Genomic DNA, 112,219 nt, shown 5'->3' on the forward strand with positions numbered 1-112,219 from the left:
CGATGCTCGCGGCGAGACGGTTGCTCAGCAGGCGGCGATGCTCTTTAATGAAGGTAAGGGAGTCCCTTTTATAGAATAAGGGCTTGCTCCTCAATACATAAGTGATGGGTTAGGAGTGATGCTCGCGGCGAGACGGTTGCTCAGCTGGTGGCGATGCTCTCTAATGAAGGTGAGGGAGTCCCTTTTATAGAATAAGGGCTCGCTCCTTAGTACATGAATAATGGGTGCTCTCTAATGAAAGTAAGGGAGTCCCTTTTATAGAATAAGAGCTTGCTCATCAATACATAAATAATGGGCTAAGTCCCCCAAGTATTTTCATGAGGCCCAGTTGAGGCCCAATATATGGTACATAATGTAGTCCCCTAAGTCTTCGGTCAATAGAGTCTGTTGGCTGGAGACTTCAAATTGAATCCATGTATGGGCTGAAGTGGCGATTGTTCGGAGGCGGTATTTGTATACCCTGCACTGAAGCTTTGCAGGTGAAGCCTTGCAAGTGAAGTTTTACAAGTGAAGCTTTGAAGTTAGCGCTCTGTAAATGAAGCTTTCGAAGCTGGAGATTTTGTAAATGAAGCTTTTGAAGTTAGAGCTTTGTAAATGAAGCTTTTGAAGCTAGAGCTCTGTAAATGAAGCTTTCGAAGCTGGAGCCTTTGTAAATGAAGCTTTTGAAGCTGATTGACATGAGTGATGTTTATGAATGTTTATGTTGATTGACATGAGTGATGCTCATGGATGTTGACATGAGGGATGCTCATGAATGTTGACATGAATGATGGTCATGAATGTTTATGTATAATTGTCATAAGTGATGCTCATGAATGTTTATGTATGAATGACATGAGTGATGCTCATGTATAATTTTGGAGTACTAGACGTACTTTTGATCACCTGGTTGGTGATAATGGCGGCAGGCTGCCGAATAATTTTGGAGTACTGGGCGTACTTTTGATCACTTGGTTGGTGATAATAGCGGCAAGCTGCCAAATAATTTTTGGAGTACTGGACGTACTTTTGATCACTTGGTTAGTGATAATAGCAGTAGGGTGCTGAATAAATTTGGAGTACTGGACATACTTTTGATCACCTAGTTGGTGATAATAGAGGGCCTGACTCTTTTGGGCATATGGGCCTTTGCCCTCCACATAACATTCCAGCCCATTATTTTGGGTTTGTCGTTTTTTTATTACCCTCTGATAGGGTTATACAGATATCTCCGAAAGATATGAAAAATATACATCATTAAAAAATAAATAAAGTAAATCACATCATTCTGGTGGGGTGTTTATTCCTTGCTTTTGTTTTTCTGCTTTGCTTTTGCTTTTCCCACTCCATTTCTTTCTCTTTCCTCGTTTGGCAGATGGCAGACAACGCCAAAGTGGAATAATAATGGAATTGTTGTAAGACAACTTATCTTCTGCCTGGTTTTCCATTGTGCCTCTCTCTTTTGCTTTTGTGCCGCAGCTCACTTGATTGCTTTTGTTTTCTGCTTTCTGCTTTTGATCATTCCAGATTTGCGAAAGCGCAACCAACTGCAGAATCCCTCATTCCCTCACAAGCAATCCTCTGTTCCTCACATTCTCAATGCACAGCTGCAACAGTGTGAACACCGCAAACTCCTTTCCCTTCACGCAAGTAATGGGCGTCTATCTCTTTGCCAGCCCTTTGTTGTATTGAGGATCTCTCAGCAATGAATACCCATTGGCAACGGAGTAAGTCCAGGGGGTGACAAGTTGGTCCTCGGTGGCAGTGTCTTCAACGTATACATTCTCAACGTCGTCGCCGACGGTGGATTTCCGGTCGATCTTTACTGTAGGATCCGTGAGCTTGCTTGCCATCTTTAACGACCCAAGTAATACCCTGGGAAGATGCAGATTATTTTTCGAAACCCAGAATGCAAAAGCCCAGTTTTGATTTGAATAACTAAAAGCTCATAGAAAGTATTAAGACAATAATATGAGGGTCATGTTACTGCGCTGAAGACCCCGTCGGTGCAGACCCAGATCCAGATGGAGTAGATTCCGAAGGTCCATAACTTGAAGGTGTAGACCCTGAGGACGTAGAATCTGAGGGTGCTGGCCCTGGTGTTGCAGAATTCTGATACTGTTGGTTTATTGGCAAGGATGGTGGCAGCGGCACTGACCCGCTTCGAGTTTGCCTCCACCTCCCCATTAATGGCTTCAATCTCATCAGAATTTTGAGCAGCAGTAGGCTCTGAAGCTTCTAGGTCCATGTGTTTAGCGCCTTCAGCGATAGCAGCGGCAGTGGCCTCCGAGGTTTCGGCGAGTTTCTCTACCTTCTCAGAATTATTTCCCTTCGACCAATTGGGTCGGTGGGTTTATGGTTGTTTTGCTGCTACTGCTGCTCATGAGAAACTATGCTACGATGGGGAATGGAGAAACTGGTACGCTGTTTCAGTGTGCTGTAATTCTTGTAGTGGTTGTAGGAGGAGGAAGAGGAGCTTGCTAGGCACGCCATGGAAGCCATCTTTTTACTTTCTGTTTCTTTCTTCTATTTTTCTTTGAAGGGGAGAGGTGGCTGGATCCGTTTCTGAAATGGGTTGGTTGAATTGGGTTCTAGGTCTTCTCCATTTCATGTGCTCTGCTCCTGCAGTTGAGCTCTCTGTGAGAGGCATGGTTGCCTAGAGAGAGAAGGAGTCAGAGACATGAAAAGACGTGGTGGTAGCTCTGTTGTTAAGAGAGATGGAAAATGGGTTTTTTTTTGCAGATTTTGCAGGTTCACGGCGGAGGTGAAAAAAATGAAAGAGAAATGACACAACTTTTTGTATCGTTTCCCATAGACGGCGCCAAATGTTGATGCACAAAACCGGAGGGGTCTTGGAACAACGTAAATCCGATCGTGAATTTGCAAGAAAGTAAATAACACAAGATGAATCGTGGTTCACCCCAATGTTTAGGCTACGTTCACACTGATATTTGTATTTCTCTGTTTGTGAGAGGATTGAGAGGGAAAGAGAGCTTCCTTATGTGAGGATGAGCATATGAGAGGGGATGTGAGGCTCTTGAGGGTGGGAGTCATGCCTAAGAATTGACCTCTCCTTAATGAGGAGAGTGAGGAGTCCTTTTATAGAATAAGGGTTCCTCACTTATTACATATTTGCCCATTCCTTTATTACATAACTACATTTAAGTCCCCCGAGTATTTATACGAGATCTAAATACGGAGGCCCTAAGTATGGTACAAACAGTTGGTTTTATCTCCATTCTTTGTCGGGGATGATCTTAAGACTGAGAGTAATAAAAAATAGAAAAGAAAATAAATAAATAAATAATTAATCAAATAGCACCATCCTTGTGATAGGTGAATGCCTCTTTTTCTCTCGAAGTTGTCGGAATTATTCGTAATAAGATATTGGCTACAATCGAAAGGGTTTTATCAATAAAATTTCCATTTATCCCAGATCTAAACATAGGTGTATTAATCCATTTTATAATTTATTTTAATTTCATTTTGTGAAAAAATGATCCACAAACAAAGGAATTGTACAGTACGAAATAACATAAAAACAGATTCATTAAAATAAAAAGGAAGACCTTTTACTCATACTCAAATTGTTTCGTTTTGACAGGAATCAATAATTAAAAAAAAAAAATCCGGGGGACGGTTCATGAATTTGAAATCAATCTATGAGTTAAGAAGTTGAAGTAAGGAGTTGTTGTTGAAAAATCTACAACTGGAAAGGTATTTTAGAATTTTTATGAAAATTGAATAATGATCTAAAGATATCCATTAAACACAGTCTAAAAAAAATGGATCAATCGTTGAATTCGTTTCAATTAAGAAATTAAATCCGGTATAAATATTAGAAAGGGCGGAAACCCCATCTTCGCAAACATGAATAGATATATCTTTATTTTATAATTTTTCACAAAAAAGATTTATACGGAAGGATTTGTCTTTGATGAAAAGTTTTCTATTCTTAAGTTCAATTTTTTAATAATACCTATCCAAAATAATATGAATGACTCACTTCGAATGGGAAATATTGAAACTGTCCTTTCCAGTAGTATTACTGCTGTCTTTTTTGCCCTTTTTGTAGTTGCTGGAACTATGTGGTATGGCTCAGCAACTACCTCGATTGAATTATTTGGTCCCACTTGTTATCAATGGGATCAATGATACTTCCAACAAGAAATATATCGAAGAATTGGTGTTGGGTTGGCTGTAAATCAGATGCGCGTGCGTGCAAAATGTTGATTATATATATGTTGTTCAAGTTTAATAGGGCTCGATCCCAATAACGGGCGAGGCACTGCTTTGTTCATCTTCCAAACTTGCTTCTGCCTTGCAGATGTGAAATTTTTCTTACAAATGTATACTTAGCATCTACTGATTATTTCTTTATATTCTATTTTTTTTATTTGTTGGAGAATTCTTTGCGACTGGTTCAATGAAAATACACTTGGTATATTCATACGATCATGGTTCAAAATTGACTAATGTGGTGCTAAATAAAAGTGAGTGATTTTCTTACCTTATATTTCACCTGCGTGTTTATTTTAATATTTAGATTATAAATTAAAGGAGATATCAGGAACAAAAATAAACAAGAGAAAAGATGAACAATGGTCTCTTAACTTTAACTCAATTAGAATAATAGTCTCTCAATTAAAAATTTGTGACCAATGGTCCCTTAACTCATCAAAATGTGCAGTTACGGTTGTTTGGTCAACTTCGTCAGAAATTCTGTCAAAACAAGTCATGGTGGAAAGACCATTGTTACAATGGGTTTAAAATTGAGGGATCAGTGCTCCAATTTGATTAAAGTTGAAAACTTTTTCCTTAGGTGGGTTAAAGTTGAGAAACCATTACTACAATTTTCTCATTTGGTTTTCCATATGTGCCACTTTGATTCAGCCTCACTTGTGATGACCCGTCCCTAATTTTCTATGTAATTTCTCCCCGAGTGTGTAAATTGATATTTCTGCCCTTGTCGGCAAAGTGACGTGGATTTAGTATCCAACGTTTATTTTATGTTTTCCTAGTAGCGCAATTAAATAGTACTCATCGTTAAGATCGCATGAGCGCGAATCAGACCCGAATCGGACTTGTAACGAAAAAGTTACGCACATTTAAGTACATTAACAACGGGTAGAATTGTACACAAGTGTGCAAATTATTTTAGTGTAGGGAACTACTATTTTTGATAGGGTACATTAGATTTCGTCGGATTTCACTTGTGCAAACCCTATCTTTTATCCCCTTTTTAAATGGGATATATGTCTTCCTTTCACCTCACCGATCAAATTATTTCCCTTAAATCCCTCACATTCACTTATTTTCCCCTAAAAGCCTTCACCCAATCAGAACCACTCCTCACACCTCTCCCCCAATTAGAAACTGCTATCTCACTCTCTCTATTCTCATTCTCTCTCATCGAAACTCTACCTTTCCCTACAACCTTCTAGAATGATGTCAAAACTTCACAGATCGAACTCAAAAACACTACCATTGTACTCCTCTCGAACCCACAAACCCAACTGTACCAGCCGATGGTGAAATTATCGAGTTTTGACTCGCCAACTCGAAAGCTCCGACTCGGTGAGTTTTCCTCTGACGAGTTTTAGGCTGAGTTACAAGGTTTTAGGATGTAGGGAAGCTTCTACACAACTCCCTAGGGTCCCTAGACTAAGTTTGGAGTCGAGTTGACATTGAAACAAGTGAGTTCGGGGAGTCAAAGTTTAGGCCGAACCTTTCAAGGCTTTTTCAAGCCATTTCCCATCCATTTTTGGACTTTTGAAAGGTACAATCTTGTTGTACTCTTCATTAGCTTCATTTCCATATAAAGTGTATAAAAAAAGGTTGAGAAATGAAGAAAATATGCGATTTTGAAAAATTTCCCAGTTTTCGGCGAACCCGACGGCGACGGACAACGAAGCTCACTGGAGAAGACGAAGAATATTCTGTCAAAGTTGATGGAATATTCTAACAGCGTCAGGTAACTCCATTACTATTTAATGGAATATTCCTAACGTCTGACAGTTTCTGTCAGTCACTGGCCTGCGCGTGGGGGCGCGTGTGGCCATGGGCTAGCCGGCGCGTAAGGGCGCGTCCGGCCTCCGGCCAGCAAGTGCTAGACATGTATGGGTCCGTGACTTCGTGTAAATCATTTTCGTATATTCAAACCTTCCGTTTGAGCAAAGTATGGGAGATTTACCTAGCCTTTTTGAATATGTCCTATTTAATTTATTAGTTTAGTTATTTCACATATAGGTGAAAATGATCTCGAGGACGTACGAGGTCAAGTGAGTCTAGGAGGCTATGATCCGACCACGTATTAGTGAGTGGGCATTTTGTTTTCATATATATATATATATATATATATATATATAAACTTTATAGTTCCCACAAATGTTTTTGAATTGATTTATGCATATTATGCCACTGTTCTTTTTAGATTGATATTACACCTACTATGCCATGATTAAATATGTTACAAGAAATGTTATATTGCTGTGAAATGCCAAAATAATCCTACGGAATGCACATGTATGTTTATTATGTTGGCTAGAATTATGGAATGTTTATGGCATGTTTATATTTATTTATGTAGTCTACTTAACATTGTTGCACCCCGGTGTTAGTGCTCGTCCGGGGCCAGGGCTAGTCTTTCACGTGTATGTTCACCTCTACATTGCACGCTCACCTTGGATCCAAGTAGATGCCAGTCCTGTCGTACAGGTTGCATTAGGCAACTCCGACTTGTAGGTGACCAGGATTATCGCTAGTCTTCACGTGATTGTAGTACTAGAGCGTACTTATATTACACCACAGTCCTGTTCATGTTAGAAACTATTTGCATGAACTCATGTGCTAGCGTATATTGATGAGCAACCTTGTTTTCATTATGCTATTGTTAAGATATTGTAGTTTGGCGTATTTCTGGCATCATTGTTATTTGCAGTTGTTTTCATACTTATACGTAGTATAATTTTATGGAAACTATACATGTTTTACAGCGAGGTGTTAGTATGTTCTGAAAAATAAATGTTTTTTATAAACCTTTGTTTTTGTGCCTACTCACCCTTCTGTTTTTCGCCTCTTCAGGTTTTAGATAGCTGAATTCTTTATGGCATACGAAGAAACTCCGGCGGATTCTGACATATCTAAATAAATGTAGGGTCTTTTCCCGGTTGTGTATTAAGCACCTTAATTAGTTTAGACGGCTCACTCTTTTGTCATCTATGCTCTGAATATTTGTACTCTATGAGTTCTACCCACTACTGCGCACTCACTTTATTAGTTAAATAAGTTCTAGTTTCGGTTCTAAATTATTCACATTCTTTCATCACTTATAGTTTTGGTTACGTCACCTTCGGGTAATGGCCAGCATGCCTCGACTTCGGTCGGGGTGTGTCATCACGTGCGTGGCATATGACTCATTTTAACCAAGGGTCTGGCAGAGTTGATGAAAGGGATTATGATTGCACTTTTTATGAGTTAACGAACCAATAGTTTGAATTTTTAATTAAGTGACCATTACTCTAATTAGATTAAAATCGAGAGACCATTGTTATAATTTTCTCAATAAACAAAGATATACAAATACTGCGGATATGATTTTTGGTAATAAAATATGTTTTAATAGAACAACCATTACATTAAATAATCTTCGTTAAAAGGCAAAGGTAAATTGTAATTTCGCACTTGGTAGAAAGGACCAACGATGCAACACATGATTCAGTTGAAAAACCAAATCAACTAATAAGTCCAATAGACTCTTCTGCAACTTCTCTACAAGAAAAATTTACTGAAAATAAACTTAAATTCTTTCCTTTTTTTTGTCAAACAAATTTTTTCGTAGTTGAATCTACGATGGCTCACTTTTATTAGGCTTTTTATATTTAGCTTTGCTTTTCCTTCATCATTTTTCTTATGGGTTCTAAATTTTAAACTGTCAATTTTTATATTATACATGGGAGCAATGTGATGGGCTTTTCTAGGCTCCATACGTGTGCCACATCAAGCCACTAACTGAACTTTTAACAGAATCAAGCTATGAGGACGGAATTGATGACTCACCCAATAAATAAAAAACTGAAATTTATGAGTTTGAAACATAAAAAACTAAACTGGCATCCCGTTAAAGGCTTAAAAGCATAAAGATCACTAGTGATAAAATCTTTATATGTTGTTGGTGCTTGGACAGTCTTTCCTAGTCAAAATCCTATCGCAGAATCTTAAAAGGAATTTGGAAAGTATCTCCTAGTGTGTGATTAGCAAAAGCTAGAAGAGAAAAGAGAAATATGAGCAGTCTAATACAAGAACAACTTATATAAAACTGGTTTTTCACTATATGGTATCTTAATTTACTAAAATTATAATAGTTTTAAAAAACTATACATATGATTGTTTTATTGAAACGTAACTCTGTAGTAACGGTGAAATTGGATTTATTGAATGAGTGATTTAGACTTTTGAACATCAAAGCTAAAAAAGCTGACATGAAAAGAAAGAGTTGAAAATAGAAAAAAAACTTGGTGACGAAGGTATTGTAAACAGTAAAGCTACAATCTTGTCAAGGAAGCCATCAGTGCTGATTGGCTTTTCGTGAAAAGCATTTTCTTACTCAGCAACAATATTTTCTTATTAAATTCTTGCCAAGGGGTGTTCTTGATTGTTATAAGTTATAACACATTTAACTGTTCTACAAACATTTGGGCTTTATTTGAAATAGCTTTTTCATAAATACTTATTTAGCTATTTTAGAAACACTTGAGCTTTCTTTGAAAGTGCTTTTTCATAATTAAAATCGAGAGACCATTGCTACAATTTTCTCAATAAATAAAGATATACAAATACTGCAGATATGATTTTTGGTAAGAAAATATGTTTTAATTGAACAACCATTACATTAAATAATCTTCGTTAAAAGGCAAATTGTAGTTTCACCCTTGGTGGAAAGGACCAACGATGCAACACATGATTAAGTTGAAAAACCAAATCAACTAATAAGTCCAATAGACTCTTCTGCAACTTCTCTACAAGAAACATTTATTGAAAACAAACTCAAATTCTTTTGTTTTTGTTTTTTTTTTGTCAAACAAATTTTTTATCCATGATGGCTCACTTTTCTTAGGCTTTTATATTTAGCTTTGCTTTTCCTTTATCATTTTGATTACGGGTTCTAAATTTTAAACTGTTAATTTTTATATTATACATGGGTGCAATGTGATGGGCTTTTCTGGGCTCCATACATGTGATACATCAAGCAACTAACAAAACTTTTAACAGAATCAAACTGTGAGGACGGAATTGATGACTCACTCAATAAATAAAAGATGAAATTGATGAGTTTGAAATATAAAAAACTAAACTGGCATCCTGTTAAAGGCTTAAAAGCATAAATATCATTAGTTTTAAAAAAGTTATATATATGATTGTTTTATTGAAACGTAACTTTGTAGTGGTGGTGAACTTGCATTTATTGAACATGTGATTTAGGCTTTTGAACATCAAAGCTAAAAAAGCCAACATGAAAATAAAGAGTTGAAAATGAAAGATAAACTTGGTGACGAAGGTATTGTAAACAGTAACGCTACAATCTTGTCAAGGAAGCCATCAATGCTAATTGGCTTTTCGTTCTTGATTGTTATAACACATTTAGCTATTCTACAAACACATGGGCTTTATTTATAAATACTAGCCTTCATGCATGCGCTCACGCATGTGCAGAATGCCTTTTTTGAATCACGACGTACTATGCGCGACTAACACGTTTTAAATGTGTTGATGCACAAAACCAATGAGGACTTTGGTACAACAGAAAGTGTCAAGTTTGTGACCTTCGCTAGATTTCTTCGGTCCTTAGTGTGGATAAGTATGTAAATGGATAAAGACAAGGAAGCAAACACAAGATGTACGTGGTTCACCTAGATTGGCTACGTCCACGGAGTAGAGGAGTTCTCATTAATTGTGAAGGGTTTACACAAGTACATAGTTCAAGCTCTCCTTTAGTGAGTACTAGTGAATGATTTAGTACAAATGATATTAGGAAATATTGTGGGAGAATAATCTCCTTTTATAGAAGAAAGTTTCTAGCTTTGTTCTGACATTGACACGTGTCGTGTTGTGATTGACTTCCGATATTGACATGTGTCGCGCTATGATTGGCTTCTGATGTCGACACGTGTCGCGCTGTGATTGGCCTCCTGGTTGGAGGGAAACTCTTTTGGGTCCTTGACGGTATAACGTTGACCAGTGCTCGGTAGTTTCAGGATTGGTCAAGCATGGTACAAATAGTGCTCCCCTAAGTTCCCGAGTGAGAGAAATTGCTAGGTCAGGGACTTGCAAGATCCAAGCCGCTGAGTAATCACGAAACTTCTAAGTACCGAAGTGTGGTATCGTCTTCACTTGACTTATTTGTCTCATAGGTAGATGTGACATCTTCTCTGGAAGTACTTTTCCTCCATTCATGAGTGGTATCTTTAACCGGTAGAGATGCACAAGGTAATGTATCAATTTGACTTGAAGCTTACTTGTAGTTTTAGGATTGGTCAAGCGGGATACAAACCATGTAGTAGGAGTCCCCCAAGTCACCGAGCTAAGAGATTTGCCGAAAGAGGTGACAGACAAGGTAAGCAATCAGAGTTCCAAGCAATCAGTCCCAGATCAAAAGTTTGATTTCGAGTTTCGGCTGATTGTTCTCATTCTCTCTATCTTGCAGGTAACAAGAAGGATAAATAGAAGAAAAAGGAGAATAGATGATATAAGATACTTTTTCTTTTGAAGAAGTAACTTTCCACGTGCTTATTCTTGAACTAGGCTGGAGGGTTTTCTGGTTTCTTCTAGAGTATAAGGCCGACTCAAGAATTTGAGGGTCAAAACAAGTCAATCAAATCTAGAGTATGTTCGACCCTGATGATATGAGATACTTTTGTTGTTGACAAAATAGTGGATGTATCGGCACGTGTTCTGTTATGCTTGTCTCCAGATGCTTCCATTTATCCTTCTCACTTGCCCTATCTGTTCCTCAGGCAGATGTGGTATCTTTTCTGGAAGCATAAGATGTTGAAGATGAGTACTCAAGAGCAATGACAGGTAAGTAATCAGGCAATGGGTTCCAGGCAGTCAGTTCTTGACTGGAAGCTTGATTCCAAGTGCTGACTGATTGCTCTCTTTCTCCTTGTCTTGTAGGTAAGAACAAGGCCAAAGGAAAAGACAGGGAAAAAGCATGATATGGGATACTCTTGCTTTTAACCCTGATGATATGAGATACTCTTGCTCTAGTGTGGCTTGTTTACAGATATATTATCGGGGGGGGGGGAATGAAGTTGAGTATTTCGAGAGACTCTGCTGAGAGTGCTTTCTCAGATGTGAAGAAAAGTTGAGCATTTTTTTTTATTTTCAAGTCTGCTTGGCTATGAAGGATGAAGGTCGACATATATAGGAATTGTCCTAACAGCGAATGGTAACGCTGTTCATTTACCCTTCTCGGTCATAGCAATGTAGTGGGAGCTGCAAGATTCACGTGTTTTAACTTTGTCAGAGCACTTTAAAAAAATGGTATGTGGTATCTGGAAAGCTAATGTTGCGTGTGAAGATTGCAGACAAGCTTTATCCAAGGAAATTTGGCTCTCGAAGTTCGGAGAGCGGTGCCTCTTCGGTTTTCGAACAAGTAATCCTGTCGAGGATCTGGCTCTCGAGATTCGGAGAACGATGCCTCTTCGATTTTTGAGAAAGCAATCATGTTGGGAGTCTGGCTCTTGAGATTCGGAGAGTGGTGCCTCTTCGATTTTTGAGAAAGTAATCCTGTTGGGAGTTTGGCTCTTAAGATTCGGAGAGCGGTGCCTCTTTGATTTTTGAGAAAGTAATCCTGTTGGGAGTCTGGCTCTCGAGATTCGGAGGATGGTGCCTCTTTGATTTTTGAGCAAGTAATCCTATTGGGAGTCTAGCTCTAGAGATTCGGAGAGCAGTGCCTTTTCGATTTTTGAGCAAGCAATCTTGTTGGGAATGTTTTCTCGAATGTAAGTAAAGGTTGGACATTTTTGCCAATCTACCTTGCCACAGAGCATGGAGTTTGACACACATATGGGCTTTCCAGTTATCAAGCAGTGGTGATGTTCCTTTACCCTTGTGGGTAATAGTAGGGTAGCTGGACTTTTAAAATTTATATGTCTAAACTTTGTTAGAGATCTTTGGCAAAGTTATATGTGGTACCTGAGGAGGTGATGTTGTGTGTGGGGATTGTCGACATATTTTACTCAGGAAAATCTGATTCTTGAAATTTGGATAGTGGTGCATCTTCGATTTTTGAACAAACGACGTTGTTGCTTTCTTTTATAGGGGCACCAATTGTGTGCGAGAAGTACGTGTAGAGAGTTATTGCTTGTAGGAGTTTTCCTCTTATTTTCGTACTTCAGAGATTTATTGGACCTCATTTCTCCTTCATCATTTTTGAAAATGTCTGGCCCATCCGACCATCGTTTTGACTTGAACTTTGGTGAAGAGGCAGACATGCCTCATCAAGACAATATATGGGGCTCATCCTTCTTATCCCATATTGGTCCTCTTACCGTTAGGGACTCTGTGATGAAGAATGATATGACCATTGCGGTGGTAGCCAGGAACATTCTTACTCCCAAAGATAACAGACTACTTTCCAAACGGTTTGATGAGTTGGCTGTTAAAGATTCTCTGGTTCTCAGTGTTCAGTGTGCAGGTTCTGTGTCTAATATGGCCTAATGCCTATTTGCTCGAACCCGCCAAGTTGAATCATTGGCGGCTGAAGTGATAAGTCTCAAACAGGATATCAGAGGGCTCAAGCATGAGAATAAACAGTTGCACAGGCTTGCACATGACTATGCTACAAACATGAAGAGGAAACTTGACCAGATGCAGGAATCTGATGGTCAGATTTTACTTGATCATCAGAGGTTTGTGGGTTTGTTCCAAAAGCATTTATTGCCTTCGTCTTCTGGGGCTGTACCATGTAATGAAACTCCAAATGATTAACTTCCGATGCCTTCTTCTTCTGGGGTTCTGTCCAGTACTGAGGCTCCGAATGATCACCCTCCGGTGCCTTCTCTTCCTTGGACTCTGCCGACTGTTGAGACTTCTCTTGAGCAACCTTTATGAAGGCTCATTCTTGTTTGTTTATTTTGACTCATGTATATGTACATATTGGTAACTTATCGGAGATATTAATAAATAAGTTTTGCTTCATTTCAACGTATTGTGTTAAATATACCAAAACCTTCTTCACTAAGTTCTTTGAATTTTTTTTCTTTTGTTGAAACTTGTATGTTGAAGCTTTGTGAGCAAAGCATGTATGTTGAGGTAGTGCTCCCTTAATTTCCCGAGTGAGGAAAACTTCTCGGTTGGAGACTTGAAAGATCCAAGTCACTGAGTGGTCGTGAGACTTCCGAGTATCAAGGTGCAGTAGCATATGGTAGGAGTCCCCTAAGTCTCCGGTCGAGGGAGTTGACGAATGAGGCATTTCCTTTCTAAGTGGTAGCCCAAAACTCCTCATTCATATATATTTGTTATGAAAGTTGTTAGGCCCAAAGAAGAGGAGGCCTACGCAAAATTTTTTTTTCTTCTAATTTTCGAATTTTCGAATATATATAAATATATTAAAGCTTTGTAGGTGAATCTTTGATGTTGAAGATTTGTAGGTGAAGCTTTGAGGTTGAAGCTTTGTTGGGTACCATAAATTGATTTTGTTTCACACTATCTTGATCAAGAGTGTGTGAAGTTTTTGTGGGTGAAGCTTTTGTGGGTGAAATTTTGTAGGTGAAGCTTTGTAGTTGAAGCTTTGTAGGTGAAGTTTTTGTGTTGAAGCTTTGTAGGTGAAGCTTTGGAGTTGAAGCTTTGTAGGGTACCATGAATTGATTTTGCTTCACATTATCTTGATCAAGATAGTGTGAAGTTTTTTAGAATTTGTAGTTGCCCTCCATTTGTTGAAGCGTTTGTTGGTGAAGCTTTTGTGGTGAAGCTTTGTTGGATACCATGAATTGATTTTGCTTCACACTATCTTGATCAAGATAGTGTGAAGCTTTTGAGAATTTGTAGTTGTCCTCAATTGATAAAGCTTTGTTGAATTTCCTAATTTCTTTTTTTTCTTTTTTGGGAAACTAGAAATTTGAAAATGTGGGAGAGACAGCATATACAAATTTTGCTTCCACACTATTGAGCAAGAGATTGTGATGCAAGCCACACCTTGTGGTAGTCGAAGGTTTGGATGAACCATATAAATTGAATTTTGCTTCGAACAGTCTTGATCAAGAGTGTGTGAAGCTTTCTACGAGTTGTAGTTGCCCTTCATTGATGAACCTTTTGTTGGCACCATAAATTGGTTTTGCTTCATACTGTCTTGATCAAGAGTGTGTGAAGCTTTTGAGAATTGTGGTTGCCCTCCATTGATGAAACTCTTGTTGACACCATAAATTGGTTTTGCTTCACATTGTCTTGATTAAGAGTATGTGAAGGTTTTGAGAATTGTGGTTGAACTTATTTGATGAAGTTTTTGTTAGCACCATAAATTGGTTTTACTTCACACTGTCTTGATCAAGAATGTGTGAAGCTTTTGAGAATTGTGGTTGCCCTCATTTGATGAAGTTCTTGTTGACACCATAAATTGGTTTTGCTTCACATTGTCTTGATCAAGAGTGTGTGAAACTTTTGAGAATTGTGGTTGCCCTCCATTGATGAAACTCTTGTTGACACCATAAATTGTTTTTGCTTCAAACTGTCTTGATCAAGAATGTGTGAAGCTTTTGAGAATTGTGGTTGAACTCCTTTGATGAAGCTCTTATTGGCACCATAAATTGGTTTTGCTTCACACTGTCTTGATCAAGAGTGTGTAAAGCTTTTGAGAATTGTGGTTGAACTCCTTTGATGAAGCTCTTGTTGGCACCATAAATTGGTTTTGCTTCACACTGTCTTGATTAAGAGTGTGTGAAGCTTTTAACAATTGTGGTTGCCCTCCATTGATGAAACTCTTGTTGGCACTATAAATTGGCTTTGCTTCACACTGTCTTGATCAAGAGTGTGTGAAGCTTTTGAGAATTATGGTTGAACTCCTTTGATGAAGCTCTTGTTGGCACCATAAATTGGTTTTACTTCACACTGTCTTGATCAAGAGTGTGTGAAGCTTTCTACGAGTTGTAATGTTTGCATTGTTACAGAGGAGAAATGGCTGAATAGCTTGATCTTCATATGCCAAGCACTGAAGTTGTTGTTGGCTTGTAATAAGACTTTGTTGGTGACTATAACTCTTGTTTGGCATAAGTGCTCCCTTAGTTGAGTTGTCAAGCTTAAGGGTTTTTGATTATTTGTGAATGCTAGAAGTTCACATGTATAAGTTGTACCACTTGTCTTCTGGTAGGTGGAATGAATGATGAGTTGCTTTCATCACTTGGTTGGTGGTACGAAGGTGAGTTCCTTCATCACCTTTCATCACATTTCATCACCTGGTTGGTGGCATGAAAGAGAGTACGGGTTGTACATTTCATCACTTGGCTGGTGGCATGAAGATGAGTTCCTTCTTCACCTGGTTGATGGCATGAGTGGCAAGTTGCCAAATGATATTAGAGTACGGGTTGTACATTTCATCACCTAGTTGGTGGCATGAAGGAGAGTACGGGTTGTACATATCATCACCTAGTTGGTGGCATGAAGGAGAGTACGGGTTGTACATTTCATCACCTGGTTGGTGAGAATAAGGGCAAAGTGTTGAGGCACATTGTAGCAAGTGTCGAATGACACAAACTATGTTGAACCCTTTCGAAACACAGTTGGCTTATGTATGAATGTGTTGGAATGTATGATTGAACGAATATACTGTGAAACTGTTCGTTTATTTGTATAGTCTTGTTGACATATACTTAGACTTTGTTTCATGTTGGAAACATTCTTGTTGAAGCTTTGAACCCGAGTGTTTTATTATTAGGAATTTAAGAGGATTAAGACTGAGTTGTCTAAATCACTTCTTTATTGAATTCTTGCCAAATAGTCTTCGTTACATAGGATGCCAAACGGCTGAAGCTTAACACTTGTACAATGTGAGTTTACTTATAATAGTACTTCAAGTGATCAGCGTTCCATGAATAGCCAAAGGTCTTGCCATCGGAGTTTCTAAGCTTGTAGGAGCCAGGGCGACTGATGCCAACAACTTCAAACGGTCCATCCCAGTTTAGACTAAGTGTTCATTCACTCAGGAACTCTGTCGCAGAGTAATCTTTTCTTCAATACCTAGTACCCCATTTTGAAAGAACGAGGTTTGACCATTGAGTCATAGTAGTTAGAGATGCGCTGCTTGTAGGCGACATTCCTCAAGTGAGCTTGGCTTCTGTGTTCATTGACTAGATCTAAGTTGTTGGTAAGTTGTTTGTCATTTTCACTTTGCACGTAGTTCTGGACTCGGAACGTTGATTGCTCAAGCTCAATTGGGACAACTGCCTCTGTACCAAAGGCAAGTGAGAATGGGGTTTCTCCTGTTGATGTCCGATACGAAGTGCGGTATGACCAAAGAACTTGGGGTATAAATTCTGGCCAACAACCTTTAGCCTTGTCCAAGCTGGTTTTCAAAGTTCGCTTGATTATTTTGTTGATGGCTCCGACTTGTCCATTAGACTGGGGATGAGCTGGGGAGGCAAAACATAAGTTGATGTTGAACTTAGAGCAGAACATCCTGAACTTATTGTTGTCGAACCGTTGCCTGTTGTCAGTGACTATCGCATTGGGAATGCCGAATCTACAAAGGATGTTCTTCTATACGAAGTCTTCTATTTTTGCCTCAGTAATGGTTGCCAAGGGTTCTACTTCAGCCCACTTTGTGAAGTAGTCAACTGTAACGATTGCATAGCGGACCTTGCCCTTCCTTGCAGGTATTGGGCTGATCAAATCAAGTCCCTATTGGGCCAATGGCCAAGGGCTGATCATATGAGTGAGCTGCTCGGAAAGTGAGTGAGGAATAGTTACGTAGCGTTGACACTTATCACATGAGCGGGATATTCTGATGGCATCTTGGTGGAGTGTTGGCCAGTAATATCCTTGGCGAAAAACCTTGTGTGCTAGGGATCGAGATCCAGCATGATCTCTGCAGACTTCTTCATGTATTTCCCAAATGATAGTTTCCGCCTCTGCGAGCGTAAGGCATTTTAGGTATGGTAGGTTAAAACCCCGGTTGTAGAGTTGGTCATTAATGATCAAGTAACGTGTAGCCTTGTATCGAATCTGCTTAGCTTGGACTTTGTCATTTGGAAGGGTGACATGAGCAAGGAATCTATAAATCGGGGTAATCCAACTATTCCCCTATTGTAAGTTGCATACTTCCACGACCATGATGCTTAGTGTTGCCAACAATTCGACCTGAATTTTTCTCCCAATCTTGTCTTCCATCGTTGAGGTGAGGCGAGCCAAATTATCTGCATGACTGTTTGCCGCTTGAGGAATTTGGGTGATCTGGTAGTGGAAGTGCTCGAGCAACAATTGTGTTTGTGCCAGATATGCTGCCATGAAGCTATCCTTGGCGTCAAAGTTGTTGGTGACCTGGTTAACCACCAATTGGGAGTCACTAAAGATATCAATTCGTTTAACCCCAATGTGTTTGGTCAAACGTAAGCCTGCTAGGAGGGCTTCACATTCGACCTCATTGTTCAACGCCTTGAATTTGTAACAAAGAACATACTCCATCGCCACTTTGTCAGTGGTTGTAAGGACTAGTTCTGCTCCACAACCTTGTTGGTTAGATGAGCCATCAACATATAGACTCCATGCTGGGGTTGTTGGTTTTATTTTCTAAGTTTCCGAGGGTAACAAAACCACTTCTTTAGGTGTAGAAACAATGTCAACATGATATGTGAAGTCGGCGATGAAGTCTGCCACTGTTTGGCCCTTCTTAGCTGGCTTTGGTTGGTAGGAGATGTCAAACTCACCTAATGTTATCGCCAATTTGATCATTCGCCCGGAAGTGTCAGGACTTTGGAGTATCTGTCAAAAATGATGATTGGTAAGCATGATGATGGAGTGTGCTTGGAAGTAAAGGCAAAGTTTTCGAGTAGACATGACCAATGCTAGAGCCAATTTCTCAATGTTGGAGTATCGTGTCTCCACATCTTGTAAGGCCTTGCTAGCGTAGTAGACATGACGTTCGACATTACCATCATTTCGAATGAGAACAGAACTTACTACTGAAGCCGATACCGACAGATAGATAATGAGAGTGTCACCAACCTTAGGTTTGGAGAATAGAGGGGCTGTACTCATGTAGTCTTTGAGGTTCTTGAATGCCTCGGCACATTCGTTAGTCTATGTAATGTACTTCTTACTTCCCTTAAGTGCTTTGAAGAAATGAGCATATCTGTCTGTGGCCTTAGAGATGAACCTAGTTTAGGCTGCCACCTTGCCAATAAGGCTTTAGATGTCTTTTGAAGTTACAGGTTCCTTTATGTTGAAGATTGCTTTGATCTTCTCGAGATTAGCCTCAATGCCTCGTTGGCTTATCATAAAGCCTAAGAATTTGCCAGTAGGCACATTTGTTGGGGTTTAACCTCATTCGATACCTCTTCAGAATGGTGAAAGTTTCAGATAGGTTGGTGATGTGTTGGTCAGCATGTTTGCTCTTGACTAACATATCATCAACGTAAACTTCCATGCTCTTTCAAATCTGTTCAGCAAATATTAAATTGACTAGTTTCTGATAAGTCGCTCCTGCATTCTTTAGGCCGAAGGGCATGTCTTTATAGCAATATAGTCCCCTGTCAGTAGTGAAGGCTATGTGTTCTTGGTCCGGAGGGTTCATGAGGATTTGGTTATATCCTGAGTAAGCATCCATAAAGCTTAAGAGTTCACACTCTGCCGTAGAGTCTATAAGTCTGTCTATGAGAGGAAGAGGAAATGTATCATTTGGGCATCATTTGTTTAGGTAGGTGTAATCAACACATATTCTCCACAAGACCTTTTGGAGCATGAGACTTTTTTTGGTCAGATTCTTCTTAACAAGGACAACATTTACTACCCACGTTGGATAATTGACTTCATAGATGAAGCCTATGCCTTTGAGTTTTTCAACTTCTGTCTTCATTGCCTCGTACCGTTCAGCGTAATAAGATTTTCGCTTCTGTCTCACTGGCTTGGTCTTAGGGTCAATACTTAAGCGATGACAGATGATATCAGGATAGATGCCTGACATGTCATCGTATGACTAAGCAAAGATCTCCGTGTTCTCTTGCAAAAAAGAGACTAATGCCAACTGAATGGGTGGTGACAAGGTGGTGTCAATCTTCACCATGCGATCCAGATAATCTTTTGAGATAGAGACATTCTCCAACTCTTCAGCGAGTTGTGCTTGCTGGGTGAAAGAGTCATCTCGAGGATTATTGGGTTGACTGTTGCCACCGTGAAGATCCAAATTGGCTTCGTCTGGGCTGGTCTTTATGACTTGGTCATGTATAGAAAGGGTTTCCTTGGGCACATGCATGTGTTTTTGCTTGACCGAAGTGTTGTAACATGATCGTGCACTAAGTTGATCTCCTCTGATGTAACCATTGCCATAAGGGGTTGGAAATTTCATCAACAACATATGTGTGGATACCATGGCCTTGAGATCATTGATGCCTGTGCGTCCGAATATGACATTGTATGCTGTTGGGCAATCAACCATCAGGAAGTTAGTGGTAATGGTAGCTGTGTAAGGGCATGTACCAATGGTAAAAGGTAAGTGTATGCTCCCCAAAGGTTGCACGATATCACCGGAGAAGCTTATCAGATGAGAAATCGAGCGATCGAGCAAGTGTTCAGCTACATTAAGTACCCTGAAAGCTTCAACAAACATGATATTGACCGAAGCCCCTTGTCTACCAGGATTCGTTGTACTTCAAAATTGGCTATGTGAGCTTCCACGATCAGTGGGTCGTTATGAGGGTAGATGATACCTCTTTCTTTCTCAGGGTAAAAACATATTGGATCCTAGTTAGGATTTTGATACTTGCCTCCCCTAATGTCTTCCACGTGAAACACTTGATGGCCAGACCTTAAAGCTCGTTCACTATTTTTCATGGCCCTATTGGAAGATTTAGATATAGGTGTGCCACCACTTATGGAATTTATCACGTTCACTTGGCGTTGGTTACGGTTAACCCTTGGAGGGTGAAAGAGGAATTGATCAATTTCCCTTCCTGTGCCAAAGCTTCAATATGATCACGAAGGGTGATACACTTCTCACCGTCATGGCCGTTATACTCGTGGTAGCAGCAAAATGTGCCCCTGTTTTTCGTGGGCTTGTAATCTGGGTGCCTTGGCTTTGGCTTCGGTAACAGATGTGCTATGTTGGGGTAAATGGCCACGTATATGGCATTCAAAGGTGTGTATGCATCATACCTCGGGGTAGGGCCTATCTTGACATGTGCTTGACCCACTGTGTTGACTGCCTGGGGTCAAGGATTATCGTGGCAATACCCTTGGTTATAGTGGTAATGTCCCTTACTCATTTTACTAAAATGAGACTGATAAGGATGAAAATCTTTCCTTTTACCTTGAGATTGATATGTCTGTTGACTTGGCAAAGTATTAAGTAAGGCAGGGGGAGGCACCGCTACCGTGTTTGGAAGGTTGAGGTCTTCTCATTTGGGTGAGTCTGGCTTCCACTCCCCACTTGCTGATAGGGGATGGTTGTTAGGGGTTTCTCTTGGTATGTCCTTGCCTCGGCGGAGGCATGATTATAAGCCTACGCCATCATCTCAGAGTAAGTCTTCCAAGTGTTGGCATTGATCATGTACTTAAAGAAACAGTCACGTAGGCCTGCCATGAAAGCTTTGAGGGTAGTCTTGTCGTCTGCCTCGGCACAACGGGAATATTCATAGCTGAAGCGGCTAGCATACATACGTAATGACTCGTCTGACTTCTGGCGAATAGTGTACAAGTCATCCGTAGAGTGCAAGCGATCGGTCTGGAAAATGTGTTGAGAAACAAACAGTTTCCTCAATTCCTCAAATGAGTCTACCGTCTCAGGTGGAAGATGGAAATACCAGTTTAAAGCTTCACCAGAAAGGGTGGAGGGGAAGAGAATACATCGTTTTTCGTCGGTGTGCATCCGGTATGCCATGGTGAACTCAAAAAGGTTAAGATGTTCAATCAGGTCCTCATTTACAGTATAGAATTGTAAGCCAAGCTTCTGTTTTGTCTTTGCTTGGAAGGGGTGTCGAGGATCCTCCTTGTAAGAGGGTCAGGCCTAGGTTGGTTCCAATCAGGTATCTCAACTTGTCGTTCGGCCTTCAACTTGTTCACTTCCTTAAGGAGCTATAGGACAAGAGGGTCCTGAATGGAGTCATGTACCACTGGAGCTTTCTTTCGTAAATCTCCATCTCTTCTTGGAAGTATGAAGGTTTGATCAAGAGCATGTGATTTTTCCCTGGACTTGCCGTACTGACTTCTAAGGTATGTTGGTCAGAACATCTCTGAGTCCCTTATACCTTCGTGTTTCTTTAGGACTTTTTGCCCCTTCCCCAAATTGGTAGCCGGCCTGGGACATAGGAGGGGATCGAGTCTTTCAGAGACCCTTGGGTCATTGATCTTTGAGCTTACATGGATGAGATTATTTCGACGTTGCTTTAGGAAGTCTTGACAGTTGCGAAAAACGGTTTTTGATCCTTTCACTCCTTCTGTAAGGAGGTGTTTTCCTCCACTCCTCCTGCTTCGGGTCGAAGCAGCTGGGTTGAGAGAAGTCTTATGTTGGTCGCCATTTCAATGAGTAGCTCACTCCTCAACAGGAATACCCATGTCGATGGCAAATGACCCTCCGTGTTGGGGGCACCCAATTGATGGTTGACTTACACAAGGGTGATGAGCTCGTGTGTTTTAGTATATCTAGCATCGTGGAACATCTTAAAGACCTTCTCATACTGCTTTTGGAATATCTTATTCTTTATCGCTATTTTGTTGTTCTGAGTCTCCAGCTCATCGACTTTAGCTTGAAGAGCAAACTTCTTTTGTTCCTTCTTTCGTTGCTTCGCACCAGGTGCAAGAGGGGTGTTATTCTGTGTGTTATGGCTTCTTTTGCTCCTCATGTTGGAAAGGGATGCCTGATCAAAAGAAAGTGTACATATGGTGGAAACCAGCTTAACAAAGCTGAAAAGAGTGGGAATAAGTTTCGTTCCCACAAACGGCGCCAAATGTTGATGTACAAAATCAGTGAGGACTTTGGTACAACAGAAAGTGTCAAGTTTGTGACCTTCGCTAGATTGCTTCGGTCACTAGTCTGCATAAGTATGTAAATGGATAGAGATATCGAAGCAAACACAAGATGTACGTGGTTCACCCAGATTGGCTACGTCCACGGAGTAGATGAGCTCTCATTAATTGTGAAGGGTTTACACAAGTACATAGTTCAAGCTCTCCTTTAATGAGTACTAGTGAATGATTTAGTACAAATGACATTAGGAAATATTGTGGGAGAATGATCTCCTTTTATAGAAGAGAGTTTCTAGCTTTGTTCTGACATTGACACGTGTCGTGTTGTGATTGGCTTCCGATGTTGACATGTGTCGCACTATGATTGGCTTTCGATGTTGACATGTGTCGCGCTGTGATTGGCCTCCTGGTTGGAGGGAAACTCTTCTAGGTCCTTGACGGTATAATGTTGACCGGTGCTCGGTAGTTTCGAGATTGGTCAAATATGGTACAAACAAAATGTAATATGCGTGAATTGAAAAAATGAAAGTCAAATATTTGAAGTAAATGAATAATCTTAGATCATGCTAGAAAAAACTCATAATCATGATGGAATGACCATTGCTACAATTGGGCTAAAATTGAGGGACCAGTGCTCAAATTGGGTTAAAGTTGAAAACCATTTCTTTAGGTGGGTTAAAGTTGAGAAACCATTACTACAATTTTTTCATTTGGTTTTCCATATGTGCCACTTTGATTCAGCGTCGCGTGCGTGGTAAATGACTTATTTTGATGAAGGTTCTAGCGGAGTTGACGAAAAGGGTTATGATTGCACTTTTTATGAGTTAAGGGACCAATAGTCAAGATTTTTAGTTGAGTAGCCATTACTATAATTAGATTAAAATCGATGGACCATTGCTACAATTTTCTCAACACACAAAGATATATAAATACTACGGATATGATTTTTGGTAATAAAATATGTTTTAATAGAACAACCATCACATTAAATAATATTCGTTAAAAGGCAGATGTAAATTGTAATTTCGCCTTTGATAGAAATGACCAACGATGTAGCACATGATTGAGTTGAAAAACTGAATCAACTAATAAGTCCAATAGACTCTTCTGCAACTTCTCTAGAACAAAAATTCACGGAAAACAAACTCAAATTCTTTTGTTTTTTTTTGTCAAACAATTTTTTTCGTTTTTTTTTTGTCAAACAAATTTTTTTCTTAGTCCATGATGGCTCACTTTTATTAGGCTTTTAAATTTAGCTTTGCTTTTCCTTTTTCAATACGGGTTCTAAATTTTAAATACTAATTTTTATATTATACATGGGTGCAATGTGATAGGTTTTTATAGGCATCATAGGTGTGCTATACATCAAGCCACAAAGGAACTTTTAATAGAACAAACTGTGAGGACGAAATTGATGACTCACCCAATAAACCAGAGATGAAATTGATGTGTTTGAAACATAGAAAGCTAAACTGGCATCTCGTTAAAGGCTTAAAAGCATAAATATTATTAGTGATAAAATCTTTATATGTCATTACCGCTTGGAAAGTCTTTCCTAGTCAAAATTCTATCAAAGAATCTTAAGAGGTACTTGGAAAGTATCTCCTTGTGTGTGATTAGCAAAAGCTAGAAGAAAAAAGAGAAACATGAGCGGTCTAATATAAAAAAATCTTAAATGAAACGAGTTGTTTACTATATAGTATCTTAATTTATCATAATAATAATAATTTAAAAAAACTGATATGTATGATTGTTTTATTGAAACATAACTCTGTAATGATGGTGAACTCACATTTATTGAACGGGTGATTAGGCTTTTGAACATCAAAGCTAAAAAGGCCGACATGAAATGAAAGAGTTGAAAATGAAAGATAAATTTGGTGAGGAATGTATTGTAAACAATAAAGCTACCATCTTGTCAAGAAAGCCATCAGTGCTGATTGGCTTTTCGTGAAAAGCATTTTCTTACTCAGCAACAACATTAGTTTCTTATTAAATTCTTGTCAAGGGGCGTTCTTGATTGTTATAACACATTTAGCTATTCTACAAACAATTGGGCTTTATTTGAAACTGCTTTTTTATATATAAAGATTGTTGTTTTCTTGGGCTGCTGCAACTTAACGGTGTATTCAACCATGGATTCTGCTTCAGTGAAAACGTTCCTGCTCGATGTTAGAGCTTCTGCGAATTCGTTGTTGTCGCAGTACGAGCCTCTGGTTCTGGTTTTTGCTGCTCTCTTTGCTCTCCTTGTCTCTTCCGCGCTTCAATGGACTATCCATGGCCTGCAGGAGAAGGGACTCAAAGCCACACTCCTAGGGTTATTCATGAGCTCCATCAAGTGAGTGACCCTTCTGCACAATAACACTCAGTTCCGCTATTATTTGTTAAATTTGGATATAATCTATAATTGTATTTGTTGGGTTTTGTTTATTTTTGTAAACTGCAGGTTGGTTCCTGGCGTCAAGAGTTACATCGAAGCTGAGAAGCAAAAGGTCTGTTTTTTATATATAAACATTTCACCTTTATTTCAATTTCAATTTTTTTGTTTTAAACTTTGATTTCTGGCACCTGTTGACTGGTTTCTGCTGCCAATTTATTCATTTTCTTGGGAGAAAGAATATTAGTGCCACACAGAACTTTGCATTTTGTTGTCCCTTGGAAGATGAACATGCAATGCAGTTCGTTCGGAGGCTGTCGATGTGCAATCAATAGTTCAGTTGTGATTTATTTTTAAGGAACTTTAATGAAAAGATTTCGTTACTTTAATGAAAAATTATATTTTTACATTAAAAAGTCAATCATAGTATTATTCATTTTACCTTTTATTTTATTTTGTCTTTATTTTTAAAACTTAAAATTTTTAAGCGTTTTTTGTTAGTTTTCCTTTACTTTTATCTCAAGGGTTTTATTGCCGGTCCCAAGCCCGGATAAAGGAGGAGGGGGAGGGCGTCAGGTAGTCGACAGCCGGCACTCCATGATCACGTCGAATCCTTATGAAAATGAATCCAGACCGAAATCGCGCTAAAGCTAGGGCGTCACCCGTAAGTGGCGCGCTGTGTGGCCCGAGCACAGTGATAAGTGAGCAAGGGTCGCTGTATCTCCATCGGCACCCGGATGCAGTGTTAAATGAGCAAGGGGGCTATATAAACTTCTTTTCGAACGACTCCACTCAAAGTTGTTTGGGAGCATATGCTCCTATCAACTTTACACGGGACACACAAAAGAAGTACTTTGATCCTATTAGACGGAGAAGGGTAAAGAAGTTAGGACAGAAGGGTAGAGTTCAAGAGAGCAAAATGCGTTTAGGAATGTGGAATATAGGAACCTTGACGGGAAAATTTATGGAAGTAGTAGAAGTTATGGTGAGGAGAAGGATAAATATTATGTGCCTACAAGAAACTAAGTGGGTTGGTCGTAAGGCAAAGGATCTAGAAAACTCAGGGTTTAAACTATGATATTCGGGCACAAATAGAACGAGAAACGGTGTTGACATCATCGTGGACAAGACCTTGACACAAGATGTTGTAGATGTCAAGATGGTAGGAGATAGAATCATGGCAATCAAGATTGTAATAGGACAAGAACTTATCAATGTGATTAGTGCGTACGCACCTCAAGTAGGGTTGGATACGAGTTCGAAGGAGAAATTTTGGGAAGACCTTGGAGACTTGGTGCAAGGAATTGCTCAGACGGAGAAGTTATTTATAGGAGGAGATTTAAATGGACACGTGGGCAGGGAGACAGGCAACTATGGAGGTTTTCATGGTGGCCATGGTTTTGGGGAGAGAAACGAGGATGGGGAAGCTATCTTGGATTTTGCAATGGCATATGATCTCTTCTTAGCCAACACCTTCTTTAAGAAGAGAGAAGAACATGTGATCACCTACAAGAGTGGGTCATCAAAAACACAAATAGATTTTCTTCTAATGAGGAAAGGGGATCGTATAACTTGTAAGGATTGCAAAGTTATACCAGGAGAGAGCGTGGCTAATCAACATCGCTTGTTGGTGATGGATGTACATATCAAAAGAGTGAGAAAAAAGAACAAGACTTGGAAGTGCCCAAGGACTAGATGGTGGAATCTAAAAGAAGAAAAACAAGTCATTTTCAAAGAGAAAGTAATCACCCAGTGTGTGTGGGATAGAGAGGGGGAAGCTAACCAAATGTGGGATTCCATGGCTAGTTGTATCCGAAAAGTAGCAAAAGAGGTATTAGGAGAGTCCAAGGGCTTTGCCCCACACCAAAAGGAATCTTGGTGGTGGAATGAGGAGGTACAAACAAAGGTGAAGGCTAAGAAGGAATATTGTAAAGCCTTATACAAGGATAGGATCGATGAAAATGGTGAAAGGTATAGAAAAGCGAAGCAAGAGGCGAAGAAAGCTGTGAGAGAAGCTAAGTTAGCGGCTTATGACGATATGTATAAGCGACTAGATACCAAAGAAGGAGAGTTGGATATCTATAAACTAGCTAGAGCAAGGGAAAAGAAGACAAGGGACCTAAACCAAGTGAGGTGCATCAAGGATGAGGATGGAAAGGTTCTTGCTACAGAGAACGCGGTTAAAGACAGATGGAACGGTTATTTTCATAATCTTTTCAATGAAGGACATGAAATGAGTGCTTCTTTAGGGGAGTTGAGTAACTCAGAAGAGTGTAGAAATTACTCTTTTTATCGTAGAATCCGGAAAGAAGAAGTGGTTGTAGCTTTGAAGAAGATGAAGCATAGAAAAGCAGTAGGCCCAGACGATATACCAATCGAAGTGTGGAAAGTTTTGGGAGAAACAGGTATAACATGGCTCACTGACCTTTTCAATAGGATTTTGAAAACGAAGAAGATGCCAAATGAGTGGCGAATGAGCACTTTGGTGCCTATCTACAAGAATAAGGGCGATGTACAAAATTGCATGAACTATAGGGGTATTAAGCTAATGAGTCATACAATGAAGCTCTGGGAGAGAGTCATTGAGCATAGATTGAGGCAAGAGACACGGGTTTTGGACAACCAATTCGGGTTCATGCCAGGGCGCTCAACCATGGAGGCAATCTATCTCTTACGAAGATTGATGGAAAGATATAGAGATGGGAAAAAGGATTTACACATGGTCTTTATAGATTTGGAAAAAGAGTATGATAGGGTCCCAAGAGACATTCTTTGGAGGATTTTAGAGAAGAAAGGAGTACGAGTAGCATATATCCAAGCTATACAGGATATGTATGAAGGAGCAAAGACTGCCGTAAGAACTCATGAAGGACAAACCGAAAGCTTTCCCATAACTGTAGGATTACATCAAGGCTCATCCTTAAGTCCTTACCTTTTTGCGTTGGTAATGGATGAGTTAACAGGACATATTCAAGATGATATTCCTTGGTGTATGCTTTTCGCAGACGATATAGTGTTGATAGATGAAACTCAGGAAGAGGTAAATGCAAAGCTTAACCTTTGGAGAGAAGTGTTGGAATCTAAAGGTCTTCGCCTAAGCCGATCAAAGACAGAATATATGGAGTGCAAGTTCAGTGCAAATGGAGGCCAAAACGAGTTAGGGGTGAGGATCGGAGATCAAGAAATACCAAAGAGCGACCGTTTTCGTTACCTAGGATCTATCCTGCAAAAGAACGGAGAATTAGATGGAGATCTCAACCATAGAATACAAGCTGGATGGATGAAGTGGAAGAGTGCATCCGGCGTGTTGTGTGACCGCCGTATGCCACTGAAGCTCAAGGAAAAATTTTATAGGACGGCAATAAGGCCGGCGATGCTGTATGGCACAAAATGTTGGGCGGTGAAGTATCAACACGTACACAAAATGGGTGTAGCGGAGATGAGGATGCTTCGTTGGATGTGTGGGCACACGAGAAAGGATAAGATTAGGAATGAGGATATTCGGGGTAAAGTAGGAGTAGCCGAAATTGAAGGAAAGATGAGAGAAAATCGGTTACGGTGGTTTGGACATGTGCAAAGAAGGCCTACTGACGCTCCGATTAGAAGATGCGACTATGGGACAGAGGTTCAGGGCCGAAGGGGTAGAGGAAGACCTAGGAAAACTTTGGAAGAGACCCTAAGAAAAGACTTAGAGTACTTGGATCTAACGGAGGACATGACACAGGACAGAACACAATGGCGTTCTAAGATTCATATAGTCGATCCCACTCAGTGACTTGGATTTTCCAAGTCTCCAACCGAGAAGTTTTCCTCACTCGGGAAATTAAGAGAACACTACCTCAACCTACATGCTCCACTCATAAAGCTTCAACATACAAGCTTCAACAAAAGAAAATTCAAAGAACTTAGCGAAGAAGGCTTTGGTGTATTTAACACAATACGTTGAAATGAAGGAAAACTTATTTATTGATATCCCCGATAAGTTACAAATATGTACATATACTTGAGTCAAAATAAACAAACAAGAGGGAGCCTTCACAAAGGTTGCTTAGGAGAAGTCTCAGCAGTCGGTAGAGCCCCAGAAAGAGAAGGCACCGGAGGGGGATCATTCGGAGCCTCAGTACTGGACAAAACCCTAGAAGGAGGAGGCATCAGAGGTTGATCATTTGGAGCTTCATTACGCGGTACAACCTCAGAAGACGAAGGCAATAAATGCCTTTGGAACAAACCCACAAATCTCTGATGATCAATTAAAACCTAACCATCAGATTCCTTCATCTGGTCAAGCTTCCTCTTCATGTTTGTAGCATAGTCATGCGCGAGCCGGTGCAACTGTTTATTCTCATGCTTGAGCCCTCTAATCTCCTGTTTGAGACTCATCACTTCAGCCGCCAATGATTCAACTTGGCGGGTTCGAGCAAATAGGCGTTGGGCCATATTAGACACAGAACCTGCACACTGAACACTGAGAGCCAGAGAATCCTTAACAGCCAACTCATCAGACCGTTTGGAAAGTAGTCTGTTATCTTTGGGAGTGAGAAGGTTCCTGGCCACTACCGCAGCGGTCATATCATTCTTCATCACGGAATCCCCAACGGTAAGAGGACCAGTAGGGGAGACGAAGGATGGGCGCCATATGTTGTCTGGAGAAGGCGGGGCTGCCTCTTCAATAAAGTTTAAGTTAAAACGACGGTCGGAGGGGCCAGACATTTTCAAAGGTGTTGAAGAGAGAAAAGGTCGGACAAATCAAGATCTTAGAAGTGCAAGAATGGAGCTTCTACTGGTGGATATTCAAGTGTGATTTGGAACTTAATGTCAGCCCCTATAAAAATCTGCACTCGACGAAGCTTCAGAAATCGAAGAGGCGCCTGCTCAGAAATCGAAGAGGCGTTTGCTTTCTCAAAAGTTGGGCTGCTTAGAGACCACGATGGTCGATCTTAGAAATCGAAGAGGCGTTTGCTTTCTCAAAAGCTAGGCTGCTCAAAGACCACGAAGGCCGATCTCAGAAATCGAAGAGGCTTGCTTTCTCAAAAGCTGGGCTGCTTAGAGACCACGAGGGCCGATCTCAGAAATCGAAGAGGCACCTACTTTTCCAGCCTTGTCAGCACCTGTCACACACACACTCAGCTTTGCGGAAATTATGGGCATTCTGTCGAAGATTTCTGGCGAAGTAGAAAGCACATGAATCGTACTGTTCAATCACCCACTTCCCACACGCAATAGTAACTCATGGGTACCACAGATAACTTTGCCAAAGTTCTCTGACAAAGTTGAGACACGTGAAGCTTGTAGCTCCCGCTACATCGCTCTGACCAAGAAGGGTAAAAGAATTGCAAAGAAACAACACTAACAAAGTTTAGACACATAAATTTTGAAGGTCTAGCTACCATATTATTACCCACAAGGGTAAAGGAACAGTACCACTGTTGGATAATTGGAAAGTCCCGGTGTGTCAACCTCTGTGCTTCGTGGCAAGGTAGACTAGCAAACATGCCCAACCTTTACTCACATTCGAGAAAACACTCCCAACAGGATTGCTTGCTCCAAAATCGAAGAGGCATCGCCCTCCGAATCTCGAGAGCCAGACTCCCAACATGATTACTTTCTCAAAAATCGAAGAGAGGGTAAAGGAACAGTACCACTGCTGGATAATTGGAAAGTCCCTGTGTGTCAACCTTTGTGCTTCGTGGCAAGGTAGACTAGCAAACATGCCCAACCTTTACTCACATTCGAGAAAACACTCCCAACAAGATTGCTTGCTCCAAAATCGAAGAGGTACCGCCCTCCGAATCTCGAGAGCCAGACTCCTAACATGATTACTTTATCAAAAATCGAAGAGATGGTAAAGGAACAGTACCACTGCTGGATAATTGGAAAGTCCCTGTGTGTCAACCTCTGTGCTTCGTGGCAAGATAGACTAGCAAACATGCCCAACCTTTACTCACATTCGAGAAAACACTCTCAACAAGATTGCTTGCTCCAAAATCGAAGAGGCATCGCCCTCCGAATCTCGAGAGCCAGACTCCCAACATGATTACTTTCTCAAAAATCGAAGAGACACCGCTATCCGAATCTCGAGAGCCAGACCCCCAGCAGGATTGCTTTCTCAAAAATCGAAGAGGCATCGTTCTCCGAATCTCGAGAGCCAGATCCCCGACAGGAGTGCTTGTTCGAAAACCGAAGAGGCACCACTTTCCCAACTTCAAGAGCTGGATCCCCTTGGATAAAGCTTGTCTGTAATCTTCACACGCAACAACAGCTTTCCAGATACCACAGACCACTTTTTCAAAGTGCTCTGACAGAGTTAAAACATGTGAAGCTGGCAGCTCTTACTACCGTGTTATGACCAAGCAGGGTAAAGGAATAGCATTATTACTTGATGTTAGGGAGACTCCTATATATGTCGACCTCCATCCCTAACGGACAGGCAGACCTGCAAAAATGCTCAACCCTTTCTCTTATCTGAGAGGGCACTCCCAACGAAGCTTTTCGAAATATTCAGCTTTCTTTCCCCCCGATAATACCTCTGTAAACAAGCTATACTAGAGCAAGAATATCTCATATCATCAGGGTTAAAAGCAAGAGTATCCCATATCATGCTTTTTCCCTGTCTTTTCATTTGGCCTTGTTCTTACCTGCAAGAGAAGGAGAAAGAGAGCAATCAGTCAGCACTTGGAATCAAGCTTCCAGCCAGGAACTGACTGCCTGGAACCCCTTACCTGATTACTTACCTGGCATTGCTCTCGAGTACTCATCTTCAACATCTTATGCTTCCAGGGAAGATACCGTATCTGCCTGAGGAACAAATAGGGCAAGTGAGAAGGATACAAGGAAGCATGTGGAGACAAGCGTAACAGCACACGTGCCGATACATCCACTACTCTGTCAAAAGCAAAAGTATCCCATATCAGCAGGGTAGAACGTACTCTAGATTTGATGGACTTGTTTTGACCCTCAAATTCTTCAGTCGGCCGTATACTCTGGAGGAAACCAGAAAACCCTCCAGCCCGGTTCAAGAATAAGCCTGTGGAAAGTTACTTCTTCAAAAGCAAAAGTATCCCATATCATATATTCTCATTTTTCTTCTCTTTATCCTTCATGCTGCCTGCAAGATAGGGAGAATGTGAACAATCAGCCGGAGCTCTGATTGCTTACCTTGTCTGTCACATCTTTCAGCAGATCCCCTAGCCCGGCGACTTGGGGGACTCCTACTACATGGTTTGTATCGCGCTTGACCAAGCCTGAAACTACAAGTAAGCTTCAAGTGAAATTGATACATTACCTTGTGCATCTCCACCAGTTACAGATACCACCCCTGGATGGAGGAAGAGTACTTCCAGAGAAGATGCCACATATACCTATGAGACAGATAAGGCAAGTCAAGACGATACCACACTCCGGTACTTAGAAGTTTCGTGGTTACAAGATCATTCTCCCACAATATTTCCTAATGTCATTTGTACTAAATCATTCACTTGTACCCACTAAAGGAGAGCTCACTAAAGGAGAGCTTGAACCTATGTACTTGTGTAAACCCTTCACAATTAATGAGAACTCCTCTATTCCGTGGACGTAGCCAATCTGGGTGAACCACGTACATCTTGTGTTTGCTTTCCTATCTCTATCCTTTTATATACTTATCCACACTAATGACTGGAGCAATCTAGCGAAGATCACAAAAAGTGACCGTTTTCGCTACCTATGATCTATCTTGCAAGAGAACGGAGAATTAGATGGAGATCTCAACCATAGAATACAAGCTGGATGGATGAGGTGTAAGAGTGCATCCGGCGTGTTGTGTGACCGTCGTAGGTCACTGAAGCTTGAGGGAAAATTTTATAGGACGGCAATAAGGCCAGCGATGTTGTATGGCACAAAATGTTGGGCGGTGAAACATCAACACGTACACAAAATGGGTGTAGCGGAGATGAGGATGCTCCGTGGGATGTATGGGCACACGAGAAATGATAAGATTGGGAATGAGGATATCCGAGGTAAAGTAGGAGTAGCCAAAATTGAAGGAAATATGAGAGAAAATCGGTTCCGGTGGTTCGGACATGTGCAAAGAAGGCCTACTGACGCACCGGTTCGAAAATGTGACTACGGGACAGAGGTTCAGGGCCGAAGGGGTAGAGGAAGACCTAGGAAAACTTTGGAAGAGACCCTAAGAAAAGACTTGAGTACTTGGATCTAACGGAGGACATGACACAAAACCGAGCGCAATGGCGTTCTAGGATTCATATAGCCGACCCCACTTAGTGGGAAAAGGCTTTGTTGTTGTTGTTGTTGTATTATCTTTAGTAAGGTCATCTCCAACCAAAGGAGGATCATATGACTCGTTTTAGTCCTATAGTCATTCAAAAAATTAATATTTTAATGATCAGTGTCATATCATATTTCTTACCATCTCAATCGAAGGGTCATAGGCCAAACATAGCCCTGTGACAAAAAATATCTCCAACTGAACAGACCAAAGGATCATAGGGTCAAACATAATTAATTATTTTAATTGAATTAATATAGTTACTTAAATTAAACTACCTCAATCATTTTTCGAGATTGAATGTCAATAATTTCTTGTCGATAAGGAATCTCAATAATGTTACGTTTCGAAGATCGAGTGCCACGTGTCGATCTGTGAGTAACTTTGCAGATTTCTTGTCGATAAGGAATCTCAATAATTTTACGTTTTGGATTTCGATTTGTTTTTTTATATTGTTTAATATTACTTAATGTTATTTAATGTTGTTTAATGGCTTAAGTAGTTATAGGAAGAAAAAAAATAGAATTTTTAAATTTAAATATAACGGCTAACTAGCGTCAACAACTAGCCTTTGGGATTCAAACTTTTGGACCGGCCGGGGCTGGCTGGTTTGGGCCAGCCCGCCCGATTCTCCTTTTGTGGTCCGGTGGGGCCCACGAATTCTTTGACCTAACCTTCGGTTGAAGACGATGTGCCATTTAGGACTATTTTCAACCTTATGGTCATCTTGTCTTGGAGATTTTCAAATTTCGTCCCTGCCGTCAACAAGTGACAAAATCTTTGGTTCCCAATAAAAAAACGCTGCACCCTTTCAGTCAGAAACTCGACGACTGATTGAACGATCACCCTATGTATATTGATACAGATGGCCATGGCGGATTCCACCGTCTCAATAAAAAACCCATCTTTCTCTCCTCCTCCGTCATATATGGCCGCCGCCGGCGGTCTAAATTTGCAACCGCAACCATACATTTTCCTGCCGCAGTCGGTGGAGCAGCTGCTGCGTCGAATTTGCGAAGAAAAAAAGCATCCCTGGCCAGAAGACGACGTTTTGCGGAGGCTGAGTTTTCTGACGGAGAAGCAGGCGCTCGAGCTTCTCCGTCAGATCGCCCGCGCCAAAGAAGTTAAGACTCTCAACGGCTACATCATCTGGCTCTGTCAGACCCAGTATTCCTCCTCCTCTCCTTCGCAATCTTCCCTTGCTTCTCAATTCCAAGGTTTCAGACTGATTGATGCAGTTGATTGTGACCATTGGTTTGGCTGACTGAATGTCTGAGAGTGTGTTGACTTGGGGGTGCAGGTGTGACTCTCAATCATCGCTGCTCCTCAGCTGTTGAGCAACCTGTGGCTATAGGCAATGCAGAAGCAGAGCTGGAAGCTTTGGGAGAACTTGAATTCAGAAAACAGTTTCTGATTCTAAATTACTCTGGAGGGTATGTCAAAGTTTGTTCTCTCTCTTTCTCTCTCTCTCTCTCTCTCTCTCTCTCTCTATCTGTTTGCTTATTAGGGTTTATCTCTCTGTTTGTTTACCGGGTCTCTCTGTCTGGTTGCATATTAGGGTTTCTCTCTCTCTCTCTCTCTCTCTCTCTCTCTCTCTCTGTGTTTGCTTATTGGGTTTTGTAGCTTACCTGCTTTTGGGTGTCTTCATGTTTGTTTGGTTCCTTTAGAAAGCAGTTGGGAAGTGTTATAGCGGCGGAGACTATTAGGAGTTGGAAAGATCTGCCAATGCATATATTTGAGACCAGAGTTTGGGAAGCTTTGGGTCGCAATCATATTGGCAAGGAAGACCGGCGTTTGGTGATTATGATCATTCTCTCTCTCTTCTGTGATTCTTGGTCTTGTGTGAATTAATGTTTTACCATAATCTTCGCTTAACTCTTGTCCTTTTTCGCTTTTTTCGGTGTATTGCAGACTTTTGAATGGGATTCTGGAAAAACACACCTCTATCATTGTTATGTTTCTTTGGATGGGAGTTGCAAATTCAAGGTTCTGTACATTCAACACCCACCCCTTCCCCCGCAGAAGTATATTTATAATCAGAAACATGAGTTTGCACACACACACAAAGGCAAAAGTTTAACAATGTGGTATATATCAGTAATTACTATGGGTGTTTCAAGTACTACTGATTAGTTTTCAAATTTCTAGATCATTGGTTAGGTGATTGGGTGGATTTTAGTTGAAAACTTAAAATGTAGCGTTTGATATATCTTCATGCTCTGAAAATGGACATCCTTTTTACTTGTGTTGATCTTAATAGCTCAGCAATGGGCACTAAATGTTATCCTATCACGTACCAATATATGCATTCAAATTTTTTAATGGTATTCATGTTGCCATTGCCAATGTTGTCATTTGGCAGACGTTGCATTTGTGATATGTTGTCATTTCCCTTGACTTTTTGTTCCAGGGTCCATTTCTAAACAAAGAAAGAACTCTCCTACAGAAAGTTTTAGGAGACGACAATGTTCTAATGATGAAATTTGCCGATGAGGGGAATGGGACAGGTCCCTCAAATTCTTACAATAATAAGTATGTTACATATCGCAAGGTTGCAAGAGAAGGGATTCTTGTAGGGTTGCGACGATTTCGTTTCTTTGGTACGCCTCTAATGCCTTCATATAAGGGATTTTTGAGATATTTCTCTTGGGTAGTTTTCTTGATTGAGTTCACAAGTCTAAGTACTTAATATGAATTATATGCTTAATATAACGCATGTTAACAATCTTAAGATGTATTGATGATCCTTTTCTCTATATTCTCCTTCTGTAAACACAAACATAGGATGATATGCATCTCCATGCTTTTTTACTGATTGTGTATGAGGAACCCTTGTTCTTGAATTCTTTTTCATTCTTCTCATGGTTTAGTTTTTGGGTACTATCGGTAAATCAACAAATTTTATCATAGACCATTTTTTCCTGGTGAATCTAAACCTGTATTTTCATACTTCAATATATTGAGGAACCTAACAGCATTGGTTTTTTCTTTGTCTATCTGCATACGGTTATGACTCAGTGTTCAAAGACGGTGGTAAAGAGGAAAAGAAAAAAAACCCAACTTCATCACCCGTGAAGTGTTATTTTGTCCGTATGGACTCTGATGCTTCAATTGACAGGGATGTATGGTATATGTTAACTAACAGAACAATTTATGAAGCAAGATCTCTTTTCATGCATGCGCATACTGTGTCTAGTGTGCCCACCTACATGGCTAGGTATGCAAATTTTTTTAGCACAAACAAATTCAATTCTTCTTTTCTTCTTTTCTTCTTTTTGTTTGGTCAGACAAACAATTTCTATTCAATTAGTATGTAGTGACAAGAATTATGCAGACATTATTCTTGTCATATTGAAGCATTGTTTACTTTATGAATTTTAAATTGCATCCTTGTTTCAAGTGCAGGTTTTCGCTTATTCTGTCAAAGACAATCAGATTTCCAGTAGATCTGTCAGTTGTGAATGTTGAGTTTGTTGATGAGGAATATTGTAGGGTATGATTCTTAAACTATTTTTCCAATGAATTATATTGATGAGGAATATTGTTGGTTCATTTTTCAATTTAAAAACCCAGTTTTTCGTTTCTTCTTTTTTTCTGTGAACTGCAGGATGAATCTGGTAACCTTATTTACAGAGATGACAAACCCCTTATACATACAGATGGCACTGGATTTATATCTGAGGATTTGGCTTTACTTTGTCCGAAGAACATATCCAATGGAAAGCGGATCAGTAATCAAAAAATCGAGGTTTGTCATTTTATATTTCAAAGTTAGAAATAGAAGTCAAGTAGAAATGCAGCCTTCTCGTCCATCCATATATCGCCCTATGCAAGAAGAGTTTGTTACACAGCTTAGAACTTCGTATGTTAAGCTAATATGTAGAATTGAGTAATCTTATTCCCCATAAGTATTTTCTAGTCTGAAAGTGCAAAAGTCTTCTACTCTTTTCATGGCTTATCCTTTGACTTGTGATGTCAGAGACTTCCGAATCATAATGAACCTGATGGCAACGGTCTGGAAAAGAAACAGCCAGGTTCTAGAATTGGGGAACTGGTATGTAGATGTAGAGTATTGCAATATCTTTTCTCTTTTCAAGATTCTGATAAGCTTACATATTTGGTCGGCAATGTATTTTCATTTCCTTTTGCTCTTATCTTCCCTCCTTGCAGCCTTTGCTCATACAGTTCCGACTGTTTTACAAAGGCTGTGCTGTCAAGGGAACGTTTCTTGTCAACAAAATGGTATGGTTTCTATCATTTTCTTATAGAATAGAAAACATGATGCTGTTAGCTTTATGAAAAAACACCTCACTGTTAATTGAATTATCTCAATTGGGACATTTTGTTGTATTGTTCAAGTCGAGGTCACACACCAGTCTAACGTCTTTGATTAAATTATTTGTTTCATTTTCGAAGTAAATTGATGTAAAACAATATAATAAGAAGTTTATGCCTAGTAGTTATGCAAATTTTTGGGAATAGTTATATGTGCTAATTTGGTTGTTTTCTCTTCATTCTCTTAGTTTTACCATATTGTACGCCATTTTCAATTTTCTATATTAAACCTTGTAGCTGCCACCGAAAACAGTCCAGATTCGACCTTCAATGGTTAAAGTTCAGATAGATCCAGAACTTTCAGATAATGAAACAGTGAATGCATTAGAGATAGTTGGAACAAGGTAAATCCTTCAACTAACACTAATATTTGCATAATTTGTGTTCCTGTTGCTTAGCAACTGGGGTGAACACACATTAAAATTTAAGGGCTCCTGTTTTAATGTTCAAGCAGTCAAAGTTCACAGAAAAAGGAAAATGGGGGGGGGGGGGGGGGTGCATTTATGTGTCTAACACTACTATTGGTTAATTAACATCTTAACTTCAGTTTTTATCTTCCAGTATTCCACCTGGGAAGTCATATTTATCGAGGAATTTAATTGCGCTTCTATTCCATGGAGGGGTGCCAAAAGAATATTTCTTGGAAATACTTGAGAGAGCTTTGGAAGATGCTCATAGTGTTTTCTGCAATGCGCGTACCGCACTCAAAGGTGTTAAGTTTTACCATGACCTTGTTATCTGCCTTTGGGATAAATAACAAACTAGAATCCTATTTCTTTTGTGGATCAAATAGCATTCTAGTTCCTTGATTCCCCCATTCATTTTTTTATTTGCAGTTGCCGTTAACAATGGTGAGATTGATGACAATTCCAATACGGCAAGAATGATCCTATGCGGTATTCCCTTAGACGAATCATATTTGCAATATCGTCTATCGATATTAATAAAAGAGGAAATGAAAGGTCTTAGAAGAGGGAAACTGTATGTTCCCGATTGCTATTACTTGATGGGGACAGCTGATCCAACCGGGATTCTAGAGAAAGACGAAGTTTGCATTATCCTGTATGTATTATTTCTGGCCCATTTTCCTCCCCGGTTATGTCAAATCATGCAAGAATTTGATAGCATATTTGAAATCGATATCTCTAGCAATGGTGTAACATTGAAATGTATTGTCTATGATTTCCGTAACTGTATTATTTCTGTAAATTTGTTACTTATACATGTTTTCTTTCTTGATTATCTATCCTATCCTATGTTAGTTTTGTTCATCTATGTAGAGTTTTGAGTCGCTGAATATAGTTCACTTATACTTTTGATGGAATTTTTTCGGCCTAATGAAACGATATATGCAGTGACAGCGGACAAATTTCGGGCAAGGTATTAGTGTATCGGAATCCTGGTTTGCACTTCGGGGATATTCATGTTTTGAAGGCCACTTATTTGAAGGAGTTAGAATATGTTGTTGGAAATGCCAAGTATGCTATATTTTTCTCTCGCAAAGGTCCGCGTTCTGTAGCTGATGAAATAAGTGGTGGAGATTTTGACGGTGATCTCTACTGGGTTTCAAGAAACCCTCAGGTTGGTTGTTGCATAAAGTTCTGTTTCTACTTTCTACCCAGTTGTGTTTTTGTTTGTAACACTTTGTGACCGGAAATTCGGAATTACTTCCAGCTACTGGAGTATTTCAAACCCAGTGAACCTTGGGTTCCGGCTTCTTCAGCTCCTAAAGCTGCCAGTGTCAAACCAGCTAAGCTTTCGAAAGAAGACCTAGAAGAGCAGCTTATAAATCTGTTTTTGACAACTAGATTTAAACCAAGGTATGCATTTGACTTTGTTTTGTAGCAATTTGAATTGTATTACATTTAGTCCTGGTTGATTTTATGGACGGTGAATCTCACCTTGTTGTCGGAGTAATTAAGCAAGCATTTCTTCTGTCTCAGTTATGCAATGAGTGAGGCAGCTGATAGCTGGCTGGCTATGATGGATCGCTACTTGACCCGAGGAGATAGTAGCATTGATGAGAACTTGGTGAAGAACATACTGCGTTTGGTTGATATATACTATGATGCGCTAGATGCGCCAAAGAAGGGTGGAAAGGTTAGTTTTATTTTTTGTTGCTTCACTTGTGTCTCCAGTGCTTTGCCTTGAAATTGGGTTTTTTACTTGTTGAGTGACAGGTCGAAGTTCCCAAAGACTTGAAAGTGTCCAAGTTTCCTCATTACATGGAAAAGAAAAATTCTTACCGTTCAACTTCGATTTTAGGATCGATTTATGACACGGTGAACGAGTACCAACCAGACGACCCCTCAACCAAAGGTGATAAAAGTATTCTAATATTTGCGACCCGTGAGAAAATAATAGTTTTAACTTGCTCTACCTCTTTACCTCTCTTCAGAAGTTAAAAAACTTCCCATTTTCGACGTTGACGTCCCTGAGGAGTGCTTGATCAAATGGAGGGAACAATACAAACAGTACAGGCGTGACATGACCTCCGCATTGCGAGATGATGATCGAGAGGGGAAGAATCAGGCTGCCGGGGAGGTCATAACAAAGTATAGAGAGGTGAGATTGTAGATACATGTTCGTAATTGAATATGAACAAACAATTTGGGACAACTAGTAACATATTCGGATTTCTGGCTGTAGATTCTGTACGGTGGTGATGATTTCGACAAGAGCACAAGGCCGATGGGTGAAATATTTGACGAGGCGATCGCGATATATAATATCTGTTACGACTATGCCAGGAGTGCAGGTGTAAGTAAATGCGTGTTTGCATGGAAAGTTGCAGGGTCAGCTCTCATCAAACTTCACTTGATCAAACAAGGTGATGCATGCCCTTTTCTGGTGTCACCCGCTGTCTTGAAGGATATTCTGTAACTAAGAAATGGATCTTGTAATCTAGCTAGCCTTTAATGACTGTTTATGGTCAAGAAATGTTGTATATATAAATCCATGGTTCCTAACTAGTTTGGAATCACAAGCTCAAATGTTGAGAATAAAATCTACCGTAAATTGAAGATACTAGCAACTTGAAGATACTAGCAACTTTCTCACTTGTTTATTTTTTATTTACTTTTTGAATCATTTGTTTTATCTTATAATTTGCATGATAATCGGAATCATCTATTTCTAGATCACTTTTTAAAATCAACTAAATTTGAAATCGTTTAATCAATAAACTTGGATGCAATCATGCAAGGGAGTCAACTCCACAATCCTAAATAACTTGCTTAAAAACCATCTGCATTCTGCACTCTATTAAACATTAAACACTCGCGTTTGAACCCTAATTGGAATATGATAGATAAGGACCTTGGGAAGTGTATGTCCAGAGGACGTCTGTGCAAGAACGTGATCGGGACTATCTCCACCAGATGTCATGCTTCAATCCAAACGTGCCCTAATCTGGAAAACCCACCTCAGTTTCCTGCGAACCACGTGGAAAAGAAAACTCACTGGACAAACACTGCATCTGTCATGGCCGGCCCTATCTTAAACAAACCGATAATGTTAGGAAGATTAAAATTTTAAATTAAATGATGTGTTACTGATAAGAAATAAGTATGTTAATCAACATTTAAATAATAATTTAATGATCAATCACCATCTTATTTGGTTTACAAATTTGATAAATTTTTTTAATCTCCTTAACATTACCTAAACAAACACGCAACTCAAAATTCAAATGATGAAATTAAATAGTTCAATATAAAAAAAAATCTTATCAAATGATATGAAAGTTTGACTCGTTATCCAGTTAGTTAGAGTTTATAAAAAGTAATACTTCTATTGATTACTGAAATTTTAATCCCGACAACTTGAAAACGTGATATGTTAATAATTGTGTTGGTTGGTGGTAGTGAGTGGTGTCTCAAGATACGTGGTTGTGTGATGGAATCACAATGCAAGAAAGTAAATTAAGTAGAAGAATACAAAGGAAGAAGCAGAAACTAGAATAATGTGTAATGATGTATTATTCTTTTAAGTTTTAAATGGTTAAGCAAAGGGTGGTTTATGAGAATGCCAACTACTACATGTAAGAATTAAGTTGCCTGAATTTAAATCCATTTTAATTGGTGAAATTAAAATTTTCGACAAACTGTTGAAGACCTTAATCATAATGTACTTGTATGTATAATAAAAAAATGATGAAAGTTACAAAAAGAAATGGTATCCGAGTACTTATCCTCATCTTGCTATTTTGCATGATATCCGAGTTGCTTAATTTTTAGATTACTCTTTAATGATCAATTTTTCAAAAGACACGTTTTGATATAGACGTCTCGTTTTTAAATGTCATTAACTAAACACTTATTTCTTTTGCAAATTTGATTAAACAGTTTCCTTACAATTTTGGTGTTTAATTTTGTTTCACTAGAAGTCTATTCACGTTAATTAGCATTCCCTTTTTTTCTCCTACTTTTATGCATCTCTTATTATGATGATTTAAGATTGTTTTATTTTTTTTAAATGTTTATTTTAGTAAATTAAATAGAATGTAACAAAACTCGTTGTCAGGTACGTTTGGTTATAGTAGTACATTTGATTATAATGATACATTTGGTTACTTGGTACATTTGAATTTTTGGTCCATTTGGCTTCTTGGTACATTTGAATTTTTGGTACATTTGGTTTCTTGGTACATTTCAATTTGTGGTACATGTGTGTACCATACTTGACTAATCCCGAAACTACCAAGCACCGGTCAACATCATACCTTCAAGGACCCACTGAGGGGTTCATGCTGAGGCACCCCTGCTGAAGCACAAGAGTTTCTCTCCAACTAGGAGGCCAATCACATCACGACACATGTCAACGTCAGAATAAAGCTCATAGAGTCCCACATCGACCGCGAACGAAAATTGGAAACTCTTCTCAACTATAAAAGAAGATCATTCTCCTACAGTTAATTCCTAATGTCATTATTGTACTTAAACTAGTCATTAGAACTCACTAATGATGATTATGTTTGAACCTATGTATTTGTGTAAACCCTTCACTATTAATGAGAACTCCTCTACTTCGTGGATGTAGCCAAACTTAGGGTGAACCACATACATCTTGTGTTTGCTTCCCTATATCTATTTCTTTACATACTTATCCTCACTAGTGACTGGAGCAACCGAGCGAAGGTCACAAACTTGACACTTTACGTTGTTCCAAAGTCTTCACCGATTTTATGCATCAACAGTGCATTTAATTTTTGGTACATTTGAATTTTTGATAAGTTTGTTTTCAAAACATAAGTTTTACTATTTTTTTCCTAATAATGAGGAATCACTTTAATTAATTATTTTTTTATACAAAAAGTCGTTAACAATGTAAAAGTTTAAATTACTTTAATTAATTATTTTTTTTATAGAAAGGATCATTAAAACGTAGGAGTTTAAAGGACCAGAAAAATAAAATTTCCTATATTGTAGGCAATTAGTTACAAGGTGAAGTGAAGATGCCTGTAAACAAATTATATGTAATTTAAAAAAATAGAAAAATGTTGATGTGGCAATTGGTCAAAGCCTCTTAATCAAATTTTAGAAAGGAACCAATGTTTGATCTAAAATGTATTGAAAAAACTGTAAGGGGTTCTAATTTCTCCTTTTCAAAAGGAACCAGATTCGAAATCATTTCGGCATCTAACTATTATACAATAATCATGCCATATTATTCAGTTAAAAACTGAAATATTAAGAGTGTTAATCGAGCTGTTAAATACATTTTATTTGTAGAATTAGTCTCTAACAATTAATTAGAAATAATAGTACGATAATATAATTTAAAAGGAGAACCGAAAATAGATAAACGAAGATAAAATAGTAAGGAAAATTTTATTTGTACTCGTATAACTTCTTTCTACACCTGACTTACTCTTTGCATCCATTTGATTTTTAACTAAAATATAAATATTTCTTTAACCCCAAATTTATTGCTTAAAATACCCTCACAAATCCAATTCAATATGAAAATTTATCTTTACTACCATATGATTTTTAGCACTATTATTATAGAAATTATGGCTTTAATTTGTAATGTATTTCATAAGTTTAATGTACAATGGTTCAAGTATATATAAGGAAGGAGGAAGAAAGAAAGAAAGAAGATAGAAAGGTGAAATGGCTACTGCAAGCAGCCGACAAAGACAGAGAAAAAAGCAAAGCTAACTAGCCTAGTCTAAAGCCTTACAACAACAACTTTCATCAATCAATCATCTCCCTTAAATCAAGGAAAAGAGAAGTAGCCTAGTCTAAGCCTTACAACAAAGTAGCCTAGTCTAAGCCTTACAATAACAATTTTAAGCAATCAATCATCTCCCTTAAATCAAGGAAAAGACTAACCCTAGAGAACATGGTAGCTGACTCTAGAGGCCAAAATATACTCAACACTTTCAACAATTATAATGACATTAAATTGCATTGGAGCGTTCATCCTCAAGTCCCAAAGCTTAATTTTCTTCTCTTTCCCAGATTTCACCATGAGATGCTATTATGGCGGAATGCGATTGCAGAGACGAGCTCCCTGTGACACAGAAGTCTAAGTAGAGGACCAGAGCTTGTAGGCTTCCACATGAAAACTATACCAAGTGATTGACCCAAAGCAACAACCCCATTTTAGGGGTTCACATGTTAGCGATTAAGAAGGAAAAATGCATATTTCTCAGACAAGAAGAAGAACTGAAACAAGGAATTTCGAGCAAGAAAATTTAGAGAGAGTTACTCTGCAACTTCTTCATCTATTTCTAAGAGTGAGCTTACAAAACATGAGAGCACGCATACCAACAAAATAACTGTTGGTAAAGAGAAAGAGAGAGAGACAGATCCTCAATTCAATCTCAACCATCCATTTACATTGCTTAGATTACAACACTTGTCCACTATCAAGTCCTATGAGACTTAACTAGCACATTAACACTCCTCATAAATTGTGAACAGATCTTACTCCCAATTGCTCTTTGAGATGATAAAACTGTTCCTTGGCCAGTGCCTTTGTGAATATATCTGTTACTTGATATTTGGTTGGACAATACACTAAGTTGATGATTCCATTTTGCAAAGCTTCCTTGATAAATTGATACCTTCGGTTGATGTGCTTAGTTTTCTGGTGAAAGACGGGATTCTTGGTGATTGCAATAGCATAGATGCTATCACTATTCAAAGGTGTTGCCACAGTCTGTGTTTCACCAAAATCTTCCAACACAAACCTTAGCCAAGTTGCTTGTGCAGTAGCTTCCACTGCACTGATGTACTCTGCTTCAGCTGTGGATTATGCAACACAATGTTGCTTAATTGAGGACCAAGAAAATACCCCACTTCTGAAAGTGAATGCATATCCTGAAGTGTTTCTCATATCATCTTCGGATCCACTCCAGTCACTGTCACAGAATCCAAATAGCATTGTACCTTGACTTTTCTTGTACTCTAAACCATAGTCTAAGGTTCTTTGTATGTACCTCAGCACCCTTTTAGCAGTTCCATAGTGCTTATTAGTTGAGCAGTGCATAAACCTTGCTAATAAGCAAGAAGCATACATGATATCTGGCCTAGTTGCAGTAAGATACAACAAACTACCAACAATTTTCCTGAACTGAGCTGCATCAACAGCTCCACTATCATCATCATCATCATTTCTCAGTTTATCTCTTGGAACAAGTGGAGTACTAACAGGTTTACAATCCTGTAATCCAAAATTTTTAAGTAAAGAAGTAGCATACTTCTTTTGATGAATGAAAATGCTGTGTTCAGTTTGCATAACCCCCATTCCAAGGAAGTGGTGCAACAAACCCAAATCTGTCATTTCAAACTTATGCATCATATCAACCTTGAATTTTTCTATCCTTTCAATGTTACTACCAGTATAAATGATATCATCAACATAAACTGACACAATAAATATTCCTTTACCCTTCTCCCCTTTTGTATACAAAGTTGCTTCACTATCATTCTTCTTGAAACCACACTCTTCAAAATAAGCATCAATTTCACTGTACCAAGCCCTTGGTGCTTGTTTCAGTCTATACAAAGCTTTGTGCAACTTGTACACCTTGTCTTCTTCTCCTTTTACAATAAACCCATCTGGTTGATCCACATACACCTCTTCTTGGAGTACACCATTCAAGAAAGCAGACTTAACATCTAGTTGAAATAGCTGCCAATTGTTCTTTGCAGCTAGAGCAATTAATGTTCTTATTGTGTCCAACCTTGCAACAAGAGCAAATGTCCCGTTGTAATCCACACCAGGCTTTTGTGCATATCCCTTGGCTATCAACCTTGCTTTGTGTTTCTGCACAGATCCATCCAAGTTCAGCTTTGTCTTGTATATCCATTTTACTCCAATCACTGGCTTGTCAAATGGTTTATCCACCAAGTTCCAGGTCTGATTTTTCTCTATTCTATTAATTTCATCTTGTATTGTAGCCTTCCATGCTTCATCTTGTGCAGCCTCATCAAAGCTTTCAGGTTCAACAATGCACAGATTGCAATGTTCATATACCTCACTCAGATTTCTCCATTTCAAAGGTGTTGAATCAAATGCTTCAGTATCCACCGGATGTATTTGTACACTTGCACCCTGAGCTCTTGATCTTTCACAAGAAATATGAGATGATATCTTGGTAGACTCTTCAACTTCACTAACATTTGTTTCTTTAAACTCAGATGGAATTAGAGGAACACAGATTTCCTTCACTTTGTTTTCTTCCCAATCCCATTTCCCATTCTCATCAAACACTACATCTCTAGACACAATCACCTTCATTGTGGTTAGATTTAGAATTCTATATCCCTTCTCACAAGCTCCATATCCAATAAAAACTCCTTTTACACTTGATGCTTCCAGTTTATGTCTCAAATCTCCAGGTATTAGAGAATAACATACAGCTCCAAATACCTTGAGATGTTTAATCCCTGGTCTTCTTCCACTATAGGCTTCAAATGGTGTGACACAGTTTAATGCACTTGTAGGACACCTGTTTAATAAGTAGACTGCAGTGTTAACTGCCTTTCCCCATAATTTGTAGGGTTTCTCATGCAGCATGCTTTTGGCCATTTCCACTATTATCATGTTCTTCCTTTTTGCCACTCCATTTTGCTGTGGAGTATAGGACACATTGAGTTGTCTTTCCATCCCAATTGATTCACAAAATGCATTAAATTCAATGAAGGTGAATTCTCCACCTCTATCACTTCTCAATTTCTTCAAAGAGTAACCACATTGCAGTTCAACCATTGCTCTAAACTTCTTGAATATCCCAAATACTTCTGATTTATTCCTCATAAAATAGACCCAACACATTCGTGAATAATCATCAATGAACATGGTGGTTGGAACCTTCATAAGTCCACATACATCCGAATGTATCAGTTCCAATGGTTCCTGTGCTCTCCATGTGATCTCCTTTGAAAATGGCTCCTTATGATGTTTCCCAAGTACACAACCTTGACACACATCATTACTATCTTGGATTTCAGGCAGCCCCAATACCATTCCTTGACTTTGTAATAGCTTGAGGCTCCTGAAATTTAGATGTCCATATCTTTGGTGCCACATCTTTGCATTTCCATGCACATTTGTTCTCAATGCTAGTTCTTTGTTGATGCTAAAAATCAAAGGAAAACATCTATTTCCTTTTTGTTTCACACTAACCACCAGATTTCTGAGAGACCTGTCATCAAACACATCCACTTTATAATCTCCAAACAAAAGAAAATAACCATGCTTTGTCATCTGTCTTACACTGAGCAAGTTCTCTGTAATACCAGGTACAAGCATTACTTCTCTTATGTATCTTCTGCCCTTCATTGTTTCAATGATCAGTGTCCCCTTTCCAGCCACTTCAACCAAGTTTCCAGTGCCTACTTGAACTTTGGCTTTCACATTTCTGTCAAAGTCAACAAGCAAATCTTCCCTAGATGTCATATGATTACTACATCATCTATCTATGTACCATTCATCACTTATCTTCTTCATTTCCCCTGAATGATTACATAAAATAGATTTCCAGTTTCCTCTACCTGATTAGCAAAATTCACTTGTTGCACAACCTTGTTTGTATTGCAGTATCTTGCAATATGACCAATTTTGTTACACTTGTGACACTTGACTTTGTTCTTAACCCAACATTCTCCATAGTGTAATCTATCACAAAATTTACAGTTATCTCCAGTGTTATTAGCATCATTCTTCATAGGAAAACTAGCCTTATTTCCCCATTCAACCTTGTTTCCCCATTGTTTCCCTTTAGGCTTAAAATTCTTCTGGTGTTTGCTACTGTTTGGCTGACCATTAAACCTATTTGATTTCGGTGCAATATTCAAACTAGCAAATGCTTTCTCCATACTACTTTCCCCATGTCTGTCAAGCCGTTGTTCATAACCCTTTAGGATAGCAACAACATCTTGTGCATCTATGGTGTCTAAGTCCTTAGTATTCTCTATCACAACTGCAATACTACCATAAGACTTAGGTAGACTGATTAACAACTTCTGAACAATTCTTTGATTACTTAAATCTTCACCATAGCTTTTCATTTGATTAATCAGATCAAACAGTTTAGCAATATACAGAGAGAGAAAATCATTATCATTCATGTGAGTATATTCAAAATCTCGCCTAAGACCTTGAAGTTTCACAGATCTTACTTGCTTATCACCAACAAATTCTTGTTTCAGAATGTCCCACGTAGCCTTTGCACTTTCCTAGGTTGCGATCCTCGGGAAAATTTGATCTGAAATGGCACCTTGGATGATTCCGAGTGCTCTAGCATCCTTGACCACATTCTCACGCATCAGCTTCTTCTCCGTCTCCGTGAGCTCCTCATTCTTCTTCACCAGAGTTTCGTACCCATTTTCAACCAGATCCCATAATTCGTGTGAACGGAAAATGGTCTTCATTTTGATTAACCAGAAATCAAAATTCTTGCCATTGAAGACTGGCGCTCTGAGTTCTCCTCCTCCAGATCCAGCCATGTTAAACTCGATCACAGATATGAGCTCGAATCACTGCAGTGAGCTTGTTGCTGTGAATCCGAGCTTAACCTTAACAAACACGATGCCCAGAAATTTAGACCAAACATGGCTCTAAGGCCATGTTAGCGATTAAGAAGGAAAAATGCATATTTCTTAGACAAGAAGAAGAACCGAAACAAGGAATTTCGAGCAAGAAAATTTAGAGAGAGTTACTCTGCAACTTCTTCATCTATTTCTAAGAGTGAGCTTACAAAACATGAGAGCACGCATACCAACAAAATAACCGTTGGTAAAGAGAGAGAGAGAGAGAGAGAGAGAGAGAGAGAGAGAGAGATCCTCAATTCAATCGCAACCATCCATTTACATTGCTTAGATTACGACACTTGTCCACTATCAAGTCCTATGAGACTTGACTAGCACATTACAATTTGATTACTCAATCTCAACCTATGAGCTAAGACACAACACTAATCAAACTTGTAAACCTCTTTGATCAATACATCAATTTACACATTAACATCACCAGCACTGCATCGCATCAGTCCATTAGACATACACGTATTCATCACCTCGAATCGCATCCGCAGCTCCTTTTCTGTCTTCTTCAGCCTCATTTTCCCTCTCCTTCCAACTCTCGTACGACTTTGGTGCCAATTGATGTAAATAGAAATTACTAAACCCCCTTTATATGTTGGATGAATACGAGTTCAAACAACGCCGGAGCCTTGAGAAAATTCTGGAAAAAAAAAAGCCTAAATATTAAGAATCATAGCCACTAACTTTAACATAGATATTTTGTGTATATACCAGAAATTTAGGAAGAGGGAGGAAGGAAAAGATGGGGAGGGAAGAGATGGCGGCAGCAAAGAAAAAGAATAAAAATATAATATAAAAAGTTTGAAATTTGACCCAAAGAAGAGCAAATGGAATCGAAAAGTCCTTGCAATGTTTGTAAGTCCTTTTGGTGTTTTGGGTTGCAGAGAATACCGGGAGAATGTCTGCAACAACTTGCTGTTGAAATGGTTGCAGAAAGTTTAACAAACTATGGAAGATTGATGAAAAAAACCTGAAACCCAAATACTCATCTTTTAAATTTTAAAAAGATTAGAAATCAAACAAATCAAAAATTTATAAATCGAGTCATATCTTAATTAGAGGATTCAAAACTTTAAAATTACCATCTATCAATAAAAAGACTTGCCTTTCGCTATAAGAGCTATTCGAGTTTTAGGCAGAATGAGCTTATGGATAAATAAAGAGAGATGGTAGGGTTTAATCATAGTGGATGGATTTATTAAGAAATTTGAGTTTTATTATTAATTTTATTTTATGCTTAATAATAATTATACAATCATGTAAAAATAACAATTAATATTTAAAATTTAAGTAGGTGTAAAAAGAAGTTACATGAATTTAAATAAAATTTTTCAAATAGTAATTTAGAGTACTTGCGTGATTGACAGACAGCAATGGACAGGTGTATTAAAATCTCATTATCCAAGTGATTCACTCCATATAAAACTCTATATCCTCCCGTCTACACAGACAAAATCTCATGTCTCTGTCTCCCTCTCACTCCCACCATCTCTCTCTCTCCTCCTATCCTATCCATTCCCTCGATAATTTTTCTCAGTGATGCATTGCCTCAGAAAAAACCCACTCATCCAAATCAATCATATCATTCATCTACTCCACCACCTCCACTAATATATTAAAGAAAGTAGTTTCACACTTTAAACCCCTTCCCCCGTTACTTTTTCCGTTCTTTTCTGCCAATAATTCAGGAAAGAGAAAATGATTGATTAGTTAAATCGAAAACGACCCCTACCCTTTTAATTTTCTTTTTACCATTTGACTTTCCATGTAAAAACAAGCCAAAGTCTTCGATTTGTATACGTGGGAATGTTACAGCGCTCGTTGTTTCTTTTAGTATTAAAACAGAGCACTCCATCTGCCTCTGCTTCTTGTGCTCCTACTTCTGCTTCTCTGATAAGCGCTTTTGAGCTCAAAGGGTCACTGAGAAAGGTTGGTGCTGAATCTGATCTTAAGTTATTACTTGGGCCGTTGAGAATGGCGAGCAAGGTCACGGATTCTACGGTTGAGATCGACCCCAAGTCCACCGTCGGCGGCGGCGTTGAGGATGTCTATGGTGAGGACACTGCCACCGAAGACCAACTTGTCACCCCCTGGACTTACTCCGTTGCCAGGTCATCCTCTTTCATCAATTTACCTTTTTACCGTCTTGGTTTCGTACTTTCATTTTCTTCTTGATGCTGTTTGTTTATTTTCTTCTTGATTTTCGGGAAATAACCGAGTTACAAATCTCAACGGCGGAAATGATCGCTTTTTAGTATTTGTGAGTTAATGTTTGATCAATATATCATCACGATCACTTTTCATTATTTGATCAGTCTATCGTCAATATTTGATTTTGATCAGTTTAGCAATTGAGATTTGTAAATTAATCATTTTGGCCAACTTCCAAAAATTTTATAGTATTAACCTTAGGAATTCTCAATCGGATCAAGCATCACATTTTGGTTTAAATTAAGAATTTGACTGCAATACTTACATTTTTTTTTTTTAATTTTTTTTTTTTTTTTTTGTCGAGGCTGCAGTACTTACATTTATTTTATTAAATTTTTGGTGGGTTTTTGACACAGTGGATATTCTTTGCTGAGAGATCCTCAATACAATAAAGGGCTTGCATTTACAGAGAAAGAGAGGGACGCTCATTACTTGCGTGGCCTTCTGCCTCCGGCAACTGCTTCTCAACAACTCCAGGTTTCAATTTTTTTCTCAACAGCATTGTTGTTCATTTTTTAACGGCTTAAACTTTTCGAGTATTTTAACATGGTATGGGAGTTTTGGTTTCACGAGGTCCATAACTTTAGTGCATTTCGTAACTAATTTATGCATGGTATAGCAATGCTGAATTTTGATCTAACCGTTGGTTTTTCTTGTTTTACTGCAAATTTGCTAACCAGGAGAGGAAGTTGATGAACACTATCCGACAATATCAAGTCCCGCTGCAAAAGTACATGGCGTTAACGGAGCTCCAGGTAGTTTTTCTTTTACCAGTATTGGTTTTGTTTAAGGTTGAATTCGGGTTTACTTGTGCAGTTGGACTTGTACTCTGTGACTGATCGGTGTTTCAAACTTTCAAATGTGTTAAATGACAATAGGGGTTTACTGCTTACATTTTGCCTAATCACTTTTTGCTGAAACAAAGATGTAGAGGACCATTCAAGTTTTCTTTGATTAACAGGAGAGGAATGAGAGGCTGTTCTACAAACTGCTCATTGATAATGTCGAGGAATTACTTCCGATTGTCTACACTCCGACTGTTGGTGAGGCTTGCCAGAAATTCGGAAGCATCTTCAGGCGCCCTCAGGGTCTATACATTAGTCTGAAAGAGAAGTATGAACATCTATTTGCACAGTGATTTTTCATTTCTCTCAACATAAACTTAACGTGAAAATCCCTTGAACATTACAGGGGTAAAGTTCTAGAGGTATTGAAGAACTGGCCTGAAAGGACTGTTCAGGTTATTGTCGTGACTGATGGTGAACGTATATTGGGACTTGGTGACCTCGGTTGTCAGGTAAGGTGTTGGAAGCATCTTCCCTTTGATTTAAGAACTTTTTTTTTTTTTTTAAATAACAATGAAAATGGAAAGTTACCTGCCCTCACATGACGCTGTTGAACTTGTTTTAGGGGATGGGAATTCCCGTAGGGAAGTTGGCTTTGTACACGGCACTTGGAGGAGTTCGCCCCTCAGCAGTAAGCGTTTTCCTATTTACTAATTACCAATCATTGTTTACACTTGAAGTGGTTGCATTGCAAATCATTGATGTCATAGCGTTTTTATTCATTTTAACCAAGAATTACATGGACTTTCTCTGCAGTGTTTGCCTGTGACGATTGATGTTGGGACAAACAATGAGCAGTTGCTGGAGGATGAGTTTTACATCGGACTCAGACAAAAGAGGACAAGGGGAAAGGTTTCCCTTACTCTAGTCTCTTGTTAATTTACGTGCATGATCTAGAATTATACAGCTTAACTTAATGTGAGAGATTTTGATCGTACTTGCAGGAGTATGAGGATCTTTTACAAGAGTTCATGAGTGCCGTCAAGCAGAACTATGGCGAAAAAGTTATTGTACAGGTTACCTCTTATGTTACATCATCTACTCATCAGATTTTTGGGGTATAAATTTTCACGTAGTTCTGAGGTTGTCTAGTCCCTTTATATTGAAATGTGCAGTTTGAAGATTTTGCAAACCACAATGCTTTCGAGCTGCTGTCCAGATATAGAACATCTCATCTCGTCTTCAATGATGACATACAGGTACAAATTAAGTAACTGACGGAGCTTGCACGATAGCCTTTAGGTTAGGTACACCTTGTTTCTTTGCCCTTTGAATCATTGTTTCCTTGTATCAGGGGACGGCATCTGTAGTTCTTGCAGGAGTTGTGGCAGCACTTAAATTGATAGGTGGTTCCATGTCTGAGCACAGGTTTTTGTTCCTTGGTGCCGGCGAAGTAAGACACTGTTAATATATTTGTCAATTTGTATCTTTACTACATCAGATTGGTGGAGAATTAAGAGTAGTCTAGCTCTAAATTATAATTCTCATCCTACTGTTACTTCGTGGTCGTAGGCTGGTACCGGTATAGCAGAGCTAATAGCTCTTGAGATCTCAAAAAAGGTATTTACTTTTTAAAATCATATACATGCGGCATGCCAATTCGGGAGATGGAAAGAACTTCTAGACATGATTGATCAATGGCCTTCTGTTTATCTTTTGTAGACAAAAGTTCCTGTGGAAGAGACCCGTAAGAAGATCTGGCTTGTTGATTCGAAGGTGGGTAGCATGCTCGATCAAGATTCTGACTGTCCGTTATCAAATTTTCTTACTGCCTCTCACATACTTAATGCAGCACACGAATTGTCTTGCAGGGATTGATTGTTAGCTCTCGTAAAGATTCTCTTCAACATTTTAAGCAGCCTTGGGCTCATGAACATGAGCCTGTTAAGGATCTTCTGGATGCTGTCAAGGTTTGAATCAGTCAATCATCTGATATATTTATAGATACATAAATTTGTATAAGTCTCGGTTTTTATCGCACATTCATACTTCATCAGGCAATTAAACCAACTGTTCTTATCGGATCATCTGGTGTTGGAAGAACATTTACAAAGGAAGTGATCGAAGCAGTATCGTCCTTCAATGAGGTAATCGTCTCCTTTCTCTTACCCCCTTTCCGTGTATATCTTCTTGTATATGGGCGTAACAATTTCAGCACCGGTTTTATTGATATCAAGACATGAATGCTGCAGAAACCTCTTATTTTGGCTCTTTCCAACCCAACATCACAATCTGAATGTACCGCTGAAGAAGCTTATACTTACAGTGAGGTATAACAGTTACGTTCACATCTAATCTGTTGTTACTTGATTGAGGATAAATGAAGTAATTTCTCTTTCGTGATTCTTGTCTGGCTTCCATTTCCCAGGGTCGCGCAATTTTTGCCAGCGGAAGTCCATTTGATCCTGTTGAGTACAATGGCAAAGTTTTCATTCCTGGCCAGGTAATGCAAATGTAGCTTGTAGTTTGAAGACCAACTTTAAAAACATTGGTTTGAGTATCAATAACTGAGATTTTTTTGTCGTCCTTCTTAATTCAGTCCAACAATGCATACATTTTTCCTGGATTCGGTCTGGGTTTGGTTATCTCTGGAGCAATCCGTGTTCACGATGACATGCTTCTGGCAGCCTGTAAGTAGATGGCAGATTTTGAACAACTTAATTTTGAGAAAGCATGGAAAGTAGAACTTGTATCGCATATTCCAACTTTGCGTTTACCATTTGTTCAAATTTTTGGTTCTTCTCCTAAAAACAGCGGAAGCTTTGGCGGGGCTAGTTTCTGAGGAGAATTTTGCACAGGGGCTGATTTATCCACCATTGTCAAACATCAGAAAGATTTCTGCCCAAATAGCTGCTAATGTAGCTGCAAAAGCATATGACCTTGGTAAGTATTCTTCTTCTTCTTTTTTTTACTTTGGTGTGATCGGAGTTCAAACTGAAAAAACTGTCATTTCTTCCATGCATCATGCAACTCTTTTTCATCTTATGCTTTTGCAGGGGTGGCTACGCGTCTCCCTCGTCCTGAGAATCTTCTGAAGTATGCCGAGAGTTGCATGTACAGTCCCATCTACCGAAACTACCGCTGAGCAATCCGCGGCCCCATCTTTTGTTGTGTGTATGCTTCGCTTCGATGCTAATTATCAAGAATTTGTTTTCTTAAAATGTTGTATGAGTGCTTGTGAAATTAGTGAGAGATGATGCTTGTATATCATCTGTTTCCAAATTCGAATAAATATGCTAATTGTACTTGTTCCTCCATATCAATTGCATTAGCTTCCGTTCACATTTTGCTCTTTGATGTCGGTGACGACAGTCACCCGGGCTACAATTCATACGTTAGTTCCGATAGTTATTCAAATGTGTTTCTTCAAAGAGTGCACTTATGTTGTTAAAACGAGCGATAAAGCAAAAAATCAACATAGGATCTCGATTGCAGGGGCAAATACTCTTGAGCCACTTGAACTATAAGCTGCCCTTTGCAAGTGTCAACTGCGCACTCAACGCCACTTTCTAAAAGCAAATGGAATAATATATGTGGCACCAAAGACACAAAGAAGATGGTGGTTTCCTTTTCATTCATTGGAAAATTAGGGTTCTTACCCCACCATTGTGGGCACTAACATGGCTAGAAGCCAAGTAACGACTATAGTGTTGATATTAATCATATGAGGAAGTGCATTCTTCAATTACGACTATAATGTTACCGCACTCGGTTTTACCGTGAACCCCAGATATGCAGCCGTACGACACACATTGTACCGTACGTTTAATTTACAACGAATTATATGTTTTGTACCAGGTCAGTACGGTACAGAATCTGCAACAAAATTGGTTGAAATTGCATTGTGGTAGGGTACCAGATTACAGGGTTATATGAATTTATAAAGTGGTACAGTTGGAATACTAATGTAGCACATTATCAAGTGCAACAATGGTTGAACTATATGGAAACTTATGTTTGCTATCTGAGAGGACGGTGATTCATCTTCATTTGCAGGAGAACAACAAACTTAATTGTTATGTTCCGTGTAGACATTCAGATCAGCGTAAGTATCGTAATAGCTCTGCCTCAGGTAAGTTTGGCACAAGATCGGAGGAAACCTGGAAAAGTAGACAGATACAGGAATGCAGCGAACAGTAAGAATATCATTCTAAATGCTTTATGATTCGAATTTCAAAACCGCCATGCTTTGGCTACATAAATTTTTTCAGTAGCTAAAATACCTATACAATAGTTCCAGCATAATATTTATGTCAGAACTTACTTGGGAGGGTACTTTTCAGATTTGCAGGTAGGCAAGCACTCAACAAGACAATCATGACTTGGTTCTATAAAGTATGCGATCTGCCAAGGAAGAGAAGCAACTGAGATGTATCGTCCAAAATGCGAAAGTATGTGCTGTAAAGAAAGAAAAATAAAATTGGTATATCGTATATGTGAAAGTTAACAGAACGAATGCCATGTAAAACCCGAGAAAAGAAAACAAAAATCAAGTAATTGAGCCCATGTACAATTCCGGCACAGATAAAATAAGCGAAATTGATGGTTTACATTTGAATCAGATGACTGGACATAATCAACAAGAGAATCTTACACAGCATAAAAACACTGAAAACTGATATAGTCTAGTATGCCATGAAATAGAAAAAGTAAAGAAGAAAAGGAGTCATACAGAGTATCTGTCTTGACCGTTCCCTGCAACTCTATGCAATGTGGACCTGAGCACAAAATCAAAGCAGGAGCATGCGTCACAATAGTTGAATACGAAAATTCTAAAAGGAGAATGCACATATATAAAGATCAAAAAGAATTGCACAGCTCCGAACTGCCAGCATTCATATTCTATGATCATATAATGAAGACAGAACTAAGGGAGAGGAGCACTACTTGAAAACACCGTTGCTCCAGCGTTCCAGCATATCACTAAGATTCACCTTAAATGATCTGAAATAATAGACAGAATTACCGCTCAATCAAAAAGGTGTCGTCGCATTATATTTGCTACTATGGACCTGGCATCTACAATTTTTAACCCTTCTAAATCGTGAAATCTTCAAAATATGTTACTAGCAATGAAGCTAACTTGTGCTGGTGTTATAAACAGTATTCAACGGACCATATATCCGCAAGCAAGGATATAACTATGGCATATATGAGTCATCCCAACTTAAGCCACGTTAATGGTATCGATCTCCCTCGGAGAGTACAATGACTAACCCTTTTATTGGTGGTACATATTCCCATATTTGAGGTTTCGCATCCTTATCCTTGCGTATCTGCGAAGAGATATAGGTGGAATAACAGATTAATAATGCAATAGTTATAACTGCCTTCTTAATAATGGTAATATAGCTGAAGTTCATATCATCCTTCTTACTTGGAGACCTACAACTTCATCCGTTGCCAATAGGGTTATAAAACCAAAGTCCGAATGAGCTCCAGCTCCAAAAATTCCATTCGCTGGATCAGAAACTTGACCTATATAACAAACGAACACCATCTTATGAGTTAAAATAGTTGTAGGATTAAATTACAAAACTTTTGATTGAAAATTTACCATCGTAGTGTAGTAACCCTAGTGTTTGTATGGCCTCGCCAGGCATTTCTGGCTTGTCGAAGAAATGGATGTCGAGATCAAGAGCAAGGGCCACAAGCCTACCAACTGATTTAGCCACTTCCCTAAAATGATTTACATGAAAACAGTTCAACTCAGCGTATATCATCCACTCTAGAAAAGACTAATCTAGAAGAAATGTGGAAAAGGAGTATTGAAAGTTAAGATGCTAATCAATCATTCATCCTAAAACCTTGTCACTAGAATTCGGACCCTACGATATTCTGCCCAACAGAGTTGCAAACTTGGCAGCAGATATGAGTAAAGAGCGCTATTTAAAATGCCGAGAGGGAAACCAGCGATTTCTGACATGGAACGAACATTGATCACATGCTTATCGACACACATGCACAAGCACTCTGATCCTATAAAACATATGTAGTTCCAAGTACAAGCGCATAACTTACAAGCATTGTCTATGATATTCCTCCATGATCTCCGTCCAACCCGGCAACACATCTGCAACGACAACAAAAAGTACAAAATGATCAATAAGAGCACTTCCACTGTGGGCAATAGCCCTATGGATTGGCTCCAAATTAATTCCAAATTAATTCCAACCCCACCCCCACACCCCCCCCCACTCCCCCAAAAACCCCTCCAGCCCACCTCGGGAGCCCGACCAAAAGGTCAGGCGTAAATCCAAGGCCCGAGTGCGTGATGTGTGATGCAAGGCTAACGCCAATAACGTTATTAAAAAAATTTGCGCTAGCCACGTGGGCAGCGTCACTGACATATTTTTTCAGACAGTGGGGCCCATGTGTCACCCCACTCAGTTACTGTAGCTTGAGTAACGTGGCTGCTTCCAGGCCGTTGGATTTCCAACATCTATTTTTTCTGGGCCGTTGGATTTCTAATTTTTTTTAATCTAACGGTCCGGATTAATTAAGTTAATAAAAAATTTAAAAAAAATCAAAAATCGGAAAAAAATTTCAAAAAATTCATTTTTTTTCTTTTTCTATAAATACCTTACCATTTTCTCCCACCTTACACCACATTTCAATATTTTCAACGATTCTAAACAGGTAAGGTCACGTGGTGCAGTAGAATTGGTTAAAAATCTTATCAAAATCTATCCACAAAAATTGTACTTTCGGATAATGACACATAGCGTGACGAGATCGGTTAAAAATTCTATCCAAAATTAAAAATAATCTAGTTCTACTATAAAAGTACAAAAAGGAACTATAAAACCAAAAACCAGCATTAAATTCTACATCTTGCAGTTATTTACCTGGAGGGCCATAAAACGGCTTTTTAGCTTCTGGGTCATCTTCTTGTAGCTCAACTCCTATGTAATACCCCCTCCTTGTAATCTCCTACTCATCGAAACCCCGAAATTTACAAAACAAGAACAAAAACCCAGAATTTTAATCCACAAAAAAAATAAAATATAAAAAAACCAGAAATTGTACTGTCCGAATGATTTAATACAAACCGTGAACTTGGTTTTCATGATCGAGATGCTGGTCGAGATAAGGGGTATATCCCCTGTAGTTCTTATTCCTCAAAAGCTCCATTTTTGCACTCAATGGCAACTCGAAAAGCCTCCTACTCTGATCAAACACCTCCGCCATGAACTCCTCGCTTATTCCATGATTCAGCAAGTAGAAAAACCCGCAATCCAAACACGCCTAAAACAACCGAGAATTCAGTTTCCTTCACTACCTAGATTAGAAAACCAGAAACAATTCAAAACCAAGAAAAACGTTGAAGAATTTATGTGGGAGTCGTAACCTGTTTGAGCAAAGAGACGGATCGGTGGGTGTCAGAGCTTGAGAGATCGATGCAGTTGAGGGCGGAGACACTGGTGGCTCCGTCGCCGTTAGTGATTTGGGTTGCCATTTTCCGGGGGAAGTGAAGTGGCAGGAATTGAGAATCGAGTGTATGAAATGGATTGTGGAGGAAAAGCTTTTGAATTTCTGACTCCTCTGTTTTCTTGCAGGTCTCAAACAATGCGTATGTGGGAGTTCGAACTGGGGTTAAAAGTTGCAACTTTTTGCTCGTCAACGCCAAAGCATGAATCGTTTCGTGTTATACTTCGAGAGTGGTGGGGGTACAAACATAATCTTAAAATCTTAAAAAACAGTTCTGATGATGTTTTTGTTCGGATTTTCTTCCCTAAAAACAAAAAGATAAATCTTAAAATTTACGCCAACCCGCGTAAATATATCCAGGTTTTCAACACACGCTAACCAATTAACCAGTCCTGGCTGCTGCCACCCCTGTGTATCTAGTGGAATAACAGATTAATAGTGCAATAGTTATAACCGCCTTCTTAATAATGGTAATATAGCTGAAGTTCACGGCAGCCTTCTTACTAGGAGACCTACAACGTCATCTGTTGCCAATAGGGTTATAAAACCAAAGTCCGAATGAGCTCCAGCTCCAAAAATTCCATTCGCTGGATCAGAAACTTGACCTATATTACAAATGAACACCGTCTTATGAGCTAAAATAGTTGTAGGATTAAATTAAAGTTACAAAACTTTTGATTGACAATTTACCATCGTAGTGTAGTAACCCTAGTGTTCCTATAGCCTCGCCAAGCATTTCTGGTTTGTCGAAGAAATGGATGTCCAACGATATTCTGCTGAACAGAGTTGCATGGTTGACAGCAGGTATGAGTGAAGAGCGGTATTTAAAATGCCAACAGGGAAAACAAATATTTCTAACATGGAACGAACATTGATCACATGCTTGTCGTCACACTTGCACAAGCACTCTGGTCCTATAAAACATATGTAGTTCCAAGTACAAGCGCACAACTTACAAGCATTGTCTATATATTCTAGAGGAAATATGTTGAATACTTCGTTATATTATTCATTCTTTAGGGTTTACAATCATATAGGTACATATACCTTATCCTACAAGGAAAGTAATTACAAAAGATAAAGAAACTAAATCCTAAAGATTACGTATCCTAATCCTACCTAAAATAGGACTCCAATAACATTTACAATTTAGACTCAAATTAACACTCCCCCTCAAGTTGGTGCATAGATATCATACGTGCCCCAGTTGATAATTGAGTCTTGGAAAACCTTACTAGACACTGCATGAGTAAGAATATCAGCCAACTGCTCTCCTAAACTCACAAACGGTATAGACATAATCTTCCTTTCAAGATTTTCCTTGACAAAGTGTCGATCAACCTCTACATGCTTTCTTCGATCATCTTCTACTGGATTATCAGATATCTCCCTTACAAATTTATTGTCACAACATAGCCTCATTTGGTTCAAAACCAAGGTATCTCAAAAGTTTACATAACCAAAGAAGTTCACTTATTTCGTGCGCCGTACCTCTATACTCAGCTTCCGCAGAAGACCTTGACACCACTTTTTCCTTCTTATTACGCCACGTAACCAAATTATCTCCAACAAACGTAAAATACCCAGATATAGATTGTCTGTCAGTAACATTGCCAGCCCAATTTGCATATGACCCCTCAACCTTTAGATGTCCATGTTTTCCATAAAGTATTCTTTTACCGGGTGTAGACTTCAGATATGCCAAAATTTGCATTACCGCAACCATGTGATCTTCATTGGGTGAGTGCATAAACTGACTTACAACACTCACAACATATGCAATATCAGGACAAGTATGAAATAAATAAAGGGAACTTTAACGAAAAGCTCCTGGTACTGTTCACTTTAACGAAAAACCACATTTTTACACTAAAAAGTCAATCCTGGTACTATTCACTTTACCCTTTATTTTGTCCTTATCATTAAAACTCAAAGTTTTCAAGCCATTTTCATTAGTTTTCCTATAAATAAATTAACCTCCCCACAAGTCTTTGATATCTACCTCTATCAACACGAACCTGATCTGGGTAAATACCCAAGTAATGCTTTTCTACCATAGGAGTATCCACATGTTTACACCCTAACATACTAGTCTTTTTCAACAAATCTAACACATATTTTCGTTGCGATAAGAAAATACCTTTAGCTGAACGAGCAACCTCAACTCCAAGGAAGTACTTCAATTCTCCCGAATCTTTCATCTCAAATTCAAATGCAAGATTTACCTATAACTTCTGAATTTCTTCGAAATCATGCCCTGTAATAATCATATCATCCACATAAATGATTAAAGCAGTCAATTTGCCAAGCCTACCCTTCAGAAATAGAGTGTAATCTGAATGACTCTAGCAATACCCATATTTCTTCATTACTTGAGTAAACCTATCAAACCAAGCACGGGGCAATTGTTTGAGCCCATAAATAAATTTACGCAATCTATACACTCTTGTATTACCACTTGCACCATATCTTGGTGGAAAGACCATATACACTTCCTCTTCTAAGTTCCCATGAAAGAACGCATTCTTCACATCAAACTGTTTAAGAGGCCAACCATATTTACAGCTAAGGAAATCAAAACACGCATTGCATTCATCTTTGCTACTGGAGAAAAGGTTTCTTGGTAATCTACACCAAACGTTATCCCTTTAACCACTAACCTTGCTTTGTACCTATCCACTGATCCATCAATCTTGTACTTGATCGTAAACACCCAACGATAGCCAACATGTTTCTTCCATTTTGGTAACTGCACTACCTCCCAAGTTTTATTCTTTTGCAAAGCTGATATCTCTTCATTCATCGCTTGTGTCCACTTAGAGTCTCGGAAGGCTTCTTCTACCTGAGTTGGAATTTTGATTGATTCCATATGATTTACCAACGCACTACATTCTGGTGAACAACGCTCACATGATACATACTTAGCAATCAGATACTTAACTTTTCCTTCCGGAGAGAACCTATCAAGTGGCATACCACGATTCTGTCTTGCTGGCAATTTATAAGTATTCACACCAATATCAGGATTAGTTGTATTATCATTTAAAATACTTACCTCTTAGATATTCAAGGGAGTTGGAATGGGCACTAAAGGATCAGAAAGATGGGGTACTACAGACATACTGGGCACTTCAGCAGATTCCTGCTAAATTAGGTTGTACTGTTTGGTAAAACTCTGCTGAACATCTCTGATTTCTTTGGTTGGGTTGTTGGTTCGATTGGAGCCTGTTGAACTGAGTTACATGGTTCGGTATGCTCCGGTTGAACAACTGGGCATATTTCCACAACTTCGGTTTCTCCCACTGAAGTATATTCTAGCCAACTTAAATAACCAATATCACTAATCTCCCCATGGTGATCTAAATTGGATACAGAAGAAGAATAAAAATATTCAAACTTCGAGAAGGTCACATCCATGGTTACAAACATACGTTGACTTGCAGGATGATAACACTTGAATCCCTTCTGATATAGGGCAAATCCAAGGAACACACAACGGAAAGCACATGGATCAAGCTTACTACGATAAGTTTTCTAAATGTGAACATAAACCACACAACCAAAGATCCGAGGTGACAAAGTATTTGTATAAACCACTGGAACATGCTAAGTAAGATCTTGAATTGGTGTTCGATAATTCAAGACCCGAGAAGGCATACGTTCATAACATAAACTGCATGTATAACTACTTCATGCTAGAAACGTTTAGGAGCAAATGCACCAATAAGCAAAGCATAAGCTATCTCCAGAATATGACGATTCTTCCTTTCCGCTACCCTATTTTGTTAGGGGGTATGTAGACCGGTAGTTTCATGAACAATCTCACAATCTTGTAGAAACCGGGATAACTTAAAATTTATGGACTATCTACTATTGTCAGAACTCAAAACTTTAATATCAGAGGAATACTGAGTTTTAACCATTTGATGAAATAGATGAAACACATCACAAACCTCACTTTTATTTTTCAACACGTACAACAACGTCATATGGGTGCAATTTTCCACGAAAATAACAAACCACTTAGTTCCCGAAGTAGTATTAACAGGGGAATGCCTCCACACATCAGAGTGTACTAGCGCAAAAGAAGAAGACCTTCTATTCATACTTGGAGGGAATGAAGCACGATGACTTTTGGCTAAAATACATGCTTCGCATTTCAATTTTGAGTCTTCAATACCACTGAACAAATCAGGTAACACATGTTTCAAATAATCAAACGATGCATGCTCCAAACGACGATATAATAACAAAACCTTCTGTAGATTACTATTATGCGACGCAAGAACCAAATTAGCTCTTCTAGGAATCACGTCATCCACATAATATAGGCCATCTCTCTTAGTGCCACGCCCAATAATCTCCTTTGTTTGAATATCCTCAAGCAAGCAAAATGAAGGATACATTAATACAATACAATCCAATTGTTCAATTACTTGTGGTACAGACAATAAGTGATGGGACAATGACGTAACCAATAAACAATTATGTAAGGGAAGAGAGGGTGTAAGACACATTGTTCCCGCTCCAACAACAGGAACAATAGTACCATTGGCAGTTGCCACACACTTTATATGAAGATATGTCATAGATTGAAACAAGATTTTATCATATGTCATAAGATCTGTTGCACCAGAATCTATTAAACTTAATAGATTGGAAAAAAAAAGATATTAGACTTAATAACATTATTAAATTTCTTCTATTAAACTTGACATCGATATATATAAGTTTAAAAAATGGATTAGACATAGGATTTGAATGAATTTTATATAAAAAATGGGTACATTTTATATTAAAAAAGGGTACATTTTTCATATAACAAATTGGTATATTTAAGAATGGGTACATATAAGATTAAAGAATTGATACAAACTTAGTCTAATTTTATTTTTTATATTTTGGAAATGTTTGAATTGAAAATTAATTAGGAGTTTAATAAGGGTGTGAGTATTAAACTCTAAATCAATTACTAATTTTTATTATAAAAATTATGTAACTTCTGTGTAATTCATTAATATATTAATGCTAGGGGCTTTGATCAAAATCTAAAATTTGATAAGATCTTAGTCAATGAACATCAGAAATTAGGACCAGATACTAATTTTTCCTAAAAATATTATATAAGGAATTTTTTTTTTCTTCATATGGCAATGTTTGTTTTTGGGCAATTAGCAGGAATGATTAATGTTTACTATGTTATGATTAAACATGTGGCATAGTTTTACTAGGTGTTGGGTCCTACATTTGTTTTAGAAAGCAACCTATAAGTTTAAGGGAGAAGAAAGAGTCTACAAATCAAAGTGGAACGAATTTTGAGTTTCAGAGAGTAAAGTGGTGACTTTTAAGTTATAAATGGCAAAATGAGATCAAAAGTTTCAGGAGACGTAGCTAAAAATAAGCCTTTTTATTTTAATCTTGTTCTTTGAGATAAGAATGGATGAATAAGGGTGATGCAAGAAAGGTGACGAAGTAGGAGTGGAAACAAAAATTTTGCGTTGTTGTTATATCGTTGTGTAACTATTATATTATCGTTGAGTCATCAATATGTTGTCATTATTAAAAACTAATCATTTCTGCAACCAAATCAGAAAGACTAATCATTCATGCTAATTGCTTTTGTTTCTTTGATATAGGAGTTATCATAAGACCCATTTACAACGGATAAGCGCGTACTCATTGTACCCAAATCAATTGGTGCACCAAAGCACAACCAATGGCCTCAAGAAATGCGTATGTAGGAGTTTGAGCACGGGCTAAAAGTTCCAAATCTTTGCTCGCCAAAGCATGAATCAGTCGTGTTATGCTTCGAAAGTAAGTTGCCTTTATTCTCCAATGGTCTCATTCCTTCTCCATTTATGAATCAACCTGAGCTTATATCCTACAATATGATATTAGTATTTGCACAGGTTATAATAATGATGAATTACATAGACCACACGATTGTATTTGGAGTCTCACCAATATATAACTCGAGAAAGTAAATATTCTTAATCAACTAAGCTATAATAGAACGACAACAAAATAAACATTTAACTGTTAAGACTAAACAATTTTAGTTTTCTTTTCGGGTCACTTTTTCTTCTTCTTGGTAGATTTTTCACATGAGTGATCCAGCAATCGCTGTATTTTACTCGGTCCATCTTCCGTTTCTATGAGGTAGTCGTGAACCAGTGGTATTGATTTTGTGCCAAAATGGTTGTCAAATTATATTTCTATATTTTTTGGTCATATAATATTTTTCGGGTAATGTTAAGGAGATTAAATTTATAAACAAAATTTGCAAATTAAATGATGTGTCACCAATAGGAATGAACACGTTTATCAAACGCTTAAGTAATAATTCAATCATCAATTTCTATATCATTTAGTTTATAAAATTTTGTTTACAAATTTAATCCTCCTACCACTATCCATATTTTTACAAATGGCTCTTTACCACAATGGTGGAAGGAGTTGAGTCTTTGTATAATGGCGTGGACTTGAACTTAGATGATGATTAATCTAACATCTAATCTAATAAAATTTATCGTTTGATAAAAAAAAAACACTACCCATATTTTTCTTGTTGTGGAACAAAATATGAAAGTCGTTATACATTGTATGGTAGTAAACCCCTAGACTTACTATGTTGCCAGGTCATCATCTCTTTCATTAATTTACCTTTTTGCCGTCTTGGTCTCGTACTTTCACATATGGGTCAATAGTTACCTAATCGATGAAGGATTGATGTTCACAAAGTAGCATTTTTACTCATCATCATTTGGTGTGGTGTATACTTATCATTCTATTAATTATTGTTAGATGAGTTTGAATTTTGAAATTTGTGTAGTGGATAAGCACAAATCTCAAAATTTAAACTCATCTAACGATGATAAATAGGATAGTGAACATACACCACTCTAAATGGTGGTGAGTAAAAATTCGCTTTAAAAAATATCTGTTGTGGGCCCCTAGTTAATTATGATCCCTTGTGAAGTATTTTTGAAATTTGAACCTTCCATTTTTTGTTTCTGAAAAGTGAAAACTAAAAAGGTTTTTTTTTTTTGTTTTGTTTTTTTTTTTTTTTTCGTCAAAGCTCCAAAGAGCGACATTTATTACAAACTAACAAAACAAACTTTACAAACCAACAAAACAACACAAACCAGGCCCAAAGCTAGCATATGAACAAGCACAAAAATGGGCCGAAGAAAAACAAACAAATAAATAAATAAGTTCAAGAAATCGATTGCAGCCACCACTGCAACATTCCAGCACGATCCGTCCAATTCCACTCCTTCAACCTCACGTCAGCTCGTCGATCGTAACATCCAACTCCAAGCACCACCAAGTACGCAACCTCAATTGAAGAAATCCAACAACCAGATGAAGAAATCCAGCTAGCAGAAGAAAGAAACCCGTGAGAACCCACAGACAACACTGCCGGTGAAGGCAGACAGAGATGAGAAGGTGGTGGTGTTAGGAACACTCGAGCCTGTGCAAGCACCGAAGCTCTACACACCGTCTCAGTAAAGCAAAACTGCAGATAGGAGTAAGGATGAACGAGAAAAAAGGACGCAGGTGGGATGAGAAGAAAATGGCAAATCGAAATAGAGAGCAGGGAAAACGCAGTCGAAGGGTGGAAAAGGAGACAACGAGAGGAAGGGGAGAACGGCTAACCAACCCCAACCGAAGCTAGGGTCGGCACCACCAGATCTAAGCAAATATGAAGTTCTCACACAGACAGTAAAAACTAAAAAGTTTGAAGAATAATCTTCATAAAAAAAATTAAAAAAAAAGTTTGAGGAATAAAAAATTTATTTGTTGGAAATAGAATATAGAGAAAAGAGAATAGGAGAGACGAGAGAGATTGGGACGAGAAAATTAGTGTGTCTTCTATTATCATTAGCCATATACATATAGGGTAACTAATACATGAGTCATCATCCAAAAGGTACCTAAGAGCCCTCTTTACATAGTGTTTATGATGGTTTACTACCATACAATGTATAAGGGCATTCACATTTTGTTCCACAACACTCCCCATTGGATGTCCGTGTATCAATCATAAGTTATGTCCACTGTTAATGATAATTGCTTCAATAAAACTTTGTTTGGAAAACTCAATGGGACAAAACCAAAGTGAAAGAGAAAAACCGAGCACAATTCGGAAAACATTGATAGGGTGTTGGATGCGCATAATGTTGCCTTACTAAAACCTTGATCGAAAAAAAAGCCCAATGGGATAAAAACTAATTGAGGGGGAAAGAGCGCAACGCGCTTATATGTCCATTATAGCATATTGTCGAAGACTTCCCTTGATGAATATCTCCGATAAATAAGTGACTCCCCCTTATGATAGTAAATTTTGATTCGACTGATAACCATTGTCAAGTTTGAAGTAATGTGACTTCAGTCTCCAAAAAATTAAACTTGAATAGAACTTGACCTGGAGAAGTGCGGAAGTTTATCAGGAGTTGACAGAAGCCATTTGTGTTCTTGCAAAAAACAAATAAATATAAAACCTATGATATAAAATAAATTAGGTGTAGCATAAAACTTAATAGTAAATATGAGAGTCATACAAAAACTCCTTAACTCTTTTAAGTATGTTGCAACAATATAATTCAGTTTGAACTAATAAAAGTACTCGTTGAGAAAATTTATACCAACTTATCTAGAAGAGGTATTGAGTACATATTTTGAGCTTTATGCTCTCATATTTAAATCTTTGAATAAGAATTTCATGACATTTTTATGCATTAAGAAATTATTCAAGAGATATGCTAAAACTTCAAAAATCTCAAGTAGTATGCACCCTCCACATGCCATGAGTCTCACGTTCAAGATAACATTGTACTTATAGAAATGTGGTTGCACTTACAATAGTAGATTATGTCTGTAGTGATTTTATTCACTTCATCACATACACCCAAGAATAACTTTTGGGGTAAAATATACAAAGGGGAACAATTGGAACACTGATATAGCACATTATCAAGTAAAACAGTGGTTGAACTATATGGAAACTTATGCTTGCTATCTGAGAATGCGGTGATTCACCTTCTATTGCAGGAGAACCGACGAACTTAACCGTTGTGTTCGGTGTAGACAATCTTATCAGTGTGAGTATCGTGATAGCGCTGGTTCAGGTAAGTGCGGCACAAGATCGGAGGAAACCTGGAAAGTAGACAAATACAGGAATGCAATGAACAGCAAGAATATCATTCTAAATGTTTTATGGTTCGAATTTCAAAACTGCCATCCTTTGGCCACATAAAATCTTTCAGTTGCTAAAATACCTATACAAAATTTCCAGCATAATATTTGTGTCAGGACTTACTTGGGAGGGTTCTTTTCGGATTTGCAGGTAGGCAGGCACTCAACAAGACAATCGTGACTTGGTTCTATAAAGAATGCGATCTGCCAAAGAAAAGAAGCAAATGAGATATATCAAGTCCAAAATGCGAAAGCATGTGCTGTAAAGAAAGAAAAATAAAATAAAATTGGTATTATTATCACATATGTGAAAGCTAACATAACGAAGGCCATGTAAATCCCGAGAAAACAAAAAACAAAAATCAAATATTGAGCCTACGTACAATTCAGGCACAGATTAATGATACATATAACCAACAAGAGAATCTTACACAACATATAAACACTGAAAACTGATATAGTCTAGTACGCCATGAAATAGAAAAAGCATAGAAGAAAAGTAGTCATACAGAATATCTGTCTTGACCGTTCCCTACAACTCTATGCAATGTGGACCTGAGCACAAAAACAAAGCAGGAGCATGCGTCACAATCGTTCATATGAAAATTCTAAAAGGAGAATGCACATATATAAAGATCCAAATGAATTGCACAGCTCCAAACTGCCAGCATTCATCTTTTATGATCATATAATGGAGATAGAACTAGGAGAGATGTGCAGCACTTGAACACGCCGTTGCTCCAGCGTTCCAGCATGTCACCAATATTCACTATAAATGCTCTGAAATAATAAACACAACAAGAATGTTACCACTCTGAATCAAAAAGGTGTCTTCGCATTACATTTGCTACTATGGTGGCACCTATAATTCACACCTCTAAATCGTGAAATCTTCAAAACATGTTACAAGTTTGAAGCTAACTTGTGCTAGTGTTAAAAACACTACTTAATGGACCATATGTCCGCAAGGAAGGAAGGATATAATTATAGCACATATGAGTCAGCCAGACTTAAGCCACTTTAATGGTATCGACCTCCCTCGGGGGGTACAATGACTAAACCTTTTATTGGTGATACATATTCCCATATTTGAGGTTTCACATCCTTATCCTTGCATATCTGCAAAGAGATATACTGGAATTAGGTCGAATAACAGATTAATAATGCAATAGTTATACCTGCCTTCTTAATAATGGTAATATAGCTGAAGTTCACAGCAGTCTTCTTACTTGGAGACCTAAAACATCATCTGTTGCCAATAGGGTTACAAAACCAAAGTCCGAATGAGCTCCAGCTCCAAAAATTCCATTCGCTGGATCAGAAACCTGACCTATATAACAAATGAACACCGTCTTATGAGTTAAAATAGTTGTAGGATTAAATTAAAGTAACAAAACTTTTGATTGAAAATTTACCATCGTAGTGTAGTAACCTCACTGTTGCTATAGCCTCATCTAGCATTTCTGGTTTGTCGAAGAAATGGATGTCAAGATCAAGAGCAAGGGCCACAAGCCTAGCAACTGACTTAGCCACCTCCCTGAAATGATTTACATGAAAACAGTTCGACTCAGCGTATATCATCCACTCTAGAAAGAACTAGTCTAGAAGAAGAAATAGGGAAAAGGATTATTGAAACCTTGTCACTAATCAATCATTCATCCTAAAACCTTGTCACTAACAAAAATGATATTCTCAAAGCACTCGGACAGTACGATATTCTGCTAAAAAAAAGTTGCCAACTTAACAGAAGATAGGAGTAAAGAGCGCTATTTAAAATGCTAAGAGGGAAAACAGAGATTTCTAAGGCTATCTCCAACCGAATGGGCTATGATGCCCGGCTATATTTATATACCATCTTCAACCGAATTTTTAAGTTTGTTCTTTAACTTTATTGGCTAATTGAATTAAACTACCATATTAAAATAAAGTTATCCAGACATATTTTGAGTGTCACTTGTCGCAAAATGAATACAATAAGGTTATTTGTTAAATGTTGTAACCAACTTCCAAGTATACGTGCACAACTTACAAGCATTGTCTATGATATTCCTCCATAGTCTCCCTCCACCCCGGCAACACATCTACAACCACAACAAAAAAGTACAAAAAGATCAATAACACCCTTCTAGTTCCAGATAATAAAAGTACAAAAGGGCACACTATAAAACCAAATTTTGCTAAAAAGCCAGCATTAAATTCTACATCTTGCAGATATTCACCTGGAGCAGGCCAAACATTAGGGCCATAAAACGGCTTTTTAGCTTCTGCGTCATCTTCTTGTAGCTCAACTCCTATGTAATACCCCTCCTTGTAATCTCCTACTCATCGAAAACCCGAAATTTACGAAACAAGAACAAAAACCCAGAATTTTAATCCACAAAAAACAACCAGAAATTGTACTTTCCGAATGATACAATACAAACCGTGAACTTGGTTTTCAGGATCGAGATGCTGGTCGAGATAAGGGGTATATCCCCTGTAGCTCTTGTTCCTCAAAAGCTCCATTTTTGCACTCAATGGCAACGCGAAAAGCCTCCTACTCTGACCAAACACCTCCGCCATGAACTCCTCGCTTATTCCATGATTCAGCAAGTAGAAAAACCCGCAATCCAAACACGCCTAAAACAACCGAGGGTTCAGTTTCCTTCACTACACAGATTAGAAAACCAGAAAAGATTCAAAACCCAGAAAAACGTTGAAGAATTTATGTGGGAGTCGTAACCTGTTTGAGCAAAGACATGGATCGGTGGGTGTCAGAGCTTGAGAGATCGATGCAGTTGAGGGCGGAGACACTGGCGTCTCCGTCGCCGTTAGTGATTTGGGTTGCCATTTTCGGGGGAAGTGAAGTGGCAAGAGTTGAGAATCGAGTGTACGAAATGGATTGTGGAGGAAAAGCTTTTGGATTTCTGACGACTCTGTTTTCTTGCCGGTCAAATGATGCGCCAAAGCATATGTGAAACCCCGTCCTTAATTTACGTATTTCGTATTACTATCGAACGTGTGAATTACCAAATTGCCCTTAAGGCTTGAACATTGACTTTTGTTGACCGTGTCGTCGAAACGCGTATTACTAATCTTCTTATTTTATTCTTATTGTACTCATCGACACGAACGTGTGGGCGCGAACGGGTTCAAGTTTGGTTTTATAACGAACGTCGAACATTTTTTGGATATTTCAAGTTTCATCTCTTGTGACATTAATTTGTGAACCACTGGGGCCCACAATGAATTTTTGTCCTCCAATCCTTTCCCTTTACCTTGTGACCCCCTCTCATTTTTCCCCATTTCTGAAATATCTCTCCCTCTCTTTACAAACTCTCCCTCACCTTTCGGCCCTCCTTTTTCTCTCTAAAAAACCAACCCTCCCCGAGGGTACTACAAGCAACAACAACACACAACAACAATCTTGACTACACAATAACCTCCCCTTGTAGTCCTTACGAGTTCTTGAACCATAAAATAGGAAAAAAACTTTTCGAAAACTCATTCCCGAGCTGCACTGTTCAAGGAACTTCTTTGGCGATTTCTCGCCATTTTCGACGAAGGTAAGCGTCGAAATTGGTCCCAATCATTGTAGATCGTGTCTAGGTTCACAATTAGTAAGTTTTTGGGTGGTCTTGGTGGTGTAGGAACACGGAAAAGCTCAAAGAAAGTCACTGTGCAAATTTAGAAATTTCCAGGCCGTGGTCGCTTAGCCATCTTACAGGTCATTTTTTGGCCAACTCCAGCCACCACTCCATCCCTACTTGGTATGAATCTATTCTCCATATTCCTAACTACATTTTGGCTTTTGAATCACTCGATTTGGACTTATATCGAGCTCGAAATGGGCTCTTAAAGTTGGGAGAAAAATCTGGGATTTTTCTAGTTTCAAAGATCAGTGCGTGGGCTACGCATAGGTTGCGCGTGGGCACTTTCTATGGCCGGCGCGTGGAGCACACGCATCTCCGTTAGAGGTGTTGTGCTTCACCGCTGTCCAATGAGGCATCGGTGACTTTATCGGCGACTAATCTCTGCGCGTGTCCTTCGGGCCGCCGCCCCATGGCGGCGCGTGGGGGAACCCGAGGTCCCCCCTTAGGTTTTTCGACGTCCTGAGTCCGTTTACAATTCCCCAAATTCAATTGTTTTAGTAGAGTTTTATTATTTGGTCCCTTTATGTGCTTAGGTGCGTTTGTTAGTGGCATTTCTGTCCCACCTAGTTCAAACGGCTCTTCGACGACAGAGTATATGTGAGTGGACCCCTTCCAAAATGCATGATTTAATTACTAGAAATGCATCATGAAAAGCATGTTTTTATGACTACGTTTTATGAAACGTTTATGGGTAAATTGGATTTACGCTTTATGAAATATCATGCTTTATTGAATTTATGTTTACTAAGATATTTATGAACATGGATTATGTTATGATGTTTGAGCTATTAAGCTCCGATAAGATATACTTTGGAAATATTATGTTCATGATTTTATATGCTTACTTAGTGGATATTCATTTATATATGCCTTCGGGTCGGTGATGAAGGGCCTTCGGGTGAATGATATTTATATATGCTTTCGAGCGGGTGATGAAGGATCTTTGGGCGAATGATACTTATATATGCCTTCAGGCAGGTGATGAAGGGCCTTCGGGCGAATGAAAAATTTTATATGCCTTCGGGCAAATGATGAAGGGCCTTTGGGCGATTGTGATACCACTACTAAGCACATTACTATGATATATGTTTTATGAAGTTTTATGGCACACTAGGGTTTTCGAAAAACCTATTACTACTTATGCTATATGAGGTTTCTAAACTGGGGGTTAGTACGTTGAAAAATAACTGTTTTAGTATTACTTATATATAAACTAGGTCTACTCATGTTTTGTTTTGCACCCCCTCAGGACCTAGGAACGATGCATACAACCCAAGTTACAAGGCATTCCCATAGCAGTGAAATTTGTGCCCTCCTCTCTGCGTAGAACATCTCTTGTAATAGCACTTTCCAATATTCATTCCGCTTGTACTTCGAATTAGTAGTATGCTCTAAACATGTCATGCATTATCATTTTTAAATTGTTGACAGTTGAATAGTATATTTTTATTAAAGTTTGTACTTGATTACTATATTACATTGTTATGCATGAAAATTTTATGCATCTTTTACATGTTCTCAACATTTACATTCATGAAATGGCTTGCGTCACCCTCGGGTGTCGGTCAGCACGTGACCATCCCGTTGTTCTTTGCACAATCGGGACGTGTCAGATTGGTATCATAGCATACTTAGGACTTTATTCTTTCCACTTGGTAGTCATAATCTTTCATGCAGCCACAATCTTTCGTCTTTCTAAATCTTGTTTGCCTCTTATCAGAATCATGGATACTAGTGGTAGGAATGTGCCTCGTCGGCCTCGTTCTGGTTTGATGGGTGGAATTCAGTATAGCCGTACTTACATGGAAATTGCTTAGAGTCACAGTGTTACTGAGTTGAATGTAGTTGGAGTTTGTGAGGAGGCCGAAGATTGGCTCAAGAAAATGGATGACACTTTTGAGGGTAAGTCCTGCCCAACGGCTGAGTGGGCGAAGACCGCATGCTACTTCCTATAGGGTAATGTGAGATTTTGGTGGAAATCAGTGAAGAACTCTCGCCCATGTAACTCGATGATGACTTTCGCTATTTTCAAGAAATTTTTTAGTAAATACTTCTTAAGTTTATGCCAGGGCAACTTAACGATTACGGAACTGGATAGTACTTTTTGGTGATTGGCGATACACCACCTCCCGGTCTATGGGAACACTCAGGCGATGATGGTGCAACTTGAAATTGTTCTAAATGATGACATATGCGAACTTTTGGCACCACAAACTTATACATCCTATGAAGAGATGATTCAGGCAGCTTTGAGGGTTGAACAGTCGTATTGGAATAAAGTTAGCCAGGATTAGCATCAAAATCAGAACCAGCCTCGAAATCAAAATCAGCGGGGTTAAGGTTTCAAATCTCGAAGCATGAGGGAGCCTTCCACTCCTTCATCTTCTTTTGGCTCTAAACACTCATTTTCTTTCAAATGTCATGGCCAGGGTTGAGGATCATCCAGTAAAGGATCTGGCAATGAGATGGTGAGACAGTCATTCATCCATTTCAATATAGCGATCACAATTTGTGCGTGTTGTGGTAGGCATCATAGATGAGAATGTATTGCAGATACAGATATGTGTTTCAGGTGTGGTGGCACTGGATACATTGCCCGTAATTATGCTACTGCGTGTCCATTTGAGAATTATACTTCTGGTTCGGGTTATGGTGGGAGTAATAATTCGAGTACTTAAATTTATGGTGGAGGTAGTAGTTCGGGTACTCAGAGTTCTGTTCAGAGACAACCACAATATTTTAGTGCAGCTTCTGACAGTTGTGTTCAAAGTAACCGAGCAGGCTGCAATAATATGGGTACTAGGACTTGTAGAGCTCGTAACGGTGGTTCAGGACGACAAGCCTACAAACGTATTAATGCCATAACTCAGCATGAGGCAAAACAAGATCCTAGAGTTATCACAGGTACGTTACTGGTTTTTGGCCATTGGGGTCATGTTCTTATTGATCCGGGTGCTAAATATTCATTCATGTCTCCACAATTTGCTCAAGTTGTGAACCCACAACCTACATCGTTTGGGTTTGATATGTTTATACAATTGCCTCATGGAGATTTATTTTGTGCACAATGGGAATTTAGGGATTGCCCAGTTATAGTTGAAAGGGAACTTATGGAGGCCAATTTGATTCCTTTTAAACTAGTGGAGTTCGATATCATTCTGGGAATGGATTAGTTATCCAAGCACAATGTGTATGTCGGCTGTATAGATAAATTAGTGACATTTGATAGGCCTAGACGACCATCAATCAGGTTTTAGGGTGAGCGAAAGATTCTTCAAAATAGTATTATTTCCGCCATCAGGATGACAAAGTTATTAAAAATGAGTTGTGTTGGATTTTTAACTCACGTGGTCACGCAGGGCGAACCTTCTTTGTGTGCTGGGGATGTGCCAGTGGTTAATGAATTCATCAATGTTTTTCTTAAAGATTTTCCAGGGTTACCACCTGCAATGGAAGTTGAATTCACCATCGACTTATTTTCAGGTACTAATCCTATTTCTTTGGCACCATATCGAATGACACCAGCTGAATTAAGTTGAAGATTCAACTTCAAGAGCTTGTGGATAAAGGGTATACCAACCCAGCATGTCTCCCTAGGGTGCTCATGTACTATTTGTGAGGAAGAATGAAGGGTTAATAAGACTCTGCATCGACTATAGACAACTTAATCGAGTAACAGTGAAGAACCATTATCCTCTACCTCGTATTGAGGACTTGTTTGATCAATTGTGGGGTGCTCCAGTATTCTCTAAGATCGATCTTCGTTCGGGTTACCATCAGCTGCTGATCCGGAATGAAGATGTACCAAATACTACATTTCACACTCAGTATGAACACTATGAATTTTGTGTCATGCCTTTTGGATTAAGAAATGCACCTGCATCTTTCATTGATTTGATTAATAGAGTTTTCAGACCGTATCTTGATCAGTTTGTGATTGTATTTATCGATGACATCTTAATTTACTCCAAAGGTAATGCCGAGCATACTTAAAACATTTGAAATTGGTGTTGGAGAAACTGAGGAAGCATCAGCTGTATGCGAAGTTTGGTAAATGTCACTTTTGGCTGGACTAGATCTGATTTTTGCATTGTCTATGTGGGAACAACCGAGGAATGTCACTGAAGTGAGAAGTTTTCTTAGGCTAGCTGGTTATTACCAATGCTTTGTGTAGGATTTCTCAGCGATTGCCTTACTTCTTATTAGATGGACCCGAAAATGAGTTAAATTCGACTGGCATGAAAATTACGAACTGAGTTTCTAGAAGCTTAAAGATCGCTATACTCATGCCCCCATCCTTACTTTTCTGGACGATGGCGGTGAGTTTGAAATCTATAGTGATGCATCCTTGTCAGGCTTTGGTTATGTTCTAATACAGCATGGGAAACTCATCGCCTATACTTCCAGACAACTCAAAACTCACGAGAAAAATTACCCCACTCATGATCTGGAACTTGGAGCAGTAGTTTTTGCTTTGAAAATCTGGCGACATTACTTGTACGGTAAAAAGTGCCACATCTTTACAGATCATAAGAGCTTAAAGTATGTCTTCACCCAGAAGGAGTTGATGGAACTTATTAGTGACTACGATTGCACTATTGAGTATTGTGGATGCAAATTTCTTCCTCCTCGATCTTGGACGATTTTGCACCTACAAAACAATTAACACCTTAGGTTAAGGCCAAGAGCCTCACGCGCCCACAATGAATGGGGGGGGCTTTGGCCGAAGAACCTCCGATGCCAAAGTTAGAATTTAGAGAGAAAAAGTGTTTAGAGAATTTTGGGATTTTTGCCAAAGTGTTGGAATTAGCTTTTTGGTGAGAATGGGAGTATATTTATAGGGATAGAAGGTGGCTAGGGTTTTTAGGTTTAATTTAGGTTTAATTAGCCAATTTATTATGATAAATTTGCTAATTAAACATAAAGGGAATAAATGGATGGTTATAGAATCAATTAGCTAGCTTAATTGGGGTAGTAAAGTGGGAAAAGATAGGGAAGGTAGAAAGCTTAAGGGGATGGCCGGCCATGTGATGTTTTAGGGTTGAATTGTTGTATTTTGTGGTTATTTGGATATAATGGATGGTTTAATTGAGAATTAATGGGTTAATTAGGCAATAAACCCATTAATTAGCCAATTAACATAATTTAAAAGGAATGTGTTTGGGAATTACCTTGTAGAAAGGATTTGATGAGATGGACTTTGAATTGTTACCTATTTTGGGCACTTCTGTCTTGGTTGAAAGAGGGTTGCCCGCTGCTTGTGCGTAGGAACCTCGTTGTACTGCAAGGGTATTTTTTTCCTTTTTGTCCAAAAAAACCACGTGTCGCCTTGTGAATATTTTTGGCTCCACAAATTCCCCCACACCTGTTGGGCTGCTCGCAGAAAATGGCGGCAGGTGTAGAGATTTTCTTGCTTTAGGAAACTTAGGACTGCTTCCTATTTTGATGTAGATTCTCTCTTTAATAGGAAATTAGATCCTTCTAGGAAAGAGAAATAAATTTCTCTCAAAGCCTATTTAAGTCCACATTAAGTGGGTTATTAAATCAACTTTGCAGAGCGATTTATTCTACCCTACAAGAGAGAGATAGCTTAGAGGATATTTGTTCCCCCTCCTCTAGCAATCTTCTACATCTTGCCCGTGCAAAGGACCGTCTTTCGTTGCTTTCTTCGTCTTCTTCATGCCGCACCAATGTAAGAAAAATTTAATTTTTCTTGCCTTATTCTTGGATAGTGCTATTGCGAGGTAGCCGTCGGGGTGGTGCGGCACGTCGGCTGGCAGGGGCCAGGAGCTGGCTCGGCATGAGCTGAGGAGATGTCGTGGCAAGGACCACTGCTTGGGCAGCTTGGCTTGGCTTGAGCCAAGGGCAGCTTGTGTAGCTGGGGTCGAGGATTGTGGCGCTAGGGCACAGTGTTAGGCGAGCCGCATGGCTCATGTCCTTTGGGCTCTTGGACCTGACTCGGGCCATGCTGGCGATTGAGAGAAATAAGGAGATTGCGGGTCTCATGGGCTGCTGGAATGTTGGGCATGCAGGCCTTCTGCCTGCTGGAATGCTGGGTTGAGCTCCCATGCTGAGTACCATGAATGTCGTTGGCTGCTTAGTCTTCTTTGCTGAAAGAAAGATGGGCTGCTCCAGAAAGATGAGGTAAAGAGGATCAAGGCGGATGCATTGGCTCGTCTGATCGCTGTCGTGGAGCTTACTATGAATGAAGATGGAAAGAATAGATCTTCCCCGCCTGCTCATGAGATGCCTAGTTAAGAAAAAACTGAAGACTTCTTCTGCTGCTCATGAGGGTCCGCTTGCTACCGAGAGGTATGTGATTGACATGACTTCTTCTAATGGGAAGAAAAATAAGGCTGCTAGATCTGAGCATGTGGCGTCTTCCATGTTGAGAATGGCTAGTACAATTGTGGATAAGATTGCTCAGCGTAAAGGTTTTATCATGCCCCTAGTGCCGAAGTCTGTACCAGGACGTTCTTTGGGAGCCAAGTCCGGTTCACCTTTGTAGAGACTTGCTATTATGAAGAGTGGTAAGGTGGACTCTGCTGCTAAAGTGGCGCCAAAGCCTGCTCCCTTTGCTGCTGAGATTGATTCGCCTCAGATTCAAGATCTTAAGCTTGCAATTTCTGAGCTTCGTTTCGCTGCTTATGCTAAGAAGGGAGTGGATGAGCTGCAGCGCGTCTGTGTTAGTCTGCTTAAGAAGAATGAGCAGCTGAAGGGTGAGAATGATGGGCTTGAGGTTTTAAGACCTTCTCTATTTCTCCGAAAGACTTGCTTGCTTTTACTTTTAAGGCTTCCATTGGTGAAGTAGTTGGAGAAGTTAGTGCCCAGACTGGGGCAGCCGGGGGTGAAGCGCCGGATGATGTCGTTGCTAAGAGTGTTACGGCTGTTGAAGGTGTGGCGACCGAGTAGTCGTGGGATGTCCAAGCTGCTGTAGTGTAGTATTTTAGGTAGCCTTTAGGATTTTCTTTGTTTTTCCTTGTAGCTCTTGTTTTGCTTGAACTCCTTCGGCCTTTGCTAGTTGTTTATAAACATGTTTTCCTTCGTTTTTCTTCATCTTCACTTCTTTTGTTCATGCCCTAACCTTTAGACTTGATAGACCAGTGGCAGGCATGCTACTTTTTTATAAGAAGACAAGCTCGCGTAGCCTATGCAGTCGTAGGTGTTGGTGTAGAACTTTGCAAAGTTGTTAGCCATAGGGTTGGCAGCCGGATGCCTTACTTACAGAAGAAGACAAGTCCGCGTAACCATTAGGCTGTTAACCTTGACTTTCTTCAATTCCGTAGGTTGCGTAGCAAGTATCACAACACTTTAGGACTTGGTGTAGGTTGTTCCGCGTTTGGCAGAGGTGAAGCTTATCGACTACGTAGCATGTCGGCAGTGGATAAAACTTCGTATATGCGCGCTAGCTTGTTTAACCTTTCACAAGAATGTGCGGTTGTATAAGTCTAGCGCGGCTTTACTGCTTGAAGGGCAAGCCATAGGCAGTCTTCCGGAATCCGTAGGCTACCTTAGTGCACTCAGTAGCAGCTTTAGGATTCCAGGGCAGCCGTCCATCGGATGTACTGCGTAATGTGCCCTCTCCGTCTCTAGGGCCCGGTTCCCCACGGATTAGGCCAAGAGACCCAAAATCCTTCAGTTAGCTAAGCCTTGAAAAAGACCATTGCGGCTACTTCTAGGAATCCCGGCGCAAGCCATCGTGCATCTAGTTATACTAGGGCAGCCAGGCTCATCCACGTCTGGATATTCAGAGTGTAAAGTTTATCCTCCCGTCTTGGAGAGATGACCCATATGGGTATCGGGGAATTGGTTTACCCTCTCGCACTGAAGAGCAATTAGTTTACCCTCTCGCACTGGAGAGCATGGTTGGTCCCTCGGGGGGCGCAATTCCTGCGATGGGTCCCTAAGAAGGGCACAATCTTCTTTTGAAGTGCTGGAATGATCACTTGTTGTAAGCATGCAGCCGAGCCAAGTTGTGATTACTTCTGAATTCCTCATTGAAAAACGAGTGAAACGAACGAGAACTTAGCTGTAAGGTAGGAACTGCATAACAACTGGATAGTCATCGACTTGTGAGGTGGTGCCCGTCGAGCTTCTTAAGTCTTCGGGCTTTGATGTAGTCGGAGGTCACACATGGTACTTCTTCAGATTGTAAGCGCTCCACTACTTTTCGATCTTTTTATCGTTTCATGGTAGCGGGGGTATAATTACTCTTACCGCCTATTCTGCTGAGCTTGTACGGACCTTCCCAGATGAGATCCATCTTTTTGGATGTTTCGGCCTGCCTATTGCCTTGAGGATATCTCGGCATGGACATATGCTGCTTGATGCCATATTTTTTGAAGAACTTCGCCAAATCTTTGCCCATGAATTGCAGGCCGTTATTGGTGACGATGGATTAAGGGATGCCAAATCGGTAAATGATGTTCCTCCATATGAAGCGCTCTATGTCCGTCTGAATCGTGGTCGTCATGGGCTCTGCTTCCACCTATTTGGTGAAGTAGTCGGTTGCCACGAACCACAGCTGCTCGCAAGCCTTTGTAGTTGGATGCGTCGTTGACATGCGAATGCCAGAAATCTCCATTAAGGGAATATGTGCAGCTAAAGTGTGCTCGACTGCCTTCGGGGCATCGTTGAGCCGAGTTGTTGCGTTCGTCAGAAAACTTTGCATCTGCCAGGGTCTACGCCTTTATCGTCGCCGGTTTGGATTCGACGGAATAGTGCGTCATGATGATGACTACAGGTAACTGTAGAATACAGGTAGTCGGGCCCCCAGCTCTTCTCGCATGATGGTAGAGCTTATTGCTACTTTAGATACCGTCAAACATACGAATAAGTCCTCCGCTGCTTCTAGGGAGGTGATGTCGGGTACTTCTTCAAGTCCTTGAATGTGCATTGGCGAGCCTCATCCCAAAGTGCATGCTTCTCTGCTAAAGCAAAAGAGTCTGCCAGAGTTAGATCTTCTTTCATGATCAATTTTCCGAATAGCGGGTGGTCTGCTGGAAGTCCTTTTTGGAAGGCTGCTCTAACTATCGGGTCGTTGCATCCGACTATTTTTGCCTTCTCTACTTTGAACCTCCTCACATAGTCACGAAGCGACTCCTTTGGGTTCTTCTTGACGTCGAACAAATGGTCAGACTTCTTTTTTATTTAGCGATAGGATGAATATTCTTTGGTGAAAACCAAAGAAAGTTCGTAGAAATTTCGGATGGATTGTGGCGGCAGGGTGTAGAACCAATCTTGCACCTCGCCTTGTAGAGTGGTGGCGAATATCTTGCACATGAGATCATCATTGTTTCGATAAAGGATCATTGCACTTTGGTAACGTTTTAAGTGTCTCTCTGGGTCTTCATCCCCTTTGAAAGATGTGAAATGTGGCATGCTGAACTCGCGTGGAGGCTCTGCCTGCTCAATCTCCTCCGTGAAGGGTGACCTGCTTATGTTGGTTATGTTCCGTCGTAGTGCCTCGTCGGTGACCTCGTTGCGTTGGAAATCATGTAATCGCTTAGTCAAGAGTCTCTCTACTTCTTCCTGAATTTGCCTTTGTTGGGGTAGCGGAGCTCTCGGCTGCCCCCAGTCATGACTTGCTGGTCTAGGCTGCTCTTCTATGTGTTTGGCTCGTCTATGCCACGGATGCAGTGCATGTGATGTGTTCCTAGTAGGCGAGCGAATTCTTCGCATGCTGCTGGTTGAACTTGAGCTGGATTGAGTGACCGCTTCTATCCGTCCGTCGTGCTGCCTACTCTGATGTGAGGTGGATGACGCTCTTTGTGGGCTTAGCTACGAATAGACACTTTGCCCGGAATGTTGTTCATGTTGACTATCGGAGTATAACCCCAACCGTGAATGTATGCTCCTCCGTGGGCCTAGTCGAGAGTGCATGCTCCTTCGCGCTCTAAGACGGGAATATACACTGCCCAAACGTTCGGCTCGTGGCTGCTTGCCGGGACGCTGCTGGAAATGTCCGTATGCCCTTGTCCTACTTCGGGATACCTCGTCCGGGGCACGTTGGATCCCAATGTGTTGCAAAAGTTGATTCACCAAGGTTGTCTGTTGTGCAAGGGTGCTCGTCAACTCTATGACTTGTCGAGACAAGTGTTGTTCGCCATTTGGATTGGAAGAGCTTGGAAGGAATGCGCCTCCTTGGGCAGTGAAAGGGTGGTAGACTTCGGGCGCGAGATTTGAGTTGGGAAATGTCAAACCCGTGAAAAAATGTGGTGAGAATGCCCCCGGTTCGATGGTAGGTCCGGATGGTTGAGATAGTCTTGGGCCGACTTGGGCTGCTTGGAAAGCCACTAGAGCAGGATAGGCAGTGAGAGTGGGCTGCTCGTCGGGAGCAGGCTAGGTCATGAAAGCAGGCTGCTTGGCAGGAGCAGGCTGGGCCACGGGAATGGGCTGCTCGACGGAAGCAGGTTGGGCCACAGGAGTCAACTGCTTGACGGAAGCAGGCTGGACCACGAGAGTGGGCTGCTCGTCAGGAGCAGGTTGGGTCACGAGAACAGGCTGCTTGGCGGGAGCATGCTGGGCCACGGGAATGGGCTGCTCGACGGAAGCAGGTTGGGCCACGGGAGTCGACTGCTTGACGGAAGCAGGCTGGACCACGAGAGTGGGCTGCTCGTCGGGAGCAGGTTGGGTCACGAGAACATGCTGCTTGGCAGGAGCAGGCTGGGCCACGGGAGTGGGCTGCTTGATGGAAGCAGGCTGGACCACGGGAGTGGGCCGCTCGTCGGGAGCAGGCTGGGTCACGAGAGCAAGCTGCTTGGCAGGAGCAGGTTGGGCCGCGAGAGCAAGTTGCTTGGCGGGAGCAGGCTGGGCCACAGGATTGGGCTGCTCGACGGAAGCAGGCTGGACCACGAGAGTGGGCTGCTCGTCGGGAGCAGGCTTGACCACGGGAGTGGGCTGCTCGTCGGGAGCAGGCTGGGTCATGAGAGCAGGCTGGGCCACGGGAATGGGCTGCTCAACGAAAGCAAGCTGCTCAATGCGCGGTGCATGTGAATGCGAGGCTTGGGCTTGGGTCCACGTAAACTTAGATGGCACGGCTTGGGTCGTGGTCTTGGTACCGTGAGCCTTGGATGGCACGACTCGGGCCGTGGTGAAAGCTTCATGGACCTCGCCACGAATGGCTACCGAAGTAGCCACCGCGGTGGTTCCCATGGTAGCCGTGGTGAAGGCACCATGGACCTCGTCATGGGTGGCTACCGAGGTAGCCACCGCGGTGGTTCCCATGGTGGAAACTCGTGGTGGTGATGCCGCTCCCCTTATTGTCACATTTTGCCTCATGGATCTCCGCAATCCCATTTCTTGTATATTAGAATTTTCATTTGTGGAATTTTCTAAATTTCTAGCCATTATATTTTGCTTATACGTTTTATTAAAGAACCTTTGCAAGTAAAAAATTCTAATAATAAGAACGTATGAAAAATATTCAAATGGACTAAAAATAAAGAAAAAACCTTTTTGTGCGAGAGTCTTCTACGAGTATGGATTTCAACTCTCAATGAAAGCACCAATTTGTGGATGCAAATTTCTTCCTCCTCGATCTTGGACGATTTTGCACCTACAAAACAATTAACACCTTAGGTTAAGGCCAAGAGCCTCACGCGCCCACGATGAATGGGGGGGCTTTGGCCGAAGAACCTCCGATGCCAAAGTTAGAATTTAGAGAGAAAAAGTGTTTAGAGAATTTTGGGATTTTTGCCAAAGTGTTGGAATTAGCTTTTTGGTGAGAATGGGAGTATATTTATAGGGATAGGAGGTGGCTAGGGTTTTTAGGTTTAATTTAGGTTTAATTAGCCAATTTATTATGATAAATTTGCTAATTAAACATAAAGGGAATAAATGGATGGTTATAGAATCAATTAGCTAGCTTAATTGGGGTAGTAAAGTGGGAAAAGATAGGGAAGGTAGAAAGCTTAAGGGGATGGCCGGCCATGTGATGTTTTAGGGTTGAATTGGTTGTATTTTGTGGTTATTTGGATATAATGGATGGTTTAATTGAGAATTAATGGGTTAATTAGGCAATAAACCCATTAATTAGCCAATTAACATAATTTAAAAGGAATGTGTTTGGGAATTACCTTGTAGAAAGGATTTGATGAGATGGACTTTGAATTGTTACCTATTTTGGGCACTTCTGTCTTGGTTGAAAGAGGGTTGCCCGCTGCTTGCGCGTAGGAACCTCGTTGTACTGCAAGGGTATTTTTTTCCTTTTTGTCCAAAAAAAACCACGAGTCGCCTTGTGAATATTTTTGGCTCCACAAGTATCATCCTGGACACATAAATATCATAATGGATGCTCTTAGCCGAAAATCCTATAGACAGCTTGCCTCTTTACGAGCTATCCATGTCTCGCTATTATTTTCGCTTAGAGAAACCAGCATTGCGGTGACGCCATATTCCCAGGGAGCATTGTTGGCGCACTTCTAAGTTATGCCAGTTTTGATGGATCTGGTTCGGGAAGTTCAAGAACACGATTAGCAGTGTACAAACCTAAAAAAATAGGTGCATAATGGTCTGAGACGAGATTTGAGAATCCGGAGAGATGGAGCCTTGATGATGGGAAATAGATTATTCGTGCCTAAAAATAATGATGTCATATCCCAGTCCGTATAACAAGATATTGTCTACTTTGGGCCACGCCCTTACGAATTTGTTTTTGGGTGTCCACCCAAAACGCGTCTTACTATAGGGAGGTGGGATTGTACATATAAGGCACATCACCTCCCTTCCCCCGGGCGATATGGGATCTTACAAATGAAGTTGTGAAAAAGGAAATTATTGATGAAGCTCACATTTCGGCGTATGCCATGCACCTGGGAAGTACTAAGTTGTATCACATTATCCGTCCGTTCTACTATTGGTATAGGATGAAACGGGATGTTGCGGAGTATGTGAAGAGATGTATAATTTGCTAGCAGGTGAAAGCAGATAGACAGCGACTAGAAGGGTTAATGCAGAATATCCCTATACTAACCTGAAAGTGGGAAGATATCACCATGGATTTGGTGTATGGATTACCGAGCACATGGTCAAGGTTTGATGGCATTTGGGTGATTGTGGGTAGGCTTACTAAGACTACTCATTTCCTACCAGTTCGACATAATTACACATTGCAGAAGCTAGCACATTTGTTCATTGATAACATTGTTAAAGTTCACAGTGTACCCGTCACCATTGTTTCAAATAGAGATCTAAGATTCAACTCCAGATTTTGGAGAGCTTTCTATGACGCCATGAATACTCAGTTTTTGTATAGCACTGCCTATCACCTTCAGACTAATGATCAATCTGAGAAGACAATCCAAAGACATGCTAAGGGTGTGTGTTCTCCAATGGAAGGGTAATTGGGATAATTATTTGTCATTGGTCGAGTTTGCCTACAATAACAGTTACTGCTTCAGCATCGGCATGGCACATTTTGAAGCATTGTATGGAATGACGTGTCGGACACCTTTGTGCTAGACTGAGGTCGGTGAACGGGTGTTAATAGGGCAAGAAATTGTCAACACCACTAATGCTAACATCCGATTGATAAAGATGAATTTGAAGATTGTGCAAGATTGACAGAAAAGCATCGCTAACCAACATTCTAGGGATCGTGAGTATGTGATTGGTGATTTTGTCTTTCTGAAGTTGTCGCCCTGGAAGAGTGTGGTTCGTTTTGGTAAGCGAGGGAAGTTGAGTCATCATTATGTCGGCCTTTATAGAATCAAAGAGAGAATTGGCGTGGTTGCTTATAGATTGGAGTTCCCACCTGAGTTGTCGCAGATACATGATGTATTTCATGTTTACATGCTTCGGAAGTACGTACCGGATCCATCTTATGTTTTACAACCACAACCGTTAGAAGTGAGTAGGACATGAGTTATGTTGAGGAGCCAGTGGCGATTATCAATCGACAGGAGAAAACATTAAGAAACAAGGTCATTCCGTTGGTAAAGGTGATGTTGAGGAACCATGCAGTTGAGGAAGTGATGTGGGAAACGAAGGAATTGATGAGGAGTCAGTATCCGTACCTATTTACTTGAGGTAGTAAATTTTGGGGACCAAATTCTCTTTAGGAGGGTAGATTGTGCAACCCCGTCCTTATTTTACATATTTTGTAATATTATCGAACGTATGAAATTACCAAATTGCCTTTGAGGTTTGAACGTTGACTTTTGTTGATCGTCTCGTCGAAACATGTATTACTAATCTTCTTAGTTTATTCTTATTGTACTCATTGCCATGAATGCGTGGGCGTGAACGGGTTCAAATTTAGTTTTATAACGAATATTTTACGTTACAAAATGTCGAACATTTTTTGAATATTTCGAGTTTCGTCTCTTATGACCTTAATTTGTTAGCCACTGGGGCCCATAATGGATTTTTGTCCCCCAATCCTTTCCCTTTACCCCATGACCCACTCTCATTTTTCCCCATTTCTGAAATATCTCTCCCTCTCTCTACAAACTCTTCTTACCTCTCGGCCCTCCCATTTTTCTCTAAAAAACCAGCCCTCCCCGAGGGTACCACAAGCAACAACAACACACAACAACAAGCTTGACTACACCACAACCTCCCCTTGTAGTTCTTATGAGTTCTTGAACTAGAAAATAGAAGAAAAACCTTTTGAAAACTCATTCTCGAGCTGCACTATTCAAGGAACTTTTCCGACGATATCTCACCATTTTCGACAAAGGTAAGCCTAGAAATTGGTCCCTATCATTGTAGATCGTGTTTAGGTTCACGATTAGTAAGTTTTTGGGTGGTCTTGGTGGTGTAGGAACATGAAAAAGCTCAAAGAAAGTCACTGTCAATCTGGAAATTTCCAGGCTGTGGTTATTTAGCCATTTTTCAGGCCATTTTTTGGCCAACTCCGGCCACTATTCGGTCCTCACTTGGTATGAATCTCTTCTCCACATTCCTATCTACATTTGACTTTTGAAGTTGGGGGGAAAATCTAGGATTTTTCCAATTTCGAAGGTCGGCGCGTGAGCGTACGTGGGCTGCGCGTGGGTGCCTGCCATGACCGACACATGGAGCACATGCGCCTCTGCTGGAGGTACTGTGCTTCACCGCCGTTAACGGCAGCGTTAACGACTTTTCCGATGACCAATCTTGGCGCGTGGCCTTCCAGGCCTCCGCCCCGTGATGGTGCGTACGGCAGCGCGTGAGGGAACCCGAGGTCCCCCTTTAGGTTTTTTGACGTCCTGAATCCATTTACGATGTTCGTTTTCCCAAATTCAATCATTTTAATAGAGTTTTATTAATTGGTTCCTTTATGTGCTTAGGTGTGTTTGTTAATGGCATTTCTGTCCTACCTAGTTCAAACGGCTCTTCGACGACAGAGTATCTATGAGTGGACCCCTTCCAAAATGCATGATTTAATTACTAGAAATGCATACATGAAAAACATATTTTTATGAATACGTTTTATGAAACGTTTATGAGTAAATTGGATTGACGCTTTATGAAATATCATGCTTTATTAAATTTATGTTTACTGAGATATTTATGAAATGTTATGATGTTTGAGCTATTAAGCTCCGATAAGATATATACTTTGGAAATATTATGTTCATGATTTATGTTCTTACTTAGTGGATATTCATTTATATATGCCTTCGGGTGGGTGCTGAAGGGCCTTCGGGTGAATGATATTTATATATGCCATCGAGCGGGTGATGAAGGGCCTTCGGGCGAATGAAAATTTTTATATGCCTTCGGGCGAACGATGAAGGGCCTTTGGGTGATTGTGATACCACTACTAAGCACATTACTATGATATATGTTTTATGAAGTTTTATGGCACGTTAGGATTTTCGGAAAACCTATTACTACTTATGCTATATGAGTTTTCTAAATTAGGGATTAGTATGTTGAAGAATAACTGTTTTAGTATTACATATATATAAACTTGGTCCACTCATGTTTTGTTTTGCGCCCCCTCAAGACCTAGGAATGAGGCATACGACCCGAGCTACGAGACATTCCCATATTAGTGAAATTTATGTTCTCCTCTCTGCGCAGGACATCTCTTGTAATAGCACTTTCCAATATTCCATCCGCTTGTACTTCGAATTAGTAGTATGCTCTGAATATGTCATGCATTATCACTTTTAAATTATTGACAATTGAATGGTATATTTTATTAAAGTTTGTACTTGATTGCTATATTACGTTGTTACGCGCGAAATTTTTATACATCTTTTACATGTTCTCAGCATTTGTATTTATGAAATAGTTTGCGTCACCCTCGGATGTCGGTTAGCACGTAATCATTCTATTGTCATTCGGACATCGAAATCAAAGCGTGTCAGCACAGCTAATGCCTAATAGCATCAAAGAATGCGTACGTGGGAGGTCGAACTGGGGTTAAAAGTTGCAAACTTTCGCTCGCCAACGCCAAAGCATGAATCGTTTTGTGTATAACACTTCGATAGTGGTGGGCTACAAACGTAGTCTTAAAATCTATAAAAAAAACAATTCCGGTGATGTTTTTGTTCCGATTTTCCTCCCCAAAAACAAAAAGATAATCTTAAAATCTACGCCAAACCCGCGTTTACTACTTTTCATCAACAAATTATTTTGAGTTTATCACAAAATGTTAAAAGTGATGGGGGTACAAATTAATTAAATTTGACCATCCAAATATACCTATGTGGTTTTTAACACACGGCTAACCAATTAACCACCCCTGGCTGCTGCCTCCCGTGTATCTAGTTGAACTTTATCAAGATTATTGTTGTATTCTCATATGATGTTATTATTTAGAAAAAAATTATTTAAATCCATATATTTTTTTTATATTTATATTATTTTTAATTAAAGAATTAATATCTCTTTAAACTCGAATTTATTACCTAAACTATCCTCACAACTAAACTATCCTCACAAACCCAATTTAAAATGTAAAATTATCTTTACACCCATTTAGAAAATAAAATCTCAAATTAAATGGTTTGTTAAAGTTTCTACTTGTTTATGGTAATGAAAGCTTTTTGGAGTTTGCTTTCTGTGGACAAGTTGAATAATTTGGTGAGATTTCTACTTGTGTATTAATCTTCCATATACGAATAATAATTTTTCTTTGTTTCCCCTTCAAATTGTATGGTATGAACTTGACGAACTGTTGTGTTTGATGAGAAGACAAGATGTGCATCACTGGCAAAAAAAGTCAAAACAAACTTCAAATTATTTAAAAATATATCCAAAAAAAATATTAGAGGTGTTTTTTTTGTCAAAATTGAAAGAATATTAGGTTTAAAAGGTGAAAATCCTTCAGCCTGCATCCTTATCTACTCAATATCATTGCTACTCCTTTGTATACTTCTCCATATTTAGTAAAATAAACGAGAAAACAGGAAGAAGAAAATAATAATATTCCCTTTATAATATTTGTCAAAACTGCATGAAAGAGATGAGGCAAGTAGTATGTGCCTAAAACTTCGAGGAAACCAAATTGGCAGGGGACCAAATTGCATGAGAGGATGAGAGAAACGTGAAATTATAAAATTTGCCTAAACCTTTGAGGAAACCAATTTGGCAAGGGAGGCTTCACCACCATATACAGTGCGAAACCCAAAAACGTATCTTGTCAACTTCTAGCACTGACGGCCGTGAATTGAACACCAAAACTCATATTTTCAACTCTAACTCTAAAAAAATTGAAATCAAACTAAAAGTTATTTGCATAAATCGATTCACGTCTTAGTTAGAGGATTCAAAACTTTCATTTTGGTCTTCTGTTAATAATTCCATGATGTTCAAAGCATATAAAAAAAATTAAATATCTAAAAAGAGCTACATGACATACAAAGCGTATGACCAACTTTTAGAGTAATATATGAACTCGTTTGGAAATGTTTTTAAATGATTGAAAGCGGTTTTAATAAAAATGTTTTTTGAATCAATCCTTAATAAAAATATAAGTGAATTCTATAAAAACATTTGAAGTGTTTCCTGTAAAACGCATATAACCGGTGCTTCTTACAGAAAGTACTTCAAGTCAAGTGCTTTTGGAACCCAAAATCATTTTCTCTAAAAGTGTTTTCGGTCTTTTTAAAAGTAATTCCAAACGAGTTCTATATCAACAAAGAGCTACATTCACACTAAAATATGTAAATAATTGGAACTTTGTTAATTGAGTTATGAGACAAAACTAAAGAGGAATTGAGGCTTAACACATTTTTAGCAAATTCAAAGGTTTATACTGATGGATTGCTTTGGTAGTTAAGATCTTCTTCTTTAATCAACTGCATCTCGAGTTCAAACTCCTCCTCCAACACAATGTGACAATTTGCAGAATGATCATATGCGACTGTCACACTAGCTGAATGACTTGCTAAGTTAATTATGAAAATGCCACCACTTGATTATACAAATTGTCAACTTTCTGTTTAATCAGCAAGAAAAAAATTGTTTTCTTCATAAAAGAAAAATAAATTCCGGGCCATACATGCTTGTTTGTAATAGGAAGAAGTCGAAACATCATACATATACATGAAAATATCGAGATTATTTTACATTAATTAATATCTTGTAAATACCACTACAACAACAACAATTAAACCTTACCTATTAATTGGGATCAGCCGTATGAATCATAAAACGCGACTGCGCTCGATTATGCGCCATGTCTTCTGTTAGATTCAAGTACTAATCCATATCTTTTATTAAAATCTATTTTTAAGTCTTCCTAGATCTTCCTCAACTTATTTTACCATAAGCCTCCGTCGTATCTTCTAAACAAAGTATCTGTAGGTCTTTAATTCATGTGTTCAAACCACTTTAATCAATTTTCTCTCATCTAGTAAAGGCTACTACAAATTAATTTTATTGCTCCAAACCGAACCTACAAATTACATAAACAAACAGCAGAAATTAAACTAATTAATTATACTTAATATTGTGGGATGGCGCAAACTACAAAGTCACTTTTCGACGGCGGGGGTCATGGTGGAGCGGCAGAGAGGGCAAGAGTTGCAGACGATGAGCCAGGAGGAGATACACGTGGCATGATATACATGGCCACATGGGACCTGTTTACCAATAATACTGTGATCCTGCTGATCACCACCTGATTGCATCCCTTCCATGCAAACGGCACAAACATCGTCGACTGCAGTAACAGGACTCGGCATGCAATCAACTATCAACGAGCTGCAGCTTGAATTTGATGTTGCAATGATACTGTTGTTATCGCAGTGGACAGAATTCGAATTCTCTTCAAAAGACAAAGTTAAAGCTTCATCTAGATCAAATTCATCGAGGTCGATATGGTAATTTGATATGGTGTTGAGCAGTTGACCTGAAAATACAGTTGCCATGGCAAGTTTTAGGGTTTGGTTTTTTTGGCCTTGGACTCGGATGAAAAAAGATATCTAAATTTAAAGAGGAGCAGGAGGAAGAAGATGTTATATCTATATATAATATATAGAAAGATCAGGAAGGCTTAATTTTTCAACGAGTGCAAGTTGTTACAAACTTGATTGCTTGATTCAAGAAGTAATCTATTATTTGGAGGAAAGTGTATGAACTATGCCTGTCTAGCTAACAAATTCCCAATTGGGCTGCTTGTAAAATCATAGTTCAATTGTTTAATAGATGATCAAATTGGACTTGTGATAATCTATATTAATTATGCTGTTGTTGTCACGCCCAATTGGATTGAGCTGGTCAAATACATATTATATATACATAGATGTAGTACTGTCCGTGCTTTAATTTGAAGACAATTTTGAATTGCCAAGTATTGTATTGGATATTACCTACAATATCCGAAAGTTACTAGGTGATAATGATACAAAATACTGTCATGTGTGTTGGAAATTTGAGTAGTTTGAGTAGAAATTTCTTTGTCCCACATTGGTCATTCTCAAAAGATTTTATCACTTTATAAAGCTTTGTCCTTTATAGAAAGTGATTGGAGTAATAGGCTTGGAGACTAAAATTAGGCTCACCCTTGGGATTGGGCTTTGGGGTGTACTAATTAATTGGTAATTAATATATATAATTTGAGTAGAAATTTCTTTGTCCCACATTGGCCATTCTCAAAAGATTTTATCACTTTATAAGAATCCTTTATAGAAAGTGATTGGAGTAATAGGCCTGGAGACTAAAATTGGGCTCATCCTTGGGGTTGGGTTTTGGGGTGTACTAATTAATCGGTAATTAATATATATAATTAATATATATTTAATATATATTTAATTGTCAAAAGATGGGCCTTGGGAATTAATTAATTATTTTCTGAATTAATTAATTATTTTTATTTTCGAATTTAAATTAATTAATTAATTATTTTTTCCAACAGACTCATCTTTTCAGATGAAGTCTGAAGTGTGAAAACGCAGAAACAAAAACACCCTTTTCAGCAGATGTCTCCCAACAGATGCATCCCTTCCTCATACCTGTTGCGAACAGGTATAATCACATTATATATACATCCATCTACATGGCATTTAGGACACAGAAAAATCATAAATCTTCTCTTGCAATCATAAACATCCTTTCTGAGAGAACCACATTAATATTCGCCAGAAGTCAATTTTCCGGTGCTGGAATTTCTGATTTAGATCGTTGAATCCTGGTGAAGCAGACGTCTGTAGAACTACAAGCACTGAGTAGGGACGAAATTTCTGTTTCAAGGACATTGCGGTACGCAAGCCTCGATCATCAAGTTATTTGTTTTATATTTTTGTTTCTTGATACTCTGTTAATTTTTATATTTGCATTTATTGTTTATTAGCATATCTATATTTAAATCACAGATTGTTGACTTATATCCAACAATGTGGATATACAACATGTTATAATATGGATGAAGGATCATATTATGCGTTTTCTTTTAGGAAAATGAATGATACGATTATTACACTAAATTCGTCCAAACTACTGATTTAAACTTGGATACGGATGGTGCACGGCACTATTCTAGACAACTTAACTAAACTTAGGTTTGCAAGGAAAAGATTATACTTTAGGATTTCACAATCCGATGAATCGACATGCTCAAAACTACTGCGCTACAGTATCTCATGGGCGAGAAGCGTATAGCTAGCTAATAATGCAGGTAGGGCATGAGACTTCGACTCGTCTACTAGCGTCTACTAGCGAGGATGCGGATTGGGATACAAATTTGACTTTAAAATCTTCATGTCTACGTTACCCACCGCAGATGTTGAGGTAGAAAGCATGAGCTTGATGTATAATAATGCAACTATGGGGGACCATAGTTTTCTGTACTTAATACATAATTTTACACTTGATAAGAATAAATTAAGAAAGCTTATAAGTTCTCACAAGTACAAATTGATAAATTTAATAGGAATAATTTTATTGGGTTTACTTATGATTTAAATGTTAAGTAATACAAGTCAAAACATGAAAAATATTACGTATAATGGTCCATAGCTTACCTCCTGATAGTAGTGCTACCTTCTTAAAACTATGATTTGTCTTTTGAAAAAGAATCTTGCAACTAGATTGATCAAAAGCATAGACATTTATTTGGTTTGTTTGTGGTGATTCATATTTATTGTTTTGTAATAAAGAAAATAAATTTCAATACAGAGAATTATGTGTATTGGATAATAAATAGCATATTATATATATGGATCTGATCCGTGGCATTATATTTTTTACACAAATTTTGACATACATTTTTGTGGAGCTATTATTGACAATATCATTTAGGACATCACCCACAAGTCATCCTTGCAAAAAAAAAATATTAGTACATCGATATTTTTACACTAAGAGAAGGGGGAGTTCAGTTAAGCCACATAATGAGCAGTCTAATTTGGTATCGAATTCGCCATCCACGAGATTCGAACCTAAGACCTCTCACTTCCAAGTGAAGAGGAATACCCATTTTCAGTGGTTCCGACTTGTGTGTAGTGTAGTGCCGTATAGGTCACTAGAGGTGACTCCGGCTTATGTGCTAGCAATGATTGATGAGCTATGATTCAGTCATACATGTCACTAGAGGTGACTCCAACTTATATGCTAGCCATGATAGATTAGATACGTGATAAGATATGAATATGTCGTATAGGTCACTAGAGATGACTCCGACTTATATGCTAGCCATGATTGATGAGATACGTGATGAGATACGAATATGTCGTATAGGTCACTAGAGGTGACTCCGACTTATATGCTAGCCATGATTGATGAGATACATGATGAGATATGAATACGTCGTATAGGTCACTAGAGGTGACTCCAACTTAGGTGCTAGCCTACATGTGATGACATATATATTTATGATGGGATATGTAATGAAATGCTAGCATATATAATGACTATATGTGATGAGCTAGTATATGTGGTGAATACGTGATGAGCTAGCAGACGTGATGAATATGCGATAAGTTAGCATATGATTATAAATATGTGAAGCATGACTTGAATTGATATATATATATATATATATATATATATATTATATTCGAATTCTGGAAATTTTACAGGTGTTGTAGTGAGGGGTTATAGAAATTTATATGGTTTCTATTAAAATTTTAATTACTTGGCCACTCACATTTATCTTGTCTTCACCATCCAGGTCTTCTTAGTTGAACTTTCTTATCATTGAGGAATCGTGGTGATTCTTAGTATTGGAGATTATTTCGAGGGTACAATTCTTAATTCACTCTTTTGTACTTGCTTATGCTCTAACGTCGCGTGTGAAGTGAGTTCGTTCCCGCTCACCAGTGCACTATGGTATTTAGGCACTCTTAGGTTTAAATTTATTCACTATATTTCCACATCATCACACTTTATGGCTTCGTCACCTTCCAGGTGTAGGCCAGCATAACTTCAAAGTCTTAGTAGACATTCCGGGTCGGGATGTGTCAGTTTACCTATATGACGTTCATATATATATATATATATATAGGAATTGCTTAAGGGGAGGGATCCCCATTTTTTCAAAAAAATGGGGACACGCTCCCCACCGTTGGATTTGAATTAAATGAAATCATGTGGTTGAGATTCTATGGCCTGTGTTTTAATCTCAACCACACAATTTCATTAAAGTCAATCTAACGGTGGGGAGCGTGTCCCCATTTTTTTTGAAAAAATGGGGATCCCTCCCCTTAAGCTCCCTGTATATATATATATTCATGCACAATGCTACATATATGATCAAACATATTAAACTAATTAATCTACCTATATTTAAATTTATGATGAGCAAATGACATATATTTTGTAGGTAAATTAATATTGAATCAAATAACATTTTTACACTTCCTTGTAGCCTTTAGATTTTATAACATTCAATGGTCTAGATTAAGAGTGTTGTGGAGAGTTTTAAAATTAAATGACTTGGATGATGATGTGGATTCTAACTAATAAGGAAAACACTAATATAAATTAAAAATTAATATCTAATACGATAAAATTGAAAAAAACCAATAATCAATTGAGTTAGGATAAAATTGAAAACAATAATCTAAATTAAAAATTAATATAAGGGAAATTTTATTTGAACCCATACAACCTCTTTCTACACCCAACTTACTTTTACACCCATATTATTTTTAATTAAAGAATCAATCTCTCTTTAAACCCAAATTTACTATCTAAACTACCCTCACAAACTCAATTCAATATATAAAAATTCGTCTTTATACCCATTTATAAAATAAAATCCCAAATAAGTGAATGAAGAATTAAGATTTTGTCATGACAACCAATTGTTATAGATGAATTGATCAACAACATCAATTTGTTTTTTAAACTTTTTTGACGTCGGTTTGGAGTGCAAGGTTTTTAGGAAATGATCTTCGCCAAGCTCTTAATAGAGTAGTCCAAGTAGCTAGCCTGAATGTGATTCGTGGAATTGAGTGATGAATTTGTAATTCAAGATTAAACAGTTCAGTAGCTGCTGGGTAAGCAGTTGAACTAGTGAAAGTAAATTTCAGTAGAACTTCTCATAACGTTTTCTTAAAGGATCATGGCAATAATTTTCATTTGAGCAATATATGCTGCTTTTACAGGCATACATAGTTGAATGAAGCAGAACTAAACAAATAGCGAGAAGAGAACTCATACTTTAAACATGCATTCGTAATGACATGGAAAACATTTCGATGTGTTGAAAGCTTTCTGACTCTTTTGTTTCTTGTGGTGATATTGCTTGTAATTATTGCTCTTCTTGAATGACTTAACATGAAGCTAGAGAGGAAACGAAAAGCAACCGGATTTGATTATTAGGTGATCGTAGGGTTTTATGGCAGCTCGTAGGAGTTTAGTCATAATGAACGTAGGATAAAGATTGTGTGATGGTAGAACTTGATTATTGAGTATGGGTTTATTGATAAATTTTAGTTTTATTCTTAATTTCATCTTGTACTTGATGGTAATTATGCAATAGGATAAAATAGACAATTCACATTTATAATTTAAGTTGGGTGTAGAAAGAGATTAGATGAGTTCAAATAAAATTTTCCATAATATAACTGCTTTCACTAACTTCAACCTGCTTCTGCTTTCTGGGTTTTCGCTTTTATGGTTTGTTAGCAGGAGGTTACGGAATTTAATCCATTGCTGATATGTTGCAATGTTCTATATGTATGCAGATGCAACCTCAATTGGGTATCAGGAATCCCCAAATTCCAGTCCCATTTAGTAATTTTACTTCAATGATAGCTCAACCCCATTTCATGAATCTACCAAACAACCTTCTTCCAATGCAAAATAACCATCTGGGTATGCCTCAATTTGGTTCCGTTGGCCCTACTTCTCAACCGGGTCAGCCGAATGTTAGGTTTTTCCGTTCGCAAGGTATGCCTCAATTCTGCAATTTGGTGCAGCAAATGAATCAATTGATGGCATCTCAAGTGCCTGGGCAAATATTAGGGCATAACATGTTTAAATTTACAGCAAGAGATGAACCAGAATATGGGTTTGCCGTATGGGCAGTTTTGTTTGCCGAATTCAATCAAAACATGAATAATTTGTGCCAATGCAAATGCAAAATCCATCACAAGTCCGTCCTAATTATGGTTTTCCGGGATCAAATCAAAAAAGATTTTGCAAAACCTAATTTAATCACCCTACATATCTGAACAATAATATACGATTTAAGGTTTAGGATTTTGTACGTTTTGCTTACGTAATGAAGATTAAACAAACTAATAGCTTGATTCATTGTAGAAAGCATTAAAATTTCATATCAATCCTATGAAAGTTGCATACCTCATCGGCAAAGAGAGAGATGGATATTATAGTACTTTGAATCAATGGAGTTCTACGTCCTTTCTTGTTTACATGCTTAAAACTAGGGTTTCTTCCTTTTTAATTTTATTTTTAATTACCTCCCATGTTTTATGATTTTTTAATTTTATATTTATGTTTGATATTAAGTAAAATCCACTTAAGCATCTATGTCATTTAATGAATGAATATGGACCTTTGGATGTTTTGTAATCTAAAGGTTTAAAAAAAAGTGTAAAAATATTTGTTAAAATATTTGTCCCTTGATCCTATATATATATATACATGCACAGTGCTACATATATGATCAAACATATTAAACTAAATAATCTACCTATATTTAAATTTATGATGAGCAAATGACATATATTTTGTAGGTAAATTAATATTGAATCAAATACCATTCTTTTATTTTGTAGGTGATTTATTTTCCATGTATTATTACATATATTTGGCACATTTTATCATTATAAGATATATGTACAAATAATAGGTAAATTACTCTTGAATAAAATACAATTGCTTTATTTTGTAAGTAAATTAGTTTTGAATCAAATAACATTTCTTCATTATGTAGGTATTTTATTTTGTATGTAGGCACATTTTATTATTATATGCACAAATAATAGGTAAACTAGTATTGAATAAAATAATAATTTTTTTTTTTTATGTAGGTACATCATTTTGCATATATTGGATATGCTTTATTATGTAGGTAAATTATTTTGCATGAATTTTTATGTATATTAGGCATGTTTTTTGGTTGTTGTGATATATATGTGTGTGTGAAATAGTTTACCTACATTTATATTTAAAATATAATTTTATTGACTTAACTAAGCATGTATTACTAAATTTATTAGGCATGTTTTATTGGTATTATATGTTAGGCAATGATTTTTTTTTTTTTTGTAAAATAATTAATTATTGTAACATCCCACATCGCCCAGGGAAGTGATCCTTAAATGTATATTCTCATCCCTACCTAGCACGAGGCCTTTTGGGAGTTCACTGGCTTCGGGTTCCGTAGGAACTCCGAAGTTAAGCAAGAAGGAGGTCAAAGCACTCTCAGGATGGGTGACCCACTAGGAAGTTGCTTGTGAGTTTCCAAAAACAAAACCGTGAGGGAATGGTAAGCCCAAAGTGGACAATATCGTGCTACGGTGGTGGAATGGGTCTGGGATGTGGTGGACCCGGGCCGGGATGTGACAAATGATATAAGAGCCAATCCCTGGCCAGAAGTGTGCCGACGAGGACGTTAGGCCCCTAAAGGGGGTGAATTGTAACATCCCACATCGCCCGGGGAGTGATCCTTAAATGAATATTCCAATCCCTACTTAGCATGAGGCATTTTGGGAGCTCACTGGCTTCGAGTTCCGTAAGAACTCCAAAGTTAAGCAAGAAGGAGGCCAGAGCACTCCTAGGATGGGTGACCCATTGGGAAGTTGCTCGTGAGTTCCCAAAAACAAAACCGTGAGCGAATGGTAAGTCCAAATCGGACAATATCGTGCTACGGTGGTGGAATGGGCCCGATATGTGGTGAACTCGGGCCAAGATGTGACAATTATCCCTTACAATTTGTATGGAATTAATTATGTAAATCAAACATTCAAATATGGGTGTTTTGGGCATCAAAATTTTTTTAATGTGTAAAGTCAAATATAATTAATGAATTTACTGATGTGGAATCTAGTCAATGAGTTTTATTCGAGTAAAAAACTTATATCGGATTTTATGTGGAGAAAATTAAATTTTAGGGACTAAAGTCATATTGTCACAGCCCGTCCTGGGACAATTTATCGATGGTGTGAAAGGACGGTTTTACCCTTAAACGTGGGTAGTGGTGTGTATATATGACTTAGTTTTAGGTCCAAGTTATTTGCCTAAGTATGTGGAACTAATTGGAAATTAAGTTGTTGTGTTGTTTTGGTTGGCTGGAGTGGACAACTTTAGACCACACAAAAACACATACACACACATCTGTGCCTTCTCTCTCTCATCCCTCTTTCGATTTTCTGCAATGTCCGTACAAACCGTACGGACAACACCAAACCGAACCATTTAGTCACAGATCGAAGTTTTGGGAGCCATCATCATCATTCTTGTGAGTCCAGAAGTTGATTCATACTATTTTTAGAACTTGAAACCCTCGAAAACCTGAGAACCCGAAATCCCAGTTTAAGGTACTGTTCATGCACTAATTATTACGGGGGTTTTTAGGAGATTTTTAGCTTCTAGGGAGATTTAGATCATCTCCACGAAGCTCGGATAAGAAAAACGAGGTGAATTGGACGTTAGGAAACTCGGGAATAGTGAGTTGCGTAGGTGACCGGAATATCACGATTTTTTTGGCAAGATTCCATCGTTTTTTTGGCTTTAAACAGGTAAGGGAATGTTTTACAAGTTAAGAGCTTCAATTTGGTACTGATTTCATGAAATTTGGATGAAAAATGACTAAGATATAAAGGTTTAAAGTTTTTCTAGTTTTCTGGTGACGGCGACGGTCCGGCGAACCAAGGAAGGAGATGACGAAATATTACGTTAAGTTTGATAGAATATTCCAACAGCGTCAGGTTAGTTTTAATGGTATATGCTACTTTTTAACGGAATATTCCCTAACAACGTTAGGGTTACCGTCAATGTGCACGGCACATGCCCGCGCATGGGCGATGAGTGTGGCCGTGCCTTGGCCGGCGCGTGACAGCGAAATTTTTTTCTAAAAATATGGGGGTGTTCGTGAGGTTGTGTAGATCACGTTGGTATATTTAAACACCCAATTTGACCAATATATGAGAAATTATTAGCTAGTATTGGTTATGTGCTTTAAATTAACGTTTTTATAGTTGTTTCGCATATAGGGGAGACTTATCCCAAGGACGAGTGCAGTTAAGGGCGACTCGGGGGCTACGACCCTTCGACATACCAGTGAGTGGGCTTTTGGTTTTCAGTATATACTTATATACTTGATGTTTTTTCCTAGAAAATGCATTTAAATGAGTTATGATTTGAATTGTCATGCCAAACGTTTTATATCTAGAATATGCATATGATGTTTGCATATATATATATATATATATATATATTTGTGCTGAGGACGCTCAGGTAAATTCCCAGGTGAGTTTATGAATTGTGAATATGAATAACGGTTGTGATTATTTGAGAAGCATAGAGCTCATAAACCTGCACCCTGGGTAATTGTGATTTAGCCAGAGATATAGGGCACAAGCCTGTTTATGATGTCACCTCCTGCACCATATGCTCACATTAGATCCAATTTAGGTGCACAGTCTTGTCGTACAGACCATCATAGGTGGTTCCGACTCGTAGGTGACTAGCGATTTATCGCATAGCTATCATGAGTGCGTAGCATTGAGCATAACTATATTACACCCAATCTTGTCGTACATACCTTTTCATTGGTTCTGACTTGTGTGCAGTGTAGTGTCGTATATGTCAATTGTAGTGACTCTGGCTAGATTGACTAATGAGCTATGAATTTAGCCGTACAAACTTCTGCAAGGGTTCCGGCTAATGTGTTATTTTCCATGAATTTATTTTCACTTGAGTTCCCAGGTGAGTTTATGAATTGTGAATATGAATAACGATTGTGATTATTTGAGAAGCATAGAGCTCATAAACCTGCACCCTGAGTGATTGTGATTTAGCCAGAGATACAGGGCACGAGCCTGTTTATGATGTCACCTCCTGCACCATATGCTCACATTGGATCCAATTTAGGTGCACAGTCTTGTCGTATAGACCATCATAGGTGGTTCCAACTCGTAGGTGACTAGCGATTCATCGCATAGCTATCATGAGTGCATAGCATTGAGCATAACTATATTACACCCAATCTTGTCGTACATACATTTTCAGTGGTTTCGACTTGTGTGCAGTGTAGTGTCGTATAGGTCAATTGTAGTGACTCTGGCTAGATTGACTAATGAGCTATGAATTCAGTCGTACAAACTTCTACAAGGGTTCCAGCTAATGTGTTATTTTCCATGAATTTATTTTCACTTGAGTGACTTATCATGTTTATATCTTGGCATGACATATTTATGATTATGGATATGTGAAGTATGATTTGAATATTTATATATATAGATGTATATAATTATATTCTATTTCTAGGAAAAATTATACATGTTTTACGGCGAGGGGTTAGAGCATTTGAAAGTTAAATTTGTTCTCAAAACCTTTGTTTTGCCCACTCACGTTTTCTTTTTTACGCCTCTCCAGGTTTTAGGTAGACTTGTTGTTAGTGGCATTTGAGGATTCGGCGGTTCTGACAAAATATAATATTCGTAGGACCTCTTATGGTACTGTATAACTAGTACTTGTCCTACTGGACTGCACCTAGACTTTCTATGCTTTGATTAGGAGTATTTACACTTGTATCTCATTCCTTATACTTTCTGCTTATAAGTGCACATTAGTAGCTTTCAGTTTTTATTTATTCGTATATTCCTTTATCTTTATCGCTTCCGTACTGTGCACATGGCTACGTCACCCTCACATGACGGCCAGCATGCCTTAATTTTTGGTCAGGATGTGTCACATATTATGGGAAATTAAAAGCCTTTATGAGCTTGACGTATTAGATATCATTTTATTATGTCATAAAATTATCTTGAATGAGAATATATAGTACATGCACATAAAACAAACAAACTAAATTACCGCACCGCACAATAAAAGATCTAGAAAGATGAGTATGAAGATGGAGTAATGTTTGGAATATAGACAAAGATAATAAATTCAATATTAATTGAACTTGGCTATATGTTGTTTGGGAATTACCAGGCCAACTTTATTCGTTTATTTGTTTCATTATAAATAAATGTCTTAATAATTTTGATTTTTTCTAATTTTTGTAAGGATAAGCCACTTAGTACTACGGTTAGGTCTATACGACAAGATTGGGTGTAATATAGTTATGCTCAATGCTATGCACATCAAGATAGCCATGCGATAAATCGCTAGTCACATACGAGTCGAAACCACCTATGGTGGTCTGTACGACAAAACTGGGCACCTAAATTGGATCCAATGTGAGCATAGGGTGCGGGAGGTGGCATTATATACAGGCATGTGTCATATCTCTGGCTAAATCACAATCACCCAGGGTGCAGGATTATGAGCTCTAAATGCATCTAATACAACATGTACGACTCATAGGCAACCTGTATGACAATGTCGGAGTTGCTAAAAGTGTAAATGTAGCCATATCATAACCCCATCAAGTCAACTAATACTGTATACTTACTTGAACTTACCTAAACTTACCAGAACTTACCTGAATGTCCTTCGTTCACCTTTGCACTTTAGAGCATTCACAGCACCACAATTATATATATATGCAAACAATTCATCTCATCGTTTAAGCATTATTTAATAGGCATGGCATTTTTAGAGCATAAATCATTTAATTGCATTTTCTGGGAAAACATCAAGCGTATACATATATACTTAAAATCAAAAGCCCACACACATTGCTCGATTCCTTAAACAAGGCTATGGTCACGATTATTTAATCTCATTTCTTATATGGCTGCATCTAACGTCTCGTTAGACTGCCTACGTACCCTAAACAGGAATCAAGTCATTCGTAGCTCACAATAATCATTTATAGTAATACGCATATGGATAGATCACGATGAAATCTAACTCAACCATCTCATAGTATTTTATAACATATAAATATATATATGTCATGGCATAAGTTTCTCAATTTTATTTAAAAGCATTTATAGAATTATCAATCATGAAACATAAGATGAGCAAGGAAAGATCCACTAATCTGGAGTCCATGCTACAACTTCCTAACACAACCATCTGGGTGTCCCGAGCAATCGGGGCCTGCGACCAATTATCAACCACATCTCAGAATCCTCATCAATAGAATACGTAATTCACATAAAACACATCGTCAATGACATTCTAAAATAGTTTGAGACCCATTGACCATAAGTCAATCGTCGATCAAAGATAGACGGTAAGGTCTACAACCCTGTATAACTCGATCCGGAAGATTCGCATATTAGATTTTCAATCCGCAACTTCCAAAGATCCATATTATACTTCTAGAATAACATACTAAAATTTCATTGTAATCCAATGGTCGGATCTCCACCAATTGCCCAAAACCAAGTGGCGGTTAACATTTATTTTATAAACATACACATCCAATTCAGGAAAATCCATACATCGGATTCTTGATCTGTAAGTTTTTCTGGACCTCAAATATTACATACTATAATGTATTAAAGTTTGGTGACGATCCAACGGTTGGATTGTCGATTACTATTCTAATCAAGTGGTGGACCTTAATGGGACTTTGCCTGATTCTGCAGTTTCTGCAGATTTCCTGGGTGATCTTTGGAACTCCATATCTCACTTGTTTCTCAACCAAATTCAACCCATAATATAACAAATCAAAGCTAGAGAAATATAGAACAAGATTATACCAGCTTGGAGTCAAATGGTGGCCGGAGGTGGCTGGAAAATGGTCTGAAAGATGGCTGTCCGCGGGAAAACTGGTAACTCGCTGGAATTTCTGGGCAACCTTTCAACGTCCATAACTTTGTCAATACGCAACAAAAACAAGTGATTCAAAAATGAAAATCATGGTTCTCGACGAGACAAAGATATTGGTACCTTACACGATGGCTATCTCATCGTGATTTGGTTGGAAAACGACTCAAAAGTGGCGAAGGTCGCCGAAAACTAGGCAAACTTTAAATCGTTATAACTTTATCATTTCTTCACCAAATCACACAATCCAAACATGAAAATTCATCTACATAACATGAGGAATCGATTTATACCTGTGACCCTGGCCAAATAGGCTGGGAAGAGCTTTAATTTTGTTAAAACCCGTCGGTAACCCTATACTTGGGTGAACTTCAATTCTTCTTCCTCGGTGCTCCAACGAGGTCAAGGTTGGTCGTGATTTTCTCCTGGGATGATGGGCTACAAAGCGCAAGTGGTGGTGTCGGCCATTGCTTTGCCGATTAGTCGGAAAAATGAAAAGGGTGGCCGGAACACCATTGGTTTTCATCGGGTTTTGTGGCCTCGAACCGCCACGTACAGGAGTTAACCAAGGTGGTTCTTGGGTGGGTTTTGTAGAGGGGAATGAGAGCTTCAAGATGGTGATGGTGGCTTCAAAAAACTCTGCCGGAGTTGGCCAGAATCAGCCTTGGAAAATGGGTGGTCGTGAGCGAAAAAACCCACGAGAAAGCTCTAGCTTTCCCTTTTTTTTTTCTTTTTTCTGATTGGTTGGAGGCTTTGTCCTCCTTTTATGTGATTGGTTCCCTTTTCTCTTTGCTTAAAGGCTGATTGATTAGTCTTCCCACAAGGTGGGAGTTCAAATAATTCAACTACCTTTAAATAATCAACTTCAAACGTCTGTAACTATACCGTTATAATTCAGACTCGCAAACGTCTTTCGCCTATGCGTTCGTAGTGACAAGTACTACGAGGATATGCTAAAAGAATAAGTCATACGCCACTCTAACCGATGATCCGCAAAAGTCAAAGTCCTTACCTCTCAGGCATTTTCGTAAATTCACACTTCTAAAATTAATAAAAACGTAAAATTTGGGATGGGTTGTCACATAAACTTTATATGCACACACACACACACACACACACATATATATATATATATTGAGCTTATGGTAGTAATATATACATTTGAACGTATATATGTGTGTGTTAAGGTAATAATATGTGCAATAATTATATTTTCATTGTAATTAAGGTGAGTAATAATACTTATTGATTTTATTTTAAATATTGTGGTACAAGTTGTAAATATTTTGTAATAATATGTCAATTACTTCTATACTTGACAGTCATTTGTAAATTTGGATTTTATTTAGATGTTTATAACTAGGTGGGTTTTTGTCTAAAAAATAAGAGTTGTAAGGATCTATATCTAAAGAACCCTTTTAATTTTGACTCGGTTCGGGATGTCCCTTGACACTTACGGAGAGACTTTGGTTCGAGGAATATCATGATCTTTTGTTAGTTTTTTTTTTTTTTTTTTTTTGAGGATTTTAACCGTACAAATAATTAAGGGATTTCTTGGTTCGTGTTCTAAGGGGATGGGGACTGTTTCATCGGGGCTTGGTTCCTTCTAATTGCTCTAAATATAAGAAAAGAGTAAGTTGGTTTACCAACCACAGTTTGAAACCTAACGTGTAATGTAGCTCACCCAATTCCTCGTCAATGAGCTAAGTTTTCTAAAAGGAAAAAAAAAAAATTTACTTCATCTACGCTATAATAATTTATTCAAGGTTCCAAAGCATGTTCGATACCATTAGTAAAATATAATCAAATTTGACTTTAAAATAAAAATTAAAAAAATTATATCTACAAAGAAAAAAAATTTCCAATCAAATAGTTAAAATTATAAAAGGCTTTTTATATTAGCACCTCACAAAATGTTGAATGCACCCCACATTAAAATTTAATATTAATGACTTATTTACTCTACTATGTAATGACAATTTTGACCTTATTAGGTTTAAAAAATATAAAAGAAAATTAACTTTTAACGTATTATTTATCTACTTCAACTATCAAAATCTTTCACACCCTCTATTATTGAATAAAACCCTAAGCAATGAAACTACAAATATGTTGATTAAGAAAAATTATTTTTAACGAATGGAACACGAAATCGGTATTTCGAAAGCTTTGAAATCATTATTATTGTTATTGAAAAACATTCAAATGAACCTAAACATTTTTTCAAATCATTCAATTTGAAATTATTCGGCACACTAAAGTTTAGATGGTTTGAAATCATTCGGCAAAATTAAAAATGACTGTTATAAGATTTGAGAAAGGTTGGGTATATAAAAAATGTGGGGTGTATATAGAAAATGTAAGGTGTATATTAAGAATGTGGGGTGTGAGGGTATTATGGGGAATGAAGTGGGGTGTATTAAGATAAGGTGTATTAAGTATGTGGGGTTTATTCAACAATTTATGGTGATAATATAATAAGCCTTACAAAAATGTGCCCAATGAAGAAGATTTAAGCATTGGATAGAAACTGTAGAGAATTATCTCTTAATTTAATTAGTTATTGGGCGTCGATCGATCGGAATGATTGTGGAGCGGCAGAGAGGGCAAGAGTTAGAATTGGAGAGCCAGTTTGCTATGCAAGTTTGGTGGTAGACATGGCGACAAGGGACTTGCTTAGCAGCAAACTCATGATCATGATCAGAATATCCGTGATGAAAACATACAGCACAAATTGAACAAATTACACCTTCATTAACTTCTTCTGCACCCACCGCCGTCGGCATGTTGGCTGCCAAAGTGTATGCCGTCGACGTTGCAATATTATAGTTATTCCCACGGTAGCATATATGATCTTCAGGTGGCAGCGTCAGGGCTTCGTCCAAATCAAAGTACATATCGATTGCATGGCTTGCTGTTCTTATAATAGGGTTGGAGATGGTACACATGAGAGAGAGAAGAGAGAAAGAAGAGAGAGAACTTGAATGGAAAACTTGAAAACCAATATATAGTTTTAATTGTTTTGTATGGTGATGGTTGGATAAACATCAAATGAGAAAAACAATGCACAAACAGTCCCTTTGATTTCATCACAAGATCAGGGTTACTGTTCTTTTCCTTATCGGTGTAGCGATCGCATTCATGACATTATTTCTTTATAGATCATATCGAAGTAAGATTTTTCTATCGGTATGACAACTAGACTCATAACTTTGTCTATAAAATGGCCACATTCATAATCTTATCTATACGTCATCCCAAAGCAAGATTTCTTTGGCAATGTGACGGTCATATTCATAATTTTCTCTATCAATCGTCTTAAAGTAAGATTTATGTGTCGGTGTGACGATCACATTTATAACTTTCTTTTTACTGACCACATTCATAACTTTTTCTATAAGTCCTTCCAAAGGAAAATTTCTTCTATCGGTATGATGATCACATTCATAACTTTCTCTACATATCATTTCAAAATCAAGATTTCTATGTCACGTGTAACATCCACATTCAAAACTTTCTTTATAAAACAATCGTGTTCATAACTTTATCTACATGACATCTCAAAGCAAGATTTCTATGTCGGTGTGACAAGCACTTTCATAAATTTCTCTATAAGTACATGCACTTAATTGATGTTTACACTTTCTACATGTTTAGCATTTGCACCAGGTCCTTTAGACAAACAGCTCACCCTCTATCTCCCTCTAAAACCTTTCCTCCCCTCCTAGTCGTCGCTTCTTGCTCCGGCTTGGGGTTGGCGGCAGCCCGACGCCCACCTCTTTCTAGCCATCCTTCCCTCTTTTTCTTCCTTCTCCACCCTCTACATCTTCCCTCTTTCCCCATCTTTCCCCATCTTTCCCTCATCTTTCCCCCCTCCGTCCCACCTTTTTCTAGCTCTTATTCCCTCGTTCCCATCCATCTCCACTTTCTGTATTTTCCCTCTTCCCCCTTCTTTCCTTCATCCTTCCTCCATCCTTCCACTCAAATTTTTTTTTAATTTTTGAACTTTTTCTCTTTTGGTCTTTGTTTTGGCTTCCCTTGAGCTTTGTTCTTTGAACTTTGTCTCAATTCCCATGAGCTAGTCTCAGATATGGACCTTCATGGCCATCTCCTACTCCAATGTTATTATACGTCATGCATCCACAACCACCGACCTCTGCTACTCGGCCCGTGTGCTTCTCCTCGGGTGTTAGGTGGCCGTTAAAGTGCTTTTAGAACTATTTGATAGGATTATGGGAGCACTCACTGCGCCGATGGCTCACTCACCCCAATTTTCCGTTGATCTAGTTGTTTCATTGATTCGTTTTCTTGGTGGTGGTGGTGGCCTTGCGATGGAAGCGCATCTAGTGGCTGCTGGTTTCCATTCTAGTCTTAGAGTTTTTTTGTTGCTATTCAGCTGGCCATTTCTGGGCCTATCTACTGTATTTTTTTATTCGTTGTTGGACTTGTATTTAGTTAGTGGGCTGCCTTTTGGACTGTCTTTTCCTTGTACTTGCCTTTTTAATTAATGAAAGTACTTGAATTAGACCCAAAAAAAAAAAAAAAAAAACACTTGCACCATAAGCTATGAGGGATCCACAATTGAACAATTTAATCAAGACAAGAGGGACTATTTTCACAAGCCTGAGCGCTTATTGATTTCGGGCCTGCTTGGGCTTAATTGATCCTTTTTTTTTTCTTCCTTCTTCCATATAGAATGGACTTTATTCCTCTTACTTAAATATTGTTTCCAGGCCCATTCCACTAAAGCTAACAAATTTGGGCCCAAAAGCATAAGAATATCTGAAACTCAAAGTCCAAGCCATTTTAGGATGGTACTCTTATTTAGAAATTTTCTCCTGGTTATGTGATTAAGAAATACATGATCATTTTCTTTTTAATTTGATATCAAAGGATAGAAATGAAATAATTATGGATTTAATATTTTAATTTGAACCATTAATTAAAAATCTAAAGGCGCATCAAGAGAATAAAACTCAAGTCTTGTTAGCGCAAAATGATAATATAATACGTATGATTTATTAGTGATTGCATAATAAGATCACGTATAGATATATGTTTCACAACTATACTGAATGATCATTCCGTATTAGTTGGAAGATATAAGAGCTCTGTTTAATCGGTTATCTTATTATCATGTAATTATGATTAATGTATACATAACATAAGGTTTGCCACGGTGGAAAACAAAAAAAGTTGGCTCATCATGATCATCTTGTATCGATCATTTTGCACATAATTAAAGATTAGAAAAATAAAACAGTGAGAAAGCTTGCTTTCTTAAATACATAAAGATTAGAATAAAAAGAAGATGCTTAGCTTATCTCTAATCACAAATTTAAAAGTTATAATTAAGTCATAATTAATTCTAAATATTGTGCTGCAGATGGTATATGTTGATGCACAAAACCGGAGAGGTCTTGGAACAATGTAAATCCGACCGTGAATCTACAAGAAAGTAAAGAACACAAGATGTATCGTGGTTCACCACAATGTCTGGGCTACGTCCACACTGATATTGTATTTCTTTGTTTGTGAGAGGATTGTGAGGGAGAGAGAGCTTGAGAGCTTTGCTCTGAATATGAGAGGCTTAAGGTTTGTGAGGGTGAGGAGTCTCTTTTATAGACTAAGGGTTTCTCACTTATTACATATTTATCCCTTCATTTATTACATAATTACATTTGAGTCCCCTAAGTATTTATACGAGGTCTAAATACAAAGGCTCTAAGTATGGTACAAACAGTAGTCCCCCAAGTCTTTAGTCAAGAGAGTCTTTTGGCTGGAGACTTGAAATTCAGTCCATGTGTGGGCCGAAGTAACTAGATGTTGTCTAGAACTGATACTCGATATGAGGCGGTACCCAATCTGAAATGATGCTCAACTAGAAGTAGCATATGTTACGAGGCTGCTCTGCTTGTGGCTTATGTTGTCTTGGTTGGCTCGGCTTGTGGCGTTGAAGGTGAAGGTGAGGGAGTCCCTTTTATAGAATAAGGGTTCGCTCCTCAATACATAAATGATGGGCTAGAATTGATGCTCGCAGTGAGGCGACTGCTTAGTAGGTGGCGATGCTCTTTAATAAAGGAGAGGAATCCTTTTATAAAATAAGGGCTCGCTCCTCAGTACATAAATAATGGGTTAAGAGTGATGCTCGCGGCGAGGCGGTTGCTCAGCTGGCGGCGATGCTCTCTAATGAATGTGAGGGAGTCATTTTTATAAAATAGAAGCTCACTCCTCAGTACATGAATAATGTGTGCTCTCTAATGAAAGTGAGGGAGTCCCTTTTATAGAATAATGGCTCGCTTCTCAATACATAAATAATAGGTTAAGTCCCCCAAATATTTTTCATGAGGCCCAGTTATGGAAGCCCAATATATGGTACATAATGTAGTCCCCCAAGTCTTCAATCAATAGAGGATGTTGGCTGGAGACTTCAAATTCAATCCATGTATGGGCCGAAGTGGCAGTTGTTCGGAGGCGGTATTTGTATACTCTGCACTGAAGCTTTGTAGGTGAAGCTTTGCAGGTGAAGCTTTGCAAGTGAAGCTTTGAAGCTGGAGCTTTTGTAAATGAAGCTTTTGAAGCTGGAGCTCTGTAAATGAAGGTTTTGAAGCTGGAACTCTGTAACTGAAGCTTTCGAAGCTGATTGACATGAGTGATGCTCATGAATGTTTATGTTGATTGACATGAGTGATGGTCATGGATGTTGACATGAATGATGGTCATGAATGTTTATGTATGATTGACATGAGTGATGCTCATGAATGTTTATGCATATTTAACATGAGTGATGCTTATGTATAATTTTGGAGTACTGAACGTACTTTTGATCACCTAGTGGGTGATAATAGCGACAGGCTGCCGAATAATTTTGGAGTACTAGGCGTACTTGTGATCACTTAGTGGGTGATAATAGCGGCAGGGTGCCGAATAATTTTGGAGTACTGGGCGTATTTTTGATCACCTGGTTGGTGATAATAGCAGTTGGTGATAATAGCGGCAGGGTGCCGAATAAATTTGGAGTAGTGAACGTACTTTTGATCACCTGGTTAGTGATAATAGTGGCAGAGTGTCGAATAAATTTGGAGTAGTGGGCATACTTTTGATCACCTGGTTGATGATAATAGCGGCAAGGTGCCAAATAAATTTGGAGCCATAGGGCATGGCTCTTTTGGGCATATGGGCATTAGCCCTCCACATAACATTCTATAACCTATTATTTTGGGCTTGCCTTTTTTTTTTTTTTTTTTTTGCATGCTGCCTTCTTTACACATTAGTATAACTATACAATAATTGCTCCAGTTTGCAGAAGACAACTTAATAAAATATTCATCAATGATAGTGGATATGGGTGTGCCATGCTTTCCACTTCCGCCTGTTGATTGTAAAGGTCAGTATACTATAGTTGTGAAAGGGCAATATTCCTTTCTCTAAAGTGGCAGCTGCTTGGACAACTTTTCCGACACCACCCATTTGCTTTTCTCTGGCTTTCTCAAAAAATGGGAACCTGCATGATGAAAGTGTGGGCATCTTCTTTGGTGGTCGACAAAAGTAAAAGTATAATCCTGGCTTTTTCCTTTAGGTATTCCTTTTCTTCCCTTTTTCTTTTCCTGCTGCATTGCGGGTTTACAGAATGGGTGAGCAGCGCAAATGTCATCCCACTTCCACCACGAGATCTGTATCCAAATGCTTTTCTTTCTTTCCATTTTACCCCTCTCTTTGTCTCTGTCTCGGCGCCCGCATGAACGCCTTTGCCGCCACTAGCTACGCCTCTGCACTAGCCGACGTGGCGAACTCGAACAACACCGTCGAAGCCACCAGCGGCAACGTGGAAAAGATCGAGAAGTTCTTCGACGACTGATATTCTGACATTTCGACAAATTAAGCGTCTTGAGGGACTCACAAATATGGTTAAGGGTTGCAAGGCCTTCGTCATCAATTCCAAGGAATCTTTTAAGAACCAAATCTTCAAGATGTTGTAGTTGCAGGATAGGCGAAAGACATTTTTCTATGATCGGCATGCAAGAGAGATCCAAGCTCTGAAGCTCTTTGCATTTCATAGTGATAAATCCAACGCCCAGATCAGTGACACGTATGCACCATTTCAAGCAGAGCAATCTCAGCTTTCTCCACCCAACAGCCATATAACCAATCCCGATATCCGTAATCAACTTACACCTCGCCAGCATCAACTTCTCCAAGTTCTTCGCCTCCGCCACAGCCTTTGCCGTCGCATCAGTCAACTAAATGCCGTTCGACAAGTCAATTTCCACAAAAAAAGAACAGTTCTCTGCCAACATACGCAGCCCAGTGGCGGTGGAGTTGTGGAAATTTTCAGGTCGACGGGCCGAGGGCCCATTCTAACAACATCGATATTGTCCTCATTTAACCACCTGCACAATCCTCAGGTGTGGGGTTTTATCACAAAATGCCTCGATGTTAGTTAGAGAGGGGTAATTTTATTTAAAGCACTTTCACTTGGGCCCTCTGGCCGATGTGAGACAACACTGGGGTTCCAACACTCCCTCGCACGTGAGACCCCATTTATAGGTCACACATGAAAATCCACATCGACAACCACGTAGAGCCATTGGGGACTCACCCATCACGCGGGGCCATTGGGGATCCACCCAAACACGTGGCATCTTTGGCCTACGTGGACATCGCGCGAGGCCAAAAGGGACCCACCCAATCACGTGGCAGTACGAGCCCGCCTCCTGACTCTGATACCATGTGGAAATTTTCAGGTCGACGGGCCGAGGTCCCATTCTAACAACATCGATATTGTCCCCACTTAACCACCTGCACAATCCTCAGGTGTGGGGTTTTATCACAAAAGGCGTCGATGCTAGTTAGAGAAGGGTAATTCTATTTAAAGCACTTTCACTTGGGCCCTCTGGGCGATGTGGGACAACACTGGGGTTCCAACAGGAGTGTCTAGAGCGCGAGAGATTGATCGAACGGAGTGCGGACTTCCAGGA

General features: G+C 38.8%; 5 protein-coding genes and 1 pseudogene across 8 annotated transcripts; 2 read left to right on the plus strand and 4 right to left on the minus strand.

Annotated features, from left to right (window-relative positions):
• Nucleotides 1-23,990: 23,990 nt before the first annotated feature.
• Nucleotides 23,991-40,144, plus strand: LOC103400768 (probable RNA-dependent RNA polymerase 3). 2 transcript variants are annotated; one of them, XM_070814918.1, is made up of 21 exons: nucleotides 23,991-24,484; nucleotides 24,593-24,638; nucleotides 33,652-34,003; nucleotides 34,087-34,219; nucleotides 34,454-34,583; nucleotides 34,698-34,772; nucleotides 35,197-35,386; nucleotides 35,790-36,003; nucleotides 36,192-36,279; nucleotides 36,394-36,534; nucleotides 36,766-36,840; nucleotides 36,957-37,028; nucleotides 37,359-37,465; nucleotides 37,683-37,831; nucleotides 37,958-38,183; nucleotides 38,477-38,702; nucleotides 38,796-38,941; nucleotides 39,065-39,221; nucleotides 39,302-39,440; nucleotides 39,520-39,686; nucleotides 39,771-40,144. In XM_070814918.1, exons 1-21 carry the CDS (start codon nucleotides 24,282-24,284, stop codon nucleotides 40,002-40,004), a joined length of 3,270 nt encoding a protein of 1,089 aa, XP_070671019.1. In that variant the 5' UTR covers nucleotides 23,991-24,281; the 3' UTR covers nucleotides 40,005-40,144. The 2 variants fall into 2 exon arrangements, with proteins under 2 accessions (XP_070671019.1, XP_028949678.2); XM_029093845.2 differs by having other exon boundaries at nucleotides 35,805-36,003.
• Nucleotides 40,145-47,083: 6,939 nt separating this feature from the next.
• Nucleotides 47,084-48,085, minus strand: LOC114821317 (uncharacterized). The gene is made up of 2 exons (XM_070812725.1): nucleotides 47,857-48,085; nucleotides 47,084-47,736 (listed from the first exon to the last, which is right to left on the minus strand). Exons 1-2 carry the CDS (start codon nucleotides 48,083-48,085, stop codon nucleotides 47,084-47,086), a joined length of 882 nt encoding a protein of 293 aa, XP_070668826.1.
• Nucleotides 48,086-49,598: 1,513 nt separating this feature from the next.
• Nucleotides 49,599-54,519, plus strand: LOC103400711 (NADP-dependent malic enzyme). Its single transcript, XM_008339374.4, has 19 exons — nucleotides 49,599-50,292; nucleotides 50,749-50,869; nucleotides 51,073-51,147; nucleotides 51,354-51,505; nucleotides 51,584-51,689; nucleotides 51,803-51,868; nucleotides 51,994-52,089; nucleotides 52,182-52,253; nucleotides 52,353-52,436; nucleotides 52,532-52,630; nucleotides 52,750-52,797; nucleotides 52,900-52,953; nucleotides 53,049-53,147; nucleotides 53,235-53,324; nucleotides 53,430-53,507; nucleotides 53,606-53,680; nucleotides 53,777-53,867; nucleotides 53,992-54,120; nucleotides 54,234-54,519. The coding sequence occupies exons 1-19, from the start codon at nucleotides 49,988-49,990 to the stop codon at nucleotides 54,320-54,322; spliced, it is 1,929 nt and encodes a 642-aa protein (XP_008337596.2). The 5' UTR covers nucleotides 49,599-49,987; the 3' UTR covers nucleotides 54,323-54,519.
• Nucleotides 54,520-55,054: 535 nt separating this feature from the next.
• On the minus strand, nucleotides 55,055-58,828 carry LOC139192152 (kihadalactone A synthase LFS-like; annotated as a pseudogene).
• A 7,689-nt stretch (nucleotides 58,829-66,517) lies between these two features.
• Nucleotides 66,518-70,824, minus strand: LOC103415830 (kihadalactone A synthase LFS-like). 3 transcript variants are annotated; one of them, XM_070813600.1, is made up of 12 exons: nucleotides 70,589-70,824; nucleotides 70,290-70,485; nucleotides 70,086-70,184; nucleotides 69,896-69,947; nucleotides 69,282-69,403; nucleotides 69,096-69,196; nucleotides 68,927-68,985; nucleotides 68,590-68,646; nucleotides 68,376-68,421; nucleotides 67,991-68,070; nucleotides 67,711-67,827; nucleotides 66,518-67,096 (listed from the first exon to the last, which is right to left on the minus strand). In XM_070813600.1, exons 1-11 carry the CDS (start codon nucleotides 70,694-70,696, stop codon nucleotides 67,737-67,739), a joined length of 1,011 nt encoding a protein of 336 aa, XP_070669701.1. In that variant the 5' UTR covers nucleotides 70,697-70,824; the 3' UTR covers nucleotides 66,518-67,096; nucleotides 67,711-67,736. The 3 variants fall into 3 exon arrangements, with proteins under 3 accessions (XP_070669701.1, XP_070669699.1, XP_070669702.1); XM_070813598.1 differs by lacking the exon at nucleotides 66,518-67,096 and having other exon boundaries at nucleotides 67,485-67,827; XM_070813601.1 differs by lacking the exon at nucleotides 66,518-67,096 and having other exon boundaries at nucleotides 67,485-67,827; nucleotides 70,290-70,515; nucleotides 70,589-70,728.
• Nucleotides 70,825-90,412: 19,588 nt separating this feature from the next.
• LOC103415850 (E3 ubiquitin-protein ligase RDUF1-like) lies at nucleotides 90,413-90,808 on the minus strand. The gene has a single exon (XM_008354134.3). It carries the CDS (start codon nucleotides 90,806-90,808, stop codon nucleotides 90,413-90,415), a length of 396 nt encoding a protein of 131 aa, XP_008352356.3.
• Between the last annotated feature and the right edge of the window lie 21,411 nt (nucleotides 90,809-112,219).

This window comes from Malus domestica, chromosome 15 (assembly GCF_042453785.1).
Source record: "Malus domestica chromosome 15, GDT2T_hap1".
In the NCBI taxonomy this organism is placed as follows: domain Eukaryota; kingdom Viridiplantae; phylum Streptophyta; class Magnoliopsida; order Rosales; family Rosaceae; genus Malus; species Malus domestica.

Bases quoted from the DNA above. Each gene is read 5' to 3' on its own strand.
- LOC103400768 (XM_070814918.1), top strand. From the start codon at position 24,282: ATGGATTCTGCTTCAGTGAAAACGTTCCTGCTCGATGTTAGAGCTTCT. The intron at 36,280-36,393 runs GTATGATTCTTA...TGTGAACTGCAG, and splicing joins TTGATGAGGAATATTGTAGG to GATGAATCTGGTAACCTTAT. The intron at 38,942-39,064 runs GTATGCATTTGA...CTTCTGTCTCAG, and splicing joins ACAACTAGATTTAAACCAAG to TTATGCAATGAGTGAGGCAG.
- LOC103400711 (XM_008339374.4), top strand. From the start codon at position 49,988: ATGTTACAGCGCTCGTTGTTTCTTTTAGTATTAAAACAGAGCACTCCA. The intron at 51,869-51,993 runs GTAAGCGTTTTC...CTTTCTCTGCAG, and splicing joins GAGGAGTTCGCCCCTCAGCA to TGTTTGCCTGTGACGATTGA. The intron at 53,325-53,429 runs GTAATCGTCTCC...TGAATGCTGCAG, and splicing joins CAGTATCGTCCTTCAATGAG to AAACCTCTTATTTTGGCTCT.
- LOC103415830 (XM_070813600.1), bottom strand. From the start codon at position 70,696: ATGGCAACCCAAATCACTAACGGCGACGGAGACGCCAGTGTCTCCGCC. The intron at 70,486-70,588 runs GTTACGACTCCC...CGGTTGTTTTAG, and splicing joins CCATGTCTTTGCTCAAACAG to GCGTGTTTGGATTGCGGGTT. The intron at 68,986-69,095 runs GTAAGAAGACTG...ATCTCTTTGCAG, and splicing joins ATGATGTTTTAGGTCTCCAA to ATATGCAAGGATAAGGATGT.
- LOC103415850 (XM_008354134.3), bottom strand. From the start codon at position 90,808: ATGGCAACTGTATTTTCAGGTCAACTGCTCAACACCATATCAAATTAC.
- LOC114821317 (XM_070812725.1), bottom strand. From the start codon at position 48,085: ATGGCTGGATCTGGAGGAGGAGAACTCAGAGCGCCAGTCTTCAATGGC. The intron at 47,737-47,856 runs GTGCCATTTCAG...TGAAACTTCAAG, and splicing joins AGCACTCGGAATCATCCAAG to GTCTTAGGCGAGATTTTGAA.